We start from the raw sequence: 101,009 nt of genomic DNA on the forward strand, positions 1-101,009 counted from the left end.
GGTCACTCCAGCTATTTTGCATATTGCGGAGTACTCTCTGAGCTTTGCTCGGCATATGTATGAAGCGATCACCTTTTGAGACTTAGTCAAAATCGTTCTGCCATTATATATAGGTCTCCTGCATTTTTGAAGGAGGATGCTTATCACTTCGTTATCTTCGTGAAACCAGTCTTAGTGAACTTTTAGTTTGGGTCCTAGGATGAGCTTCACAAACTAACTCAACATGTCCTTGAGCTCGTTCCACTTTGACGTTGGGTCACCAGTCAAAGGTCCGTGTGCAGTCAGTAGGTTTTCAATGTGAGCTTGATATTTCTCTCTCACCTGCGGGTGGTTCAGGTTTGTAGTGTGAACCATATTCGAGCAAGGTTCGTCTTTTTGAGCTGTGGCAAGACAAAAATTGAGATGAAGGATAGCCCCGAATAATCCTTGGTCCGTCCATCACTCGGCTCCTCGCAAGGTTAGCTGTTACGGACGATGATCGGAAGAGTGTGTTCGAGATAGATTATTCTCTGCATACAACGACAGTAGAAGTACTCCATTCATGTTTATTATTTTCCGGTTCCATTCTTTCCAAATACACCATTCCAGCTTACGTAGTCGTGGCCCACTCGGGCGATGAAATCGCCAGGCACGACGAGTTTGACACAGGCTGGGGTTGCTTTTACAAGGACATGGAAACTTTCGCAGAAGGCTTCCTTGTCTTCTTTGCTGCTGCTCAACGTGGGGCACAGGAACTGTTGATGGTGATATACCTTAAATTAGAGAGGGGACTCGTATTTGTTTCAAACTCAGTTCTCTGGCTATGAGATCTGTTCTCCTCTGATGCCTGGGTGTAGCTACTTTTTCCATGAATGTGTGTACGTTCGATATACCGATATTGAGTTTCGTTTGTTTATGCTTAGGGTGACAGCCGCATTAAGGATAAGTTGCCAAACACGGTTAGCCGGTGAGTTAGTTTACAGGAGAGGCAATTTGTTAGGACATCTATTCTAGTTCCTTTCCTTTCTAGGGTGATCAGTGCTGGCGTAAACAGGGATGCTCAGTCTCAAGGGATATTGACGAACTTCTTTGCTCCTCTGGTTAACGAAAAACAATTATATGTCTAAAGACCGCATCCGTGTTGAACTACGACTGCCTGTAGTAACCTCTACTTGTCGCTTCGTCTTTGGACTATGAAAATGTGCAGAGTAGAAAGAAAGATGATGCAGGAGTTTGAGTGAAGAGTGTTACACAAGAAAATCCTGCAGGTAAAGGAGATTATGGTGAAGAAGCTGTTGCGTTGGAGCAAACTCCCCCTCTCGGCCGCATAAGTCGGATTCCAGTGGCACAATAACTCGATATGGCTGGCAAATTCTTTTGGATGCAGTCGATGGCCAAGTTTTATTTTGTGCTTCGACCTGCCCTTAGAACTTTACAGCGTATTGCTTGGCCGATGGATCTTCTGCTTGATATAATACGCCCAGTCAGCTGGAGCAGTCTTCGCATGCTGGCTTGAACAAGTCCGTAAAATAACCGGAAGGCTCGAGACCGACTGGCTACCCACACCAGGATTAATTGCCAGTCGAAGCGGTTTCCCGGAGTGTGGCCGCTGCCGAATACAAACAGTACAACGAGCCAACGATGATAGCTGGGAACAAGTGGACAACCGATGTGGAACTACCCTTGGGAAGGCACATATTCCAACCATCAGAGGTACTAGCCCTCCTTTGCGACCCAAACACCATATATATATATATATATATATATATATATATATATATATATATATAATATATATATATATATATATATATACCAATAATGCTGTATATCAAAGTATGATCATTCATACGCACATATAAATATTGTCTCAACATTATGTTCCATTTCAACTGTGGGCTATCGATTAAAAATACCCCAAGTTTGCGATGAATTTCCACTCAATATTCAATTGCGTTCTAATAAAATAACATAACAATATTGCGACTTATGGTCTTCTATTTGATTTAGCACAGTGTATAATTGTATCGATGCTCTTTACTCCCTTCCCCCTCTCGTTTATGCATAATGGAGAAAATACGGGAAGTATATGGAATGAGAGACAAAACAATGAACTTGCACCAAGAAACATACAAGAACCTGGGAATTTCAATAACATATCAAGACTGGTACTTACATTTATTTACAAGGAAGAATGCACATAACGTAATATATTTAATTAATTATTTGTTATTTTTTGTTGCCTTAGCTTTTATATAAAAAGCAATGTATTGGTCTACTTACATGTTGTTTCATATAAAAATTTCGGAAGACCACTCTTCTATACGTCTTCCGTTCGTCCGCCTATGTCTATCACTGTGGTACAACTGATATAATGAGAGAGAGATAGAGACAGAGAGAGAGAGACCATTTACGAAGGCGGATCTGAGAAGAAAAAGCATGCATTAAAATAAAAATAAGTCCTATGTTAAAAATGGGGATCAGCTGATCCGCTGGAATATACACTGACAGGGAAACATGGGCTGAATACAATCTTATGTTTACAAAAGCGACGTCAATAACTTCTTGTTTTCAATCTTTCAACTAGATCGGTTGAGCCCAGATTGTCGCGAATCAACGTAGGGTTAATTCGTACACACGAGGAAAATGGGAGGGTATATCTGTTTAAGGGAGACATTACATGGCACATAATATGATGAAGCGTATCTATTATCTGGTTTTATTGGACCATACCGATGTTTACGACCAAGAATTTTCAAGATTTGCTATTTTAATATATGCCTTATATATAAAGAGAGAGAGAGCAGTATCGGAAAGAAATATAACCAAGTTTGAGTGAACAATCATTTGAGAACAGTCAAAGAGTTACTTGCAATATATGCATGTATGCTGCGCTAATGCATTTGGTTTAGAAGATAAGTGGATTGGAGAGTGGACTGGATAGTGTAACCTATGCGATGGGTACCGTAATACGTGGACCCGGACACGAATCTCAACCCAAATGTATGTATGATCTTTCAACGGAATGTTTACTTTTGGCTGGTAAACATTAGCAAATATATCAAACAAATAATGGGATATAGAGCGCGCGGAGGTGGAGCTTGGGAGAAAAGGAACGACATAAGACAGCAAAATGATAGTTAAGGTGAGCGTAGATTAATACGTATAAAAATGTCTAAATCTAATTAATCAGATACATGTAATCGACAGATATATATTTACCTGTGCGATCTTAACTATACTGTTGTTGTTGTTTTTTTCGAGTCTTTGGAGATTTACTTTGAGTGAAATACTTACCTCCACTGCTGTGCCCAAACGACATTATATTAGCATAAAGTTCAAGGAAGACAACCACCCTCAGATATATGACTTACTCTTTGACAACAACATTTTAGAATCAAGACATATATCTTTAAAGCATTTTACGTTTCAATGTACCTTAATTTCTTCATTTTATCTTCATAAGTCATTTTATTCTTGGGCCAGAATTACATTTTGTTCATGTTTCATTACCTAGATTGATGAAGGTGCTCCAGCATCATGCGTTTTTAAATATGTGGTTTATAGAAAGCATGCAATCTACAAATATCGTGGGTCTATATCAAATACCCGAAATATGATTTGAATCACAGATGTTTTGAAACCAAGATAGTGTTCAGACAAAAGCTAGTGTCTCCAAGGGTATACCACACATTACAAATGGAAGGGTTATACATTTTAAATATTTAACCACACAAATTAGACCGCAAAGGTTTGGTCTTTTTATATCATTTCCAATGTAAAAGTAGTATTTTCTACCCTTATCTTCCTCGATTATGAATACCATCATCGCAACGCTTTGATCTTACATGCGAGAATTGTATTAGGCCATGAGTCTATTGGGCCAAACACATTCCTCTTGTTACAGAAGGTATTTTAACATTTTTGTTTGTTAACTGTCGTATTCTTGGCATAACTATGTTTGTACTTTCCTATATCATTTTTAATGTTAAAAAAGAATGTACCAATCAAACATTAGGGTCAGTAATGCACATTGTTCTGTAACTTAAATGTATATATTGTTACTTTTCCAATAAAAGATCTGCATTTCAAAGGTGTTTTGAATATAAAATATAACCGGAGAGGCTTTTTTAAACATAACGATTCAAATTCATTATACTGACTAAGACTGCAAACAAATTATGAAAAAGGCCTTAGTCTTTATAAGACGTGTTGTTAAATTAATACCATTGATAAGATAAGACCAATCATAATATATTTATTATTGCAATAACTTTAAACAATTGCTATTATTATTATTATTATTATTATATCCACATGTGTTGTACCAGTACGTATGCATGTATAAAACGGCCTTACATTCCAGTGGTTGTTATGGTCTTTATATATAATTTCCGATGTAAAAGTAGTATTGTATACTCTTATTTTCCTCGATGATAAATACCCTCATTGCAGCACCTTGATCTTACATGCGAAAATTGTATGTATGTATGTAAGCATGTATGTATGTATGTATGTATGTATGTATGTATGTATGTATGTATGTATGTAAGTCTATTTTCGATGTTTGACTTTTGACACGTATCTGTAGGATATATGAGAGGTACGTTTTTTGATAAGGTGACTAGAACTTTAATTTCAAAATCAATAATAGACCTGTCTAGGAGTTTGGAGAATATTTTGTTTTGATAATCAAATCAGGTGATTAACCACAACGGTTAACGTCACGTAGGATAAGTAATCATGTTTGTATTGTAGGGTTAAATTGCGTTTTCGCCTCATAGTTGAGCTGTGAGCATGGATATAGTCGAAGATAAATGTGGACTTATATTTATACCTAATTTCCGATTTGCAGATATTGATTTTGTTATAATAGCAATCTCCAGATTATTTAATATTGTTTAGATTTACCTTCATCTTTAACCTTTATTTAAATTATGTCTTGAAAGCAAAAATACCCACCTTACTTTTGACAAGCAACAATTGCATTAATTTGCCTTGAATAATGCCATTGAAATTAAACATGTGTTTATATTTAATAATATTCACAGTACATTCTCCCTTTCATGCCCTTGAATTCATTGGCAATAATCTATTAAAAGGGACTTGTGATAAAAACATTCGGATAAATGTGTCTTTAGTTAACAATACTATAGTTCCTCTTAAATATTCTTGTTTTAAGTTAGATAATTATTCTATATTTTAATTTGTACAAAACATATTGCCTTGTTTGAGACCAAGTATTCGAGACAGTATGCATCATTTAAATCATCCAGCATCATGCATTCTTCATGCTTATTTCGAATGGGAAATTTCGAATAACAATGAAGAATTTCCTGCAAGGTGCACGGGTGCTAACGATTAGTTCGAAAATAAATAATTACAAGACATAGCTCAATCTTAAATATATTAAATGGAAGAGAGGCCGGAAGTGCTGGATAACGTATGAACCAGGAAATGAGGTATTGTTATGTAACCATTGTTAGTGAAGGGCATTAAAATTATTAGATCAGAACATATTTAAATTCGCTAGTCAACTGCTCCAGAATATTTGTGTCTGTGTAAACAACTTTTCTTTCATACTTAATTTTGATTATCATTTTCAAAACAAATGCCTATACAAATCATTGCAAATATCGCAAAATGAAAGTTCTCTCTTATCTCAATCTCAGTTGTCAATATAAGTTTTGCATAAATGTGAATGAGTGTAATTCGCCTATTATGTTTTGAAATTTGCTTTCTTCGTTTTACTTTACGGCTCAACATAATCAATTTTTCCAACACATTCGTCTGTGTGTATTACCTTGTTTTTCCACGTACAGAATATTTATATTCTTCATTAAACACGAATTGCATCATGACACTAAACTTATGTTGCTAATGTCGTCAAAGTACAAGAACCTGCCGATCATCATTCGAGCTTTATATCACAATACTCAAAATAAGCATTAACCTGAACCCATTTTCGTAGAAAATTAGTTATGATTTGTACTTACGTGTGGCACAAAACGACTTTTCTGCGGCGATCTACCTCGTTACATGCACGGCTTTCTTAATCTAATGTCAATTTGAAATAACGGTTGTTGCGATTTTAATTTTTTGGAGATTCGTATTCTTAGAATTATGTGCAAAGGGTATCTAAATTCACGATCAAAGATGAGTCGATGTATATGTCATTACTTTTATGTTTGTCGAATCGTATCTGATGTATAAGAGCTGACTTTACATGTTCAGATTTATGCCGTGCACATTTCACATGCTCTTCATTGTCTGTACAATTTTCAACACAAACACTATTCCCAGAAAGTTAAAATGTGTTTAAACGTCATCTAAATATTACACCGAATATTACAAGACGCCACTTTATCCCTCGTTATTTTATTCGGAAATTGTGATTCAAAGTGGAATAGAAAATGAGAACCCTCGGGATCAGTGTGTGTGTGTGTAAGTGTATGTGATTTGGATTCAATGTCAATATAAAACTTGAACCCTCGGGACCAGATTGTGAATAGAAAATGTGAACCCTCGGGAACCGATCCGCCTGATACAAACTTCTGACCATTGAGGGAAACTTTTCTATCAACACCTATTCACATGAAACTTTGTTATTAATTATTTTTCTTCTAAAAAAAACAATAAAGTATACAAATAACCAATTGGAAAAAATTTCCCTATCCTCTCCTATAACCAAATATGTTTATCTGTATTTGTGATTGTACCTCAGTAAACAATGTTGCAATAATAGAATAGAAAGGGAAATGTACGCAGTTGAGAACTATACATCTTTCAGCCATGACAGACTCTTGATATACAGAATGCCAGAAACAGCAAGAACAGGTATATTCCCCCTTTAATGACGGACGGAACAAGGACGGCATATTGACTGTGTATACACAAAATAATGTATAAGTACGAAATAACAGGTAAACTGCTAATAGTTATATATGTAAATTCTAATGATTTCATGTTTATATCTCCAGCTATTTGAAATTTAATTGTTTTATGTACATCTCGCATGATCTTTGAAACTGTACTTATCGTCAACTCTTATAAGGAGTTGGGGTTGTATTAGAAAATACAACTTAAAAATATCCATTTAGTGCCCGTCCCTTGTGTTATGTATTTAAAATCTAGATGGTGTGCTTCGCATTTGTTCGAGGATCAGGATAGTATTCTAACCTACCTGACTATTGTAATTTTTAAATATGTTTATGTCAAATATACTCCAGGACCTAGCCCTGATTGGGATCTTATAATATATCGATGCGTGTGTGTTGACAATATTTGATGCAACTTTACTATTAGATACGTTCATCGTCTATATGATGTTGTTGTGTATTGAGTCATGAGTCAGGTGACAGTCTTTATATAACGGATACGGAAAGCATGTTCATTTCTATATCATTATCCGCCTTTTCAATCCTCTTAAGCATTGCTCATGTATAACTTAAGATAAGTTATGAATTTAAATTAATCATTAGATTTACACGGTGCTAGATGAATTTCGGACTTTAACACGACTTTGTGGTGGTTGTGATTTATGGTAAGGATATTATTTTTTCAAGACTATTGTACTTCATTCACAATATTCCACACATGTGGACTTTGCATCGATTTATGATTATTGGGTATTTAAATCACAATACTGTAAGATTCTTTTTAACTTTCATTTTTATATTCTAAGGAATAAGTTGTATGCTGAACTTAAATAAGACCAAATAAATATGTGAACTTTGCTTTCATCTGAATATGAGCGAAAGATCATATAATCGTAGTAACTGACATCAGCACAGGCAAACAAAATCTGTGCAAAAATAAATCATGCATTCAGATAAGGATCACACCGAAATGGGAAACCAGAATCACAGAGAAGAAGATTAAGGATTATCAAGAGAGTGTCTGAGGACCATGGTGATTGTACATCTCAAGGAGTTTGAGGTTTTGAGTATATGAGATGTGTTCGCTTGATATTGACAGCGGATCATATGTCATAACTTTCCTTTTGTTAAGATTTGTTATCACCACATATTGTAATCTCAAATGAAAATTTAATGATTGTTGTTATTGTAGATCAAAAGTGATATGATCATGTGTTCAAACATATAATGCGGTATATGTGGATAAAACATTACCATGATCAATGGGTCAGTGCGCTGGTGATGCGATAAATATTCTTAATCACGACATATGATTGATGTCAGCTTGGAACACATTACGAAACTGTGAATGCCTAACCCGATCGATTAAATAGAGACATTATATATATTTATATATATATATATATATATATATATATATATATATATATATATATATATATATATATATATATATATATATATATATATAGTGGCATAGAACAGTTATGTTAAACACAACTTAAACATTATTTCATAGAAATAGCATGGGCCCTAAGACCAGTTACTCTTTTCATTAATGCATGACAATAATTAAATTTATCAAGTCACACTAGTCAATAGGTATGTATGTATTGATACATTATGCCGTCTACTTCTGGTTTCCAGTTTCTAAGTAGTGGTATATGAAGCTTTATATATGAAGCTTTAACGCCTTGCACCATACTAATAGCATATCCACAAGCCCCATCCACCCACTTCCATCAACTCCGACTAATATTTCAAACACTTTACTAAAATCCCCCTATACAAGTTAAAGCAATGTAGTTACACTGTCATCTCTTAACTGCAAGACTCACCCTTTCGCCAAATAAAGCCAATCCTAAGAGGAGATTTCATTTCCGTCCGCAATATGTTCCACAGCTGTTATCAAAGGTAAGTGTCATAGTATATCGATGAATTTCACTTCAAAAGGACATCAATCTGCTTTCCCAATAATTGAAACACGTAGAAAGTAAGAACGATCGATTCCATAAGAACACGTGTCATACGCACGAGTAATATTAGTACAATGAATTGCTTGGTACATATAGCATCAGCTAATTTTTCTAGCTATGAAATAATTATAAGAGACTCATAAGATCACTGGCATAACCAGCTCTGGTACTCTGTAATTGAAGTGACACCAGTCACTGTTAACAAACGGTCTCCCCTAATATGTCTTCAAAGTGGAGGATCTTTACTTATTGTGACCCTCTCTAAAACTACAAACGCCTTTTCGGAACATGCCTGAAATGAACGAGATGTGAAGAACCGGATTGGCTGTGCATGGATGCACTAGTGCCGATCTCGACGTTTTGAAAGCTGTGTTGATAGGTGGATCATTCAAACCGCACTTTAATCCGGGATTTTTCTGTCATGATCGTAGGACAATGAGAACTATTTTTCAGTCTATGTCCGTAATATCCGAATTATTTTTTATCATCAAGACTGATGAAGTTATGGCGTATGCCTCACTACCTCCTAGTGTTTGCATAATATCGAATGCACATGATGATGGATTAGGAACTCGGTCAAGAGACGAAATGCCCATTATGGCACATACACAATGGAAGGTTCAGAATGGACAATTCAGATTTCGTCTCGCTTAAACTGATTAGCCAGGAGAATGTCCAGGCAGTACATGTGTCTGACTTGAATATTATCTGATTCTAGAAGCATCAATAAAGGTACCCACATGGTGTACGGTAGAGGATTTGTGTTTCGTCACCCATTCCCACATGCTCGAAGTGTGACACTCAAACCGAATTATCTGACATTTTAATCACACTTGTTTACTTGGATGCGTTGCGCCCACTACACTGATTATCCACATTAAACTAGAAAAAGTAAGTTTGATCAGGTCTTTATCCAAAGGCATACCTTCGTCTAGGATCTCTTAGTTCTCCGCGGCGGAGGTCTGTAATTGGCATAATACGTCATCTAGCTTCTTAATTAATGTACAACGCCCACGTCTTGATTGATGCATGATCCGACGCATGAACAATATGTTCGATGCATATTAAATGAAGACGTTATGTTCGTATGTGATAATGCTTCCATGCCTTGATGTACATAATGCTGAGAAGAGATAGGTCCCTACTTCTCTGTGCTGATTCTCAACCACATAATAAAGCGAGGAGGTTTTCCTCTTGGTCATGACCTAAAACTACAAATGGGCCTAATGAAAGGTCTTGTAATGGTATAATACCCTTATTATGTGATACTTAACATATGTGGGTGATGCCCTCTGAATCGGTATATGGATGTATGCGTCGGACATGTTTAATCAAATCGTATACTAGTTGGGTCACGCTGAAAGACGAAACGTATTTGCCATCTCCATCATGAAACGGAGTAACATAAATTATCTAAGCATGTTTATATATATCTCACTTGGACCGGCATTGTCGGACAAATTGCAACTTTCTCATCCGGCTTCATGCTTAACATTTTAAACCTTAGGCTGCGCAAATGATAATTGTAAATGTTACACCTCACAGCTGGGAGTAGGCAAGTGTAACTGCTAACCTACACGACTCATTGGGGGAGTGCTATTTGATTGCAAGCCCTCACACCTCATGGGTTTTGCAATATTTGTTTGTTCTAAAGCCCGTCATTAGTAGGATTGCAATACATGATTTTCATATCTAGTTGTAGACGAAAATGCGATTCAGTTTCTTTATTGGCTTGTTCAAATACATTTTCAGTGATTGATTGGAATCTCATATGACCTCTACTCTATTCACGGATAGATTGGGAAAAGTAAAGTGAATCACTGTTAGTTAGTATTCTCATAAATATCCCACAGGTCGTGAATAACAGCTGCTGAATATCAGACTCCAAAGACTGGATACAACAATCGTCAGCATCGTATGCACCAAAGAGAAAGAATCTTGAAGATATCAAGGACAAAGTTCATCAAGACTTAAAATCTCCTGTCGCAGACGTACCAAAAACAAACAAGCCCAACAAACCTGGTCACTTGAATACTATATATAGAACATACAACTATACATTACCAGTCATTTGTAAACTGATGATGAGAACTGTGATTAGATCATAAATTACACACTAACTCGTGATTGAGAGGTTCATTTATAATGTGATTTACAACTGATTAAATCTGACACCAAAATCGGGCGCATGAATTCCAATAATGGGTTTTACAAAATGATGCGCACAGAATTAAGCATATGATATAAAGGAAATGATAGTGTCACTAACTGGAAACTGAAACGAGTAATCAACAACACCTGATGAATGGACATTGAACAATTAAGACTGACTTATGAATATATCACATTCGATGACGCATGTTAAGAAATTACATAGTTAAAATAATGCTTAGTATTCATTAAGGGTGATCTGATTATGGATTTACAAAATATGTATGTTAATATTCACCAAGGGTGAAAAATGTATAAAATATGAACTAAAATGAATAATATTTGATAGGCATGTAGGACGTACAAACGGACACACACGCATAAGCATACACACACACACAGAGGAAGAAAGTGCTCAGAAAACGAAATGTCTCAAACGTACAATAATAGAGTCATTGATCGAAGCACTTAGCACTAAAATAAAACAATTGACGGCAACTCTGAGGATGTATCATAAACTTATCATTCTTTAAAGATTCGATGTACTCAGCAGCATCCAAGCCCTCGGTTTGCTAACAATAACATTGGTCTGATGAGAATGATGTTCAGATGCAGAGGTTACTGGAAGAAAAGAAACTCAGCTCCAAACCGCATTTTCAGAAGACTGCATTTCATCAAACTAAAACGGCAGACTACAGCAACCTCAATATGAATGCCCAGCCTAATGTAGAGACCATAAAGACTCGTCCCTGAACAATAAGTCAGACATGAATGACTAACTGAGCATACGTCCATGAGTATATGATGTTTTGAGTGCAATCCTCGGGTCATACCAATGAGGAACATCTCCATCACGGAATAATGAGAAGGGCACAATACTCACTGACAAAAGACAGATGCTAGAAAGATGAACATAACACTTTCACATATCCAAGCTACAGCTATATGTATGAGGTGAGGTAATTGATCGACTCTCAAAAGTGAAAAACAACACATCGCTTGCTAATCCGCGGAAGCAAAATAAAACTGAGAAAGCAATTGAACTGCTTTCAAATGGCAGGGGAACGGGAGCGGACTTTATGGCAGCAACTACATGGCAAAGACAATTTCCAGGTTGTATCAGTCAATGTGGACACTCGGTGTTTCATGCGATAACCATCAGGCAAAGCAATAGTAGCCAGCAACTTGTAAATCCTCACCATAATTCTGCTGAATCACCTTGTGCATCACTACGATCATGCACCTATCATGCCTACATGTAGCGATATTCATTGACTTGACAAAAAGCCTTTGACAGATACAGTGGTAGGGACCTTTATAATTTTCTTGCCTGGTGGATTTCATCTTAAAGGTTTGATGATTCCATCATAGAATAACAGCTCGAGTCGTAGACTCAGGTGAGTCATTTAAAATCATTCTGTAACAAATGGAGTAAACCATGGCTGTAAGCCGGTCAAAATTATCTTCTGATGAAAACATAGCATTAGTTGACGAAAGAAAACAACATTCATTCAGTATATGTGATAACGATGTCAGAACGGTTATCACACTTGGTAAAATAAATTAGAGGATGTGGTGGTGGTTTTGAAATATTTGCTGTTTTTACTTTAATAATTTGCAAGCATAATGGTAGGATACTTAACTGTCTCTATCGTACTTAGCATTCAAATAAATTCGCATTGCGATCATTTTTTTTGTTTTTCGCTCTCATTTTCATTTTACCAGATATAAGCTGGATGAGAGTTAAACTAACATGCACCATTTAGATTAAATGTTTGTTTTGCATATAGTGTACGTTTCAATCCATGACACTTTCTTATTTACCTTTCTTATATTTCAGCAGCTCTTATTTATGTGCAATTTCCTCTTCACCCTTTCTTGGAAGATCAACTCGCTTGAATCGTCATCCATATTTTCTCCACACAATTGTTGTACTTCCCAATACCGGTTCTTAAATAAGAGCTAGACGTAACAATCCTTTATTTCGCTGAGATTATAGCTCCTAAATATAATCTCTAAAAACAACTTTAATAAATCGAAATACAGAAAAACTTTAAATTTTGTACATATTATTACAAACATTCAGTGAAAGAAAATATATAAGGCAGTAAATAACACTATTATTAATGTTCGTTAGGCCAATATATCGCAACCAGATAATAATACGATATCAACGGCTCGCCTGAATCTAGTTTACGAATCTGGAGTTGGTCACTCATTACCACCACCTAGTGATAGACTACCCAATACATACAATTACAAACATGCATATACGTATGTTAGGTAATTACGCATCATTATCAGCTTTGTAAAGGGAATGAGAAACCTATGTTAATATAATTTTGCGGCATTCTGATGTAAATCATTAACTTTTTTATAATCGTCATCGTCGTTGTTGTTATCGTCGTCTTCATCAACAACAACAATATCATTATTTTTTTTATCAGTATCATAAGCAAATCTAGCCATGAAAACACTAGACAAAGCTATTTATATTTAACATTACCACATTCCTGATCAGAAAGTGACTAGTCATAGTCACATCTATAATGGCAACCCTACGTCGTAATGATATATATTTATACTAACAACATGCAAGAAAGCCCCAGAACGTTATGTGGGTTTTTTTTTTCCTTCTTTATATCTGAGTAATAACACAACCGGACATGATGCATGTAAGTACTACCAGTAACGGTACAGAGAAAGACGAAATATACATCTACTGTTCTTAAGTACATAGACCTAACTTGAATTAACATGACAAAGCAGTCGTTTGGTACACAACTTAGTGGAACGAAAATGAGCATGGAATTACTGTACATCATAATTAGTCTTCTTTTAAATGGTACGTATTAACATATATAAATTTATCTTCCACAGATCGAGCGATTGTAATTTGTAAATATGGATCAATGCACCACATGCATGAAGGCTACTTCCATTTCTGAAAGTTACATTATATACCTATCAAAATCTCCATCTCCTGTACATAATAGTCTCTGTCAGATTTGATTATGTCACGTGCGCATATATATATATATATATATATATATATATATATATATATATATATATATATATATATATATATATATATACATGTGTGTGTGTGTGTGGTTTGCTTGAGCAATATTTTAACCCTTTATGATACTACTTGACACCCTTTTGATGCGCAACAGTTATTATGAAATTATGCATATCCCTGTTTCAGTGCACAAACGGAATATATTCTATTTTAACTAGAGACACATGGCTTAAGTTTCAACAATGGCACACTTAGTTCAATCAGTGACCTCATCAACTCCAATATATTTCTCTCTCTCTCTCTCTCTCTCTCTCTATATATATATATATATATATATATATATATGTGTGTGTGTGTGTGTGTGTGTGTGTGTGTGTGTACGAAAGAATACACATATTATAATCGTTTTGTTTGTTTTATATCTTGATTTATGTTTAAGAAAATATTAATAGCGGTCTAAATACATAAGTAGTGAAGGGGGGCACCCTACGGACAATGGGAATTAGCATTACAGGGACCCCTGGGTCACTCTACGGACAAGGGAAATTTAACATGGAGAAAAATCGTGGGTCACTCTACGGACAAGGGGAATTAACATGGAGAAAATCGTGGGTCACTCTACGGACAAGGGGAATTGAACATGGCAATAAATCGTGGGTCACTCTACGGACAAGGGGAATTGAACATGGGATTTTTTTTTTAAAATTTTTTTAAAAAAAGGGGTAGGCAATTCAAAGACTATCTCTTTTCGAGAAATATGGCTGGCCCTGAAAAGGGCCTTTGGGTTTTCTTCTTCTTCTTCTAATTTCTTCTTTTCCTCCACCAAGTTCTTATTTTATCTCCTACACTCTTCTTCTCTTTCTTTTTTTTCTTCTCCTCCTCTTCTTTCTTCTTCTTCTCTTCCTCCTCTTCTTTCTTCTTCTTTTCATTTTCTTCTTCTTTTTCAATTTTTTCATTCCATTCTCTCATCCTTATCCTTTCCTCTTCATCCTCCTTTTCCTCCTTTATTTCTTTCAACAGATCACTAATGATTACCTTCATTTTTCGTAAATTGTTTATCTCCATCTTCACTCTATGGGGACTATATGAGTAGTGATCCTCGTTTAGGTTAACCAACATTTGCTCAAACATTCCTAAATTGTCCATGACGTTTTGCAATTTTTCCATTTTGTTAAGGTGGTTTGACGCCATCTTCTTTGTATTCTTTGCAGAATGGTTTGAACAACGAATACTGTGGGTTCTTATACGAAAAGCGCGAACGTGAAGGAAAACATCCCCCTAAAACATGAAATGGATCTTACCTAGATGATGACCCAACATCGCGCGGACGTGAAGGAAAACATCCCCCTACTTTTTCATATAATATAACCCTAACTATACTCTTCACATACGCTAAGAAACCCATAATCTACTATTCACACAAACTTACCTGAGCTCTTACTAACACACAAACACATACACTTATACTATTAATAAAGAGTTAGTGTTTATTTTCACACTACTCTACCTACGCACATTGGCAAATTAATAGTTATTTCTTTTCTAGAGTATTGGGTAGCCCTGAAAAGGGCTGTTTTTTTTAAACTCCAGATGCACCTATCTAATGGTTGCACCTTCCTGGCCTTGCGCCGCACACGCATCTTCTTCCCCAGTCTTCTTTCACCTTTCTTCTGGGGAGCGCAGAGGGAGGATGGTTCGCTTCAGCACCCCAATCCTCTGTTTCAGGAATATTAAATGACATCCTCTCTTCTCTTTTCTTTTCCTCTTCTTCCCTCTGTCTTCTCTCCTCTTCTTCCTTCTTTATTCTTGCTTCTTCTACTATAGCCTCCGCTGATAGTTTTTACTATCCGCCTGGCATATTCCAGGTGCATCTGGAGTTCTAACAGTTTCACTATTCTGCTAGTCATTCTTCTGGCTGTGTTGATCAATCAACAAGGGTAGCTGGACTGCCCAACGAGTTTCAATTTATACTGAAAGCGCGTACGTGAAGGAAAACATCCCCCTAAAAACATAAAATTTATCTTACCTAGATCATGACCTAAAAAACAACAACAACGCGCGGACCTAAAAGAAACACTCGCTCACTTTTTTATGCTACCCATCACTATTATAAATTTTTTTATAAATCACTTCAATAGACTATCCACATACACAAAACAATCCAATCTAACCCCAAATATACACCTCAAACAGCCCAAAAAACAAACATCATTTTAATCTACTATCCACACCAACCTACTTTATCACTTATAAACACAATCACACTAACACATACCCTCAAAATGTTTAGAAAGAGTTAGTGTTTATTTTCACACTACTCTACCTTCACACATTGGCAAATCTATCGTTATTTCTTTTCTAGAGTATTGGGTAGCCCTGAAAAGGGCTGTTTTTGTTTTGTTATGGCATTCTTTTTAGTTTCTAAGAATGCGATGTCCTCTGAGGATAGACTTTCTGGCGATAGGTCTGCTTCTTCTGAAAGAGAAGAAGAATTCTTTGGTGTCGATACGACAATCGACAAAGCCTCTGTCAGCTTCAGGTTGCTGCTGTTGCTGTTGTTGTTGCTGCTGTTGCTGCTGTTTTTGAAGTCTGTACTTCTCTGTCCATTCTTCTTTCTCCCTGTTCATTTCTTCTCTGAAGAGCTCTTCTATCAGGTCTTCAGTGATTTTTAACATTCTCACATTCTCTATTTCTTCTGGCTTCGGTATCAGACTGTGTCTGACCCTATGCAAATTCACGTAGGCTTCGTTGAGCTTAGCTAGTTTGGAGCACATCTTCTTAGGAGGATGAGTCGACAATGGATGGCTAGACTGGGAACAACCCGGTTCTTAAAGTGAAAGCGCGGACGTGAAGGAAAACATCCCCCACACGGTTTTCGAGCCGCAACGTTCATGAGAGGGATAGTAAGAAATGAAAGAGCATCAATCCAACATTCTTATAGCTAAACAAACCACAAAGGCATTTTTTTCTAAACACAACATTTTTTATTCAAAATCACTTAACACTAAACAACAACTCTAACATTTTTAACAATAATCCAACACTATAACATCAAACCATTTTTTTCTCAATCTACTTTAAACAGGGCTGACAACGTTGTGAATGAAATTGTGATTTCCACTGTTGGAAATCATTAGGCCATTGATGGACACTACGTTTCCTAGCTTGAGACAAAAGATAAGCATAATGGTCACAAAACCATCGATCTACTTTCACATCGTTTCTAGCAGAAGAACGAGGATCAAAATGAGTCACTAAATGTTCTAAGGAATAGCCCAGGCTGCGATGATGCAGAAAATACACGCAATATTGTCCACACACCAAGGAATCTGTGCCTTGTAATTTCACGTTATTGAATCGGGTGGTTTGAGCATTTCTTCTCATAAAGTCGATGATATCGTCTTCCAAAGGGGGCAATCCGTACGAATCGAAATATTCCACACATCCTTCTTGAGGAAAGTAGACGGCTACCCAGTGGGTTCCTGGGAGATGACTGTCGTCCGTGTTGATCACGTAAGCTTGATGGTCTTTAGGTTTGCGATGAGGGAGTTCATCTTTAGCACAGACGACGGGATTCCAAGAAGCTGTATAAGAACTGTGGTTCAAAAGGTAATAAAGTTCCCAGGTATCCATTGTTTTGTGTTTGTTTTCTTTACAGGTAATAATAAGTCGTCAATTCGATCCTGACTTTTTGCTTGAAAATGTCTGACGAATAAACGGTTATTCGTTCTGTTTCCTCACTCTGATTCAGGAGAGCTTCGATACGATGGATCTCTTGAGTGGTTAATGGTGGACAAGAATGTTCACGCAAGTCTTTATACCACTGGTGCAACACGTCTTTGTTCGAGATGAGACTCCAAGCTTCGTCCAGATACTCGTCCAATTTTTCTTCTTGACTCAACATCAGGCATTTATCGTGTTGAATTTGACTGGGATGATCGTTTTGACATCCATAGCAATTTTTCTTGATCAATTCCGTCATTTTGTCCACCAAGTGTTTGGCAAAACAGGAGACTAAATGGGCTTCTTGTTCTGGCCATCTCGACTTCATCAAAACTTCTTCGTCTTTGTCTTGAGATTCTTCTCCTTCCACGGTCTCCTTACATTCCATCTCCAAAGTTTCTCCACTAGGTAAAGAGGGATAACAGTCTTCCATGGCTTTCTAATAATCTAGAATGACTTCTCTCAAACTGTTGATTTCTATGGTATTATCGAATTCTGCATACAGGATTACGTTCACTGTATGGTCCAGTTGCTTTGCAAACTGAAGTTCCACACGAATCTGGCCAGATTTTATAGGGTGGAAATGTCCCTCGTCGCTGCCTTGGTCTGGAGTGAAATCGAAAGCCCACAAAGCATAGCCTCCTGCATAATCGTCATACTCAATGCCGTGACTGGTGTTGGTTCCTAACTGACCGGTGGCTTCGTACAGGGACAAGTACGATCTCAAGTAATTCATCTTTGTTGGATCAAAGTCAGGTTCGAAAGGTCGGGTACACAAGGTCTTGCCATCACGACTGACTTCGACTTTCTTCACGTTGAAGTGTTGAAAGTTGAAAGGATTTTGATCGAAGGTTCCGTTGAAGGCTGAATTCCAGACCATACCAAGGATTAAACGTTTGGGTAACTGTCCTTGGAACAGATGATCTTCGGTTATGGATTGCAGTCCAGCTGAAATGGTGAACGTTTTCACTTCCACACGTCGGATGGGATACTTGGCTGTCGTTCTGCTCAACGTTTGACTGATGTCGTTTGCCACTTTGGGTAACACTTCTACGCGTCGTACGTACAGTTTGGCTTCTTGGATTATGCTTTTAGGATTGCCAGCAGTTTTATTAGCCATCAAATGGAAAGCGGCACTGTTGCGATTCAGTCTCAAGCGGACATTCACCCCGTTCAGCAAATATTTCTCTTGCAACCACATGTCCAAATGCAAACGATCCATCAGTTCTAAACTCTTTTTACCTAGGATTTTGTCTGCTCTTGCCTCCAAGCTGGAATTGGATGTATCTGTTTTTTCTAACTTGCCCGCTTCGTCAGCTGCCCACAGCACACAGGCATTGAGATGACTATCCTTGGCATCTATTCCGTACGTCAAGAGATTTTCCAAGTAGGCACGGTAAGGGTAAGTATCCATGCTGCTGCTGACCAGTTTGTTATTCAAGTACAAATCCACTGAGCTGAACAAGGAATGCATGAAATTGTTGACGGGACCTATTTCGTCATCGTCTTTTACTCCATTACCTTCCTTATCCAGAACTTGGACTTTCAAGTACAAGTAACTGCTATTCAGATCGATGTAATCTTCGGGCTGCCCCTTGATTTCAAACTCGATGGGAGCAGAATCGGTCAATGAGGAGATGGGATTAAATTCCACCCATTGGGATTCTTGCATCGTCATCATGGTGGGGGGCATGGCAAACAGATCCAGTTCCGTCTTGGAACAAGCGCAAGACTCTCGGTGCATCATTTTTTTGTTGCTGTGTTTCAATAATCGAAAACGTCTAAGTCTCGAACGGTTCTTCTTTTCTTGGCCTTTCTCGCTTGAAGTCTGGTGAAAGGGTGTTTTCTTCTTCGTCGTCTCTTTCTGCCTTGTCCTTGCTGAATGCCTGACTCGGTAGCCTGCAGGGCATTTATAGGTGTGTCTCGTCGGCCCAAAATGTCTTTGCCCGTTTGTAGCAAGACATTTTTACCTGCCCTCATGAAGGCTTCTTTAGGGTTTTGTTTGTCGATGATGACATTTTGGAGAAATTCTTTGCCTTGCGTCAGTGCCGCATCTTTCAAGGCGTGCAATCCGCGTGTCACCATCGGTTTTAACACCGGGGCCACCGAACGAAAGGCCGATTTTAACATGTCTCCTAAACCGTGTCCTCGCTGTCGAGCCACCCCTTGGTACACTGGATACATGACTTACGAGTCGTGAGAGAACCGTTTTCGAAAATGGAGTTTCACCGTGACTTTTCCTTTGGTGAATGGAATATCTTGTCCCAAATCTCCTTTTATAGTAATGTTGACCGTGTCCAAATACGACTTGCTGACAGGCAAATAGTGAGGATGGACAAATTCGCGGTGGACGTGATAAGTGTTTCCACCTTCCTCGTCAGCGTTCGTGGCAGAATCCACTTTGAAAGGAATGACACGCAGTAACGGTACGGAGGTGTGTCCCACCACGTTGTATTCCACCACATCGGAGTACACAAAGATCAAATTCAGTCCTTGGTTCAGTTCTACCGGGAAACGAAAATACTGGCCAAAAGTCACGTTGTCGTAAATGACTGGTAATTCGGGTGATGTTTTTTGTTCTCCTATCTTCCTCAGCTCCATGTCACCGCCCAACATGTCAAACAATTCGGGACAAAATATAATGGAGACGATTTTACTTCGCTCAAATTTCATCAAGAAGCGACGAGCTACTTTGTGGTACTCCAGGGTGACACTTTTGTTCTTGACATTGACATTGGTACTCTTAAAAGCTTCCCCAAACACACCATTAAACTTGGAGGCTATGGCGCTGACCAAATGATGACCACTGAAATAATAGCCTGGGGGAATCACAAAGTTGTAGGTCCACGTTTTAGTTTTCTCATCATAGGTTTTATTGGTATATGTGCTACTAGTCTTATCCAACTCATCTTGCAATGGTTTGTCATGAACTTCCACCTTAAAAGTATTTTGATTGTTAAGGACATTGTGGACTTGGGTTGGGTGAATCATTTCCACTAAAGCCACTTCCCAATGGGCTTCGTGATCTAAGGGGATGGCTTGAGGTAATTTGGCCGTGTAACAGCACAACTTGTTGTGGGGAAACACCTCCATGGAACTGTCACTGGGTAAGGTTAAGTAAAATTGGTTTTGGTGACTCATAATTCCAGAGTTCTGTGGCTGTCCGAGGGAATATTAGTGGATGTCAGAGGTGTGTCTCCGCCCAAAATGGGGTTCTGATTGTGGTTGGACTGGTGACTGGCACTGGCACTGGACACAACGTTCCCGTTCGAGGAGAATTTCAGGGAGGGATTGGGAAGCAGGTAACCGATGCAACTGCTCAATAAAATGGTCCACAATTGTTTGTCTCCTTGTTGCAAACTCAAATTGGCGATGGCTGCCCCGATGACACAATACACCACGAAGATTTGGCAGAAAAAGACGATTTGCGTTTTAGGCACACGTTCTCCACACCACACCCACAAGGGTTGTTTTTGTAAATCTTGCACAGAAGAACTAGGGGAAGAAGGACTGGTCGACGTAGCTGCGTCTGCTGCTGTGTGAAAGGGCATGATGGTCACTTCTTCTTTTTATAGTCGATGACTTGCGAAGCGTCGATCCAAGAATCGAAACTGGGTGGATATCCTTTCCAACGTACTTTGACTTCTTTGACACGTCGTTTGCCCACTTTACGGGTTCTGCGTTCGAGAATGCTTTCGATGTCGTACACGTCGTCTTCTTTTTTGGTGACACGTTGTAACTCGGGCAAATAAAACGTTCCTTTGAGTACTTCTCCGTTCATGTCTTCCAATTTATAGACGGCAGGATGACGGCCATGCACTCGTCCAGTGACGCGAAACAATTCGGTCGTCCAGTTAGGTAAGTAACCTTTGTCGAAAGTGCGTTTGGTTTTGCCAATGCGCACCCAATCTCCTACGGTCAACTCTCCACTTTTCTTGGGGACAGCCCTCGTCGGGGACGTACCGAACAGGCGCTCGAACACCAGCACTTCGTTGTCGGGAGTCACGTCTTGCGGGGCACGTCCGATGCTTCGATGGTAAGATTGGTTGTACGCTTGCACCAGGTGCGGTAAGATGTCGATGTACTTCAGAGTGTGGTGATGCGTAAAATATTTCCACATGCGTTCTTTCAAAGTACGTTGAAAACGTTCCACGATGCTGGCTTTGGTTTCGGGATTCTCGGTGGTAAAAAAATGAATGTCACGTTTCTTTAATTCTTTTTGGAAAGCTTGGTTCAGAAATTCGGTGCCTTTGTCCGTTTGCCATCGAAGAGGGTGACGACCGCTTTGTTTCAACACCCGTTGCAGGGCTCGCACTAACTCGCTGCTGGATTTGGAAGTCAAGGGCACGACCCAGGCAAATTTGGAAAAGACGTCGATGACACAAAACAAATATTTGTAACCACGATTGTAGCTGGCCAAATGAGAGACATCGGCTAAATCGGCTTGCCATTGATGATCGATGCCTTCCACTCGGGTGCGACTTCTGGCAAACTTGCGTCGAATGGGTTTGTGTAAAGTGTAGGTAGCTTGTTCTTGTAACCATCGTTGCACTTGAGGTAAACGGAGACTTTTCAGTCGCGTTTTGGCAGCACGATACAATTTTTGAACTCCTGCGTAACCTGCAGGATGGGAGGGATCGTAGTAAATGCTAGCTAAGACTTTTTCCATTTTTTTGTGTTGATTGGTGTCTTAATAAGGCACCCACTCTTGGAAGAGGCTACTCTTTTTCTCTTGGGGTATTTTCTTGGATTGCAAGGCTTTGCGTGTGCGACCGGCAATAGGTGTCGAAGAGGAGGAGGATGTCTGAGCGGGGGATATCGGTTCTTGTTTCACTTCTGTCTTCACTTCTGTCTTCACTTTCTTTTTCTCTTGTGAGGAAGAAGGGGTGGCCATCATCTTTTTAATCCATCCAATTCTGGAGGTAGGTGGTGTTGTTAACTTGCGTACTTTTTCTGGTGGAGTTTGAAATCCTTCTTCTTCTTCTTCTTTTCCTTTTTCTGTCTTGGTCACGGGTACTGGTGGTACTGGTACTGGTACTGGTGATGGTGCTGGACTTTTCATCAAGGTCTTAAAATCTTTCAGAGTGGGTAAAGCTGTTTCGTCTAAAGCTTTCTGGTGAAAGAGTTGCAATCGTTGCAAGAGTTGACCGTACTTTTGCGATTTTTCTGTTTCGGACAAATCTTGGCGATCCAGCAAGGATTGCAATTCGTGTTGCAACTGGGACATTTCGCTCAAATTGGGATTGGGAGGTAAATGCGGGGTGCGTTGTTCTTGCCACCGATGGTATTCCATCCATCGTTTGTAAGGCACTAAAGCTAGTTTTCGTCCTTCCATGGGGTTGTCAGGGGTGAATTCTGAGATCTTGGGACTTCCGAAGGCCTTTTTATCTTGCTCCCATCAGTCCTCCCAACATGGTTCCCAAGACTCCTTTTAGTATGGGGCCTAACAAGAGAGGTAAAATGCCTCCACGTTGGACCAACATCTTCTTTTTTTGACGAATGGGAATTTTCTTTTGAACCATTTTCCGAAGAACGTGACGATGTTTGCCTAAGCATTGTTTCTGGTGTTTGGACAAAGGGATCGTGCCTTTCAAAACGTTCAAACAACATTCGCACACGGTATCGATGACCTCTTTGGAGGCTGTTTGAATGAGTTTTTTTCGTAGGGGTGGAGAAGCTTTGGACAGGACAGATAACAGGTCCCCATGTTTGGCTAAACGTGGTGGCAGTCCTTTCCTTTTTTTTCCTTGGGGTTTTCTGGAGGGTGACATTTTTTTGCTTGTGGGTTCCGGGACATTCACCGAACAGACACTAACGTCGATGACTTAACGCACACCCTTTTATCTTTTTTTTGGGACTATCGCTTTGTCATAAAGGTAACAATGTTTTTCCGAAAATCGCCAAGGAATCCTCCCCTTTGTTGGCGCCTCTTTTTCTTGGAACGACTGTGTCTTTTTTTAGGGTAACGTCGATGCTTGGCTAAGCGCTTTGTCGGATGACGCGTCTGCCTTTGTCTCTTTCTTTTGTGGCTTTTTGGAGGTGACATCTTTTACAAGTTCACTGATACCCCCGACTTGGTCACAGGTCTTTTTATACTGGAACGCGTCGCCACTGATTGTCTTTACGTTTTATCAGTTTGAGGACAGGCATGACACGTCGTGCAGGGGTACGTAACGGACTAAATCGAGCCAGTTCTTGTTTGGACAAATCCAGTAAACTTTGTAACATGCCCGATCTTTCTTGGACTTTGATTTTGGGAGAAGGTACTTTGTGAGCAGCAGCCACTGCCGCTAAATTGGAAGGTCCTGCCACTGGGGAAGTTCTTTTGGGGGTCATCAACGGAGAAGTTCTTGGTGTAATCAACGTCTCCAAGTACTCTTCAGTTCCTGGTGACATCAACGGAGAAGTGGACAAACGTGAGGCTGCCGGAGACGCTGTGGCAGGTCGTGGCTTGCGAGTGTAAGGTTGCGTCCTGGCCGAAGTGCCTCTCTTGCGACTAGTTTTCTTCTTCTTCTGTGGACTTTTCTTTTTCTGGGGACTTTTTCTCTGTTTCTTTTTCTGGGGGCTTCTTTTCTTTTTCCGGGGTGATGGTGGTGGTGTCTGGTAAGAGGAGGGTCCTGCCACTGGAGAAGTTATTCTTCTTGGGGACCTGGTCTTTTTCTTTTTCTTCTTGGGGCTTCGTTGGACTTTTGTCTTGGGGATAACTTTGGGGGCATTAGGATCCCATCTTAAGAGTGAGCGAATGATGACCCCTCCTAGAGTACCGCTCCCTCCAGGTTTCAAAATGATTTGTTTTTTGGTTTGAGTGTCGATGCGGGGATCGGCCAGTTGGACCAAAGCGACTTTGTTTCGATCGAAAAAGCGTTGGGTTTGATGAGGAATCTGAATGATTCCTTGGAGTAATTGACGTGCCGTCACCGTGAACCATCGTAAGACTTCTTTGAGACTAGCTTCTAAGACACGAGCTCGTGTTTGTGGATCTTTTTCTCGGCTGATGCCATACAAGGCACGAATCAATTTGACGGGAAGATGCGACTGAAGGGACGTCATGTTCACACTGTGTGAGACAGACGAAAAAGGGTCTGAGGTTTTTATAGATTTTTTTCATGGGAGGAGTGAAATGAAGTCGAGGACGGAGACGTGTACAGGACAGGCCCTCCGTCTTGGCACCAGTGGTGAAACAAGTGGGTACGAAATCGCAAATCCTCGGGGGTCGTAGGTTTCAAATCGACGAGTAAATAGGCGTGTGGCGTTTGAGTGGCATCGTCGTACGCCTGAGTCAGCCAAGGCGTTCCTAACTGTTTGGCTAAGACTTGCACTTGCGATTTATCTCGAGGGCTTTTAAACAAGACCACGTAATGCGCATTGAGACTGATGGTGCGATGGGCTTTACTTTGTTGAAACAAATTTTGGGTGATGTAAACGACACTGGCATTACGGTGATGCCCTTTGCGCGTGAACCACAATTTAATTTCTTCTTCGTCTTCTCCTAACATGTCGTCGAAAATGACCAAATGGGTTAGACGGGAGTCAGAGACGATGCCATCGTCTTCTTTAGGAATGCCTTCCACAAACACGATGGAATCGCCTTGACTTTCTCGCAAGAGGTTGTACGCCGATTGCCACTCTTTGTAACACCACACGATCCGTTGAGGGGGTCGATCGATCAAATGATGTTTATGTTCGATCAAACGTTTGACGAATTCGGTTTTGCCTGAACCGCTAGGTCCAGCAATGAGCATGTTAAAGGGATGGCGAAGATACAAAGCCTCCCAACTGGCACGATCTAAGTGTTCGTCGATGACTTTGACAGTGGAGGAAGAGGGAGCAGAGACAGCAGAGGTAGCCATGGTATGAGAAATGTCACTTGTGACACGAAAAACAAACAAGACAAGAGTTTATATACTTTTTCAGAACACGTTTATTGAATGTTTTTTTTCAAACATGAATACGAAAGACAAAAATAAATACAACCCAAATAGTGATGTACAGGAATATAAAACACAGCAAAGCGATCAAAGTGAAATATAAACAAGTGTCTGTACAACATGTTTTGGTTAACCAAGATGTCCTAGGGACAGTGTGTAATGTTCTTACAGTTTCTACATGAGGTATTGTCACACAAGTGTCCTCCCGGAATGACCTTTCAGGCATGTCCATGACAGTCCTGTCCTGAAGCGAGTGGTTGTTCTCGGTGACGGGTTCTTCTGGCACCGTCACTAACACGGGTTGAAAAGTAACTTTTTTCCTTGAACAACTCTTGTGCATACTGAGCCACTTCTTGGGTCCAAACCTCAAAACCCCCCTTTTTCCAATCACGAACATCTGTCCAATGAGGGTGTAAGTCACAAGCTACACACACATCGTCATACACGTCTTGGGTCGCTAAAAGTTGACGAATCTTTTTTTCCTGTTGAGGTCGAGAAGTATCCAGATGAAAACGCAAGGCTTTGAACAAAAGGAGTTTTTCGTGACCATTTAAGGCCATGGAGGTGGTAAGTACTGATCGTAAAGAGTCCACAAAGAATCGGCTGGTAAACGAAATCCCAGAAAACAAGTCACTAAGACACACACCACTTGTCGTCCAAAATTGAATGGATACAGTTCTTGTAATAATTGATGGTAATGATCCACGGTTTGAATATGGTCATTGAGTTCCTTCCACGGAATCTGTTGGATGACATGTGACATAAACCGTGGCATGGCAGCCTCTTTTTATATTCTCTTTTTTTCGGATGCAATAGACGTACTTTCTAGCCAGAGATCTTCGTTCTCCAGTAGGGAATCTAAATCTTGCATACTGTAACCGAAACGTCAGAGTTCGTTTAGGTGTTTCCTCTTCCTCTAAGTAGATTCCACGTAAAATATGTTGGTAATCCTTTAACTTGTCTTCCTCAATGCGTTGCACTAGGTGAATCTCGAAGTAACCATAATCATGAACATGTCGATCATTAGCGACCTCAAAGTGTTGAACAATGTCTGACCATTGAAAGAATTTCTGACGAATCAGTTCTTTTATACCATTCAAGTACCAGTGGTTAAAGATCTGGTGACGTATCGGATGCAATTGTTCTTTACGTTTCACTTGTATTTTCACCAGCTCTCGGTAAATGCGTTCTCTCAACTCCACAGGCAAAGCACGAATGTTCTCTTGTAAAGTATCCATGAATAGGTCATACTAAATCCTCTTTGGTCTGACACAAGAAATGTACTCTTTGCACAAACATGGTTTCACTTCAGTGTCGAATTTAAATCGTTGAGTCACTAATCTACACATTACAATTCGTTCAGAAGTTTCCTCTTTCACCAAGTTGACATTGTGTGAAAGATGTTGGTAATTCGTTAACTCTTCCTCTGGAATTCGATGCAGTACGTTTACAATGTAGTAGATAGAATCGTCAATACCAAACCATTCCTTTTTATAACCAGGAGGTCGTTGATCAATGTCTGTCCAATGGAACACTTTCAATTGAATCAGTCCTTGTATAGCCTGAAGGTACCAGTGGTTCAAACACCGGTGACGTATCGGATGCAATTGTTCTTTACGTTTCACTTGTATTTTGACCAGTTCTCGATAAATGCGTTCTCTCAACTCCACAGGCAAAGCACGAATGTTCTCTTGTAAAGTATCCATGAACAGATGATTATGGTAAAAAGTTTCTTCAATGTCTCGGTCCCACTAAGGGTAAGTAATGACAATTCGGTGACCATCGAGCATGTTCAACGTAGGCCGAATCTTGCGGTTCCCAGTGGTGAAGTGACACACCGCAACTGAAGCACTTGACTTTATCTCCTTCGCCCAAGTAGAAAAATCCGGCTCTGGCTAATTCTTCGGGGGTCGGTCCTCCCAGATACTTTGGCCATTTTCCTTTGAACGATTGAAGACGATTTTCAAAGTCGCAGTATTCCGACAAACGCACAGGAAACGAATATTCGTCTTTCACAGGTTCGTTTCGATAAGGGTTGGGTGACATGAACAGGAGTTTGCTCAGGGCTGGATGACATCCGTAGGGGGGTAGACGTGAAGGTGAACATTCCCCTTTAAACCCGGTAAAATGTCTAAGAGGACGAGCGGCATCGCTTTCGCATCCCTCAGGTTTGACACGCACAGCATCACTTTCCATGACAGGGGCAGTGAAAACAAAGTTCCCATGATGCTTTACGGCATCACTCAGGTCACAACGTGCAGCATCGGTCCCATCGCAAGGCTCACAATCGCACTCGTCTGCAAACTCCGTTACGCAATTACAATGGTAACCACATGGACAATCGCAGTTTCCTTCCGGACATTTTCCGTCGCAATGCATGGGTCTTATCCATCCAGTATTAGTCACACTAGAGGAAGATACAACTTTTTTACAATCCCCAAACTGGAACGATGTCTTTTTCAAAGTATTCATCTTGTTCGCTCGGTCTTGGTAGTCACAATGAACTATCGATCTTGACCATAGCCCTTTTTTATACTAGTCTCAATGCAGTCTCCAACTTGCACATCTTTCCTTTTTTACGTTTTTTATGTCCTGTTCTGGAAGGTACCGTCTCTAAGGTACCGTCAACATTGTACCGTAGTGTGATGGATGGAAAGGCCATAGAAAGGTAAGGGCAATTCGGAGACCATCGAGTATGCTCCAGAATAGCTGAATCTTTATAGATACATAGATCCATTCGTAACTTCAGTCCGCAAGCGAAACACTGTACCTCGTATCCCAATCCTGACTCAGGTCCCAAGTAGACAAATCCTGTTCTAGCTAAAACATGCGAAGAAGGTAATCCTTCCCTATCCGTAGGCCATTTCTGAAACGTGTCCAATCGACGGGCACAATCACAATAGTCAGGTAAGAAGACTGGAAAATGGTAGGGTTTGAACTTGGAGTTCTCATCGGGTTTCTCACTCGATTCTTGCTGTGGCGAAGTCATCTTTCTGGTGGGTGGCTATCCTCTTACAACCAATGTTTTATACCAACGTGTCCATACGGTAAGGTGAAATGATTGGGAAGTCGAACTCGCTTCTGGTATACAATTTGATAGACTTTTTCCAAGGGTCGACTGACGATGTGGTGAGTGGGTAAACGTACAATCTTGTTAGGTTGATAGGTGGTCACTTTAAAGTTTCCATCCTCTCCCGATTGCAAGGCTTCTTTCATTACCCCAAAGTTGACCACTCGACTGGTACGATAATTCAGAGTCAGTCCTTTCACTTTGCACGTCGTGTGCACTTCTCCTTGTTTGTCCCGGTATTGGTAGCCGTAATTTTTGGGACCGCCACTGACAAAACTTAGAATCTTGTCGTCGGGATGCTCGTCTGTCCAGGCTCCTAAACGGTCTCCTTCGATGCTAGGGTGATGTTGAATCGGGTGATGGATGTAGATGCAACTGTCCGTGTCAAAGTACAGGACGCGTTCTTCTAACAGTTCTAAAGCTTCGTACAATTTTAAGCGAGCATGGGCTGTCACGTAAGCCGCAATGATGACATTTCCAAAAGGGTCGTCTTGTACAAAGTCCAGATCTTCTTCGTAATTGACCAAGATCAAATTCTCTCGAACGACGTCCACGTGTTTCATGTATTTGGTTTTGTCGTGAATCATCTGGAAGTAGCGGGAAGGTTCTGTCAAATATTCCGTCTTGGGTAAACACGGTCGTTGTGCCATTTTACCCCACAAGCAATTTAACATCACTTTGGCAAACGATCGCCTGCCTTCGTTTTTCTCGATGTGGTCTAAAGTGATACCTTCTTGTTCGTAATATTTCTCTTTGAATTTTATTTGGTCTTCGGGAGTGTGACACCAGGAAGGATAGCCGCTAGCTTCTTGCTTCAGTTTCAAAAAGGCATCCACGTAGTCAGCGAAAATGCCTTTCTGCGTGGGGTCACCCTTGCGATACTGTTGTGTCTTGGGAAAGTGGCAAATTTCGTACACTTCTAACAGTTGGTATCCCATGTCCAGAGCTTTGAACAATTCCACGCTGACCCAGGTTCCCGTCAAGGCCCGTTCTTCCTGGCTGTGCTGACAAGGCTGGTCTTGGTTGCACGTTTCGGCACAAGTACGGCACAAGGGAAACATCAGTTTGCCTTGACAATGGTGAGGTAAGACGGGATGGTATAGGTTCGTGGGAGGCAAAACTTTGCACTTGATCAAGCCTTCGTATTGTCGAATGTTTTTCAGGTCGATGTGTTCCGTCAGCAATTGCGGGTGCCCTACGGGAAAGCGACAATATTTGCACACGTAGGGATACAGCGAACACACGTCCAAGTATTTGATTTCTTCTCCTTTCTCTTCGTCGGCTTGGTACAGCAAACAGGTGGCATTGGTCCTTCCTCCGTACAAACTATCCCTCGGATTCAGCGGGTCCACGAACTGGTAACTTTCCACGGCACGTTTAAACTTGGGATCGGTTTTCATACGGTGATCGTACTCGTGTTCCCACATTTCCACCACTTGGTATCCTTGCTGTTCTAACTTTAGGCGTCGCTGACAAGTGTCCTGGTACAAGTCTTCCATGGTTCGTTGCAAAAACTGATTTTTAGTGCCACGGTCAGGGTAACAGACGGGACATCCGTGAAATAAGCAACCGTTAAACTCGTACACGATCTTGGGGTTTTCTAAGTCCCAGCCATCGACCGAATACGTTCCGATGGTCTTTTCACCCCCTCCGTTGCGGGCATGCTGAATCCACTTGTCTTCCTTGTCGCACAAGTAATGTAACCAACGTAGGGCTTTGACCGAGTATTGACGTTTGACAAAGTGGGTCGTTTGAGGACTGATGACAGCCACGGTCTTTTCAGGCATGAATCGTTGTCGATACACTAAGGAACACGCTTTGGCAATGGTGCAAGCTTCTTTCAAAGGATCGACCCCTCCGTGTTCCATGAACAGTTCTCGAAATTTTCCACAGCAACGCCGTAAAATGTCCACGTCGGAACGACAATACTTCAGCATTTCTTCCTGAAAGTCGAAAGGGTCCGAGGCGTGAGCCTGGTACCAAGCGTAGAAAGCTTCTCGTTGTTCGGTACGCATGTTGTCGGGGTCGTAATAGTGAGCCTCAGGTAAATGGGGTAGAACGGCATGTTGATTGGCTTCCGTATTGAAAAAGTGTGGAAAGTACCCTTTAGCCATTTCTGTCATTCCAAACGTTTTAGGCATTCGACTCAAAGGCATGGCCAAATAGCTCATCGAATCTTTAAACTGTACTTGTCCCACTTGCATGAAAATGATTTTGGCCCCGTTCAAAGTCACTTTAGGACGTTCGGTGCCTTGTTCCGTATAGTACCTCAAAAGAAACTGTCCATCGTATCCGGAGAAATTGTGAGCCATCACCGTGGCATGACGATGACAATCTCCGTAACGTTCGATGTCCTCTTGGCTCCACGTCTTGTCGACGGGGTCTAAGACCCATTGGGCAAAATCGGCTAACGTGTTTGGTCCCCGAAAGATTTTTTCACGCCCTCCAGGAATCTTGCTGCAGTGAGGGCAATGACTGAAGATAGGTTCTTGAATGCACTTCTCGCACGCTCGATGAGACACGCAGAAATTAGGAATGTGAATGCCAGTCTCTTGCATGCATTCGAAATCGAAAAAGATGAAATTGCCTTTCTTCTTGTGACCGTCCTCTTTCTCTGGTGGGGGTTGGTATTTTTGCACGTAACATTGGTGTTCCAAGTCCACGATGTGGTGACAAATGTGACATTTTTTCTTTCCTGAACATACGTGTGCCTTGGTATTATTGGTACGTATGACTTGTTCACACGTAGAGCACAATCTCAGCAGTTGACAAGCACATTTCTGCTGTGAACCTTGCGTCTTCAAATGTTGTTGGTAACATTTAGGGCTGACAAACGTGCGCAGACAAGTGGAACAAGGCACTGGTTCTTCGCTCAGACAGGGTGGAGAGGCCAAACATCCTGAGCATTTCCATCCACAATGTTTGTGTTGCTCTCGATTATTATAACCATGGTCACATTTCTCACAATAATAAACATATCTCAGGAATCCAGTGATACTGGTAATGGTATCGAAATGGTCATCGTGATGATAAAGGTGAATGTATTTTCCGTCCTTAAAGTCTTGGCCTCGAAACAACAGAGGTCCGCGCACTTCTTGAGGGTGCACTTTCAAGGTGTAGCGTGGAGCTAGGGCATCTTGCAATTTTTGCATCTCAGGAATGCCACAGGGTGTGTCTTTGGGCAGTCCGGCTTGTTGTAACAGGAGTTCTGCTTCGTTTCGTTGTTTGGCTCGGTCGGAACGTTGAATAGTGTCCCAGGTTCTTTTCCATTCTACCGTGTCGTTCTTGTTGGCATAGGTTCGTCCCACCACGATGGCACGGGCTAAACACATCTGGTCATGAGGGTTGTTAATTCGGACGAGACTCGTTTTGGTGTTGCGAAGGTCGTCCACCAATAACATCTTTTTGCGTCCTGTCCCTTGAGGAGGAGAGACGTGGGTCATGTCCAGTGTGGCTTTACCATCGGTGATGTCAAACTGATCGTTAGATTGTTGTACGTGTTGAATCTTGTCCATGACTTTGGAAGCAGTCAATTCTGCAGGGGTGCTAAACTCGATCCAAACAGGGGATTTCAAACCGTCGTGTTGTATGGAAAGTCTCAAGCGATCGTCTTCTTTGGGTTGACATTGCTGCTTGAGTGAAGTGAGCAAAGAATCCCACACCTCGGTGATGAACCCTTCTGCTTTCTCTAACGGCACTTCAGCCTTGAAATCTTTAAACTTCACCGTGTATTTGTAAGCCGTGGTTCTAAATTTTCTAGAGGAGCGCTTTTCCGTCTCTCGAATGGAATAGTACTTTTCAGGGTTGACTAAGGGTGGTGAACTTGGTTTAGAGGGTTCTGATTCTGGTTCACTCATGTCCTCTTCAAAATCACTGGCATGAATTTGTGCCAAGATTTCAGCCCTGGTACGAGGCGATAGATCACGTTTCTGCCTCTTACTTTCTTCTTCTTTCTTCTCGAATGAATGGGATCGTTTCATCTTGAAAGCAAAAAGTCAAATGACTCAAGTTCAAACACCATAAACTACTTTATAGTCATAGCAAACCAGCGTATATAAAAGGGTGTGTGTCTTGTCCTTTCACTATTCATTTCACTCTCAAACCAAGCACAACGATGGAAGAGACTGACCAGATGGAACGTTTCGTCAGAGCTTTGCGAGGGGTCATTAGAAAATTCTCTTCAGACCAGCCTACGGACTACTCTCCTTCCTTTAGAGATAAAAGTCAAGATACTTGCTATATCTGTCAGAAGAAAGGGCATTGGTCTTCAGAGTGTCCAGACCGTCAAAAAAGAAAAAAAACAGGGGATAAAAAAGACAAAAGTCAAGATACCTGTTATTATTGTAAAGAAAAAGGACATTGGTCTCCAGATTGCCCAAAAAAGAAACAAGAGGAGTCAGAAGAAAAGAGGAATTCTTCAGAAGAAGAGAGGGATTCTTCAGAGGAAGAGAGGGATTCTTCTGAGGAAGAAAGAAGACAGGTGAAGAAAAAGAAACAGGAGAAAAAAAGAAGAAGGGAAGAAAGCGAGGAGGAAGAAGAAGAGGAAAAGAGTGTGACGGTGAAGAAATTCAAAAAACAGAGAGACTAAACAAGGAGAAAAGAAGAAATTAATGAACTTTTCATTAAAGTGTTGTGTTATAAATTGTGAATTGGATTGTAAAAAATGGAGAAAAGAATAAATGAATGATATAAGGTAAGTGTCTTTGAGTTGTGATTTTAAAATAAGAAGCTACACTCACGCACTCATACACAGACACGTACTAAAAGGGTAACATGGGTGAGTTTTTTTTTTTTTGAGTTATTGGCAAATTGAAATTGTATTTCTTTTCGAGAAATGTGGGTGGCCCTGAAAAGGGCCTTTTTTCTTCATGGTGTAGGGGTGAGTTTAAGCAATCAATTTTAACTGCCTTAAGCCTTTGCCACGGCCAAGGCCTACTTCTGGACTGCGTAATGTTGATGATGATAATGATTGGGTTGAAATCACTAAGGGTGGTAAGGTAGGCTTAGTCACAGGGTTGACATGTTTGGCTCGGGAAGGTCGTATTCTCTTCGGTCGTGATAAAGAAGTCTGATACATTTGTTTCAGACTTCTTAACTCCGCTAAAATGTCCAACAGTACCGTAGCCGTTTGATTTTCACCCTCTTGTTTCTTTGCTGCTACTTCTTCTTGCTGTTGTTGCTGTTGTTTTTTTCTTACCTCTTCTTCTTGTTGCTGTTGCTGTAGGAGAAAAGCCTGTTCCGCTTCCTTTTGTCGTTGTATAAATTTCTCCAATTCTTCTTTCTGTCTCTGTCTAAAATTCTCCACTTGCGGTAATGAAGAAGGTAACGAAGGTTCCGGAACAAATTCTTGCGAGGAGAGAAAATCCACAAAATCCCAATTCACCTCTTCTGAAAGTAAGTCCGAGTTCCCTTGGGCAGTCTCCCCTGCTGGTGCACCCCAATGGATCGTTTTCTGAGTTTCCGTCATGTTGAATCACTGTCGCATAGATTGACTGCACACAAGCGCTAGCGAATCTAAATAGACTACGTGACGTCACAGACTGGTCTCTTCGAATTGGATGCGAGCTGACTGAATTCTGTAACGCGTGTTCGGATTGGTAAATGAACTCAATCCGTTTCAATCCTTCCTCCGCCTATAAATAAGCGCCGTTGACTGCATTGATTCACCTGTTCTCGTCGCTTCAAGATGTGGACTACAGTTGAGTCATCCACCCTTGTGTCTTCCATGATGTTTCGGACAGACTTGCTCATGTATGTCCGATCGAAGTGGACCGTTGTCCACAGGACCAACACAAGCCTGTGGATACGTAGGATCTACGTAGAAAGACAAGGATGCCTGAAAAGAGTGCTGATGTACGGACCAACAGTAAGACGCAGCCTAAGGACAAGAAGAAGACCAATGCGGTGCCATTTATGTTAATGAATACATTAACATAAAACCCAAAGGCCCTTTTCAGGGCCAGCCATATTTCTCGAAAAGAGATAGTCTTTGAATTGCCTACCCCTTTTTTTAAAAAAATTTTAAAAAAAAAATCCCATGTTCAATTCCCCTTGTCCGTAGAGTGACCCACGATTTATTGCCATGTTCAATTCCCCTTGTCCGTAGAGTGACCCACGATTTTCTCCATGTTAATTCCCCTTGTCCGTAGAGTGACCCACGATTTTTCTCCATGTTAAATTTCCCTTGTCCGTAGAGTGACCCAGGGGTCCCTGTAATGCTAATTCCCATTGTCCGTAGGGTGCCCCCCTTCACTACTTACATATTTTATCATAATACAATATTGGAAGATCTACTATCCCTCAACCTCTATCTAGCACAGTGGTAAAAACTGATATACTGACATACCCACAGAGAGAGAGAGAGAGAGAGAGAGAGAGAGAGAGATAGAGATAGAGAGAGAGAGAGAGAGAAATGTCGTGGGGGTGGAATGGGGTGGGGGGAGGGGACTTACCATCAAGATAGGTATATATTGCTCACCCCATTCATAAGTTTCTTTGTTGGTTGATTAGTCTGCTGCCTTACAGAATAATTGGAGAGAAAGGCGGATGGGGTGATATTCCTTTAAATATTTTAATATTATATCATGTTTTTAGAATAGTATCAATGTGTTTGATAAAAGAGAAGATAAACAAATAAATATTGCATAGTACAGTATGTTTGTTCCTTCTAAGCAAGGAATGTCTGGCCATTGCAACTTTGTATCATTGGTATCATGAACAGACTAATGTGTGCACCTAACCATTACGTAGACCCATTTTCTTGTAGGTTACTTGGTTTTCTTTTTTCTCTTTCACTCCACATATTGTCCCGTATTGTGTTCATTATTCATTAAGAGAGATCTTGCTAGGAAAGTAGAGCGGATTTCGATTAAAGTGTGGCCGTGTTATTTCATTTACGAAATGGGTGTTATTAATATTTTCCCATTTTTCTTATGTCGCTAATGATTATTCAGTAGAAATGTGTCATTCATTTAGAGAGTATAAAAACAATAGCCTACTCTTGACAATGCCAGACAGTTGAAACCTTTTGTATATATGTGTATTAAAGCCACAATGCTTCCATTAATCTATGGATTGGAAGGAGTGAAATGATTTGTTAAAACGTAAAACGTTCTTTGAAGTAGTTAATATGTAACGTTTAAACCACGTTCGTATATTCAGTTAAGAATTAAGAAGTGGCACCCTTTGATAATTCCAACGAAGTTACTCGTAATTCCGCTCGTTTTCTGCAGTGATCCATATGTAGTTGATGTAGTACATTCCACAAATACCGTTAGTGAATGACAACATTTGCACAGATTTATTCTGGATGGAATTAAAACAGGCAGGGCAGTTTTACTTAAGCAGATATGAGGGAAAAAACCATTTTTTGGATAAAATGAAGACTCAGATTAGAATAAGCAATCAACTGCTTTAGAACATACACCGAAGGGTGAACATGGGCTGAAGACGATTCAACAAATTGGTTTAATTCGTGCAAATGTGGATAATGGCTGAGAATCTCTGTTCTATGAGACAGTTCCTGGCTCACAATGTGATGAGACACTGATATTGTCCGGTTTTCATGGAACACGACTATGTGTAGGACCGGTACCTGTCAAAATTCAGTATTATTCAGACGATTTGTTATATACTACCTTTGTACGTAAGGATGGCATTGGGTGTCTAATGCGCTATGTGTGGATCATAGTTTGATGCACCAACAGTATTAGTATATAAAATTGTTTGATATCAACACTTTAAAGGCAATATGTTTAAATAATATTACCATATGGTCGAAGTAAGAGGAAGTTGGAGTGAAACATATTTTGAATAGAGTTAATGACTGTGTATGCATGTCGGCTACGCACGGGTGATTGGTTGTGTAGATAAGTGGATTGGAGTGCTATCAGTGACATAGAAGCCGTAACACAATGACCAAGATCTTAGCAGATGTACCATATAAATCGTTGAACCATGAGGAATATACTTCTTCTCTTTACAATCTAATTTTACCTTTTCATGCATTCTTCTGTCGTATCCAAGAATGTTATTTTTTAGTGTGTGTACATTAGTAAGTATATAAAACAAATAATAAGAGAGAGAGAGAGAGAGAGAGAGAGAGAGAGAGAGAGAGAGAGAGAGAAAGAGAAGGGTGGGGCTTGGGAGGAAAGGAAAGAAGGAAGAACTTCTAATGTTTGTAGGAGTGAATGTTGATTATTATGTTAAACAAAAGCATATAGCCTTTTAAGCAGAAACATAGAATTAACACGTAACGTATATATTTACCTGTAGAAACATTATCACAGACCGGACGACAGTCTGCGTTTTCTCTTCCTTTTACATATGATACAAGTAAAAATTCCACTTCCAAAATGTGACTTTTGTTATATCAGAATATTGTTTCTTGGAAGAAGACTATCCTTCCTTACATATCACTTATTAGCCATTATAGCTAGGTAGAAGTCTATCCTTCCTTAAATATCACTTCTTAGCAATTATAGCTAGGTGGAGAAGTCTATCCTTCCTTAAATATCACTTATTAGCCAGTATACCTAGGTGCAAGTCTATCCATCCTTAAATATCTCTTATTAGCCATTATAGCTAGGTAGAAGTCTATCCATCCTTAATAATGACTAATTAGCCATTATAGCTAGGTGCATATCTATCCATCCTTAAATATCACTTATTAGCCATTAGAGCTAGGCAGAAGTCTATCCATCCTTAAATATCACTTATTAGCCATTATAGCTAGGTAGAAGACTATCCATCCTTAAATATCACTTATTATACCTTATAGCTAGGCAGAAGTCTATGCATCCTTGAATATCACTTATTAGCCATTATAGCTAGGTAGAAGTATATTCATCCTTAAATATCACTTATTAGCCATTATAGCTAGGCAGAAGTCTATCCATCCTTAATATCACTTATTAGCCATTATAGCTAGGCAGAAGTCTATCCATCCTTAATATCACTTATTAGGCATATATCTAGGTCGAAGTCTATCCTTCCTTAAATAACACTTATTAACCATTATAGTTAGGTAGAAGACAATCCATCCTTAAATATCACTTATTAGCCAGTGTAGCTAGGTAGAAGTCTATCCATCCTTCAATATCACTTATTAGCCATTATAGCTAGATGGAAGTCTATCCATCCTCAAATATCACTTATTAGCCATTATAGCTAGGTGGATGTCTATCCATCCTTAAATAGCACTTATTAGCTATTATACCTAAGTGGATGTCTATCCATCCTTAAATATCACTTATTAGCCATTATAGCTAGGTATAAGTATATCCATCCTTAAATATCACTTAGTAGCCAGTATGGCTAGGTATAAGTCTATCCATCCTTAAATATCACTTAGTAGCCAGTATGGCTAGGTATAAGTCTATCCATCCTTAAATATCACTTATTAGCCGTTATAGCTAGATGGAAGTCTATCCATCCTTAAATATCACTTATTAGCCATTACAGCTAAGTGGATGTCTATCCATCCTTAAATATTACTTATTAGCCATTATAGCTAGATGGAAAGCAATCCATCCTTAAGTATCACTTATTAGCCTTTATAGCTAGGTTGATGTCTATCCATCCTTAAATATCACTTATTAGCCATTATAGCTAGGTAGAAGTCTATCCATCATTAAATATCACTTATTAGCCATTATACCTAGGTGGATGTATATGTCCTTAAATATCACTTATTAGCCAGTATAGCTAGGTATAAATCTATCCATCCTTAAATATCACTCATTAGCCAGTATAGCTAAGTTGAAGTCTATCCATCCTTAAATATCACTTATTAGCCATTATAGCTAGATGGAAGTCTATCCATCCTTAAATATCACTTATTAGCCATTATAGCTAGGTGGATGTCTATCCATCCTTAAATATCACTTATTAGCCATTATAGCTAGATGGAAGGCAATCCATCCTTAAGTATCACTTATTAGCCATTATAGCTAGGTGGAAGTCTATCCATCCTTAACTATCACTTATTAGCCATTATAGCTAGGTAGAAGTCTTTCCTTCCTTAAATATCACTTATTAGCAATTATAGCTAGGTAGAAGACTATTCTTCCTTAAACATCACTTATTAGCCATTATAGCTAGGTAGAAGACTATCCTTCCCTAAATATCACTTATTAGCCATTATAGCTAGTTAGAAGACTATCCTTCCTTAGTTATCACTTATTAGTCATTAAAGCTAGCAGAAGTCTATTCATCCCACACAACCCTATAAAACATATAAAATAAACTTTGACAACAACGTGTTGGAACAAGGACATACGTGTTAAAGGCTGTTTCATTTTAAAAGGAACTTAGACAATGTTCTACCCGTGTTTGGTGATGGTGGGTTGCTGTCAGAGATAACATCAATATTACTGACCACGTGATATTTTAAATCTTTCCTGAGAAAGAAAAAACTGAATCAGAAGAATGATTTATATGAAACACTCTTTCTTGTATCATGGACTATATAAATGGAGTTAATATAATGATTTGCGCAGCAAAGCTGTTTCCATTAATTTTGGTTCATACCAACAACATCATTATCAATACGAATATTGTTAAACAATACAATTTTAGCATGTTATGGATCCTTGTTGAAACTATTGAATGAATGTCTTATGTAACGTGCATTTTGAACCATAAATTTACACATCAAATCACTCACTACAAGTTCTCAAAGTGAGCAGTGAACACCTGTCTAAATTCCCTGTATTGTGCTATACCACAATATACTATTGTACATAAAGCTCGGATTATTCACTCTTATTATTGTTGTAAATTATGGGGAATACACTGGAATCTCAATATGCAAATGTACAATTACATCTTTATCCATATAGTTATATGAACTTGTACTACCTGGCAACTATGTATCGAAACATGATTTTACCATATAAGTAAACACAGTCTTCCAGATATTTTCTCAACTTGTTCCGATAAAGGGGTGGAAAGTAGACGTGTGTGTTTAATTCAAGATACCTTTATTAGCAGCGGGGGGGGGGGGGGGGCGAATCCGACATTTTGTCCAATCGTTATTTGGCTTAATTATTACTTTCTGCAACTCAACGATCTAGTGTCGTCAGCGCCTGGTAAAAAAAAAAACGACGTCGTCGTTGGGGGATCGTCCAATCGTCATTTGGTTTAATTAACACCTTCTGCGCGTCGATCCCCAGCGTCGTCAGCGTCCGGTAAGCACATCGACGACCGAGTCGATGTCATCGCCCCCCCCCCCCCGCTGCTAAGTGGTTATTTACAATGAAAATTATTTACAACTAACCGAATATTTGGTCAAGTCCGATACGATATCGTGTCCGAGGATGATGTAAATTTATCGTTACAAATCCATGTGGGGTCGACTGAGCATGACTAAAAAAGTTTCGAAAAACATTAAAGTCCATGTCACCGCCGCACCATGTCTGCCAAATATTTCGTAGTGTGTGTGTATCAACGCCGTTGAATACAGCAAGAATATTACAGTTGTCTCTGATTACTTTTGGAATCTGAGTGTATCGTTGAGTGACATATATCACGTCAGTGTTTTTATGCCTGCCTCTGGAAAATATCCTAGCTGGGTTTTTTGGATTGTCTAACATAACATCATCGTACACGACTAGATTGTTAACGTCGCCATCAATATCATCGATACCCGGTGCATCATTGATATCCGTAATAAACTCGATGACATTTGTTTCAGCGATCGCTGATGCATTCTCGTTGAAATCTTTCAACACCTCGTAGCATCGTTGATCATCTACGCTAGGAGCAACCAAATACAACTTATCCCACTTCATCCATCTCATTATTAAATTGAGTAACAATTGCGTCTTGCCCGATCCAGATGGTCCGATGATAATCATCCGGATCGAGTTTGGTAACGCTGCAACATGCTTAACTGGTTTTCTTGTTTTAGTCGCCGAAAAATCAATTATATTCATATCTCTATACATAAATTATGGATCTATATTGTGTAAAGTGTAGAGTGCGTACTGGCACAAATGATATGACAACCGCTACAACAAGAAATAACAGATCGGCGCTTACTGGCAAGTGTGTACAATGCGGTACAAAGAAATTTAGATTTATTTCTATTAGACCCGGGGATGTTTTAAAAAAAAGCGAGGAGGTGACATCGCAGCCAGGTTATCAAAACTCCCCGGAACCCCGTGGGCAAAGTATCCAGGAGAAAAGCACCTCCCAGGATATAGCTACTGTGGCCCCGGAACACGATTAGATATCAGACTCGATGATCAAAATCAGCCCAAACCCGGTGAGTATCCAATAAACGCTATCGATAAGGCGTGTCATGCTCATGATGTTGCTTACAAAAGTAGCGATCTGCAACAGCGTCATATCGCGGACGTAAAATTAATTCACGCGTTAAATGCTATTCCTGATAAATCCTTCAAAGAAAAATTGGCCTCATGGTTGGTAAAATCGGCTATGAAAGGTAAATTAATGATGGGTGCTGGTAATTAATGACAATATGGAATCCATCTATTATTCTCTGAGAGGATACTGGAAGGGGAAGGCCGCAATTGGTAAGCTTGCAAGCGCTGCAAAGGTAACAAAGGCCACCGCGGCTAATTGGTTATCCAAACAGGCTATATGGCAAATTTATCTACCACCGCCTAAACAAATCAACTTCTCGCGCTTTGATGTCAGCGTGCCTAATGAAGTTCATCAAGCTGATATACTATTTCTGCCGCATGACAACGGTTACAAATACGCGCTAACCGTAGTTGATGTTGCGAGTCGATACAAACAAGCGCAGCCGTTAAAAACAAAGTCAGCAACTGAAGTAGCCGCTGCGTTTGAAAGAATTTATCGAAGAGGTCCTCTGCGCTGGCCAAATCTATTACAAGTTGATCCTGGTAGTGAATTTCGCGGCGCTGTTTTATCAACGCTGAAACATCATAGCGTCGCGATACGACGAGGTCATACTGCGCTACATCGTGATCAGGCAATTGTTGAACGATTCAATCGGACTCTCGCTGAACGGTTATTTGGATATCAATACGCGAAGGAATTCATCCAAGAAAAACGATCTCGTGAATGGGTCAAAAGGTTGCCAGGTGTAATTGCAGCGTTAAATAACGAGATTACCCGAGCAATCAACATGAAGCCCAGCGACGCGATTAAATACGAGTATATACCCGGAAAATCAAAAATAAATAGCGTTTCCAAGCCGATTCTTGGCGATGTCACTGTTAGATATCTATATGAACCAGGAGAGCTTGAAGGCGGTAAAAAAAGAGCTACTGATCCTATTTGGAGTGTTACCACACATAACATATCAACGATAACACGATCAACTGGTGGACCACCGATCTATAGACTGGATTCAACTGCTCCTCAGCGCGGATTTACACGCGAGCAACTACAAGTGATACCTAACGATACTCAATTGCCCCCACGTGGTCTTAACTAGCGCCGTTGCGTCTATTGCACTCAAGACAGGTCAACCTCACATTGTTTTTGACATGACCGAGACTGTTATCGATCCTGTCCACGGTAAATTGGCGAGCGTCTTTATCCGAATAGCGCCAACTCATTATACAATTGCAACTCGCGCAGTGATTATTCTGTTGTTGTCGTAGCCAGATTATTAATTCGGCATCAATATCAAAACGCCGCTGTTTTTTTTTTATCCTGTTGGCGGTAACCCGAGAGTTTTCTATTAATGACGCTTGCATCGATGATGTCGTTGTCGTTGGTGACTCCGTCGCTGACTTCGTCAACAACAATTCTTCGAAGCTGATTTATTCTCCGTACTCGGGACACTGCAAGATAGACTAGATTCGACCATTCGATGCGATTATCAACCATCCAAACAATTGTGTCCGTGATGGTTAGTCCCTGCGAGGAATGTATTGTCGTTGCGTATCCTAGCGTCCACGGGGATTTATCAGCACGTAGCGCGTCCTCGACGACGCTGATATCAACGAGCACGATATCATTCAGCACGAGAATTTGTTTTTTTGTCCCTGACGCTGTCGGGGCCGGGATTTCAACTTCAATGTTCTGCCGCCGTGTGGCCGCGGGTCTGTAACATAACGGCACTGGACGCATTGTAAACTTTTCCTTATGCAACGTAAACAACCTCCGCTGAAGTGTGTCTCTGACTATCTTTCTACTCGCTACAATCAAATCGTTTGGTCTCAATGTTTCCCAGAATTCATTTAACGGCGTTTCCGGAATCACCTCGCGAATTATTTCACATTGAATTCTATCCGGCTGTAATCTGATTAATTTTTTAACCTCGCGCAGTTGTTCATCAAGTGCTCGGTAATCAGTATCGGTTTCTTCATAATAGTCCACAAAACCCCTTAACCAATCATGTGGACCCTCGCCGACAAATGGTGGTGGTTGGCCATGATCCCCACACATGATTACCGCTGTATTCGCGAGCAGCAACCAATCAAGAAACATTCGTAAAACATCTAACGAAACAGTACATATCTCATCCCAGATGATAACCTCAGGAATAAATTTTTCACCCATTCGATCAGGAGTCCACTCACCGCCGCTGTATCGAAAAAAGCTGTGATAAGTAACGGCGTCAACATTTCGTTGTTTTATCTCTCGCGCTAGTCTATGGGTCGGTGTAAGCACGATCATACTTGCCCGCGTTCGGAATAATTCAATTGCCCGAGTCGTCTTTCCTGACCCGCCACAGCCGCTTAAATAAACTGTTTTGTGTCTACAAATTGGATCAGAACACGGTGGTACATTAGACCATTCTGATAATTTATCACCGCGTAGGTAATTGTTTTCAACGGTGACATCTGCTGACGGAGAATAATCGCGTCGTATTTCATTTTTAATTCTCCATGTACCCCAACTCTCGTCCGGACTAGTAAACTCGGCTACGTTTCCTTTATACTTTACGTCTATGTAAAATGAATCAACGGCTACTCTAACCGCGGTGTTAGGAAATCTATTTATCATCGAGAATAAATTGATAGCGGCATAACCCAGCATAGACGCCCTCAAATGCGGGTATGCTGGGCTGTCTCCGTCGCTGTAGGTAACAACTGTACCCAACCTTGTTCCATTGGACAAGAAAGCTGTTTTGCAGTTCACGTATCTATTTTTCGCCACTGCGTCCTTGATTACGAAATCATATTATGCGTCATCTATAATCAGCCGTGAGCAATATCGTTTGTAGTCGTGGTTTTTTCCACCTTGTGTGAACTTACCAATTATTCTTCTACCGAGATCTTTTGCCTCTCTGTTTCGTTGGTTGAATATCCTCCTGGACCATTCGATGATATATTCCTCGTCGGCATCAATCTGTTTTCTGGATTCGTCAATTATGCTATCTAGACGCTCCGGTTCTGGTAACCAGACTTCAGTCTGCGCCCGGTATGATATAATCGCGTCACTGACAATCAACGAAACTAGCATTTTACGATCAATCATATACCGTAGCAGCGCTATTGGCAGCCACTTCTTTTCAGCCATGTGTCTACCGATCCAAATATAGCAACAGCGATGGAGTCCTGCCGCGAATTCAAATGATACTATGCGAGCGAATCCGGTTAAATCAAAATCAGGCAGTGGTCCATTAATAGCAACACGAGTCATTTCATGTCTGGGATGTCCAAATCGTTTGAAATACTCAGCGGCGGATCCATACCCGAGAAAACTCGCTGGATAACAGGCAACCATATCAACCGAGATCATAGCGTCGCGGTTGTATTCAGTGTTCCATAGTCCACCGTGATAGTATTCCAAACAACTGGATTGTACATCCGGCAGAAATTCCTTGTGCGTTGGTCTCCACGCATTTTTCCTTGCTGCAACATGAGCTACAACCGATGGAATCGTAAAACAATTTGTTAGCAGTTGTTCATCATGCTCCTCAAATTCTATGGCGGTTTTTTTCATCCTGTTATGAAATGCTTCAGTGCGATATAATTCACCGTTTGGTCTTACAAACTGATCAAAGGTATCCGCATCTTTTTCAGCGCTGCGAAGTAACCACACTGATACAGGGTCGTTTTTACACAAGTAGGCAATAGCATCAAATAGTTTCCTCTCCGCGAGAAAACCATCCTTGGAGAATTCTTCGGGTATATACTTTACTGTTCTATCCCGTGGAAATATTGTGATCGCGGGCGTCCATGCGTGCTCGTTATGATCAATAATTTTGATTGGGGCTCCATTTGATTTATAATTCGATTCGTATAATACTTCACCGGTTATCGTTGTAACGGTTTTTGGAAATCTCAGCGATGTTTCTAATCTCGCTATGTCGCTGATGGTTGCTCCACGCTCTTTTACGGTTAGTTCCCACTGGTTGATTTTGCTACGTCGTAAATCAGTCAATTTGTTTCCTCGAAATACATTTGTAAAATGCTCTATTACTCGTTCTGCTACACATTTTATCCCCGTTGACTGTCTCATTGGTTTCAGTTTTCGGATATCAGGTTTCTTATTTAACGGGTATATTCCATAAACAACTGCTGTTTCAGGATACGCTCGTTCATAGTATGGTCTGTCAATTCCGGTTAACAACCCCGGCTTGGAGTCGCGGCTAACAATGACTGTTTTCTTGTCGCTGAGAACTGGTTCAAATTTATCACGTATGATCCAATCACCTGATTCCACCCGGACAATGAATTTTACTCTGAAGAAATACTTTTTACCGTCAAGTTGTGATATTATCGTTGCTGCGCGGTTGTCGTTCATGGTAGCATCAACAACGCCATCAATTCGAAATGTTGACCAACTATGAGATGCACCATCACGCTTGAATTCATTGATACAATCGCGTATTTTATTTAACAGGGTTTTATCGTTTATTAACGCTTTTGGTACGTCCTTGAGGACTCTATCGAGATTAAACCTAATATTTTTCCAGGGCTTAATTGCTGCTAATCTCTCGAACTCATCCATATAATTAAAACAAGTATTTAAATAAAAGAATATAGTATAATGAATAAATGCAAATGGTTGATGATTGGGTCGATAACCCCGTGCAATAAATCATGTAGAGGTGAATTCTGCGGGTATCATTTACAAAGCGTTCGTAATGGTTCTCTTGGCCCCCTCCCGTGCTTGGTTTGCCACGTTGGTGTAAGAGGAAAATCGCAGTTGTGTATTAACTGTGGCGGAAAGCGATACAGGGAACTAAAACGCTATTATGACAAACGAATTAAAAACGCCGTCATTGACCCCACCGCTGACTCCGTCATCAAAACCCCCCAAGACTATGTTGAAAGATTTATAATTAAACCAAATAATAAATTAGACAAGTAGTATTATTATATAAATGGACCAAGAATTTCAGCCGCATCCCCTGCTCGTCAATTACGAGGCATCTCGCGACGGCATTGTTAGAAACCGCAGACTAAAAAAACCAGTTGGATGGAAAAACAATCACGGGTATTTAATGTTTACTGCTGGAGGGAAAAAATATCTCTGTCACAGAATCATCTATGAATGTTTCCACGGATTGATCAAAGATAGTCTCGTTATTGATCACATTGATTCTAATTATCAAAATAACAGACTGTGTAATCTGCAAGCTATCTCTCAGAGTGAAAATATTAAAAAAGGCCAGACTGGTAAGTACTCAAAAGCAGCAAGGGGCGTCAAATCATTTGATACGTCAACGCACGAGGAAAAAATATTTCAGTCAATGAATGAGGCAGGAAAATATTTTGACATTTGTAGCGCCTCAGTACGATTTGTTGCAGAACGAGTATATCAAACAGCTTTCTCAAGTAAAAACGGACATAGAATTCGATTTTCATATCTGAAGGGGGATAACTCGTGAGGGTATGACGAAGTCGCCATGATAGAGTTATGCTGTCACGTGATTTGCAAATAGTCGTCTGTTTCAATGTAAATGAGTTACCTATGCGCGTTCACCTGGAACGCACCACGTGCTTATATTTTTTAAAAACTCGTTATTTGTTAGGTGCGTCCGTAGTCCAATGCAAACATGTTTGACTATGAAACTCGAGTCAACAATTTACGGGTTCGCGCCTCGCAGCGGGCAATTGCCTGGCGGGAAACGGTCAGATGTTTTTTTTTTCTATATAATTGGGGGGGAGGGGATAAAGCCCCCTTCGTTGAAGTTCAAAACGAACCAAAACGCAACCCACACTATCATTCATAGTGTGCGCGGTTGGTTTTTTCCAACTATGCAACCATGATTGATTTTTATGGGTTGCGTTTTGGTTCGCCCCCGTCATTGTTTGTACTGTCCATAATTAAGCATATGTATATGCCTGCAATCTGCCACAACACTCGAGTGGAAATTTACGGCATTGTACTGTCCATGTATGCCTGCAATCTGCCACAACACTCGAGTGGAAATTTACGGCATTGTACTGTCCATGTATGCCTGCAATCTGCCACAACACTCGAGTGGGGATTTACGGCATTGTACTGTCCATACAAAAAACGGGGTCAAAAATGACCCCCAATAATTTTATTAAAATTTTTGATATTAGAAATAAGATGTTTATAAGAATATGGATCCCCAAGACATCAATAATATATTAACTGAGATTTCAAAATTAAAAAATCAAGGAATTGTATTATCTGATAGGCTCAACAGCGAGGAAATATTATCCGATTATGAGGCTATAAACGAGCAATCGAAGCGAGGGCGTTTTACGCTAGCCCGCGAGTATTCTTTTATAAAACGATTACAACATACAATTAATGAGAACCTGTATGGGAATGACGTAAGCGTATTCATTGGGTTATTCACTGCCGTTGAAACAATACGAAAAAAACTCGGGCAGCTTTATGAAAAACGCCGCGAGATCTCTAGTAAGATTAAAAACATTAGGAGGATCATAGACGAAACCCCTGTGGGGAGCCTCAGCTTGAAGTTACCTGTGCCCACGTCGCGTGACGAAGTCGGCATACCAATGTAACATTATATATATGTGATGTACACAATGACACGATATATTTCTGCCACCATGGAAAGACCCGGCGGAAAATTTTATTTGAAATTGCGGATCAATTTACAATAATGGTAGGTGAATCACTTACTACTCGGCTAGCCAGAGAGCGGCTAGCAGCCCTTATAAAGTTTATACCGTTACGAGACAGAGTGAGAGAGAAACTTCAAACGCGACAACAAATGCAAACTGATTTTGCTGTTGGAAGTGAACAGTTATTTGCCCCGGTAACTAAAGCGACTAAGGATGTTACGGCGGCAACTGTACCCGTTCTTGGTGCGCTTGAAAAGATAGCGGCAGAGACAAAACAAACAAAAAGGTCTTTAGAAACACTCCCTGCAAAAATAGCGGCTGCTACAACACGGAGGCCACCACCACTCGCTATAACCGAACCACAAGAACCTTATGTTACAATGGCCGACGAGGAAGAACCAGGCGCTACTGCGAAAGAACCAGAAGAAGAAATACCGGAAGAAATACCGGAAGAAGAAGCACCGGAAGAAAAAAAGAAAAAGGAGAATATACCCCGTAATGTATTTACAAAGTCCGCAATAGATCAAATTAGAGCCCTCGACGGCGATGAAGAATTATTTAAATTTACTGTTGCAAACCTTGATAAGAACCCTCGAGATAAGTATGTCAATAGCGGTTACGAGGAAAGTGTAAATTCGACGGAAAAATGGACAAGAATGGTGTATTTAGCGAGTAAACATAAGAATTCGATACCACGTGGTGATCCCGATTACAAAGCATTCCTCGATAGGGTTAAAAAGGCAAAACCAAAAAAAGGAAAAGGATACCCTGTTGGTAAAGAATCCTACGGCGTTACCTGTCCTGGTAGTGTTCTCAGTGATATATCACGGCTAGAGGTACTAATCGGAGGAAAACGAGCCGGAAATAACTCTACGGAAATAATCAATGAGGCCGCTGATATTTGCAAGCGATTATTTACAGGCGGTATTATGGACATTAATGCATATCGAACGCTCATAGACGAACTCGTGGATGATTAATTGGAAAACTGGTGTTTTTAATAAGGATGATCATACACTACAACCATGATAAACCAGCACTCGTCTACGTGGTAAACTCGCGATTGCCTGTTTACCGCGCGTACTATGGAGATGGTCTCGGTAATACCATTGCGGGGTTATTTACAAGAATGGCTCCAAAAGTAGCGCCGTTAGCCAAACAATTAGGAATGAAGGCTATTGATGTTATTCGTGATAAGGGAATTAGTGCCATTGGAGATGTTGCCGGAAAGGCGCTTTCTGCCGCGCGGGACAAACTAATGTCGTTGGTGAGGAGAAAAAAACAGATGCCATCAACGACAGTGATGCCTGCAAATGTCAGTAAAGTAATAAATAACGCCGTGGAAGAAAAATTAGAGTCGTTGGCGGCGACGACTCCGTCGTTGGCGACTTCGCCATCCGCCGATGCGGCAACCAACGCGCTCATGAACGCGATAGCGGGAAGTGGTCTACGACGAAAAAATCGCAATTGAAAACACCAACATGATAAATAATAAAATGTTTGCGCGTACCGCTGATCCCGCGTTTGATATGGACGCCCCAGTGCGCAGGGATGATTCTGTCCGTGATTATCAATATTATTCTTATTATGCAGCGCAACCCGACCTACGATCGCGAATTGAACTTCAGGTCCAAGATACCAGTAAATACTTTCTGCCGTGTGAAGCGTTTATCGAAATCGAGGGAGATCTCGTGACAAATGCCGCCGATAATGCACCATACGCAGATGACCATCGTATTCGAGTTGGCTTCGTCAACAACGGTATCATGGCGTTATTTGAGAGCGCCAGATATCTTATTGACGGGCGAGAAATTGAATCAATAGAACGCGAGGTTGATGTTGCAACGACGATAATTGGGTTGGCGAGATACTCGGATGATTATACAAGATCGGCGGGCCCATCTATGATGTTTGCGAAGGACTCCACCGATAACGCTGACCATCTTCAGTACGTTAACGTGCTGGTGGAAAGAGATACCGCAGTTGACCCACAGGCTGAAGCAAATAACCCAGACCGCAGAGCAAGACCAGGCGCTAATTTCAATATTATAAAAAGTCTTAACGATAATTACAATATGGGATTCGCAACACGAGTAGGGATGTTGCAAGAACCACGCCGACAGTTTTCATGCGCGATTCCACTCCATCACATATTTGGATTCTGCAGAAATGTCAGGAAGGTTATCTATGGGGCTAAGCATACAATCGCGCTAACGCGAAGGGGCGATGATAACAATGCAATATGGCATGCTGCTGGCGTCGCTGCCGGTAAAGTCATTTTAACTAAAATGGCATTGTGGATGCCGGTGCTGACTCCATCAGTTACCACGGAAGCACGATTGTTAGCATTTATGGAACAGGGAGGGAAATCGTTGTTGAGTTGGCTAGCGGTAACAACTGATGCTAAAGAGGATAACGTCGCCGATACGTTTACATGGCACTTGGCATCAAAACAGGGTGTTTCAGCCCCGCGTCATATATTCATAGCGCTACAGAATAGGGAACGATTGGGCAGTCAAGAACGCAGCCATATGATATTTGATCAATTAGGAGTCAGGGATGTTTCGCTGAGAATAAACGGACAACAGGAACCATCCGAGGATATACAGCTTAATTACGGCGACAACCATATCGCACGTGTGTATCATCGATTGCTGTCATATATGGGTCGTGATCAAAACGTCGACACTGGTTTGCAAATATCACAACTTGATTTTAAAAACCTGTATCCGATTTATTATTTTTCGCTGGAACATCTTGATTTAACGAGACAATCCGTCGTTGATATACACTTTAGAGCTCGTATAGCCCCGGGTGGTGTTAATTATAGAGCGGTTGCTGTCATTCTCAGCGATAAATCAATGCTGCTAGAAGGTGTTGGTGGACGAATGAGAATCGTTGATGCGCCAGTGGAAAACATGTAATTGAAAGCACAAAACGCGTTTACAATAAAATGTCGTATAGTGTTGTCAGTGTAGAGTTGACTGATGGTCAAGTCAAGAAATTACGATCAAAGTCGGCTAAACAATGCGGAACCACAATAACGCTAAAGCCATCACAGATGGCAGGTGGTAATCATAAGATATCGTTGACGGCGCGTCAAATAAAACATTTCAATGATGCGATGAAGAATAAAAAGGGTGTTCAAATAGATTTTTCAGCCGCAGCAATTAAAAACATGGAAAAGACCGGTGGGATATTTCCGCTGTTAGCTGCGATTCCGGCATTGATTGCCGCGGCCGCACCAGCAGTGGCTAAGGCGGCGGCGTTGGGGGCCGTTGGTACCGCGGCGGGGATGGCATTGAAGAAGGCAACCGGGAAAGGCTACAAAAAAAAACGACCCGTGGCCGGAAAGGGTCTAAGACTACCGGGGACCCCGTATTCATGGTACTCGGGAAAGGGTCTAAGACTACCGGGAACCGTTTATTAACGCAAGAGTCTATGACTCCAATGTCTAATTTTGATTTAATAGACGCCGCAAACGCGTTAGCGATAAAAAACTTCAGAGGTGTTTTTATGAGGGATCAATTACCGGCGGCACCAAGGAATATTGAAACCGGTATAATTAACCTTGATGGGTCCTCCGGAGCGGGAACTCATTGGGTTGCATACGCGATTGATCCGCGTGCGATCGTCTATTTTGATTCATACGGGTTAGCTCCGCCGAAAGAGTTCATGCGGTATGTCCGGGCGTGTTCAGCCCGGGCGTGTTCAGCCCGGGTTTTTTATTCCACGCTGCCAACACAGCAGTTAAGTGACCCACCGATATGTGGCCGTGAGGTATTGAACGTACTCGCGGCGATTTCATCATCGCGAAAACCACCTCATGTGGTTGTAAACGAATACACTAGTGGGGTCGTAGAAGCTCAACGGATTTTAGAGAATAACATTTACAATAATAATGATTGGTATCTGGGGGCGACCGGTTTCGGCGCTGAAAGAATCCACGGAAACGGCCGCCGCCGACATAAAAAAACTAATTGAGGATGAAATCGCTGATATGTTGAATCTAACAAGTGTTGACCCGGGCGAAATAGTTGTATTTCAAGACCGCCAGGGTAAATTGAAATCCGGTAATGTGTCGCTGAATGACCTTTTAACACGACGGCGTGACGCCGACGAGGGTACTATCGCGCTGTATACCAGCGACGGACGACTCAAACGGGGTGAAAATATATTGGATGTGATGGATAGGGTAATATTAGCCCAGAACGGTTTTATAAGGTTGAATGGATTGGTGATCGAACTCGACGCGCAGGTGAAAAAATCTGCCACCGAGGTGAAAAAATCTGTCACCGAGGTGAAAAAATCTGTCACCGATATACAACTCACTACTGCTAGTTTTTTTGGGACCCCGACGGTAACCGAACCAAATCTTGCAACAATAAAAAATACTATTTCGGAGTTTACAACGCTGTCGGGCCAATTTACCTCGTTACGAAAAAATGTTAACAGGATCGATGACAACTTTGATAAATTCCTTGGTAAAAAAAATACCAAACCGGATGAAATCACAATAACTATAAATGATATCACTGCGTATGGACAGAAAATAGAAACAATCAAAACTGATGTTGCAACGAACAAAAAGAGTGTAGACGCGCATGAACGGGAAATAGAAATAATCGGCGCTAATGTTGCAACGATCATAAATAATGTAGACTCGCATGGACGGAAAATAGAAACAATCAAAACTGACGTTACAACGATCATAAATAATATGGACGCGCATACACAGGAAATAGGAACAATCAAAACTGATATTGAAGCGAACAAAAAGGGTGTGGATGCGCATACACAGGAAATAAATACACTCATTACTAAGGTTACAGCGAACAAAAAAAGTATGACCGAGAATACACAGGAAATAAATACACTCATTACTAAGGTTGCAGCGAACAAAAAGGGTGTGGACACGCATACACAGGAAATAGATACACTCATTACTAAGGTTGCAGCGAACAAAAAAAATGTAGACGCGTATGGAGAGGAAATAAGTACACTCATTACTAAGGTTGCAGCGAACAAAAAAAGTATAACCGAGAATACACAGGAAATAGGAACGATCAAAACTGATGTTACAGCGATTAAAGACGGACTACCGAGAGTAGCAGAGCAATTCGAAAAAATAAAAATCCCTCATGAGAACATCATCAACACAGTATACACAATTCGGCATGGATCATTCGATTGGACTCCTACACAGAATACAGTAAATATTACCGCAACTGTTAAGGGTATTTATCGATTGACACTGGTTTCAATGATGCAGTTTAATATATTATCGTCGAGTTCATCCGGGTTTAACAATACAATATCAACAATCATTGACAAGAACGCAACTGAACAGTTTACAATTTATGCCGTTGATAGAAATCTAGCCGGGGCAAACATTACATGGTATGTGGAATTTGCAGCGAATCTAAGTAATTAAAAACACTAGCTCTTTTAAAATAAAAATGACCACCAAGGAAATTGAATCAGAGGTATCACCGACGTCACATCAATATCGATTCGATACCGCAAAAGAATTCTCCGCGAACTTGAAAACGCTTTCCGAACAATACCGTGCAAAAATAAAAAAATACCGTCGTAAAATAACCGCCATCGACGCGGTCGTGTACTCGGTGTCGGGTATAGTAGCTGGCGCCGGTGTTATTTTATCCACGGTGACCACGATAGCCCCGATCGCTGTTCCAATCGCTGTCTCCGCAATGACAACAGTTGCTGGAGTTGCCAACGCAATGACTAGGAAGATATCATCGTGTTTTTAGAAAAAACTCAACGAGTATACAGTAAAACATCAAATAGTATCCGACGCGTACTCGAAATTATCCGGGTTGATCTCGTTATCGATTGATAATTTGTTCGTATCCGATGTTGAATTCTCCACGATGGTCCAGTTGTATAGCTCCGCGATGTCAAAAATCGAGGATTTTCAACTGGAAGCCGGAACCACCTGGTTGTTGAAATTAGACACTAAAGACAACGAATAATAATAATGTCGCTGAACCCCGAAGGGTTTCAATTACTTCAGCGGATCGCGGAGAACACCACTCCGGTACAAACAAATATGATATCAATAACGTCAACGAAACCCGAATTCAGTGTGAACTTCCCGTCGCCGGTTCCAGTGAAGGAAATAGCGCTGGCAAAATTGCGAATATATCACAGTTGGCCTAATATTCGAGCGAACGAATTTAACGGACAACAACCTAATAAATCGCTGGTTTTTGCACGGACAAATAAACCCGATGGGACCCCAAACTGGGAGGAGGTTACAATACCAACTGGGTCATACCAAATAGAGCAAATCAATAAAGAATTTCAACGCAGGATAAAATCGATCACAGGAAAAGAATCAAAGATCGCTATTACGGTTCATGAACCGACGTTATCGTCGACGATTGAAATAAGCACACCGGGGTATATGGTTGATATCTATAACAGTTCAATAAGAACCATACTAGGATGGCCTGAGAATCCACCCGCGGACACCCCCCCCCCCCATCAACTATCCTCAGACACGATAACGGAGATCGTGGTAGGCATATTGCTCCATACAACGTAAATATTGCATCGGTGATAGCGATTAATCTAGTGTGTGATGTTATCGAAGGGAGTTACCAGGTGGATACCAAGCAATCAAATCAGGCTCAACAGGGGTATATCCTTTATTCATTTTCACCAACAGCCCCTCCGGGATTTTTAATCATTGAGAATCCGATTAATCCGGTCTATATGCGATGCCATGATCGGTTTTTAACGAGAATTAATTTTAGAATTACCGATCAGTCAAATAACCTAATTGATCTACAGGAGGAGGAGTTAGTGATCACTCTGTTTGTAAGATCATGAGGATCTTCATTGTAAATAACTCCTTAGCAGCAGGGGGGGCGATCACATCGACGCGGTCGTCGATGTGCTTACCAGACGCTGACGACGCTGGGGATCGACGCGCAGAAGGTGTTAATTAAACCAAATGACGATTGGACGATCCCCCAACGACGACGTCGTTTTTTTTTTACCAGGCGCTGACGACACTAGATCGTTGAGTTGCAGAAAGTATTAATTAAGCCAAATAACGACTGGACAAAATGTCGGATTCGCCCCCCCCCCCTGCTGCTTTATTGATAAACAATACGTAAGCCCAATAGTTGTTTTTTCATATGCTTCAGTGTATAAGTGATCCTGTAAAATGAAGTATTTGCCTTTATGTTATTGTTGTTGAACATGTTGTTGTGGGCTTAATGTCATGTTTCAGAACGTGACTTACTATACATGGCGGCCGATATAAGTGTTAGATTAGGAACCTGGGCAAATTACGGGAAGATCCATCGACTCCACCTCAAGCTACTGGTAATCTTCCTCATGCTCACTTTTAGGCCTTTCCCGAGACTCCAACCTACGCATGCAGAGTTGAGAGGAGGGACGATACAAAGTAGTGGGATATTTTTGTATCTAGCTATCTGTCTATCCATTTTAATTACATATACATTTCTCTCAGCATTTGAAGTCGTGGAGTTCCTAAACCGATTCTCCTGGAAGACAGCCCTACGTCATTGTAATATGAGCTGAATAAATTTGACTCTTGCCATCCCATCTGTAAATTTAACAAGCATGAGCTTTATAGACATATGGCTTTAAACGAAGAAGCATGGGTTGGCTACTTCCAGTCATATGAACATTTTCGTTTCATAGGTAATATACTATCAAATTAGAAGGTAAGATATAATACATACTTAACATCATGTCAAGTCGCATTGCGATTGATTAACCATTTATGTTCTTCATTTTAGTCGAGGAGCAAACCTTTTCAATAGAACGCACACTATGTTTATTATGTTCTTTTAATGTAAATGTTTAGTATGTGTAATAATGTCAACTCTCAAAATCTAAATCAATCATACGATATTGCCTCAGATAATAAACGAGTGTAGTTGGTGATAGGTTTAGCTTAGGTAGACAAGCTTACAGCGTTTGGGATCCACTGGCGAGAATCAGGTTAGAACGTATAAATCAATTCATGAAATTACTAAGTTGTATGCATGTTTATATCTTTGATGCCTTCTGTGTTACAAATTGGTATGACGGTAACACAAACGGGATGGGATAAGATTCGAAGTGTCTTACGTCCGCATGGAGTAGTCTACGATGGTCATTCTCATGTATGTAAGATATGATTAAGCCTACTATTGACTCCAATGCTTTCGCAGTGTGTAATTGCATTCCTATGGATTATTCTATGACTGATATGTTTTATGCAATATTGATTTCAATATAATTATCTTATAAATGCGTATAGACAAGATATTGACCTTATTGGGAAACCATTATACGTACACTATTCCACATTCTCTTCGTAAGAAAAAATGTTAGTACGAAGGTTAGTCAATGAATATAACATTTATAAATATGCACTGTGTTTGACAATGCCTTTAGTATGTTATCTATTGGTGGTGGCACCTAGTGTAGTAGACGCCCCAAAATGTAGAATAATATAATCTTGCATAAACGTTTTTGAATAGTTCGTCAATTTATTTTTAAGAGTTGTTCGATAGTTTTCAATATATTTCGGCAATTTATAGGCATTGTAAATGAATGGAACAATTTAGTTGCCTGTGTTAGCTAAGTCTAGGATATCTTATAAAGCCAACAAAATGCATAGCAACACACGAGACTGCTCGCGTCGTTGGATAGTTCCGATCCCTATATAGTTTTAAAAACCGACCATCAAAAATAAAATTATATTCACGTTATGACAGTGACAATCCATGCATGAGTCATCTGAGAGACCATCAGTTTAAAGTGATGCTTCCAAATCATATCACAAAGTTTCGTTTTCAGCAAAATGCTTAAACTCCGCATAATAGGGCTTGTAACCGCTTATTTTGTTATCTTACCTGAAGTACTGGAACCCGCTTGCATTAAACATTTAAACTTTGATACATACTCAGGCCAATAGTTTGCCCGTGTATAAAGTTCATGTAATAATAATAATCTAAGTGTTAATCCCCACAATAACTAGCGTGTTTAACAATGAATGATTCATGCAAAGTTACAAGCTGGACAGTGCTGATTTAGATTGTTTTGCGATCAGAAAACCAAAGGTCGTGGAAATGGTATAATGCCCCTATTTTGTATTTTTATAGTTTGTATTCCTCTAAGTGTAATAGAATCCTACAAATATGCCCAGTTCATCATTGGAAAAAGCGAAAACGGACCAGGGATGTGCTATTCCCTTTGTGGATTACAGGGATTTATCGGTTTACAGGTATTGTATGAACTAATCATGTTATATAATGTGATGCAATATATGCTGACCCCAACAATAAATGACAAATATAGGGTACAAATGCTTAAGCTGTATGAATCCTTAGCTATGAAAACATTTTTGAAAGGTGAAGCTTTAGTCAGGTAACACTTGTTCAGAGAGCGTGTAATTCTTTTGAGTTTGTATTGCATGAAGGACGATCAGCTTACATAGACATATATCCTCGACTTATGAATACATTTTGGGATCCCTTCAAAATTACGAAACTTCTTGATTTTGTCTTCTAAGCGTACCTAATATTGTTGTGCATGACATTGCTATACAAGCTCTATAATATTTTGTATATACAATACTATTATTTTAGAAAACTTCAACTGAAACAAGTAATGTTTTCTTTTGGTGACATTTCTTTATAACTTAAGTAAATTATAACATTTGAATGATTAGTTTAAATGACTGAACGTTCATTAATGGTGGTACTTTGAATTCGAATCGCGAGCGATAAGGAGAGAAACTAATTTGGTCACAAAATGTATAAATGCAATACTGTGTGTGTGTGTGTGTGTGTGTGTTTATGTTACGACTATATGGTTATAAACTAAGTAACAGAAAAAGGAGACCCATCAAGCTTTACAAAACGTCACAAATAATAACATTTTCTAACTGAAAAATATTAAACTTTAAGAGGAACTTACTATGGTATGAAGTAAGGACCAAATAATCACAAAGTTCTATCACAAGTCCGAAAGACTATCTTGTTCCAAATGAATCATGAGTCCTGAATGTGATGCTATTCCAATATCCTTGAACATGGTGGAACTATATCACAAGTTCAAAAGAAGTGCCAACACCCTTGAATGTGCTTAAGTGCCTACAGTATTGATATCTCAAAATGTCAGTGTTCCGAACCTCTTTGAATAAATTATAAATAGTCCCAAAATGCGTCCTTAGTCGTATAAGCAGTTTGTAATTCCATTAGCTCAATAAGATCTCTCTCTTACTCTCTCTCAAAAAATAAAATGGCTTAAAAAGAAATAACAAGATCAAGTAAAGCTCTAAACATACAAATTTATGTCAAGGAAATAGTAAAATAATAAAACAGACAAAAAGTCATACATTATATTATATTTTGATAAAGGATATACAATATATCAATTTTCAAATTAACATTTTATACAATTGTATAACGTGCCTTGGTAGTAAGGCCGTTATGATACAATGTAACTAACTTATGTGTCAAATAACTTTCTTGTATCAGTCTATTCATGTCTTCATCTACAAGATTTTGGCATGAAATAAAAATCAAGCAGAGAGGGATTAATTGTATTAAAACATATCGAAATATTAGAAGAGAACTGAGGATCTCCACAATGTTTTTTATATGAACGCGATGAATCTTCATTCTCTTAGAAACTTGTTGAAGTGTTTGACCAATACAGTGCATGTTAAATGAAACGATCCACATAATCCGATTGAATTAATTAATTGTTCAAGTGCTTGACTATAATCACATTATCAAGATATAGTGACTCTTTATATTAATGATTAACCACTAAGCTGCACACGCAAACATGCAATTATAAATCACTATTTTCCTTCCATTGATTCATAATAGGTCAAGAAGAACTGCATTATAGTCGAACAAGTAATGAGTAACGTCATTATATAGTGTTTATATGTGTTTCAAATAAATAATCTCTGAAAATTATTTTAACAAATATGTAAATCTTATTATTCCATTTAATAATAGTTTGGTTGTGAATCTGCACATTCCTATTCTGATCTTAACCTCTCATTACACCAATCAAATGTTAAAGCGCGCGTTTTAACTCTATATAGAGCAATTACACTAAGATTACACGCTTTGTTTACGTGACCCAAATTCATGCTCACGTGTCATTATTACCTGCATGGTTATTTATTCGATAGACCTTATCATGGATGAATTGTTACGACGAAGCGTACATGCATTTTTACTAGAGTGCTATCCATTGAATTGAAGGTTCTGTACTTGGTCCCATTCACCTTCTTTGATTGTGCAGTGGAATCTGCTCTGTACTGAACAAACAAGTAGAAACCTGTGTGCAGATGATGCAACATTTTATTCAGCAAGTAGCAAATTCCATATTCTCGAAGAAAAACTAAGCCTAAACCTTACATCAATAGAGAAGTGGTCCAACCAAAATAAGATGGTAATAAGACAGTATGCAAGCTTCTGGGGACATCTAAAAACTTGCAGATCTAAAATATCAAAAAATATATCACGATTCTAGGGTCTTGAAACAGTATATAGTAAAAAAAAATGAGAAGGAACAAGCTTTGAAAAATTCAACAATACATGTTTTGCATAGATTACCAAATGAAAAATGTGAAAAGTATTTATGGTATTATGAATTAAATCCCAAATGGTCCAATAATTTCTAACATAAGTAAAAAAATGTTTAAAGTTATGAATAAACTTTTGTGATATTCCAAAATCAATCCAACATTGGAAGTGTTGATTTGCCTGTGGTGACAATTGATGCAGTGATGCGCCAACATCCGTTTGGAGAATCAAAATAATACAATACGTATTTGAATTTCACTATGAATCCCTGTCTCTATTACTAAGAAAGATGTCATTGAGCACATTATCCCTTAAACAGAATACTAAGTTAATAATAAGTTAAGTAATTTGAATAAATAAATTCTAGCCCAAATGATATACTGGACTCAATAATCATACAAAAGATTCTGGTCAGATGTCAAAGCACAAACGAATAATATTTCCTCTAATAAGATTTTATAGGTATGTTCCTGGTATCAGGTCATAATAAGCACGTTCTAAAGAAAACTATTACCTAATGCAAAAGTGTATGCAGGAAGGTTCCAAACGCTTACAAGATATAGTCATAGTTATGATTAGGTTTGTTTCTAAAATTATAATACAAGAACATAGTAAAGACAATGTCGTTAACTCAGACCAAGATAAACATGAATACTCCTAATAGTAGTGATCTTAATATTATACCAATAATCAATAATACAAAAATTGATTTATATTTTTGTTTTCAGGATAAAATCAATGATTCGGGTGGAAAATGAACATGTAGGTCACTCAATTCTAACATTTAGTAGAATAAAAATCTACTTGACAAAGAACGCAAGAGTTTTAGGCCAAAGTTTAAGTTCTGGATTGTATTTCATTTATGCAAACAACTAATAATACCTTCATTATTCTCTATATGTATGATATTATTAACCAAATTATTATTCAGGTAGACACAAATTGGTAAATATGGTGACGAGGGTCAGGGTTTTTGTAGTTTCCCGTGTGAATGTTATAGGCTATTGTGTTGTAAGTAAACAAGGTTCATTAGAACATTCTAGAAGGGTATTTTCTATTAGGTAATGGTTGATTTTACAAAATTTAAATGTGACCAGAGGTCAAGCAGGAAACTATATTATCTTTTGACTGTGGAATTTATCAGTCGTGCTTTCATATCTGGCATTTTAACTTGTATCATGTTGTGACCAGTTTGGCTAAATTGTATTTTCTTCAAATTATTGAATTGAATTGAATGCATTCTCTGGAAATACAAAACTGCTCTTCCACAATTATTGGATAAAGACATTTGTTGGAAGTTATACTGAATTAAAACTTGGAAAAATAGTACCGTGATTCAACAAGAGACAGTTTACACATTGCCTCCTAGGCTATAACAGATACATCTATGGGAAATATGTTAATCAGGGTCAAGGTAATTAGTTAATCTCAAGTAAATTTATTAGGCTAATGTGTTTTTAGCAAACAATGCTCATTTGATCATTTTAGGAGGGCATTTTCCATTAGGTAATAGTTGTGTTTAGAAATTGTTAATATGACTTGAGGTCAAGCATTAACGATTTCATCTTGTCAATGGGGATTTTACCAGTCGCGCTTTAACATCTGGCCCGTTAAGTTGTATTATGTGGTGAACAGTTTGGGATGAATTTTATTTTCTTCAAATTATTGAATTCAATTTGTTATTTTCTCTGGAAATTCAAAATTGCTCTGACAAAATTCTTGGATAAAGGCAGTCATTGAAATTTGTGCTGAATTCTAACTTGGAAAAATATTAATGTGCAAGAAACTGTTGACACATCAGTTATTCGTAGTCTATAACACAAACTTCATCGCATTCAATTTTGGATCTCTTCGGAACATGAACTCAGCTTCTTTCTGGAATATGTATTACTAGGACTTGTGTCTGTAATTCTTGGATTGCTTGTGAATATAATTCGCAATGCTGTAAGTTCTTTTTGTCTCATGTTTCACTTTGTATTTTGGGACATACATTGTTTGTAAAATTTTACAAAGCCTATTGCCTTCACTCATTTCTGTTTCTTATTGTAAGAGCATAGACCCATAACAGTGTTCATAAACTAAGCATCACACAGAAGCAAACCAGCAAGTTGTGGTATTTAAAAGTAAACAAAATATTCAAAAATATCAAGTTATAAATTGACGATGTAAATTATCTTCAAGTATAATGAAGTGAATCCAAGATAATCCTAAAAGGTTCTATTCATGTACAAACGAATCAGATGTTCAGAATGGATTTCAGTTCCCTGTTTGTGTGTACCACAATCACATTGTCCAGAGTTTCTTTGAATGATTCAAAATAGTCATGAATAATGTTCTAGTTCAGTGAGCACTTTGTAATTGTAATGAATAAACCTAAAAATGTTTTACTCTCAAGCACACTATGAAACACATCTGCAGACTGATTTCATCATATGAAAGAAAATGCGAAATATTAAAGAATCCAAAATAGGAATGCTGACTGTTCAGTTTAGTCCTATATACATACCTTCAAGAGTTTACCATGAATATATTTCGCAATATACCCCACGTGACAGAACTTACTAGTCAATTTAATATTTCAAAATACCTATTCATGTAAATATATATATATATATATATATATATATATATATATATATATATATATATATATATATATATATATATATATATATATCGAGAGAGAGAGAGAGGGAGAGAGAGAGAGAGAGATGTGAATAACTGAAAAATTATAACAGTCAAGCATCTATATTTCCTAATACCCGATGTAAGTTCCTCCCTAACTACACATTGCAGAACAAGCACCGTTGTCTCAGTGATTACGAACCTTACCAATATATCCGAATTAGTTCTCAGCCACTTCATTGATCAAAAGTCCAAAACTTTTCCTCACGTCTGCGTACAACCCATTCTTATATCCCAATTATCAACTCTTTATCTTAGTCCGATATCGCGGAGAGTAAGTTGCGATATGTGCGCACTTATGCGGGCGCATTCAAGTACGTCCTGACGGGCTAGATACCAAAACCCAACATATCTTAGAAAAGGTGTGCGATAATTAAAAGTTTGGCATGCAGATGTGTACATAATTCCTATTTGATGATCGGAAACATTTGAAATTCAGTCGCGAGCAGGTAACTAATATCTGGAGACATAATAAAAGTGTCGAAAATGCACGCTCGTAACAAATATCATCAACATGAAACGTTTGCATGATCTAGTGGCAGAAATCAAATTTTCGTCTGTACATAACTGTTACAATTGATCTTGACACTTCATCATGAAAATGTATTGTCATGGCGATCAGATGATACACTCAGAATAATTTTAGTCTTATTTAAATTGAAATAATTCCAACTTTTACGAATTCACCGATTTGTCTACATTTTGCTTTGATGTAAACGGTCACGTGATACTGATATGGAAATTTTTACACATCTATACATTCTACTGACTAATTTTGTTCCCTGCTTCCAATTAATTTGATGTGAAGTTTTGTCTTCATCAACACCTTGCACCCTAATAATAACAACGACAAGACCCCTCCCACCAATTCCTGTGTTTTCGATCAAAATGGACAGACAACATATTAAAAACGACCATTAGAATTTAAAACAATGCAATTGCACAGACATTCCTACACCCCGACACTCACCCTTTTGTCTGAATAACGCGTATCTCAGGCTATAGAGCTCGTCGGAAAGTATTGTATGTCTACTTGACAACATGTTCCAGCAGCTGTTATTAAAGGTCAGGGTCATATATCAAGCACGGAATCTCACTGCAAATGAACACAACTTAGATTTTGAAAGATTGAAATGCGTAAAAAGTAACACGGAATGCTATAACTACACGAGCCATAGAATAAAAGGAGTAGCCTTGATTAAACAGCATCAAGCATTTTTTTTAAATAATAACAATTTATCACTGGCATGACCAGCTATGACACCCTACCTACGCTTCTTTACTGTCTAAAGAATTGATGACTCTTGTCTAGGGCAGATTGGGCTATGTATTTTGTCGCAGTTAAGAGGCCAATGAAAGAAAACTTCTGCATGCACAAAAGAGAATGTTTTGTTTGTGAAATCTGATGTTCTGATGACAGAGAAGCGAAGTAAATTGGAATTATAATTATTAAAGGATAATGATAGGTGTTTATCGATATGTACATTTTACCTAATCATTTATGAAGTTAACATAAAGTCCTTCGGAATTTATTAACTTTGTGTGTGATTGGGAATAATTTACACATCGATAAATACCAAACGATGATCCTTTAATCCTATATTATAATTGCAAATACATATCTTTTTGTGTTCTACTTTGCACGTAATCCTTCCGTAGGTATATGTTACATTCAAAACATAAATACATACGTTTTCTTTCTCTATCCCATGCGTCATGTAAGTCATTTTCATTTTATGGAGAGCGGTTTAATGTGAAGCGAAACAGCTGCATACCAAAAGTTAAAGTAATTAAGGAAAATATATGTAATTTATAATAATAATAATAATAATAATAATAATAATAATAATAATTTTAACTTTTATTATCACATTGACCTAATATCGTACAGAAAATGTGTAGACTAATTAATACATATTATCAAATTGCAAATAATCGCTACATAATACCAAATCTGAGGAACGATTTATATTTCTAATGCGAAACCTACAAATAGGTAGAGCAATACACTAGGCGGACCATGCCTTAAACAATTAAAAGTTACAGGCGTTGTGTTGGGAGTGTGATATATCCATATCTGCTTTACATATTTCATAACGAACATACGTACTCTTATAATAATTTCTGTATTATCATATTACTCTTTAAAAATAACATTTACATTCCCCATTGATCCTGATCCTTCATTTAGTCCCACCATATCATCATCGTGTTTGACGCCTTTAAGACTCCGTGATAACATACAGTTTTATGATAATTAGCCTTTTAACATATGGCGCTATATAGGATCACATTGCTAGTGAACCGTAAAGTCGACAATCGATCGATATTGAAGTTAATAATGACATGTGTATATATCGGCATTTAGGTGGGGAGTTTCGCAAGTGTGTCTATCAATTTATAAGTATGTTGGAAGTATACAAGCTAATGGACAGGTTGGCAAGTATGTGGTTATTTAGAAAATGTTTGAAGAATATATAGATAAATATCTCTGTTCAAAACTATTTTTTTGTAAAATCAAATCATGAAAATATATGCAGTCAAACCTGTCCCATCAGTCACTTTTATTCATCGTCATTCTGTTCGAATCGGCCACCCTAATTTCACTCCGACAATGTCATGTAACTAGCAGTCATCTGTATTCCGCGGCCTGTGGCGAGTTCCTTCTTAACTAAGCATTGGTTTCACCCTGCCTTCCGCGAATATTACTGTATCAGCAGTGACCACACCAAGTATGCAAATTAAACTTCTTTTGTTTTATGAGCAGGGAATAGTAGGTATTAATGTATATTAAGTGAATCAATATTTAAACCTTCATATTTTGATTGTACATCAACTGATATTGTGAAATATATAGATTTTTTACAACTCCGGATTCATCAAGCAGTAAGTGAATGTCAACGCGTTGGTCACGTGATACAACGAAAACATTATTGACACTTGCTCTATTCTTGACGAATCTGACGTTAGCCAAGCTGAGACGACAGGGACATGTTTCTGGTCGTTGTTCTCAGAATAAAATGTTCGGAATTATATGTCTTTTAGTTCTTTTGCGAATATTATGTGACTTAAATTAATAGTTTCATATTTTTGTACAACAGTATTAGAAGGGGGTATTATTGATATCACGTGACGTTCGGACCTCCAATTTCACTATCATGTAAGTTGCTATATTTGTGTAGTCATGTGACTAGAAATACAAATGGTTAGTACCAGATCAAATTTCCTAAAGGTTGCAGATTCACCTCGTCTGTATTCTGATTAAATACATGACGTATATAATACTCACAATTTCTTATAAAAAAAAAATATTTTTTCTATCGGTATCATGACTTGACTTTTTCTCGTTTAAGATTGCCAGAACCATTGGTAAACGTCTACATGTGCGCTGGCGGTGAATTCCTACGTTTTGATGGATAATTGACTCGTATCGTAGAATAAAACACAACATAACTGTAGAAATATCAAAACTGGGATGGGTAGGGCCCAAAGAAACCCTTATTAACTGTGTAGGTGTCACTAACAGTAACCCCAGGAAGCTTCATTTCGTTACCTAATTATTAAAGACCTCAAAGAAAAGATGATCTCATTGATCTTTGCAAACCGTTTAAACATGATTTGTTTAATGTTTAAAACTATTTTAATGAATAAGTATAGACTATCATGCCAATATATCAGTCGTGCGTATCACAATTACATGTACGCTGTCAAAAAGTAATTTCCTTAAGTAGCCGTTTCTACTGAAAGTGTTATCTCTGTCTCCGTATGTGTGTGAGAGAGAATATGGAGATAAGGAGAGAGACATATAAACTAGTGCATGTTTTATTTTGTGGTTTTTCTTGACTTGATGTGGGTGTATTTATATTATAAGATTGCTGAGACATTACATGACAAGAAGAGACAGGTACTGCTAAATGCATATATCATTTTTCTACAAGAGAGAACACCTTTTATCATTTGCAAGTCAAACATCACTTGAGGATAGATTTGTCTTGTGTTGAACTGAACATAGTTTCATTACATTTTGTTATTTTTCTTTCTTCTAAGGATTATATCTTATATAACGTTATTCGGTTCATATTAAATACATTTATCATGAATCAAGCTTGAGAGATGAACCTGCCTTCAGAGGTCACCTGTATATCAATAAAACTTTTGTCCTTTCTCATGGGTGACTTATATAGATTTGCATCTACCTATCTATCTCTCTATCTATATACCTATCTATCTATCTATCCATTTATCTATCTAACTACCTATATATATATATATATATATATATATATACGATTGCATCAAAAAACTGTCAAAGGAGATGACACTGGTTGCTTGACAGTAATAAAGGACAGAGCATATGAAATGTCAGTACTGAATTGCAGATTTAGCTATCGACATCTGTGCGAATCTCAAACTGGTAAGTTTCATGCACATTGAAGGTACACACGGAATAATTTTTGTCATGATGTCACCTCTTTAATCTGCTGTTTCGGGTGTGATTGCGTTGGGTCAATGATATTCATGCAGTATAATTGAACGTTATGATTGTGTGCAAGTTTATTGTTCCTTACAATATTTTAATATGATCTATAAATATTTGTTTGCTTTCTAATTAGCTATGCATGTTTAACGATCTCGTAATGCTGTTCGTTCAGCAGAAGTCTGTTGAAGAGCTTCAAATTTACATTGCGTCTTGTGACTCAGACTGCTCTTTTTCCAATAAACAGTTTTCATATAGCATGTTCTTTATGTTAATGACGTGAAAAACAATGACAATATTTAATTCACCTTTAAATATTTTAGGAAACAAAATATCGATGAATGAATAGCATTGATTTGAATCTATTGCTATTAAACTTAAATGTACCATAACGTATCTCATATACGCATTACAGCTATGAATCACGAAAAAAATTATATTCCTCAGTATATCACAACTGGTGCATATTTGTAAGAAACAACGTGCTATCTATGAAATTGATGATGCTTTTGCACTTTGCATAGCTTTAATTTATGTAGCTCGCAATATTCCTTCAACCAAATGGCATCCGTAGTGCCTTCAAAGTTTCCATATTTTAGGGCCAACTCTGTATCTGGAGGAGAATACACAGGCACAGGAATGGGTTTATTCAGTCAATGACTACGCAGAGACTGGCAAGAGACCTACAACCTTTATTGAAGACACAACAAATTACATATTTCCAAACGTTTCTGGGTCCTGGTGGACTTCTGTTGTAAGAGATCTTGTCATTCGGAATTGTTCAGAGAGTGGGTATACATTTGCATTGTGTACATCTCACCAATCTTCATATTACATTAACATATAAAAACAACAATGTGCAATTACGGTATGATACTTCTGAGAAATTATAGAGAACATATTAGTCACTTGATAAGGAAGACTTAAACATTATTTAGTATTTTATGTAATGTGCTAAGGTAAACCAAGCTTCAATCAGGTGAATTAGCACAAATGCATTATCTATTGAAATTGCGTGGTTCGGAAGGAGATGAACTATAACAATTGCAGGGTTACATTGAAACCTCGTTAATATTCCAAATGTCTTGAAATTAGGTATCATGTACTTATTAAGAGGGTATAAAACTATCTCTTGATAGAGACGTCTAATTAACTGCACACAAGTAATCATAGTCGTTATATGGGCATGTTCCACATTTCTGTATATCATAACATAAGTTTGTACTGATTTTGGCTGAATATGTGCTTTTGTTTTCTACAATGTATACATAATGGAACACATTCACACGAAGGCTTCTTGAAAAAGACTGCTGGATTAATAAATCTAGAATTTGTCAATGCAGGAAATGATTCACGGAAGAAGTCAGTATTGTGTATGTCTGGTAGGTTCTTCAGAAAAGCGGACTCAGTCACGTTTCGTAAGAGAAATGAACATACGATAGCTACATGATGCTAAGCAATGAACCTATATATGAAAAATAAGTAGAGACGAGAAATTAATTTTGGTGTGGTTGTGAGAATTTATATCTGGTTTTCACACATACACACACAAGTGTATATATATATATATATATATATATATATATATATATATATATATATATATATATATATATATATATATATATATATATATATATATATATATATATATATATATATATATATATATATATATATATATATATATATATATATATATACTATCAAGCTTACAAAAGAGTTACACTGCCTCAATATTCCAATCGTACTGCTCCTACTACTAATAATAACATAAAGAATATAGAGATGGAGGAGACTAGGGAGGAAACGTCAGTACAATAATAATGATAGTACAGATGGCATTTAAATAACTGTACTTTTCTTGATGATGTCTGATATATATATATATATATATATATATATATATATATATATATATATATATATATATATATATATATCAGTTTTTTCAAAATCCAATTTGTAAAAACATTGTTATTAGCGGTGTATTATCCACGAACCCAATCATGAGAAGTATCATAAAATCTCGTTTTTCTTTCTATCGAGAGATCTAGTAAATGTTATTTCAATTCATAGAAACAGTAGTAGTAGAATCTGCAGTAGGTGGAACTGCTGTTGTTTCAAATGCCATTGTGCTCTTGAGACTAGTAGCTTTGCTTTCTGTGAGAAACATACAACATAAATTCCCTTGAATTTTAAGCTCGCTTTTGTCTGCCAGTTTTACATATTTCGTCATCATTAAATCTTAAGCAAATGTTTCGTTTTTTTAAGGCAACCATTATAGTGGTTGGAATGGATCATGGAACATCATTGGAAGTCATCTTCAGTGGAACTTTTGAATGCTAATATATTCATTCGTGTGCTAATGTTAGTCGTTGGAATGTCACCCTGGCTAACGATTTCATAATGTCGGAAACACATGAGAGATCGATTTCTTGACCACTCGGGTCATCATCAAATAATTTAATCGATGACACGTGTGTTTCTGACAAAGGATATCTCAGGGTGTGTTAGAGTTTTCAACACACATGATTATTTTACCAAGGTACCTTGAAGGCTGCAAATAAAATGCTTGTAACTGGTAATACATAACAACCGACCCAAATGCGTACTCTTAGTTTTATTTTCAAAGTGTTACATGTACTGTTCCTTTCAACAGCAAATCATCGTATGGTCTTTATCAACGAGAATATTAAAGTTTCGATTGATTTTCTAATATCAACTCTAGCATTAGGATAGCGAATGCCATTAATAGCCATTGTATCACAATTGCATTATTTTCGTGCTGTACCTTTACAGTTTATATTTACTGAGACCAAATATAAATAAAATTAAAGCACCGTTTATATTTATACTCAGATGGAGGGACTTAGCCTAATATCCATTCAGTCAAAAGGAGATGATGTCCAGTGTACATGAGCGTTAGCTATTGTTATGCGTATATCGCGGATACTGAATGAAAATAACGTTCAATGGATTAGAAACTCCTAGCTTGTCCGCGTGCGGATTTTGTCATGCAGCTGAGGTGTTTTTAAGAATTATATAATTTTCACGTAAGGTCGCTTCAAGCATGGCAAAATATCAATTAAAACTTAGTCAAATTACATAATATACACAACCCAGAGTTATATAAGGTTCACACTCCCCAGCAAATTACTGGTGCATCTGAAAATCTTCAACAAAAAAATATAACGTGATTCAACGTCATCAACGAAAACCCTTTATATAGAAGAATACGCTTATAAATCCCACATAATGAAGATTTCTCATAAAATGCATTCACATGATTCATACATTTCATATACTGCATATATACAAATTGGTTCGATATGATTTGTATTGCCGTAGGAGAGAATATGGAGAACACGACATCAGAGAAGAAGGGTACGTCACCTACAATGACTTCAGCAGATCCAGCAAAGGCTACGTCGACCCGTTCAACATCTAAAGCAATAACTACATCAGTTGAATCCGGTAGGTATATATATACGAAAATAAATATATATATATATACTCATTCATTCATTCACTGATTCTTAAACAAAAGTAGATTTCGGGTTCGAATCCTACTATGATTTCAGTCTTACCATGACGAAGTTGTATATCCTTGGACAAGGATCAATACTCCAGTTGCTTTGACATGATGTAATCTCGACATGTTTAAATGCCGTCAAAAAACTTCAAAACGAACAAACCACAAATTAGCAAGATTAACTTCGTTTTCAAATGTACATTATTTTACAATAGTTTAATTCTTTTCATTTTTCGCATTCTCCCAATGGAAGTATCAAATGTCTCACTGTTGTCTCTCGATTACCCAAATATACACCAACATTCCAGTTAATATCTTACTATTCTCGTGTAATGTATAATGCTATCTTTATAAAAATATACATGTGGCGATGTCAGCTATTGTAGCCAATGCTGTTGGCACATATATCAAAATATGCTATTCATCTTGATGGGGCAGAATGTCCTTTGTCATTATTAATCGTATGGTTTATACTACTACTACTATTACTACTACTATTGCTAAAAATAATAATACTAATAATGATAATAATAATAATACTAATACTAATACTAATACTAATACTAATACTACTACTACTACTACTAATAATAATAATAAAAATAATTGTTTTCCTCATTGTGTTTTTACCAGTACTAAACACGCATGGTCCAAACAAAACGATCAAGACAGAGAACGTCATTTGCCTCATCAAATGTAAGATCTGTAGCCTTCAGTATGTCGGATAAACCGAAAAACTACACAAACGGCTCAGCCTTCATAGATCTGACTGGATGGCAAAGAAGCTGTACAGAAGCCCGGTTGCAGAAAACATCTTCTCCCCATGTCACACTTTCAATGACACAATACTAATTGCAATTGCTCACAACATCAACTGGAGTTCCCCAACCAGGAAAGAAAAGGAATTTTACTGGATATGCCGCCTTAGAACACTGAAACAAAGCAATTTAAACCAAGAAGACTAGACAAAGAAAACCATGCACAAATAAAATTATCTTTTGCAGCTCATACATTTTCTTTTAAATAATTATCTAAATGAGTTTAATATTATATATATATATATATATATATATATATATATATATATATATATATATATATATATATAGATAGATAGATAGATAGATAGATAGATAGATAGATAGCTACATAGATAGATAGATAGATAGATATACTGTAACAATGAAATATCAGAGATATAATTTGCGTTAGTATACATTTGCATAAAATAACACGTCTTTATGATTCATCGATTTCTAGGTCAGTACAAATATTTTCCAGTATCATCAACCAGATGAAATAAACCAGTTTAAATATAATAAAACTTAAAGGTTGAATTCCTGTAGAAACAGTTATGTCAAGTTTCTCAAACATAACCTGTTCCCGTTGTATTTGTTTATCTTGTCAAAGCTCGCTTTTATCTGCCACTTTTACATATTTCATCATCATTAAATCTTAAGCAAATGTTTCGTTTTAATAAGGTAAACAACATACTGGATGGTATCGATCATGGAACAACAACTGAAGTCATCTTCAATGGAAGTATATATTCATTCTTGTGCTAATGCTAATCGTTGGAATGTCACCCTGGCTAACGATTTCATAATGTCCGAAACACATGAGAGATCGATATGGTCTTTATCAACGAGAATATTAAAGTTTCGATTGACTTTCGAAAATCAACTTTAGCATTACGTCTGCAAAAGCCATTTATAGCCCACTTTATCACAATTACATGATTATTGTGCCATACCTTTACAGTTTATATTTACTGAGACCAAAGATAAATAAATTAAAGCACCGTTTATATTTATACTCAGATGGAGTCACCAAGCCTAATATCCATTCAGTCAAAAGGGGATGATGTCCAGTGTACATGAGCGCTAGCTATTGTTATGCGTACATTGCGCATGCTCGATCAAAATATAGTTCAAGTGATTAGAAACTCATAGCTTGTCCACGTGTTGATTTTGTCATGCAACTGAGGTCCTCAGTGCATTAAAAGGACATAACCCGTATGTGCTGAATGTGCATGAGAAGTTCTTTAATGGTACATTTTTTCAAAACTACAAAACTAATTTGCCTATACATTTCATAATTAACATGAACTATAAGATTGTCATTTTAATCGCTAAACATATATAATTTGCACATCTGGAAACCTCCTTTGCAATTGAAAAGGTATGGTATATATCTAGCCAATCTTGGAGTTTCCAGTTCCTGTATTATATATTGTCCCTCGTGCTTTCGTGAACAAGCTATCTTGCATATAGCAATAATGCACGAAATAGGTACACCATTTAAGCTTTGTCTACACTGAATAATAAGTGTTTTAGTAGAATGCAAATATTGACTATTTAGGGATTTTACCTGATATTTTGGCTTTACAACAATTTATATAGACCCTTACTAGACTTGCACTAATAAATGCCCGCCCCCCCCTCCGAAAATAATGCAAGTATGTGCTTCGATGCTGCATCAAACTGCACAAAGTATTGCAAAGAAATAACATGAACAAAAAATAAATAACCTGTGTAGCAAACACTTGTTGTTCACAATATGCCTTTGATTATAAGCAGATTCCACTAGCGCAGACAGACATGTTATCCGTACATTTAAGAAGTATAATCTTCACGTAAGGTCACTTCAAGTATTCCAAAATATAAATTAAAACTTAGTCAAATTACATGATATACACAATTCAGAGTTATATAAGGTTCAGACTGCCCAGGAAATGACTGGTATATCTCAAAATCTTCCACACAAAAGATATAACGTGATGCAACCTCAAGAAAGAAAATCCTGTATAGAGAAGAATACGCTTATAAATCCCACATAATGTAGATTTATCATTAATAATATTCACATGATTCATACAATTCAGTTGTACTGCATGTGGGCAAATTAGTTCGATTTGATATTTATTTTATGCCGAAGGAGAGTATGAAGAACACGACATGAGAGAAGAAGCGTACGTCACCTACAATGACTTCACCAGATCCAGCAAAGGCTACGTCGACCCGTTCACCATCTAAAGCAATAACTACATCAGTTGAATCCGGTTATATATATATATATATATATATATATATATATATATATATATATATATATATATATATATATATATATATATATAGTCATTCATTCATTCATTCGCTCACCCATTCACTGATTTTTAAAGCAATAGTAGATTTCGTTTCCGAATCCTACTATCCTATCAGCCTGACCACGCTGAAGTGGTATGTCATTGGACAAGGATCATTACTCCAGCTACTTTGGCATGATGTAATCTCAACATGTTCACATGCCGTCAAAAAACTTCGAAACCAACAAACCACAAATTACCAAGATTAACTTCGTTTTCAAATGTACATTTTACAATGCTTTAGTTATTTTCGTTTTTCGCATTCTCCCAACGCAAGTATCAAATGTCTCACTTTTGTCTCTCGTTAATCAAATATACACGAACATTGCAGTTTGTATCGAAATATTCTCGTATAATGTATTTTATTATTTTGGAAGAATATACATGTGGCGATGTCAACTATTGATGCCAATGATTTTGGTACATATATCAAATATGTTATTAATTTTGATGGGGCAAAATTTCCTGTGTCATTATTAATCGTGTGGTTAATAATAATAATAGTAATAATAATAATAATAATAATAATAATAATAATAATAACAATAATAATAATAATAATAATAATTTTATTATTATTATATCATTATTATTATTATTATTATTATTATTATTTGTTTTCCACGTTTTGTCAGGACCATAACTAAACATACATGGTCCAAACAAAACGTGCAAGACAGAGAATGCAATTTGTCTCATCAAATGTAAGCGCTGTAGCCTTCAGTATGTCGGATAAACCGAAAAACTACACAAAATGATAAACCTTCATAGATCTGATTGGATGACAAAGAAGCTGTACAGAAGCCCGGTTGCAGAACACTTCTTCTCCCAATGTCACACTTTCAATTATATAATACTCATTGCAATTGCTCACAACCACAACTGGTGTTCCCAAACCAGGAAAGAAAATGAATCTTACTGGATAAGTAGCCTTAGAACATTGAAACAAAGCGGTTTAAACCAAGAAGACTAGATAAAGACAACCATGCACAAATAAAATTATATTTTGCAGCTGACAAATTTTCTTTTAAACAATTCTCTAAATTTGCTTAATACACTATATTTACTAGAACAATTAAATATCCAGGATATAATTTGCTAGGTCAATACAAATATTTTCCAATACCAGCTGAAATAAACCAGTTTAAATAAAATAAACCTAAATGGTTTAATTCTTGTAGAAACACCCATGTCAAGTTTTGCAAACATAACCTTTTTACGTTTGGTTTGTTTGTCTTGTCTATGTTTTGTATTTGGCTTTAAGAAAGACTCATTAGAGTCGAAATCAAATTATTTAATATTTACCAGACTCGGAGTTTAATAAAAAACATTACATAAATAATAAAACTAAATTACTCCTTCTAACTCTTCTTTTCATTACATGCGTACTGCCTGGAAAAATAAGCCATTCATGGATTTTGTATATAACATACCGTGTTTTAGCAAACCTACTTAAAATCTTTCAAGCAAAAATAGATATTACTACTTATTTAGCAGGCTCATTTTGACTTAACTAATACCATTCAGCTGCATTAAATTTACATAATTTCAATTCGAGTTGATAGTTCTTTTGCAAAAGTGTAATTTAACGAGACCTCTACACCAGATAATAAAGGCACGGAATCGGAGACCATATCAGAAGAAACGGCGAGTACCATGATGTCCCCTACAACACTTGGAACAACGATAGCATCATTGACATCGGTATATATAGTCCAAAGTAACATAGCGCCATTGACATCCGGTATATCTAGTCCAAAGTAACATGGCGTCATTGACATCCGGTATATCGAGTCCAAAGTAACAAAAACCTCCCGATTTCCATCATAACTTGAACACTGCTTCTGAATAATAAACAAAATTAAGATAAACATTAATTGTAACTCAATTATTTTCTTATACGAACAGTGGCTGAAGTTATGTGACCTGTAAACATGCTGACCGAGTTACTTATATGTCCTTGCGGGTTTGGGGTGGGAGGGGGCTGGGTTTTGCATATACTCAGTATTCCTGCATTAAACTTAAATCATTTATAGATCAATGTCGAATCTAACACTATATTGTATGATATTGTATCTTCCTTTGTTCATTTAATGGATAAGGAATGGACTTTATTTTTTACCTCTTAATATCTGTATCATTGATCATGCACACGTGAGACTTTATTTGATGCCATCGCTATTTTCGTTTCAAACAGATTTTCTTGAAATGTAAATATTGCTTAAACCCCATTTAAAGTTTACACTGAATTGTCCAGTGCAAGCTAAACCAATTGCGGAAACTTTCAGTGGGTAGTTGTTTTATTCACATAATGTTCCTTTCACGTCAATCCAAATATTTTGTTCAGAAATGTAGGCCAATTAATCCTTCCTTATGCTCCAGTGTACGTTGGGTAACTTACGCCATCGGGATCCTGGTAAGCGCAAAATAGTAGACGAATCCTTGCATATGATGTAACTTCTGATCCATTGTTTACTTTTGTCATCTATCCATTTTTATGTTTCTTGATTTGCTTCTCATACTGAAAAAAGTTTCTAAATTTATTTATATCCATGTCACCGCCACACCAAGTTTGATGAATATTTCGCAACGTATGTGTATCAACTCCATTAAACACAACTAACATATTACAGTTGTCTCTGATTACCTTTGGTATTTATACATATCGTTGAGCAACATAAATCACATCTGTGTTTTAATGCCTACCTCGAGAAAAAATTCTAGTTGGATTTGATTATTTTTCCAGCATCACATCATCATATACAACCAAATTATTAATAAATCCATCAATAGAATCAACAGATGGTGTTTCATCAATATCGGTTATAAACTCGATAACATCCTTATCTTTGTCCAGTAATCTTGTGTTCTCATTAAAATCTTTAAGCAAATCATAACATTGTCGATCATCTACAGACGGGGCTACCAAATACAACTTATCCCATTTTAGCCATCTCATTATAAGATTAAGTAACAGTTGTGTCTTTCCACTTCCAGATGGTCCTATTATTATCATCCGAATTGATTTCCGTTACGCATGATGGTGTTCGGCAGGTTCTCGTTTTCGAGTCGCTAAGAAATCAGTTATGTCCATATTATATAAACATATGAATCTATAGTGTTTACGCTCTAGAACTAAAACCCCAACTAATGATCTATCCACGGTTACAACAAAAAATGAGAGAATAGCATATGGTGGAAAATGTTTTCTTTTTTACCTAAGAAATATGATGGTGATATTGCTATATTAGTGTCAAAGTTTCCAGGCACTCCCTGGGCTAAATACTCTGGAGAAAAACATCTACCAGGATAAAATTATTGCGGTCCTGGAACCCGACTTGATATCAGGCTTGATAATCAGGATCAACCAAAACCAGGCAAGGAACCAATAAACGCTGTTTATAAAGCGTGTCATGTTCATCATGTAGCTTATAAAAGCAAACACCTACAAGACAGACATATTGCAGATGTGAAATTGATTCATTCATTGAATTCTAAAAAAAAAAAATATAAGAGAATCATTAGCTAATTGGTTATTAAGATCCGCGATGAAAGGTAAATTAGCGCTAGGGGCTGGTAATGTATAAATGGAATCGATTTATTATTCCCCAATATGATACTGGAGGGGTTAAGCAGCAATTAATAAACTCGCTAATTCAGCAAAAGTCAAGTATTCTACTGTTAAAGCGTGTTTATCCAAACAAGCAATATGGTAAATTTTATTTACCACCACTTAAGCAAATTCACTTTGCACATTTTGACGTTAGTGTTCCTAACGAAGTTCATCAGGCTGATATATTATTTATACCACATGATACCGTTAAAATTGGTCGACGTCAAATAACATACAAATACGCGCTATCTGTTGTTGATGCTGTAAGTAGATATACACATGCAGAACCATTATCAGCAAAGACAGCATCTGAAGTAGGCGATGCGTTTGAACGAATTTATCAACGAGGTGGTTTACGATGGCCACAATTATTACAGGTTGATCCTGGCAATGAATTTATTGGTCCACTATCATCGTTGATGAAGCGACATAATGTAAAAATACGACGAGGACATACTGCAATTCATCGTGATCAGGCAATTGTTGAACGATTTAATCGAACACTCGCTGAGCGGTTATTTGGATATCAGTATGCGAAGGAATTTATTCAAGACAATAGATCTCGTGAATGGGTTGCAAGATTACCAAATGTGATAACTGCATTAAATAATGAGATTACTCGAACAACCAACATGAAACCCACTAATGCAATTACAAAAGCGCATATACCTACACAACAACGTGATTTTTCAACACAACCTATATTAGGTAATACCACTGTCAGGTATTTATATGAACACGGTGAACTTGAAGGTGGTAAAGAAGAGCGACTGATCCTATTTGGAGTATTACGACGCACAAAATATCTAGCGTAACAAGATCCACTGGTAGACCCACAATCTACAGACTGGATTCAACTGCTCCTCAACGTGGATTTGTACGTGAACAATTACAAATAATTCACGAGGACACACAATTACCACCCAAATCACTTAACTAGCACTGGTGCCAGCACCCTGACGTCGATTACATTCAAGACAGGTCAACATAGTATTTTCTCGTGTAAGACCAAGATTGTTATTTTTTCTGTCTACAGTAAATTGTCTTGGATCATTTTTCAGATACTGCCATAACATTATACAATTACAACTTGCACAATGATTATTATGTTGTTGTTTCAGCATTTTAATAGATTCAACATCAAGATCAAAATCGCGTTGTTTTTTGTCACTTTGTTTATAACCAGCCAATTTTTTTCTTATTATATCACCGTCGAGGTCATCATTGATCAATGACGAGTCCATGACGATTCTTCGCAGTTGAGATATTTTTTCTAAGTCGAGACACTGCAAGATAAACTAAGTTCTACCTTTCGATACGATCATCAACGATCCAAACAACTGCATCAATAATAGTTAATCCTTGAGATGAATGAATTGTCATCGCGTATTCAAGCGTCCACGGGGATTTATCAGCACGTAGAGCATCTTCAACAACACTGATATCAACTGCAACAATATCATTCAACACAATATTCTGTTTCCCCTGTCCTGGTATATCAACGTCAATATTTTGCTGTCGCGTGTCTGTTGGTCGATAACATAACGAAACTGGCAACGTTGGAAATTTATCTCGTTGTAACTGAAACAACTCCCGTTGAAGTGTATCACGAACTATCTTTCTACTTGCAACTATCAAATCGTTTGGTTTCCACGTTTGTAAAAAGCTGTTCACGGGTGTTTCAGAGATCACTTCATTACTTCACATTGAATTTTATTCAGTTGTAGTCTGATTATTTTTTCAAATTTCTTTAATTCTGCATCAAGTGCTCTATGATCATCAGTTATTTCTTCATAATAATCAATGAAAATTCTCAGCCAATCATGTGGAGATGGTCCGTCTATAGGTGGTGGTTGACCGTGATCGCCGCACATTATCACAGCAGTATTTCTTGTTAATAACCAATCGAGAAATGTTTTTAATACTTCTAACGACACAGTACACATTTCATCCCAAACGATAATCCTCGGAATATATTTTTATATTATTCGATCAGGAATCCATGCTGAGATAATGATATAGCAGCATTAGTATCGTTGTGAAATGGTTTGGCGCACTATAAAAAAGAAATTTATTCGAATATCAGAGTTGTTTCTGTCTTAATGATCCAATGACCGTATGGGAAATTTCAACTAGTGTGGTTGTTGTTTCTTCGCATAGAGATCTGGTAAGAGATCTCTAACAATGTAAAATGAATCCATGGCTGTTCTATCCGCAATGGCGGAAAGTATATTAATCATCGATAACAAGTAAATTATTGTATAGGCGAGCATTGATGTCTTTGTGTAGATTCGTGTTCGCTGTAGGATATTATACGTCCGGCTATCTCTTCAGTGTCAATAGAGGCTTTCAAAATAAATGTACCATCGCGTATAGTATAATTGATGAGAAAACTTCAGCTTCGTCAATAACAAACATGCTATTCATGGTTTTCTAAGCGCTAATGCCCTTGTGGTCTGTTTATCTATGATTATACGCCCAATGTCGTTAGCATCTACAATTTATATACTTATCACACCTTGTCATGACTCGGGAAGACAAACTTGTTTTTGTGGCTTAGATGTGATAATTATTCCAAACTGTTGATATCAGCAAATCCAGTCAATTCACTGTCAACGATAATCCCCGTTGATACTCGCGTATATTCATGTGTGGATGACTTACACGTTCAACAACAGACAGCCATCAACCACGTCCAGGAACACTGGCAGGGTAGCACGCGACAATTTTGACGGAAAACATGTCGGCGGGGCAATAATCGGTAGTCAAACCATCATGACCTTATTACATGCAGGATTCTTGAAACTATTCTAGAAACGTTTTTGGAGTTTCTATGCAATTTTTTATTATGTGCAAAATACGAAAATACAGATATATCTGCAAATACAATTTCCGCAGGATCAACTGGTAAATCGTTATTTCGTTCACATCACGTAAATGTAATATAATACCGCCATGACTAGATATGTATTGTTGAAGTAAACATCATCGACGCCCGTGATCAACCAATGCGGCGAAAACCACTTAAGCGATCATACTAGACTAACCACGTTTGCCTATTAATAAAGTTTGACTCTTGTTAGCCATTCATCTTTGATGCTGGTGATACGTTGAAGGAACCACCGACCCAAGAAAAGCTACTGGCAAGCTTTCTCACATACCCACATTGGCTGAATCTGAGACTCTAACCCACACAGACAGTAGTGAGATGGCATTAATCCTTAACGGAGAGCATTATAGACCACTCGGCCACTCGGGGCCCCTGCTGGCGATAAGTATAAGTCTGAGAAAGAATCAATGGAGGCAGCAAATCGACAATTCAACGAGCCAATTTATCGTTTATCGTTTATACGACTATACCAAATTGGACATGGCGACTCATATTCAATGTACCACGTCGATTACGCGTAGTACGAATTAACTGTAAACTCGTCCATTGCATAACGAAAATATTGAGGCGACTCTGAATATATATATATATATATATATATATATATATATATATATATATATATATATATATATATATATAAGTTGATATGTCTAACACGATGCAGATTTGAGCATCTATACAAGTGTTTCCATTGTAGTTTGCGTTATTCATGCACCTTGTAACATGGACTTTTTCCACGCACAACAACCCCGCATGAGTTACATAGCACATATAATGGGACCGCCACACAATATTCAATATTATCCAATGACTCATTGACAATATTTATTGCTATTCCTCATAAGAAGCTATTCTTTATGATCAAACAATATTTGATGTTTCTAATTATTATAAGCGTGTGGGATGTTCCTTCAATGTTTATTTTATATTTTGGTTTTCAGGGTGTGGCTCATGCTGTAGGAAATTCGGGTCAGAGTCAGGGCTATTATAGCTTGGAAAAAAAGTAATGGTAAGCAATGTATCGTGTGGATAAACCTTTTCCATTGGGATCGGTTCTTTTGTCAGTTGGCCTATACAATACAATTTTAGAGATCCACTCCATCCATGCTGCCACTCATCAAGAAAGAAGGACCCAGATAATCGAACAAATCTTGAATCCTCCTTGAGATTTAAAGGAACACAGAATCGATATGCGAGATCCACGATGTAGTCTGAGAAACTATCTAACATAATTTATCTCAGGTTAGACCCGATCGATAAACGTGAGGATAGCTCTCGGGTAATATACCCCATATCCAATAATTATTTTAATTGTCATTGCATAATGATATATACATAGTAGCAGCTGCCGTTCATTTACACCAGATATTATAATATTTCTAATTAATTTCAGTAAGGGAGAGTGGGCACACCTCACTGGTGGTTTTATCATTTGATTGGTTGTGAGACGCATCATGCTGAAACAGATTTATCCCGGGTTGCGGCTAATGTGTAGATAAATCAATGTTTAGTAAATGTAACCAGAGTGGGGATAATGTTCATGTAGGATCAGTTCTTTGGTCAGTCTGATCGGAACTGTAAAACAATTAGTTAATAACTGCTCAGTGTTTTTAAAATCTTCGATTTTCACATATTTCTCTGCGAGTTTTTTCATTTGTTGTTGCAGAGACTCCGTCCGGTATATTTCACCGTTAGATCTTACAAATTGATCATACTCGCCATCTTCGGAACTTGTAAACAGCCACATAGACACGGGGTCGTTTTAACTTATTTGATAAATAAAATCAAATATATTCCCCTGATAATATTTCACAACACGATCGTATTAACTTATCTGTTAAATAAAATCAAATATATTCCCCTGATAATATTTCACAACACGATCCCTCGCAAATATCGTAACTGCGCTAGTCCAAGCGTCAGCGTTATGATCAATTATATTTATTGGAGCTCCGTATCGATTACATTTCGATTTGTATAATACTTCCTCTGTTATCGTTGTTACGGTTATGGGAAATCTAAATGTTTTTTCTAGCTCGGCGACATCGTTTATTGATGCTCCTGTGTGTTTGACTCGCTCATCCCACGCTGCTATCTTGGCCTGTCTTAACGCAGTTAGACCATTTCCGCGCATCGCATTTTTACAATGTTCCATTACTCGCTTGGCTACACAATTCAGCCTTGACAATCTCATCACGGTGAGTTTATTGATTTTTGGTTCTTTTATCGGATAGATTCCATAAATGACTGCGGTCACAGCATACGCTCGAGAGTAATATGGTTTATCAATCCCAGTCAGCATTTCTGGTTTGGAATCTTTACTTAACAGAATGGTCTTTCCGCTAGCAAGAACAGGATCAGGTTTATCACGGATAATCCACGTATATATAATCGATAATTATTTTCGCTCGTGAGTCATTCATTGTAGCGTCCTTGACAGAGTCAGCGACATTGACTTCGTCAATGTTGGGTATAATTTTAAGTGACGACCACACGTGAGATGCAGCGTCGTCGCGAAATACTTTTTTGGCATTCCTGATAATATCAAACAGATCAGTCAGGGCCCGTCTCCGCGAGTCAGGGGTTAGTCTGTTAAGATCGAATCTGGAAGCTTTCCCGGTGCCAATGGCAGAAAATATTTCAAATCCCTCCATATTATATTTAAGACAAACATTTAAATAAGAAAATATTATATATAATGAATAAATGAAGTGGCTTCAAGTTGGATCCGTAATTCCTTGTAATAAATTCTGCAGAAAAGAATTCTGCGGGAACAATTCCCAAAGTGTCCGAAGGGGGAGTTTAGGACCAATATCCTGCCTGCGATGTGGTGTTGGGGTCAGGAGTAAAATACAGTTATGTGCAAGTTGCGAAGGAAAGAGATACCGTGAACTCAAGCGATATTATAACAAAAAAAAAAAAAATAACGACGTTGCGCTGAAATGTGAGCGTTATTATTTAACTAAGTTTTCAAACAAATTATAAATTAGGCAAATACATTATTATATAAATGAACCAAGAATTTGTCCCACATCCTATCATTAAGAATTACGAAGCGAATCGTAATGGAATAGTCAGACACTGTAGATTGAAAAAACCAGTTGGTGTTGTTAGTAATACTGGTTATCTTAGATTTACAGCTGGAAAAAAGAAGTATCATAATCACAAGTTTGTGTTCGAGTGTTTCTTTGGAAAGATCCAAGACGATCTTGTGATCGCTCACATCAATGGTGTGACAACCGACAATAGTTTACCAATCTGAGGGTTGTCACACAAAGCCAGAATTGTAGGTCTGGTAATATTGGTTGTAGTAATAAGGGAACCAAGAGAGTTGTATCCATAAACTTAGATACGAATGAAGAAATAATATTTCAATCGATGAACTCAGCTGGCAAATATTTCGATATTTGTGAACCCTCAGTACGAAAAGTCGCAGAAAAAATATACAAGTCTGCCATCTGAAAAACATATAAGCAGAAAATTATTTTTCATTATTTATTTACTAAAATCCGAGCATTTTTAATGTAAATGGGAGATAACTCCGTTAAGCATATCTCATGGAATTAGTTCCCTCCCTTTGTCAAGGTGATTGTGCAACACTCCTTGAGATTGTGTAATACCCAGAGCGGTATAACAATTGCGTCACAGTCTATAACACTTCCGCGTCTACAAGTACAGGTATTTTTCAAATTCTGTGTTAAAATCCAGTTCAGAACTTAAATTTAGTTCAGAACTTGTTAACGATATATACTACAAACAGGTAAACAGTTCTCCGTGTTACCTATACAATCACAACACGGTCTCCAATTACTTCCCCTTTGACTTCGTCAAGGTGACCTTCGTCAAAAACTGTCGGCACGGGCGGGTCTACAATAAATAATATTTTTTTTCAGAGATAAAATCCTTATTTTATTACATTTGTTCGGTTTTCTGGTTCATCTATATTTTTACTGCGATTAGATTTAAGAAAACAAATGCAAAAAACCGAGTGAGCTATTTTTGAACTTCCATGTATCAGTCGGTTTATATACTATAGCGTCCGAATTATGTACGGGGTTTCGAAACCCAACAAAGTTGCACAACTTTCCGCGTTATCACCCTGACAGGGTGACATTTTGCCACTCCGCGGGATTGATTTTGGGAGAGGGTGTGCAACTTTGTTGGGCGTAGAATATAACACCGTATCTGTCTGTGGCGTCCTTAGTTACTATACTATATCCTACTGTAAATAGTGTCAATACTATATGTTGTGCTGTCCTTAGTTACTATACTATATCCTACTGTAAATAGTGTTAATATTATATGTTGTGCTGTCCTACTGTAAGCTTGCTAAAATGCGGTGGCACTTTAGAAGCTTTGCAAATGTAAATACATGTAAATATTATGTATAATAGTGTAAATACATGTAAGTACTATATGTTGTACTGTCCCTATATGAACCTGCTAGCATATCATTTAGGTAAGCTAGGGGCTGAACACGGGGAATGTCTCGTCTTTCGCAAACACACCCTCTGGGCTCTCTAGACTTTTATTTGACAGGTTAGGGGCTCACATGGTGGTCGTGTTTCCGATCCTGAGTTTGGTAGCCTATCATTTGGCAAGCTAAAGACTCAAGGAGATGTGGTGTCCATTTTTGTTTTCTTTTAAATATATAATAGTATATATATGAATTACGAAAATATCAATGATGTGATTGTTGCCATTAAAAAAATTAGAAGAGTGCGGATTTAATATATCACTGAATCCTGAAACAGTTATGTCTGATTTTGAATCACTACATGAAGCTAAATGCACAGGGCATTATATTCTTCCTGCTCAGTATCGATTTATAAAAAGAATTCAGAAAAATTTGTATAAATCGCTGGCTACAGTAGAAGAAGCACAAATAAATGAATTTGTTTCATTGTCTCGTGCTATTGAAAAGATTAGGTTGAAATTAGCTCAAGAGTATGAAATAAAAAAGATAATAAATACTCGTGTGAGAAGATTAAAGGATTGTATGTCCGCTGACGAAATCAAGGCCGACGAAATCAAGGCTGACGAAATCAAGGAAGCAAATACCTCACCTTGACAAAGCCAGGCATCAAGGAAGTAAATATCTCACTTTGATTAAGTCACCTTGATGAAATCAAGGACTTGGAAATGAAATTGAAAGTAAAAAAACGTGACATTTTTTTTTTACTTGCATCAGCCTTGATTTCATCAAGGAGATAGTATTTTCCTGAGCCGGTGGGGTTTAATGCAGGAGTGTGCATAATTGAGAATTTGATCTATGTCGCATACAATTGAAATAATATACTCGCGTGTGAGACTATCTAGCTGTTGCTGTGTTAGTAAGAAGTCTTCGTCTCCGTATTCGTCAATAATGAATTCAACGTTAATTTCTTCTTGTGCAAATGCAGCCCTAACGGCTTGCTCGAGCGCTTGTTTGTCATACACGAAAACATCTGTGTGGTGGTACATATAAATCTAATCTAAGATCTAAATACGTGTATATATTCAAGGATTTGATGTATACAGCAATGCGCGATCACAATATGATCTTTTGCTAGTTGCTGTAGTTGCGTATCAGTCAGTATAAAATCGTCGTTGCCGTATTCATCAACAATTATTTTTTCAGGGGTAACTTTTCCTGTTTTGACAGCTTCATCAAGAAGTTCTTTGTTATGTATGAAACATTTCACGCCGTGATACATTATATAATACTTGCTTGATTAATTGTGAAATCGTAAACGATTTTTCAGTAAAAAAGTATAATTTTTTGCCATTTACTAGCAAACACCTAGCAAATCGGACAGTGTGCACAAAATAGATATAAAATATATTTTTTCACTGAAAATCGTTTTACGATTGAAAGTCCTAAGACTGAAAATTGTTTACGATTTCACTAGCCGACTAATATGTAGTGTTTCACCTCGAAAATCAAGAACATGGTCACGCTGGTCTGTCAGCGCGAAATTTAATCTGGTCAGCCACGGATTATGACATCGTAGATAGACCGAATTGATCGGCTCTTGCACAATCAGAAATCCAGTTGGTACATCTTTCGGAGTAAATGAATAAAGATAAAATCCTTGATGGGTTTGATTTGATACTGTCGTGTCCGTGCTGTAACTGCCATCAATGACATCACACACAAGATTGACAGCGACCACTTCGATTATATTTACGATGCCCGGGGATACATGCCGGCCTTGCCCTTCAGGGTCATTGTTGTGTCTGAGGATAGTTGGCACGGGCAGTGATCGCCTGTGTTGTGCAAGTATGTCATCAAAGAACTCATTGATTAGATCATTGACAGATTTCTTAAGCTCCGGCACGTTGTATCCGGGAAATTTAAAATTCGGCAGCGTGGTTTCTGTTAGCGAGTAATTGGTTAGAAATCGTTGTTTATAGCGATTTATGTTATCAGTGTGATCAATTGTTGCCTCGATTATTTGCCTGTTAATATATTCCATGTCGGATACTAGCTGATTTAATATTTCAATCCGCGTGATGATTTTGCTGCGTGAACTTGTTACATCAAAAAGATGTTTTTGGAAGCGCTGCCGTAGTTGCTGTAGTTGTGCTTTATTAATGATTTTAAAATATTCAATAATATCTTTAAGGTCAATAAAAACGGATTTAGTTCCTCCTGTGAGAAGTTGTTCATAAATAAAACTCCACCGAATATGGTCCTCACGGTAGAAGCCAAAATCACTGCCCAACGTTGCATTGTTTATACCATCCAGACCTTGTTTGTATGATGGTGTAATTTCATGATATGACTTATTGTCAGTGATATAATCAGACTTTATCGGCGTTGGTGGTATTGGTGGCGTTAGTGGAGCAACTTCAGGCCATCCTAACACAGTTCTGATTGAACTCTTGTATATATCCACGGCGTAGTCTGGGGTGTTTATTTCAATGGCAGAAGACAGCGTTGGCTCATGAACAGTTATTGCTATTTTGGATTCCTTTGTTGTGATATTTTTTATTCGACGTTGTAATTCCTCATTGATTTCTTCGATTTGATAAGACCCGGTTGGTAACCCAATGACGTTCCAGTCTGGTGTGCCATTAGTGCCATCGGCACCAGGTTTATTTTTATATGCAAACACAAACGAATTGTTTGCTGGTAATCCACCAAACAATTTTGATCTGATATTGGGCCAACTGTGATATTCTCGTAATTGTGCTAACGCGATCTCGCTTACTGGAATCGCAGTTGGAAAATTAATACTGAATTCTGGCTTAGTTGAGGTTACTGTTAACAAAGATATTCGCGCTGGGCTTGTATTTGCGACTATCTGCTGAAGTAATTCCGTCATTATTTATCTGCTGTCGTTTCAAATTCTGAGTGTAGTCTACATACATCTTTGCCATTTCGGCGAATTCGGAATCTGATATTGTTGTATCGTCAAGACTGGATGATATCAGCGACGACAATTTCGAGTAGGTGCTCGTGGTCGCGTTGTTTAACTTTTCATATTCGTGCAATTTCGTTAGCGCACACGAGGATATTTTTTTCTCGATAATATTAGCAACTCCTGCAATTGTCGCTGATGTTGAAACTGTAATTGTGACCGCGATTGCAGTTGTCACTGGTGTTACGCTGATAATAATACTCCCGTAGATGCAACTAACGCTGACACTGAATACACTATTGTGTCTAACATGGTTACGCGCCGCTTGTATTTTTTACCTCTGCTGTGCATTCGTTGATGGTATTTTTTAACTCTGACTGCCATTCGCGTACTTGATCATATCTGTATTGTTGCGCATCCGATGCCATTTTATTTATTTTACGCAGTAACCAATGATAAGATAGTTATAACCCCGGAATACTTGTCGGTGGAATGTCGCCAGGGATATGTTGTGAAGATTTCAAATTTAGCGGCACTGAACACAGACAGCCTATACACTCCAGTGACTGTTGCGGTATATTTGATAGTATTATTTTGTTTAGGCCATGTTGCAAATCCAGATGATACCGTGTATACTATGTTGGTAATATGCCTGGGAGCAACTCCAGATGGTATTTTAATCAAACTGGTTTTGTTAACGATATCAGGAATCCCCGCTACGATATCCTGCTGTGTTTGTTTGGTCTTGATATCAAAAAGTTTTATGTCAACGGTGTGCGGAGTACCAAAGAATTCCTCTGCGGTTTCATTAGTTTTTTGAAAGTTTCTTCGAAATCTTGTGAACGCGTTTACATGAACATCATACTCGGCCCGCAACGTAGTTAGTTGACCGTCAATGGCGCTAGCGCCTGTGTCAACATATTGTTAATTTACGGCATCTTTCGGGGATGTTGGATCCGCTAACACGGTTATTTTATTTCCGTTGATATTGAGTTCACCTGTCATTGTGTCGCCAGTATTTCTTAAACGAGTATTGAGTATGTCTCTGACGATTGTAAATAGCACGTCAACATATTGTTTGTTTGCGGCATCTTACGGGGATGTTGGAACGGTTATTTTTTTGCCGTTCATGCTGAGTTCACCTGTCATTGTATCACCGGTCCTTTTTACTGAAACTTTCTGCGTATCATCTCGCAGCGCCGCAATTGATATCAGCGAATCTCTGATTTTCTCTCTGTCAGTGAACACAGGGATATTACTCGTAGTAGCTCCAATAACCCTACGAATTATTTCATGCCATTTGATATCACTGGTTTTTAGTTTTCCGTGTCGGTCCTGAAAAATAACAACCTCATCTGGGTCTATCCCAGTCAGACTTAAAAGATTATCGATTTCATCTTTGGTCGCATATTTTGAAAAATCCACGTCGGTGCGCTTCACTTTTCTGTTGAGAAGAGATCTTGCGTGAATATCAACCATTACTGGATAGGAAACTGTTCAAATCGACCCGTGGTATACTTGTGCACAACTTTGTAAGGTGGTTTGGTTGACGCTGATATCGCATCGAGGATATTCAATACTTGTTGGCCACATATCGGAGGATCGGTCAGTGTTTGTGTTGGTAGAGTTGAGTACCACACTTTCGCGGGGACGTCTTTTGTATATCGGAGAAATTCAACTGGCGGCGCTAACCCATACGAATCAAAATAGATATTCCACGTGGATCGATCGCGTAAGCAACCCAGTGAGTTCCTGGACCATCGCTGTTATCAAGATTAATAATTCCGGTTTCTGGATTATTCGGTTGTCGTGGTAGCTCATCTCGCATAAAGACGCCTCTGAATTGTTTTATATTTAATTGTTTAACAGCATCGAACAAATCAAAATTGGAGTAAAAACACTTAGAACGTTTTGGGTACCATGATGGTGGAGTTCCTGGAAGTCTTAGCCCGCGTCCCTTTTTTTGTATCCTTTCCCTGTGGCTTTCTTTAGTGACATTGCAGCAGCGGTTCCAACAGCTCCTAAAGCGGCGGCTTTGGCAACAGTTGGGGCATAAGCGGCTATCAACGCTGGTATTGCCGCGAGAAGAGGAAATATACCGCCAGTTTTAACCATTTTCTTGACAGCTGCAGGAGAGAAATCAAGTTGAGTTCCAGTCGCTGCTTTCTTTGCCTTATTGAAAGATTAAGTTGTGTTTTATTCAGCGACAACTTGTTTGGACCGCCATTAGCGATTTGATCATGTTTTAGTGTTATTTTTGTCCCACATGTGCTCGCGTTCTTCGATTGTAATTTCTTGGCCTGACCAGGAGTCAGAGTGACATTAATGTGACTGTATGACATTTCTTACAACTTTGCGATTGATCTAATTGTCTACATGTTTTCCACTGGTGTATCAACGACTCTCATTCGACAACCAGCACCTTCAAGTAACATTGTTTTGTCACTGAGGATGACCGCGTTTGCTCTAGCACCTCCAGGAACTGCTGGTGGACCAACTACTGCTGCTGGTACTCGAGCCAGGCAAGCCCGAATAACTATATCAACGACAGATTTTCTGAATAAATCCAAATGCTCCAGCGAAAAGTAACAGATCGGATACAACGTTGTAAAATCACGGTATGATATATGCAACCCAGTGTCAACGTTTTGATCACGCCCATCATCAGACAACAATCGATAATATGCCCGTACAACATCATTTTGTTCACAATATAGATTAATGTCTTCAGCAGGTTCTTGATGTCCGTTTATTCTTAATGAAACTTCAGAAACTCCAAATGTGTCAAATATCATTGGACTTGCTTCTTGGTTATTTATTCTAGAATTTGCCTGAAACGCGATAAATATATGTCGCGCTGCTGATATTCCCTGTTGTGATCCCAATTGCCACGTAAACAATCCAGCAGCGTTAATAGAAGTACTATCTGTTGTCATTGCTAACCATGATAACAACAATTTTCCACCTTGATCCATAAAAGAAAGTAACCGTTGTTCTTCAGTGACTGATGGAGTCATTGTTGGCATCCACAGAGACAGTTTTGTTAACACTACTTTACCAGGATCAACTCCATCAGCTCGCCATATTGCATCATTATCAGAGTTTTTTCTGACGAGCACTACTGTATGCTTGGCACCAAATATAACCCTTTGGACATTTCTACAAAATCCAAAAATATGAGATAGTGGAATAGCGCAGGAAAACTCTTCGTTGCCGTTCAGCATTGCTCGACGCGCGGCAAAATCCAAGTTGAAATTTTCGTTCATGGACGCAACTGTATCCCCAGCCGCGTTCATCGTTACATTTCTATTTTCGGGATGATCAGTTGTATCCTTCACAAACATCATTGTTGGACAAGATGATCTTGTGTAATCATCAGAATATCTTGCAAGACCAAGTATCGTCGTGGCAACATCGACATTGTCCAAACACGACTCAATATCTTTTCCATCAATCGAATATCTGGCTTTGTTAAATAACGCCATCACACCATTATTAACAAAACCAACACGATCGCCTATCCCATATTCAGCATCATCCGCTTCTACGATTCTACCTACAATTTCAATATAAGCTTCACAAGGCAGAAAATATCTACTCGTATCATGAATTTGAAATTCAGTTCTCCCCTGCGCGTTGGCTGTCTTTGCGTCATAGGAATAATATTGATAATCGCGCAAGGATTCATCCTTTCAGACTGGTTTATCCATATCAAATGCTACGGTGGATACGTGTTGAAACATCTTATTGTAATGTATTATTATCTAAAACGAAGACCACTTCCCGCTATTAAACTTGAAGCTATATTTCTTATATTTCTTTGGAAGGTATCAGCGGCGCTAGTTTTCGATTTGCATTTTCGTTTATTATTTTGCTAACATCTGCGGACATGTCCGCGGTGCTTGGTAATTTTACCATCTGAGGTTTTCTGCGTATTAGTCGTGCTAGTCTATCTTTGATTGCCAAGAACGGTTTGCTGGCAGCATCACTGATTACTCCAGGAGCTGTATCTTTAATAATATCAATAGCTTTTGATGATAATTGTTTTGCAATTGCCCCACTTTTGGAGCTATTCTTGTAAACAATCCTTGAATAACATTTCCACGTCCATCTCCATAATATGCACTGTGAACAGGATATCGCGAATTTACCACTCTGACTCGTTGAGACATATGATGAGAGTCATGTATGATCATCTTATCTAATTGTTATTTATCTAATCGCTGTCAACAAGTTGAAATAATCGCTGACAGACATCAGCTGCTTCATTAATTATTTCTGGCGAGTTATTTCCAGCCCGCGCTCCTCCTATGAGAACTTCTAACCGTGATACATCATTGATGATATTATCAGGACAAGTAATTCCCAAACCACTGCCAGTTGCTCCTTCTTCTGCTGTGCTTTTCTTAGATAAGGATCTTGTTTTTTTAAGAAACTCCTCTTTTCTAAGTTCCGGCGAAGAAGACTGTTGTTGTTCTATCTGTTGCAGAGGTGGAGGAAATGATATGAAGGTTCCTGCTGGCGTGTTTCAGTGTTTGTTTATAAAGGCTCTTTATTTCTTCGTCAAGAATTCTGTATTCTAAATCATCATCTCTGGCCTGATTTTTGTTTTTATATATGCGATATATTCACTTAATAAGATTGTCGTCGGTTACTTTTTCAGAACCGTGTTTTAAGATATTAAATTTATCAAATATACTAATTAACATTTTTTCAGGTAATTCTTCTCTTTTAGTATTTTTAATATCTTCAATTAAATTCTTCTTAAATTTTGCAATCAGTACAATATTTTCCTTTATTGGTTTAGACGCGAGTTCAGTACGAATTTGTTCAATGCTTTCAAGTATTTATTTGCCGGGTTGAGCTGCAGCTATGTCGGTTGGAACGTCTTGTAAAAGTGTTTTTGTTTTTTTAGTTCTTCTAGCAATTTTTTCAGTCTGCGCGACAGTTTGTTTTAGAACTGGAAGAATACCTTTGTTTCGTCGCTAGGATCTCCCAGTAAAGCTCTTTCAGTGACCGCCGCAGCTTTCTCAGTAGCTGTTGTAACGGGTTTAAATAACTGTTCCACACCTGTCGCAAATTCAACTTGTGCTTCTTGCCGCACTTGTAATTTTTGTCTTACAGAATCTCTCATAGGAAGAATTTTTTATTGCTTCTGGTCGCTCTCGACCTAGTCTAGCGGAATGTGCTTCTCCGATGTTGGCCATTATTGTTAACTTAAATTTTTAATTCACAGCAGCAGAGGGGGCGACGACAACAGCACGCAGCAACAACGGCGACAATTACGTTTACAGCGAAGCACCCTCGCGGTTTTATTTCGGCGTTTGGAAGTTATAGGCGGCGCCCCTTCTGACGACGACGACAACAAAAACTCCGCGACAATTACGTTTACAGCGTCAACGCCTTTTTGTAATGGGTTTATTTCGGTGTTTGGAGCCTTCTAAAAGTTTTGGGATTCGCCCCCTCTGCTGCTATATATATATATATATATATATATATATATATATATATATATATATATATATATATATATATATATATATATATATATATATATATATATATATATATATATATATATCGGATAAATCTTTTAGAGCATTAACCGTGCATACATCAATCAAACGATAAAAGCATACACTGAGGGATCGACATCGCAACATTTTAATAAACTGCCAACATTACAATATTATTGCCTATGATTGGAAAGAATAAAAAAATGGTTATACATAGGGAATTCACGTTTTTTGTTCATCAATGTTTCAATGAATATTCTTGGATTAATGCCGAGAATGTATGATGGTGTTTATGTCCTCTTCCACGTAATAAATGTGGGGTTGTGCGCAATGCAAAGCGGATGTGGTGGGCGAGCTACGATGGAAATTATGGTAGGAAACCTCTCAACTGCATCGTGGCGATTCATAGCTCGGTTGAAGTCCTGTTATAGATATAAATTCATGTGGTCGCCGTTATCTCGTAGAATATATCTTAAAGAGGCGAACCTGGTATTGCCCGGCGTCGACATTGATATGGAAACAAAACACCAGTATTGCTACTTGTGCATGGTAAAATAAATTTTTTAAACTAGTTTTAAAATTCTTGTCGCCGGAACACTATGTCGTATGAATATGTATAAGCGTGTTGAGCCTACCACTTGAGGACAAATAACCTTGGCGTTGACCCAGATCACTTTGAGAATATACGTGCAGCATTGTATCATATATATATATATATATATATATATATATATATATATATATATATATATATATATATATATATATATATATATATATCATTGATGGTTTTATGTACGCCGCAACAATAAGAAATAGGATATAGTCTTAAATCACCGGTTTATTACTTCCTAATATATTCCTGCTAAAGTTCTATGAAGGTCCAAATAAAAGAAAATGTCAGAATAAATTTCAAAACCGGAAATGTACTGGTCCGCCAAGAATCGTGACTTTTTCAATATGGCGTTGTCTACACCTCCTTTGTATAATACATAATAGTTTCAGCATACTATTATTGGTCAAATAATGTGCACTTTCTACTTCCACTGAGCAGTCAAAACACACGTCTTTCCTCTCGATTACAAAAATTAAATACAATCATGTACCAGGGATTACAAAATTACATATATACATATCACCATTGAAGTATTCAGTGTTTGCAGTGATTTTCGAGAAAAAGTGTTCTAGAGTGTACATAGTCAAAGGTGAGATGATGACAAGCCGGTTACTCTGACATTTGTAATACAATGATACATCTGGACGAAATGTGCCTTTGATTCTACTCCCGAGATCCCTGGTGTCTGTAACTTATATACTCGGGTGACTAATTGGCTGTAAGGAATTCATCTGGATATGTTAAAAAATGTGCTTGATATTGCCTGCATTTGTATGTAGTTTTATTAAGGTAGTTTGTTTTATTAAGGTAGTGTGTGTCTTTAATAACTCCAATGACTTAGAGTTTTCACTTATGTTTGTATCAATAACTCCAAAGGTGTTTTGTTTTAACTTGTTCAATATACGCTGTTCTTCTCTGGATGACACAGATGGGGCGATAAATCGTAGCATAAGTGTAAAAAGTTGGTTCATCCATCATCATCCTTAAGGGCCTAATTTGTGGAGTGAGATTTTTATTAAACAATCGATACAAATCATGGCAGTGGGGCGTATTTCGTTTTTACAATCCCTGCCAAAAATCTGCGAAGCGCTGGGATAATGTTGCTGCCCTCGTACGTAGATTTGGCAGACCATCCTTCTCTGACTAAGCTTCAGATGTCCTTCTCCAACACTATTTGGATAATCGTAATGAATCTTCTTGTACTACCTGCTTCGATGCTCAGTGATGATTTGCTTATGTGCATTGTCCAGTTGCGAAGAAAATGGTTTTGTGTGGGTGAGGGTGGGGTATGTATGAGTTGGTTTCCTTGTCACGTATCCTTCAGTACTACCTAGGGTATTGTATGCGGGCTATTTTCAGATGGATAAGTGATTGTTGTAGATGCTGAGTAAAGGCACATTTGGAAAGATAACATACTGAAATATTATGGACACCGTGTGTTGGGAAAAATTAAGTTATAGATCGCTTTCATCTACATATCTTTGTGAATTTAATACATACGTATAACGTAGAAACGTGATATATGTAGTCACACACTATATCTTTTTCATCTTTCCCATTTTTTTTACCTATTTCTGAAACCAAAATTTCAATGAAAGATACTTGGACGACACTGAGGTAGCCATCAGTCCATTCACGCTGCGTGTGGGACTCAAACTGATTGAGCTAGCTATGCATTAGGCACGAACTGAATCCACTGCTTTACATAAATGTTGGTGAAAATATTGTCTTAATTGTTACAGTTAGGTATATTTTCAATCGAGATTTTCATTCCTATTCTTTCTATAAAGTTTTGTGGAGTTCAATACATCTTTCGTGATAAGGTACGTGGCTGGTGTAGGGTACCAATAACGATTTATTTTTTCATTCCGTTTCGCCTTGGGGAAAACAATCCGTTTTTTTACCTTCTTAAAGAGAGGCATTTGGAAATTTTCAACTGTATCGGCTTTTCTGCCTCACAAATATGAAAACAGGCATGCATCATAGCACGAAATGTACATGAAGACAGCGTAATAAACCGGTAGAGTAAAGATCTCAAGTTTGGAAAAAAGATGGTAGCGGAATGTGCCGTACAGGATGAGGGAGATTGCAGCATGGCAGCATGGCAGAGTAACCGAATGTGTGGCTTGAAGTACACAATAATAAAGGGAAAGGAAACACTCCCACTGGGATCATAACTTCTTAGTGGGAGATGGGAAAATTAGTCAAACATGCACACTTTGGCAAAACAAAGAACAGCAGATAATTCAACCTCAGTATAATGACAATAATACAGTAATCCTAGTGAAAGTAATGTTTTGTTTTTCGGGAATTGCCAGTACACAAATGGCAATGTATATAAGCAATAAAACCTTTGATATTTCGGAAAGATTAGTTTGATCTCTAAGGTTTCCTATAGTTAAATTTGCTTGCACGGGACTGAGAGGTGTCAACAGATAAGAAATGGGGAGTTTTCTCGCTTGATCTTGAGAGTCACACGCATATAGAACAAAACACAACTAAACATTGTTATGAATTAAATTTATATATGCAACATAGGGCAACACATCCAAGTGTATAATCACTAGTGCAGCAGATTTGGCTGATCTGATCATATCACATCACACAGAATGGAAAATATTGATCTTTGGCTTGGATTTTATATGTTTTAATACATTTGTATATGAAAACAAATGCGCATGTTGCCTTCCTCTCATGTGCTCATGCATCCTAATCTACTCTGTCATGCACGATACAGAGAAATGGATGGAACAAGACCATACATAGAATGACAATAAGATATCCATACGCTTAATACAGATTAAATCATCGAAAGCGCTTTTCTTCCTTGTTTAAAGATGAGTAACAACACTGCGGAAATGTTAAATGAAAGTGATAACGGTTATTATCCAATAAACTGCGACATACACACGCTCCTTTGTTTAGCACATTAACTTTACTTGAGTCAGTATGACGTGTTTGTTACACAACTATGTAGGACGAAAAGTTCTAGGGAATGTTTTTAAGAGCACCATTGGTCTTCCGTTAAATAGTAAATAGGTATCTTTAAAACTTCATCTTCATAGACACCGACTGATTTTCATTTTGTTTTCACACGTGGATTAAAGCACATATATGCATGTACATGTATGCGGCATTTTATTACTGCGACCCTTCCTAGTTAAATGTGCCTATCAATCTGCCTTGTGGATACCATACAAGAAACAGGCAAGTCAGGTCGGCTGCGATGATGTGGCCTTGACCTGAGAAAGTAACAAGCAGCATCTCCCTCTCTCTCTGCCTATCAGTATATGTATGTATGTATGTTATGTTATGTATGTATGGATGTATGTATGTATGTATGTATGTATGTATGTATGTATGTATGTATGTATGTATGTATGTTGTTGTTGTAGATTTTAACGCCATTTTTCAGCAACGATAGGCTATACATGGCGGCCAGTATTAATGTTGGAGGAAGAACCCGGGAAATCCCCGGAAAGAACCACCGACCCTCTTGAAGCTACTGGCAAGCTTTCTCACAGACCCACATTGGCCGAATCCGAGACTCGAACCCACGCAGACAGAGATGGGATGGCAGTGATCCGGAACGGAGAGCGCTTTAGACCACTTGGCCACTCGGGGCTCCTGTATGTAGGTATATATGTTTTTTTTTGTATGTATGTATGTATGTATGTTTGTTTGCATGTATGTATGTATGTATGTATGTATGTATGTATGTATGTATGTATGTATGTTGTTGTAGGGTTTAAATCCATTTTTCAGCACACGTTAGGCTATACATGGCGGCCAGTATTAATTGTGGAGGAAGAACTCGGGAAAACCCCAAAAAGGATCACCGACCCAAGAGAAGCTACTGACAAGCTTTCTCACATACCCACATTAGCCGAATCCGAGACTCGAACCCACGCAGACAGAGGTGAGAAGGCAGTGATACGTAACGGAAAGCGCTTTAGACCAATCGGCCAATGTATGTATGTATGTATGTATGTATGTATGTATGTATGTATTGATTGATTGATTTGTGCATGTATACATGAATGTATGTATACATGAATGTATGTATTCATAATGCTGCGTTAGGCATTGCTTTCTTTTCTGTTTTTTAAATATTAGATTTCAAGCAGTATGCGATCTTTTTTTACAACTACACAAATCTTAATCTTTCAGAGAAAGCTTGTAGAGGTAAATGACTAATGTTTCAGCAACGGAACTCTAAATTCAGTCATTTGTATTGTTAAGGCGTATATATGTTTTTTTTTGTATGTATGTATGTATGTATTTTTGTTTGCATGTATGTATGTATGTATGTATGTATGTATGTTGTTGTAGGGTTTAAATCCATTTTTCAGCACACGTTAGGCTATACATGGCGGCCAGTATTAATTGTGGAGGAAGAACCCGAGAAAACCCCAGAAAGAATCACCGACCCAAGAGAAGCTAATGACAAGCTTTCTCACATACCCACATTAGCCGAATTTCAAACTCGAACCCAGGCAGACAGAGGTGAGATGGCAGTGATACGTAACGGAAAGCGCTTTAGACCACTCGGCCAATGTATGTATGTATGTATGTATGTATGTATGTATGTATGTATGTATGTATGTTTTGATTTATGCATGTATACATGAATGTATGTACGCATGAATGTATGTATTCATAATGCTGCGTAAGGCATTGCTTTATTTTCTGTTTTTTAAATGTTAGATTTCAAGCAGTATGCGATCTTTTTTTTACAACTACACAAATCTTAATCTTTCAGAGAAAACATGTAGAGGCAAATTACCAATGTTTCCGCAACGGAAATCTGAATTCAGTCATTTGCATTGTTGACGAGTTTAACGTTTACAAATGGGAGAAGAACAAGTTATATACAGCAATGATATACGTCTGGGAATAGAGAAATCGAGTCGGTATAATGAGTTACAAAGCAAAGATTTTACAAATGTGATTCGCCTCATATAGCATCACAACTTAATACAAAATTGCCAGTCCATAAACCATACCATTTTAGCATAGCGTGTGTGTGTGTGTGTGTGTGTGTGTGTGTTGTATGCGAACAAATATTAATGCTTTGGAGTTCAACTTGTATCGAGTACATCATAAACCTAAAGGGAAGGCAAATTTAATAAAGATATTAAAGAAGAGACGTATACAGGGATAGGCTGTCATTTGGATTCGCAGAATGCAGTAAATTTAACCTCTGCATTTTTTATCATGCTTTCACATATCAACAATTTCTGTTAAATGGCTTATTACACAAAACAGAACTATTTATAATCCAGATTACGCATTTTGAGTATGTGGCGTTTAGGTCACCTGTTCATAATCCCAGGTCGTAACACGTATAATACAGGGCCGAGAAACTAATGATATAAACAGAAGCGCCAACACAAGCATCATTATATACCTATTCTGGAAATAAAAATCACAAAATAATGTTTAGATAAAATCTACACACCTGATGTCAAAATAAATGCAGAAGTACTTAGTTTATATTTTAGTTCACTGAAACAGTATAAGTGGTGCTTGTCCGAATAAGTGTGATTTTGCTAATAAAATATCATAGAAAACTAGATGTATATTTAATTGCAATTTTGGAATATATCACGAGCATGAACAATGCAGATCCACGATATACGGATCGCTGTATCATGATGTTGATATTACACATTCTAACTACACTTCAGTATGTCTTGATTTAGTTTGGTTATGAATTATAATCAAGGCTAAAACATGTCCAAAACATTTTAATGTCATTTCTCGAAGACTTGTAAATTTATAGAAATATCACCGTCCATGGATATTATGAGTCATATTTAATGTGTGGGGTTGCTCTAGCAGAAAGTTCATATTTCCACGATCTGATGATAGTATTTTCTTTTCAGACATCAGTCACTGGATCAGACATAGCAATGCTTCTATATTCCAGTATGTCAGATATTTGCTTTAGTTGTTTGATAGATACGTAGCTGGGCCTATTCGTCTCTGTGTAAATTTGTATGATATGTCACTTGTACAATATCGCATGCGTCGATGGCGTTTTCTCGCAACATCTTGATTGTTATTTTCCGTCCAGAATATATGGCACTTCTTCCCAGTAGAGCAGCCTCTGCTACCTTTTCTATTCCTACATTTTGCGAGCGAGTGTACTACCAGATGCAAATATCAACAGCACGCGATTAAGGCTGCTTTTGTCTGATTTTGATAGAGTGTCAGGAGCTAGAACTGGGGGTTGGGACGGCACGCTGCGAGGAGTCATCTCTGGAATTAAAACAAGGTTTACTGAACATCGTTCAGGCTTCTACGATGTTTGATCTAAACAGTGATAAAACGGCCTTACATTCCAGTTATTGTGTTGGTCTTTATATATCCTTCCCGATGTAAAAGTAGTATTTTATACCCTTATATTCCTCAAATATAAATACACTCTTAGCAGCACCTTGATCTTACATGTGAAAATTGTATTATGCCATGAGCCTATTGGGCCAAACACTTTCCTCTTGTTACAGAAAGTATTTTTAACATGTTGTCTTGTAACTCTCTTCTTCTTGGCATAACTATGTTTGTACTTTCATACATTATTTTCAGTGTTAAAAATAAATGTACCAATCAAACATTAGGGTCAGGAATGCACATTGCTCATTTACTAGGATGTATGTCGTAACACGATGCACGCGTGCTAGATGAATAACACGTATTCATCTCACTGCGGTGATGTATATTGATCTAAATAAACTACCAATGTTTGGATAGATTTGACCTCTATCTTGTTTACCCTCGTTCTAAACAATTACATACTAAATAAGGGGGGATCTAGCAATTAATTTTTATAACAATGACATTATCAATTTCCTTATTACAGGCAGAAATTTCCCTTATTTTTGGCACGCACACAACCAAAATTAAAAATATTTAAAAAGGTTTACCTGCATATATAACAGAATACAGCTAAGCGTGTTAAACTCTGCAGGTGTATGATGATTCACATCCGCAAATTTCCACTTAATAAAAGATTTGATAAAGGCTTTCATGTTTCGTTTTAATCAAGTTGGTTCGTTTCACGTTAGTGCGTGTGTTATATTTTCGCCTTAAAAGGCGTTAACTTTTCCAATAAATGTGCGGAATTTCAAAGGTGTATTGAATATACAAATATAACCGGGGAGGATTTTATTCACATAACAATTCCAACCCATTATGCTGTCTAAGACTGCACAACAATTATGACGAAAGCCTTAGTCTTTATAAGGCGTATTGTTAAGTTAATTCCATCGATACCATAAGGCCAATAATAATATATTTATTATTGCCATACTTTTAAATTATTATTATTATTATTATTATTATTATTATCATTATTATTATTATATCCACATTTGTTGTACTCGTCTATATGTATGTATGTATGTATGTATGTATGTATGTATGTTTGTATGTAAGTATGTATGTATTTGTGTATGTATGTCTATTTTTCATGTTTGACGTTTGACACGTATCTGTAGGATCTATGTTTGGTACGGTTTTTAATAAGGTGACCAGAACTTTAATTTCAGTATCAAGAATAAACCTGTTTACGAGTTTGGAGAATCCTTTTTTTTTTTTTTGATAATTGAATCATGTGATTAACCACTGCGGTTTACGTCACGTAGGATAAGTAATCAGGTTTGTCTTGTCGGGTTAAACTGCGTCTTCACCTCGTAGTTGAGCTGTGAGCATGGATATAATTTGAGAGAAATGTAGACTTATATTCATACCTAACTTCCGATTTCCGAATATTGATTTTCTTATAATAGCAATCTCCAGATTGTTAAATATTATTTATGTTTACCTTCAGCTTAAACCTTTATTTCAATTATGTATTGAATGTACAAATGCTCATATTACTTGA

At 38.1% G+C, this 101,009-nt stretch overlaps 1 protein-coding gene across 1 annotated transcript; it reads left to right on the plus strand.

Moving 5' to 3' along the window:
- Window positions 1-13,676: 13,676 nt before the first annotated feature.
- Window positions 13,677-70,997, plus strand: LOC149791237 (uncharacterized). The gene is made up of 4 exons (XM_089969162.1): window positions 13,677-13,829; window positions 67,054-67,242; window positions 69,806-69,931; window positions 70,623-70,997. Exons 1-4 carry the CDS (start codon window positions 13,742-13,744, stop codon window positions 70,715-70,717), a joined length of 498 nt encoding a protein of 165 aa, XP_089825288.1. The 5' UTR covers window positions 13,677-13,741; the 3' UTR covers window positions 70,718-70,997.
- Window positions 70,998-101,009: the final 30,012 nt, after the last annotated feature.

This window comes from Sinohyriopsis cumingii, chromosome 9, assembly GCF_028554795.1.
Source record: "Sinohyriopsis cumingii isolate HCF-2022 chromosome 9, ASM2855479v2, whole genome shotgun sequence".
In the NCBI taxonomy this organism is placed as follows: Eukaryota; Metazoa; Mollusca; class Bivalvia; order Unionida; family Unionidae; genus Sinohyriopsis; species Sinohyriopsis cumingii.

Coding starts and splice junctions, on each gene's coding strand:
- LOC149791237 (XM_089969162.1), top strand. CDS start 13,742: ATGACAAAGCAGTCGTTTGGTACACAACTTAGTGGAACGAAAATGAGC. Junction 67,243..69,805: donor CATTCGGAATTGTTCAGAGA/GTGGGTATACAT, acceptor GTATTGCCGTAG/GAGAGAATATGGAGAACACG. Junction 69,932..70,622: donor AACTACATCAGTTGAATCCG/GTAGGTATATAT, acceptor TGTTTTTACCAG/TACTAAACACGCATGGTCCA.